This window comes from Dryobates pubescens, chromosome 30 (genome assembly GCF_014839835.1).
Source record: "Dryobates pubescens isolate bDryPub1 chromosome 30, bDryPub1.pri, whole genome shotgun sequence".
In the NCBI taxonomy this organism is placed as follows: Eukaryota; Metazoa; Chordata; class Aves; order Piciformes; family Picidae; genus Dryobates; species Dryobates pubescens.
In genome coordinates this window covers 4878756-5022934 of record NC_071641.1, presented here as the reverse complement: position 1 = coordinate 5022934, position 144179 = coordinate 4878756, and the positions used below count along the sequence as shown (strand labels likewise).

Genomic DNA, 144179 nt, shown 5'->3' with positions numbered 1-144179 from the left:
AGTTGCAGAGGGTGATAAGGTCTCAGCCTCTTCTTCTGAAGCTTAAAAGAACCCAGTTCCCTCAGCCATTACTCAGATGACTTGTGATCAAGGCCCTTCACCAGCTTAGTTGCTCCTCTTTAGACATGCACCAGGACTTCAATGCCTCTCTCGTAGTATATTAGCAATTTACAAAATAAATAAGAATTTTCATCAATTCCTAAATTTAAGACCAGGCTTTGGACTAAAGGCATTTGGTAGGATTCTAAGTTAAAGATATGTTTGCAAAGATCATTTTACATGGAGATTTTAACATTAGATTTTTTTTACACTGGTATGTTGAGGTGCCAACATCACCACATCAAAAACCCATTACACCAAGAGAATTCCAGCACCTTAACTTCAGACGGTCAACACAAATTCCAAAAGCACTCTTTGCAATATATATTTTGGAATTATCTTTTTGGAGGTGTCCTGTGATAGGACAGGGGGCAATGGATACAAACTGGAACACAGGAAGTTCCACAACCACCTGAGAAAAAACTTCTTTATTGTAAGGGTGACGAATCACTGGAGCAGGCTGCCCAAAGAGGTTGAGGAGACTTCTTTAGAGACTTCCAAGATACACCTGGAAGCATTCCTGTGTGACCTTGCCTAGGTGAATCTGCTATGGCAGGGGGATTAGAGTTGATTTCGACAGGTTCCTTCCAAACCCCACTATTCCACAATGACCTTAAAACTTGATATTAATAAATGTAACCTTTTGGATTCTTTTATTCCTCTAGTTAAAATGTTTGTACTTACCACATTCGTGAGTGGAATTAAGAGGTGCAGTATCTTCTTGCTCAGAATTCACAACATTTACTGGTCTGACCTAAGAGAATAAACAATAATCAAGTAAATGCATGGCTGAGACGACAAAAAAATAAATGGAGCCATCCAGTACCAAAGTTAAGGTATCATAATAGTTAAACAAAGTCTTGACAACCAATTTTCTCTAAAGATGAATTCAATTTAGTTTTATAACTACTTATATTTGATATCAGCACACAAATATCTCAAATTTAGGCATTTGAGCTGTTCAAAGTCAGGCTGAATGAGGCCTTGAGCAGCCTGGTCTAGTGGCAAGTGTCACTGCCCATAGCAGGGGTGTTGGAGCTAGATGATCTTCAAGGTCCTGTCCAACCCAAACCATTATATTAATCTGTGACATAGGTATCAAACTGGCATCCATTCAGGAAGCAATGAATCAAAGAGCTGAGGGCAAGAGACCAATCAACTCGAGCACAGGGCAACATGCTTTGTCAGAAGCTCAAGACTTTTACTGTGCAAAGAAAAAGTCCTTTAAATTTAATCTACAGGGTATGAAGCAGCTGTATAAAATATAAACCCCAACTGTATGCCTTGCTTCTGAGAAGGAAGGCTGAGGAAGCATTTGATTGGAGTTTGTAAGCAATTTAAAGGGTGTTTTAAGTATAATGAGAAGAAATCATAACAAGGTATGTCTTCCAGCAGGAGGAAATCACCTGGACAAAGCTACCAAGGCAAAAAAGGTTGGCATTTTTCCAGTTTCAAATCAAGTGAAGCATTAGAACAGGTTGCCCAGGGAGGTCATGGATGCCCCTTCCCTGGAGGTGTTCGAGGCCTTGAGTCTAGTGAAAGCGTCCTTGCCCATGGCAGGAGAAAATTTGTACTAATGATGCCTAAGGTCCCTTCCAACCCACACAATTCTGTGAATGTATGAACACCAGGTGCTCTCCTAGAAGGTACTTTTACCTCCAGAGTCTACAGGCATGACATATTTGAAATGCTGTACCATACAAGATGTCGTACTACGAGGTCTAAGAATTCACTTCAACCATAGGCTTCTAAGTCTAAATAGATCTCTTCCTGAAAAAGGTGAAGAATTTTACCTGAATTTCCTCTGGTGCATCAAACATTTCTGTAACTCCAGCATAGTCCACTTCAAAATCAGCATGTTTCTGCCTGGGTTCTGCCATAAGCCTTTGCAGACCCACAAAATCATCCACTGGTTGCTGCTTCTCTCTGGGAGTCTTCACTAACCTACTAATACCAAACATATCTTCTATGGGTTGAGCTTTTTCCTTGGGTGACTTGAAAATACGGCTGACCCCAATCATGTCTTCTACAGGCTGATATTTCATCTTCGGGGTTTTCTTCTTTAAATTAGCACATGCCACATCTTGTGCTGCTTCTCTTTTCTGTAGTGGAGTCTTCAGCAATCTTTCAAAGGCAATTTCATCAGTATAAGGGTCCTGCTCTTCTTGTGGGCTCCTTATGAGTTGCTTGATGCCTGATAAGACCTCGACTGGCTCTGGTTTCTGCTGTGGGGTTCTCATGAGTTGCTTGATGCCTGATAAGACCTCGACTGGCTCTGGCTTCTGCTGTGGGGTTCTCATGAGTTGCTTGATGCCTGATAAGACCTCGACTGGCTCTGGCTTCTGCTGTGGGGTTCTCATGAGTTGCTTGATGCCTGATAGGACCTCAACTGGCTCTGACTTTTGCTTTGGTGTCCTCAGGAGCCGCTTGATACCAGACAAAACCTCTACAGGCTCCATCTTCCGCTTTGGGGTTCTCAAGAGCTGCTTGATGCCGGACAAAATCTCCACAGGCTCCAACTTTTGCTCTGGGGTCTTCAGAAGCTGCTTGATGCCTGATAGGACCTCAGCTGGCTCCAACTTCCGTTTTGGGGTCCTCATGAGCTGCTTGATGCCCGACAAAGCCTCTACAGGCTCCAACTTCTCCTCTGGGGTCTTCATGAGCAGCTTGATACCTGATAAAGCTTCTACCAGATCTGACTTCTGCTTTGGTGTCTTCATGAGCTGTTTAATGCCTGACAAGGCCTCTACTGGTTCCGACCTTTTCTTTGGGGTCCTAAAGAGCTGCTCAATACCTGACATGACCTCAGGTGGCTCCAACTTTTGCTTTGGAGTCCTCTTTTTACGTTCCAATTTCACCTGAGATGTTTGTTTTTCAGGAATTATTGATGAGCCATCCACACTAATATTTTCTTCCAGAAGGGCTTTTCTTCTGTTAGGGGTTTTTACGGACATTGCATCAAACACAGGCGTTAGAGACTGCGTCTCTCCCAGGAAGCGACAAATGCTGGGACTATCTTGTTTGCGTTCTGAAGCATCTGAACTATTTAACGGCGACACCATCATCTCTCCTGAAATAAGTAGTAGATTTAAATAATTTGGAAAAAAAATTAAGCTAAAATCTAAGGACTTTAAAGGCTGCATAACTAAGCAAAATGGCTTCCAACAGCCCAAGCCTTCTAGAAACAAAATTGATTTGGAATCATAGAATCATTTTGTTTGGAAGAGACCTTTAGGATCAAATTCTAACAGTTAACCCAGCACTGTCAGGTCACCACTAAATCATGTCCCTCAGCACCACATCTACATGGCTTTTAAATCCCTCTAGGGATGGGGACTCCATCACTGCCCTGGGCAGCCTCTTCCAGGCCTTGACAACTCTTTCAGATAAGAAATTTTCCCTTGTCCAATTTACGCATCCCCTGGTGCAACTTCAGGACATTTCATCTTGTGCTATTATTTGTTACATCTCACTTCAACCTCCTTCCAGGTAGTTGTAGAGAATGAGGTGGTCTCCCCTCAATCTCAGATTTAGACTTGATGGAAGAAACTGTTTATGATGAGGCTGGTGAGACAGAGGCTTAGGTTGCCTGGAGAGCTGGCAGATGCACCATCCCAGGTCAGGTTGTCTGGGGCTCTGGGCAGCCTGCTTTACTTTCAGATGTCGCTGCTGCCTGCAGGGCGGGGTTATACTAAATGACCCTTCAAGGTCTCTGCCAGCACAAAGCATTCCATGATTCTCATCATAAAATGTTTAAGTATTTTCAAATTCCTGGTCTAGCAGGATTAAGAAATAATTTTTTTTGTCAAATTATATTCCTTAAAGGTGGATGAACATCACTTCACTAATTTTTTTATCAAAGAAAACACTTTTTACTGAACTCTCTTAGTTATAACAAGGTTTGTTATAACTAAGTCTACTTTTTGCAACATCTGAAGTAAACCAAAATATATTTCAACTGTTACTATTAAATACTGGCAAATTTACACTTGATTTTTGTGTTTTGTAGATGCTAAGTTCTTCTAAACTGTCAAGAATTCTGAGTCATACATGCAAGCTTGGGAGCAAAAGTTGCCCAACAAAATACCATCTTCACACAAATCGTCCTAACTTGACCCTTTTTTTCTGCAAGATGACACAAAATTCCTCTCCCTGCCATGAAACTTTATCACTGGATTTAGATGTATCCACAGTGTCATGCTTTAAGTACACAGGTCTGCCTGAAACAAATCTTCGATGTTTCATACCAAATTGAATGGATAACAGCAACTACTCAAAAATTAACAGGAACTACAAGAATTTCTTTTAATACAAGATAAAATCCATTGATTTTTTGAATCCAATGTCTTTTATGGGTTTTTTCATCTCAATACATCCAGTCTACCTATACCTATAGGCTGTCTCAAGCAGGAGACCCATCACTACCCTTAAATATACTTTAACCATTCCCTTCCTTTCCAAAGAACATACATACCAGTTTCCTCAGGAGTGTGCAATTCAGAGATTTCCTCTGCAGGACATATTGGTGTAACATCAGTCTTCTGCACAGCAACCAAAGGTAATGCTTTTGCACTCCTATTTTCTGGAGTTTGAAACATTTCAGTCATTCCTATAAATTATATTCAGATAAATGAACATATGCTTTGATAAAACAACAGTTGGTAAAGTGAGCACTAGACTTTAAAAATTTACCTGTGAAGCTTTCATCCATGTTCATGTTCAGCTTCCATAGAGGATTTTTTACCACTTTAGGGACCCGTCCAGACGTTCTAACTGCAGTGGAATAAGCTCTACCTACAACTATTGTAGCAGGTGACTCTGCATGACCTGTACTAAAATGGCCTTTTACTTTTCTTTCTGGAGTCTGCAGAGAGGAAAAGAAAGGGAAAGACCAAAAGTGTAATTAACAGATGGATTTCATATAAAATCTCTCTCATATACATTGTGACAAAGACATCAACACCTCTTCATCATATCCCACTCTGCCCTCATCTGGAGTACTGGGTCTGATTCTAGGCTCTGCAGTTCAAGAGACAGGAAACTAATGGAGAGAGTCCAATGGAAACTATGAGGATGTTTAAGGGAATAGAACATCTCTTATAAGGAACAGTTGAGAGACCTGATGCTGTTCAGCCTAGAGAAGAGCAGGCTGAGATGTTCAGCAACATCTAAAGGGCTTGTGGGGGGCAAGAGGATGGGGCCAGACTCCTGTCAGTGATGCCCAGTGACAGGACAATGGACAATGGGCACAAACTGGAACAAATGTTTACAAACAGGTAAATGGTGGGTGATCAAAAGGTGGGGCCAGTCTCTTCATTAGTGTCCAGTGACAGGACAAGGGACAACGGGCACAAATTTGAACATAGGAAGTTCCATCTAAACAATGAGGAAGAACTACTTTATGTTGAGGGTGATGGAGGACCGGAACAGGCTGCAGAAAGAGGTGGTGGAGTCTCCATCTCTGGAGTAATTCCAAACCCATCTGGATGCCATTGTGTGCAACCTGCTCTAGGTGAAGCTGCTCTGACAGGGGGATTGGACTACTCGATTGTCAGAGGTCCCTTCCAATCCCTATTGTTCTGTGATTGTAATTCTGCAATATGCAAACCTTATAAGCTTCCAGCTTCTGTAGTAAAATATCTACAAGATGTTTGTGGTTATGCAACATCAAAAAGAAACATGAAAAAAAAAAGGAATAGAAAAGGAATACCTTTGATGATTGAGTTGTCTTCTTCAGAGATCTTCCTTTTTGGACACTTTTCTTAACAGTCTTTATCTGTGGTTTTGCAACACCCAGTTTTACCACTTCTGCCCAAGATTTTGCAACTAGGAAGGAAAAGAGAAAGAACCACTTTAATTCTTAGTTGTACAAATGAATGTTCACAATTACTTCTTTATAGATTAGCTGCAGTTGGGCAGAGGAAATATGTGTTACCACCAGGCAGCACCTAAAGCACTCTGGGAATCCTTTTCCATTGGAACCCCCAATTTCAGATGAAGTTTATCAAGCGTACAAGTTCCCATTATGGCTATTCCCACAGCAAAACCATAATGAGCTTCATTTAGGGTCAAATAGAATCATAGAATGATTTGGGTTGTAAGGACCTTAAAAATCATCCAGTTCCACCCCCTGTGCCATGGGCAGGGACATGTTTCACCAGACCAGGTTGCTCAAGGTCCCATCCAACTTGGACCTGAATATTGCCAATTTTGCAGCATTCTTAATTTCTCTGGACAACCTGTTCCAGTGCTTCACCACCCTCACAGGGATGAATTTACTCCTAAAGTCTAATCTAAATCCATCTTATACTACTTTGAAGACCAATGCTTCAAATATTACTAGAACCAAATGCTGATCCAATTCCACCCTTACAATTTTTGCAAGGGGTGATGACCTCTTCAGATTCATTCATTATTATACCTGAACTTTTCCCTGGTGGGACACGAAATTCAACATCAAAGAAGTGGCTTATAAGTGAAACATATCCAGCTTTTCTTTCACCACCTTCCCATGGAATTTTCTAATCAAGAAATTATTTATGTAGACTGCTGACAGCAGCATTTAGATCTACACAGACATTCCATAATTTTTTCACACATCACTTTCTCCTTATAACATACTTTGAAAACTCCCAGGGCAAGGTTACCTTTAGCCCAGAATCATTCTGTACACAGCAGAGAAGCTGTGTAATAAAATGAAGCTGTAAGTTGGGAGGACACTTGCCTCATTTATTTTAGAACTAGGCTGTGAGAAGACAGGGATCATATAAAAGGAACCATTATTTTAAGTAGAGATAAAAAGGGGAAGGCTGTTCCTGAAGAAAGAGATGTTATTATTCTCTTGTCAGAATTGCTGTGCAAGCTGGGGAAAGTCTGTAAACAAAAACTTTCAGAAGCTGTTTTTGCCAGAGTATTCAGAATACTCTGAAATAAGCCAAGCATGAAGGAAATTACCTGAAAAAGCTGAAAACACAAAGAGGTTGAATTTGGATACAAAGTAGACATTCAACATATCTAAGAATTGTGGTTTTCTTTTCATATTACATAAGAAAACTGATACACTGACACTAAAACCACTTAAAGAGGTGGTGAAACAGTGTGTCATTAATATTTGTGAAATGCTTTTGTTATTAAACAGAAAAATCAAAGCCACTGAACAAAACCAACATTTAATAATCTAAAAGACTACTAATGCTTTCAGATGTATTACCCAGGAAGTATTGTGATTTTACCTCATTGTATAATAATAGTAATAATGATGACACCATTTTAAGTGATACCATGAAAAATGGAGACAATAAAGAGCAATATAAATTCCTAGATGAATGGTGGTGCTGGTGGCCACCTTCAAATTTAACTCTGAAAGAGTCAAATGGGTTTAATTTATGACAGAAACACCTTATCGCTATGTTTCTTCACAGATAAACATTTCAAGAGGCAGAGATCCCCTGTCACCATGCTTCTAATACTGTCAAAACCATTCAACCACCTCCTGGAGGTCCTTCTCACAGTAAGGGACCCAAAACTGAGCCCAGGATTTGAGGTGTGGTCTCAGCAGTGCTGAGTACAGGGGGACAATTGCTCCCCTGGTTCTGCTGGTCACATCATTCCTAATCCAGGCCAGGATGATGTTGGCCGCCTTAGCCACCTCGGCACACACTGGCTCATTCCTCATCTGGCTGTCAAATGATACCCCCAGATCTTTTTCTGCTCCTAGGTTGTTGTGACCAAGGTGCAGGCACTTGGTCTTCTTGGACCTCATTGTATTTGCCTTAGCACATTCACCAGCCTGCCCAGATCCCTTTGCAGAACCTCTCAAGATCAACGCTCCATCCCGGCTTAGTGCAATCTGCAAATTTACTGAGGGTGCCCTTGTACAGATCATTGACAAGGATATAAAAGACTAATGGGCCCAGTACTGAGCCCTGGGGAACACTAGGATGATCTTGAAGGATCACCATTGCAACTAATCTTGTAAAGAGAATCTTAATTCTATCATTTTTCAACCTCTGAACTTAAAATTTGTGTTCTAAACATTGTTCTATATATGCTTTAGTATTTTCCTTTATCAATAGGAGAGAATGAGAGTTCTCAGCTGTTTCCAAAAACTCAACAACCACCAGCAGACAAGCAAATCATTTGGTGGCCTCTACATACCGAAAGAGGCCAATTCCAGTTCTGTCCCTGCATTTCAAAGGATTAGAAACCATATTAAAAATTAACTGCTGAAACAAACCTAGTAAATTGGCATTAGAGGCACCGCTTCTTCTTTTGGATTTGATAGTTGCTACAGCCCCACTTCTCCTCCTCATGGGAGTGGCCTTCAGAGCGGGTTGTGCATTTCTTATTAACTGCTCAGGTGTTAAAGAGGTTTTATCATCTTGGTTAATGCGAGATGATTTCGGTGTTGTCGCTTGGGCAGCACCTTTCTCCTCTGTATTCACGCCTTCTTCAATGGCGTCCTGCTCTTCTGCAATTGGGAGTGGCGGTGTGATGAGAGAGACAGAGAAACGGCCTTTCTTGTAAGGTGCTGGAGAACCTGAAGTAAAATTAAGTGTTGCCTTCCCAGAAATTGGGGCTGAGGCTGCTGGGGATTTCTGGGCTGACACAGTTTTTGGTGACATTTTTTCTTTCTGCAGTTCCTGGTAGATAAAAAAAACACACACATAAAGATAAAATGTTATTGCATGTAGCTGAACTACAAATGCTACATCTCTGAAAACCAGAAGAGTATAAAATACCATCAGAACATCTGACAAAGCCTATTTAAGGTTATTCTCGGAAAACAAACTTGTAACAAGTTTTAAATGTCAAAATATTCTCACAAGACACAGGTAAATTCAACTGAATAAATAAACTGAATTTATTATTCTACTTTAGCCAAAAGTTTTGCTCATAGGAAGTTCACTGCACACTTCTAAACCAGTTTAAATCAACAGGAAATGTTTACTAACTCTGTAACAGTAGCTTGCAAAGTTTACCAACAAACCATTTTGTGTTATTTATGGTAAACTGGAGATTGTAGACACTGCTGCTAGACAAAATCATACAGAAATACACTCCCACATGCATGAAAATGAACAACAGCATGTGAGGTGCATAAAAACCTACTTCCTGTGCAAAGACAGTAAGGTATCACGGGTAAGATGAGCCTTTTCCTATAATGTTAAAAATTCTGATTAAAATTTGATTTCAGATACCTTTTGGATGTGCAAATAAATAATTAAATAATGTCCACTTCCCAGCAGACATCTAAGAAGGTTTACTGGTTGTTTTCAGAAGTTATGGAGTTTAGAAATTCTGTTCGCATTAAATAGTCTGAACAGTTACCTGGACTGCAAAGTGCTTCAGCCCCTGAGTCTTCTTCAGAACAGCACGTGGTGAGTTCCCAAAAGGCAGGCTCAGTCTGGCAGGAGTTGCTCCTTTTTTAAGAGGTGAGTTAGGAGGCAAACTCTTATCAAAAAGTTCTGGACTTAGATGACCACCAAAAGAAACTCTCTTTCTTTTTCCTAAAGGCTGAAGTAACGTATCACCACTCTTCCTCTTCTGAGAAATACTTTTCTTCTTGCCTACAAACAACAATTGACAACATTCCCAATATATATGAATTCAAGCCACTATTTTAAGAGCAGAGAAAACAGTGCTCACTTGTGTAGTTTACAGTCAGAAACATATCAGAAGGCAATTTCACAGAATCGCAGTGTGGTGAGGGTTGGAAGGGACCTCTGGAGATCATCTAGTCCAACCTCTCTGCCAGATCAGGGTCACCCAGAGCAGGTTGCCCAGAATCACAATGTCCAAATGGGTTTGGGAGTCTCTCCAGAGAAGACTCCACAATCTCTCTGGGCAGCCTGCTCCAGGGCTCAAGCATCCTCACAACAGAGAACCTTTTCCTCCAGTTCAGATGGAACCTCTTGGATTCCAGTTTGTACCTGTTGCCCCTTTACCTGTTGCTGTGCACCACTGATAAGAATCTGGCCCCATCCTCTTGTCCCTCATTCTTTAGATAGTGGTAAGAATTGAGAAGATCCAGTGTACTGGCACAGGGAGTTACTTCTTTCTGTACTCACCCTTGTTGAACCTCAGGAAGTTTCCCTCCACTCAACTGTCTAGCCTGTCCAGATCTCAGTGAATAGTAGCACAGACTGACAGTGTCTCAGCCACTCCTCCCAGTTTTGCAACATCAACAAACTGCCTGAGGGTCTACTCTGTCCCTTCATCCAGGTTTTGGATGAAGATGTTGAGCAAGACCGGACCCAGTATAGACTCCTGGGGAACACTCTGAGCTAGAGGTCTATAACTAGACTGCACCAATGATCACAACCCTCTGAGCTGCTGTTCAGCCTGCTCTTGATCCACCCATAAGTTAAAGAGAAACAGATTCAGCTGAGGAAACTTTTGTCTATATTATTGTGTGTTTTCATACTCAATTATAAGAACATGATCATTATCTTAGAACTAATCGGTCAGCAATGATTTCTACCAAAGCACTACAAGAACTTCTTCAATACAAAATCAACAAGGCAAGGATATTTACCTGATTCTTCTCCAGCCAACAAGCCAGAAATGTTCATTTCTGAGACAGTCTCACTGTCTTTTAGTACAGCTGCGCTTCCAGAAGACCTTCTCTTTGATGACAATCTGCGAGGTCTTGTATCACTGGCACCTGCCATATCTTGTTTCTGATGACACTCCTCTGTAGTCAGCTCTTCCCTAGTGCCACTGTCTTTTCTTCCAGTAGTCTCTTTGTGGTGTTCTTCAACAGCACTTGCCTCCAATGCTTTCTCAGTTAACAGTCCAGAGCTTCTCGGCCTACCCTTTTTTCTTCCAGAGCCAGATTTCTGTCCAGCTGGAGAATCCAGTTCTGATATTACCTTTTCTGAAGCTAATGTCTCAGAATAGACATTTTTGTCTGGTAATTCTTTACTCTGCCTGTTACTTCTTCTGGAACTCTTGATATTAGGAAGAGGCGCAGGAGTATCACAATATCCATCTTTTGAGTCAACAGAGTCTGCCTGATCACAAACTTCTTTCACCACTTCTTTCACAGGTTTTCCAGGTGTATGTTGCTCACTGTTTTGTTTCAAGCATTTGTCTTCTGCCAAAGGCTGCTGGCTGAGATCACCATTTCTGGAAGCTGAGTTTTTCTGCTGAGTTTCAGCTAACGCTTCTGACAGGGATTTACGTTTCAATGACAGACGGCATCGACTGGTTGGAGTATCAGCAGTTACGGGATTCATTCCACTCGCTTCACTGGTAGGTGATACAAAATGAGATCGAGGACCCTTCCTTCTGGATGTTGGTGTAGTCAGAACATCTGCTTCATAAACATTTGCTGTACTAGTCTGCGCAGGTTTATGCGTGGCAGAGGTGCGGTGTTTTGTTTTCCCCGCAGAATCCAAGCATTCTATAGAGCACTGCTCCAGTAAAAACCGTGCATTTCCATCGTTCTCCTTACTGGGTGTGACTGGAAGTTCAGAATCTTTAGATCCGCCTGTTGTACTTAGTTCCTTACGATCCCTGAAGTGACTTCTTCTACCAGTACTTCCCAAGACCTGCTTTGAAGCAGACGTTTGAGGAGTTCTAGTGAAACTCTTCTTGGCAGCGCTTCCTCCAGTTGAGATCTGGTTCAATTCTGAGCTGTTCGTGTCTTGCTTCATTGTGATTTTATATTCTTCAGTATTTTCCCTTCTGCCCTTTTCTTTCTCTTTAGTCAGGCTTCCAAGATCTTGCACACAGCTTGATGATGAAATTGGAGCGCTTGGTTCCAACAGAACATTCTTAGCATCTTCCTTGGCAGCCTGTTGAGGTGCATTTGCCCCTTGCAGAGGTTTTTGCACTATAAACTCACTCTTCAGTTTTTCATAGAGTTTACTAAAGGGAGACATTCCCTTTTGCTTAACAGATTGGCGTGGTCTGTATAAAGACTTGGGTGTACTTAATTTGATGGGTAAAGTTTTGGAAATATTTTCCTCTCTAGCTTGCTTGTTTTCATTGGCATTTTTTTCTTCACACTCAGCATTATCTACAAAGCAAAACAAAACCACAAATGCACAGTTACTTAAAACCTTTAAAGCTACAAATATGAGTTCCATAAACACAGATAAATTTTTTTCTCCTGTCAACCAAGGTCCAAGATACAGTATCATGAATAAAGCTCTGTTAACAATAATGATGTCTCTCCTAAAAGAAACATCCTAAAATGTTTTAAGGTGTATATAAATAAATTCTCGGTTGTAATCTGCAATTTATCGCATATTCTGAGAGTGCACTTGGGATTCTATGCTTTTGTTTTTCTATGGGATCCATTTCAGAGCTGCCACAAGACAAATCTATGAGCACAGGATTAGACAACCACGTAGGATCAGCTCATCACAGCTCAGTCTGGTTATTGTTAAGGGGAAAGAGGAAAACAAAACGCCCATTAAGGCGGGTACCAACCTGAAACATGAATATTTTTAGATCCTGGAGTTTGTTTGCATGATTCCACTTCTGCCACCTGCTGAAGATGAAGAACCTGTAAATTTGTACAATATTACAGCAGAGCAACAAATATTCCACAGTTTAGCATATGTCCCCCTCCCTTGCTCACCTTCTTACCAAACCTAGCAGAGAATTTTTATTTAAACAACTATAACATTAAAAAAAATGAAATGGTTTTTGCATAGCCACAGTACCCACAAATAACAGCATCCCCTTCAAGTGAGAAAACTTTACTGAGAACAAACCCAGAAACTAACGAAAATAAATTATTCAGACATGGGTTTAATTTGATATTTATAAATTCCAACATCACATCAGTGTGCCAGCACACAGAACAGATTACTTTTGAAGGGAAGAATGCTCATTCTCTAGGGCATTTCCCCATTTCAAGTATGAGGGCACCCAAGGCCTGTACTCTGCATTTTCCACATCCCATCCTCCTTATGAAACAGCTAAGGATTAATTTTTAATATCTTACCTGTATTAGTAACATCATAGATTATTATGGATCTATTAGCAGAAACCAGCAAGTCTAAACTTTATGAAATATTAATTTTAGAAGAAATATTTATCTGAAGGAGTTTATTTGTATTTTTCAAACAGAAAGGTAGTCTGAAAAATTACTGCTAGTTAGAAAAGAAGGAAACAGGGAAATACAACTCATTCCTGACGCTTAATAAATTTAAGTCAGTGGCCATAATATTACCTGCAGTGTTTCATCTTTTGGTGATCTAGAACGTCTTTTTCTCAGAGTTGATTGGAGAGGATATTCAAATCTGGAGGAATTTGAGAGAACCTTAACCATTCTTGTCAAATAACTGATGACAAAATTCTCATTATTAAGATAAATGACCTAGCAATAGCTGTCCACTGCAACAATACCCACAATTCACTTTTCAAGGCTTTAACTACATAAAAGCACTTCTAAATTTTCCTCTAAAAATAACTGCAGAAACTAAGTGATCTCTCTAGACAATTCTAGCTTTATTGGTTTAGCTTAACATAATATAAAAGTGATAAAAAATTATCTTGAAGCAATCCTGCATTCTGAAAAAGGTCTGTAAAACACTGTAAGGAAATATGAAAGAAATCAGATTAACTTCTGTTTCGGAAGATGGTAAAATTTTATTTTCTCTCATTTATTTATGCCATTTTAAGGTGAGAGACTTGGGGCTGTTTTGCCTGGAGAGGAACAGCCTAAGGGCATCATCTCAGTGCTCAGCAAGAGGTAAAGGCCTGGGAGAAAAAGGATGGGGCCACACTCTTCACTGGTGTTCAGCAGGACAAAGGACAACGAGCATGAACTGGAACTCAGGAGGTTCCAAATAAACCAAAAGAGAAACTTCTCTGCAGACTGCCCAGAGAAGTTGTGGAGTCTCCTTCTCTGGAGAGATTCCAAACCCACCTGGGTCCTGTGATCCCAGGTAAGCTTCTGTGGGTTCTCCTACTTTAGCAAAGGGATTGGACTGGTTATCTCCAGAGGTCCCTTCCAACCCCCCACAATGCTGGGATTTGGTGATCCAGCAGCAGAGCCTGCATCCACAAAGCTATCTATATTGTTTGCCTGCAGAACACGTTCTAGGATCAAGCTGTTAACAGTGTTGCACTTACCTGAAAGAACGATCAAGAATAGTTAACACATCTCCATGCTTCAGGGGAACAGGCTGCTGAAAACACCCTCCGTTCAGCTTTGTAGGATTTGCTGTACTTAAATTAGTCAGTATTGCCTAAAAATTGAAACAAACATTTTAGCAGCTCAGTGAGATGCAAGAATGTTACACGTCATTGCAATGTGCGTGTCTTACCTCTTTGTTTTCATTTACTTCAATTTTACAATGTTCTTTTGAGACTTGAGGCAAATGGATGCGAATATCACATTCTGGTCTCCTGGGAGGGGATAAATTCGGAGTTTCAATGCACACAGAAGAAAAAAAGAAAAATCAAACTGCTATCAAAGGAGGTGATTTCCCAAATTTTCAGCTAATAATAATACAGCAGCATGAAACTTTCTAAAGTTGTGACATGAAGAGAATGAACTACAGCGAGGGTGGTGAGACACAGGAACAGGTTGTCCAGAGAGGTTGTGGATGCTACCTCCTTGAAAGTATTCAGGACCAGGTCAAAAAGGCCTTGAGCAACCTGGTATAGTGAAAAGCATCCCTGCCCATGGCAGGAGGGTTAGAACTAGATGACCTTTAAGGTCCCTTCCAACCCAAACTATTCAATGAATCTATGAATTATTTAGAAAACAAATTATTATAATGTGATCAAACTTTCACTATTACTGGAAAAAAAAGCAATACTTGGGGCAGAAAAGAAATTAAAATGTATTACTGGTGGTACTAGAATATTTCTAAATGAATTCCAACTGATGAAAAAAAAAAATAACAGGAGTTGATACTCCTGCAATCATCAGGGAATCCATAGAGGAAAAACAAAAAGAAGAAGGAGGAAAAACAAAAAGACCAAAACAAAATAAACCAAACCAGCCTACAGCAGCTGTTTGGTGACTTGAGTTTACTTGGCTTCCAGCTCGCAAGTTGCTGAAGACTTGTGGAGTATGTTTTGAAAATACCTGCACTTCAGCTCTCTTAGGAATTTGTTACAATCATACAATGACAAATTGCTTCAGTTCTAAAAGAACTTTAACATCGAGTCCAACCATTCTCTAATTCGTGTCCCTCAGCACCACATCTGTGTCTTTTAAACACTTGCAGGGATGGAGATTCAGCTAGCTTCCTGGGCAGCCTGTTCTAGTCTTTGAAAACACTTTCAGTAAAGAAGTTTCTTCTAATAGCCAACTTAAACATACCTTGGTGCAATTTGGGACCCTTTCCTCTCATCCTATCACTTGCTCCTTGGGAAAAGAGACCAACCCACACCTTACTCCTTTCATGGAGTTGTACAAAGTGAGAAGGTCTACCCTCAGTCTCCTTTTCTCCAGGCTAAACATCCCCTGTTCCCTCAGTCACTCCTCACAAGACCTGTTCTCCAGACCCTTTACTGCCCTTCTCTGGACCCATTCCAGCACCTCAATATCCTTCTTTTAGTGAGGGCCCAAAACCTGAACACAGTACTCAAGGTATGGCCTCACCAGTGCTGAGTACAAGGTATTAGGTAGATGACCACTGGTCTTACCTCATTAGATCATCTACCTTCTAAACAGCTGTAAGAGAAAGCTGCATTCTAAGCATGACGACTTTTTCTTTCTTCTTTTTAACATAACGTCTTATCTTTTTGACATGCTGGAGCTCTTGAGGAGCAAACACAGCAGCTATCACAGCAGTGATACTGTCACAAAAGTACCTGACACCCCTCCTGGATGCAGCTGTCAGGAAACAATATCTGTACCAGTAAGTATCTCTCTCTGGGCAGCTCTGCTGAAGCCAAAGAAAAGTGTGATTGACACTGGAGCACTTCTAGACTTTCACTATGGAATCTGATTCAGGACTGAAAAATTAGTTATTTAAAATACCTATCAAGTCACTAAAGTGCTGAGCAGACCTAGTTTATGACAGAGAAAAACATTTTATTTGGAGTCTATTACAAGATCACCTAGTCAAACCTTCACTGATACCTTTTGAGTATATTAATTTTATCTTTAATATAAAATAGCTAGATTGAGCTTAAACTCTCATTATCGTTCAATCCCAGAAATCAAAATGAGTTTCAAGACTGAAGAAGGAGGTATAAGTCCATAATTTTAAATATTAATTCTAGCTAGCACTGGTGTCCTGTGTGGTGCTCCTCACCTCCCTTCACTAGCCATCTACGTAGAAACAGTCTCTGGGTAAAAGAAAACCATCACTGGCATATCAAATGTGTGCTATTTCTAATCCCTTCCCCACATTTCTTTTGGCTAGAAGTGTAGTTAAAAGAAAAGTTTTTTTCAAAAAGGCACTTAGGAAATTCTGGCAATAAAAGGACAAAAAGCAGTAACAAAAATTCAGGTTTTTAGCCTTACAATTACTCCTAGTCCAGAATCACTTTTCCTCCTCTGAACACCATTCACAAACATTTATTTTTGCAAATAACTATTAACAGAAACAATCCACAGGAAAGACATCACTGAGATTATTTAAAAGTATTAAAGCACTCAGCTAATTCTCACCTTCCAAATAAACAAGAACTTTCAGTGAGTGGAAAACTAAGTCCGTCAGTCCCGTTCCGTTTAATTACAACAATATTCCCCAAGAGAGGCATCTTCAAACGTAAGGACTCCTACCTAGAAAAGAACAGCACAATACTCATCCAAATAATGCTTTAGACATTTAACAATTTATTTATTTTTTTACTTCTAGAGACATTTTTCCATTGTACAGGAGAACCTCCCCTCTTTTAGCTTAAAACCATCACCCCTTGTCCTGTCACAACAGGCTCTGCTTAAAAGTCTGTCCCTCGCTTTCTTACAGCCTCCCTTTAAGTACTGAAAGGCCACCAGAAGATCTCCCCGGCGCCTTCTCTTCCCCAGATTGAACAACCCCAGCTCTCTCAGCCTGTCCTCACAAAATGCAAACATTTACATTCTGTCATCTACTTCAAAGGTCTTAGACTTGATTTTAAAGTAAATAGAGACCAACTAAATATAGCTGTATCCTCCTGAAGAAGTAAGAAACGATGGTGTGATCACTAAGCACTGGCAGCATAACAGCTGAACAGAAGGCTGAAAGTTCAGTGCATGTTATGATCTCCTGATAGGCTGTTGATACAGCAGAGTGGGTGGCAAGGGTACCTCTGTGTGCACAAATGGAAAACACAGAGTAACTGCATTTAACTTGCAAAACAAACCCCAAACCCACTACACTTGTGCAACCTGGTATGTTATTCCTTTCGTATATGAATATCACACAACAGTGAGTGTTGGAAGGAACACCTGGAGATCAGCCAGTCCAACCCACCCCCCGACTAAAGCAGGGGCACCCACAACAGTTTGCACAGGATCACAATGGCCAGGTGAGTTTGGAAGCTCTCCAGAGAAGGAGACTGCAGAACCTCTCTGGGCAGAATACTCCAGGAAAGAAGTTTCTCCTCGTGTACAGATGGAACCTGTGCCCACTGCCCCTTGTGCTGTCACTAGGCACCACTGAGAAGAGTCTGGCCCCATCCTCTTGCTCCTAACAGGTCCTTTAGCTCTGGCTGAGTACTGAGTAGATTCCCCTCTCGGGCTGCTCTTCTCCACGTTAAAGACCTCCAGGTCTCAATCTTTCCTCCTCAGAGATGCTCCAGTAGCCTCAGCACCTTTGTAGCCCTGTAAATGAGTGTGCACGAGGTACAAGCAATCCTCAAACAAGCGTGTTTCAAATGCGCCATAAAGTATTACAGATCTGAACAGGGCACGCTAAAAACAAGAGATCAATGTAGTTATAAGCGGCACTTCTGAACTTCTTCACTGGCTTTCATAAACAAAGTACTGGGGAGGAAAAAAAACAAAACAAGCAAACACCACCACCACCACAACAACTAAAACACACTTGGACAACTTTGACAGCACCCTTAAAAGAAACCTTTACCTGTACGCAAAACAAAACCCAGCAGTCTTCAGTTCGCCGTATCCAAAGCGCCCTGCTCACTGTTTCAACCAACTCCTACAAGCGAAAAACACCACAGGAGCTGCAGCGGCCTAAGTTAACCCCACCAGTACCAGCCCAGGATCAGTGTGGTTACAGCGGCGGGCAGTACCGGTGCATCGTGGCTCCCGCTGCCGAAACGGGGCGAGAGAGAGCGGACAACCACCAAGGTCAGCGAGACGGGCCACCGAGAGAACCAACTCACCCCGACTCATCCCCACGGCGCTCAGAACCGCACAGCCATGCCCGCCGAGCCCGATTTTCTCCGCCCCACCCCCACCCCCCCTTTAACGCTTAAAACGACCCTTCCTCCCCGCGAAACCGTGCTCCCCCGCAACCTCAAGCGCAGCGGCGGCGGCCGGGCCGGTTTGTACCTGCGGTTCCCCAGCCCCGCCGAGGGGCCGGCGCCACGGCCCCTTCTCTCAGAGCACGGCGCCGACTGAGCCTTCCCGCGCGCGCCAGCACTCGCCGAGCCGCGCCGGCGGCTCGCACCACCGGCTTGCACCACTGATACCCGCGGCTGTATCCATGCGCCGAGCCAAAACTCAGCACGGACTCCACGCGGGCACTAGAAACTCTCGCCGCTCTCACCTGCGGACATCCGCCATGACTGTAGGGGCGCAGCGGGATCGGCCAGCCGGGGCAGACGATCTTCGGCGGCCGGACTCTTTTGGCCTAAAGCGATTCCGGCGTGGCGGAAGGTGAACGGAAACTGAGCTCGCTGCAAACGGTATTTTTCGAAAAGGCGCGCGACAGCCCGTGATTGGTGGGAAGGCAGTCACGCGGCGGTGCGGCGCACCCAATGGGAAGCGCGGAGGCTGTTTGATTTCAAATAGCGGCGCCCGGAGCTGTTCCCCGCCTCACGTGGCTCCTCCCTTCCGCGCTGTTGCGTGCCGCCGGTCTGCTGCCTCCGCCCTCCCAGGGCGCTTCGGGCGCGTTTCGTCAGCCCCTTTGGGAGGGAGGCAGCTTCCTTGGGCACGCCGCTGGGTCCTAAGCATGCAGCTTTTTAACTGCAAATGTTGTTTGAGCCTCATAAGAACTCCTCAGGTCACTAATCTAAAGTCCAAAAGCTGTTTCTATATCGTTTCATCTTAACTAATGCAAGCATTCGTAATCACAAATCTTCTTTAATAAAAAGTAATTACATTAAAAGATTAGGCATGAAGGACTTAACAGAAGTCCAAGGAAAAGGGAGCAAGGCTAAGAGAAATTAATCTACTACCTAATGCTAGTTTCTTAATGAAATAGGAAATAAAACTAGAATTTATGAGTCAGATTATATGACATTTAAAGGTCCCTTTCAACCCAAATCATTCAGATTATCTGACTTTTAAGTCCATTTTAATCTGCTGTTTAGTTACCATCATTTATGTATAAAAACTGCTTCCTCCTGGGAATTCAGACTTGAATTTGGGAATCCGGAAGGCAAATAATCAAGAATCCTCCTCAGTCTCTGTGAGGAGGAAAGGCTGAGAGAGCTGGGGCTGTGGAGCCTGGAGAAGAGCAGCCTGATAGGGGATCTGATCACTGTTTGTCAATATCTAACGAGTAGGGAGCAAGAAGATGGGGCCAGACTCTTTTAAGTGGTGCCCAGCAGCACAAGAAGAGTCAATGAGCATGAACTGGAACATTCCAACTAAACATGAGGAAAAACTTACTTGGTGTGTGACAGAGCCCTGGATCAGGCTGCCCAGAGTGGTAGTGGAATCTCCTGCTCTGGAGAGATTCCAAACCCACCTGGACATTGTGATCTTGGGCAACCTACTGTGGGTGACCCTGCTTTAGCAGGGGGATTGGACTAGAAGATCTCTAGAGGTCCCTTTCAACCACCCCCATGTCTGGATTCCGTGAAATTAAGCTGATCTGCAATCTGGTGGCCTTAATTCCAAGTGAAAGTTCTATCCCATCATGGGTGGGGGAGAGAGATACAAAGGGAGAAAGGCCTTTTACAAGGTCATCCAGTCTTTTGTGCTTCAGGGGATAGAATTCTACCATTCACATCTTTCACAAAGCAGAGCTCCTTTGATAGTATTGTTTTATGTAGTTATCTACTTTGCCTCAAATCCTAGTTTTTATGGTATGATGACTGTAGGGTACTTTAGATGTTACACAGTTAGAAGGAAGCAGCTTTTTAAACTTATTTCTTTCCCCTTTTGAATTAAATCACTCTGAATATTTTATAAGCTTTGGTGGGGTTTTAATATAGTTCAGCACATTAAGTCATGACATCATTGTACTTTCAGCTTGTTACTGGAGCATTTTGATAGTGGATAGTCTTGTGTTTAGATGCAAACCAGACCAAAATCAGAGTTCTAACACTGAATATTGCTGCTAATAAACGGATTTTTAAGTCAGATCCTTCCTGAGGGTCTTTACAAGTGGAGCATTATCTGGAAAATATATCTAAACCAAATATTTTATACCAGTAAAACTCTTTAAAGTCTAATTTATTAGGCTTTCATAGCCTGCATCTGATCAAAGGGAGCTGGACAGCAAAGAAAGCCCTTTTGTTGCTAGCATTATATGGGTGTTTTCATGTTGAAAATGGTGATTTAACAAAAACCCTCCACAAAAACCACCACCAAAACAACCCAAACTCACCTGCATTATGTCAATAATTGTGTATTCTGATGTGACATACAGTGGTTTATTAGTGCACTTACCCCAGAATCCTGTCACATCTGCTGTGATAAATACCTCTGCAAACCCAGCAATGCTTACAGGAAAACACAAATTGTAATAAAAGTCTCTGCAAGAGCAGCAGTGCTCTCTTAAATAGCAGATAAACAAATACTTGTCAAACTAGTTCTATATGGGGGGGCGGGAGGGGGGAATGACATTTACTTCAAAGTTTAAATTTGCTGTTAGGATTATTTGTACCTGTGAAAATTTAATTTACTAGGAGTACAAGGTGACAAATACATCTGTGTACATGTTGAAGTAAAGCTGTCAGCTTTCCAAACTGTGGTGAAAAATGGATTCTTTTAGATCAGGTCTTGCATCTCCTCACTTGTTCTTTAAGCATTTATGAATTCTTAAACCAATCAACCAGTAAGAAGCAAAAATTCCCCATCCGCTGGAGGTTTTCAATGCCAGGTTGGACAGGGCTTGAGCTACCTGGTCTAGTGGGAGATGTCCTCGTCCATAGTAGTGGGGGTGGAACTAGATGATCTTTAAGTTCCCTTCCAACCCAAAACATTCTATGAATCTACAAAAAACAACTTGACTGTTGTTCATCAGTAAGGATCTCTGAGCTTTTTTTGGACTCACTAAACCTTACCTTCTTTTTTCCCCCACTCTTCTTCCCTGGTTCCCCAAATGCCATCCCTAAGAACCCAATCTCCTTACCTTTTCCCTGCAAAATCTCCATCCCCTTATAGTCAGACTGTAGAGATGGAAGAAATTATTTACAACAAATAATTGGAGGTGAGACCCTGGCCCAGGCTGCCCCAGAGTAGTGGCAGATGCCCCATCCTTGGAACCATTCCAGGTCAGGTTGTCTGGGACTCTGAGCATAGTGGCATATGTCCCTGTTGACAGCATAGGCATTGGACTAGATGAGCTTTAAAGGTCCCTTCCAACCCAAAGCATTTTATGATCCATAATCCACACACTTACAATAAAGATCTCAACTAGAAAATACTTGTATAGAATTTTGAAGCAAAATAACACAAAAGAAAAACAAATAATCAATGAGATTAAGAGAATACTCAAGTCTGCAGGAAGACAGGAAGATAATCGCTCACAGAAATCAGAAGCAGGGCAGAAAAATCTGTTCTCTCACTGCCTGTTGTCCTGAAACACAAAAGGTGTGGCTCTATCCCCTAGTCTGCTGCTATCAAATCACTGCCACCACCAGCACAAACTAACTTCATCATTTCACAGATTGCATTGGGTTGGAAGACCATCAAAGACCATCTTGTCCAATTCCCCCTGCAGTCAGCAGGGACACCTCCAACTGGATCAGGCTGCCCAGGGCTCCACCAAGTCTGATCTTGAACATCTCAAACATATCTCTGGGCAACCTGTTCCAGTATTTTACCACACTCTCATCATCTGATGCTACTGCAGCTGCACTGAACAATTGCTCCTTGATCTCTTCCAGACTGGTAGAACTTTGCTGTCTTTGTGTCTACCCGAGTGTTGTGAAGTTACCGTTTAAGTCTTTTGTTCAACTTGTATAAATAGAGCATGACATTGATAACAACACTGGAGCAATTTCTAATGCAGTGGAAAACTGGTGAAAGACAAAAAAAAAAATCCTTTGTGAAAATAATTTCCTTGCCAGAGTCTCAACTTGATTAATAATTTACTAATTCTCCTACTTGGTGCAAAGTAGCACAGAAAATATATAAAAGTCATTAAGAAGAAAGCTCTTGTTAAGCCATCTAAATTGCAAGATAATCCTTAAATACCTGAGATGAAGAACCTTCACAGTGAAGTTTAACTGCCTGAAACATTCTCAGATCCACTAATTTCTGCATTGAAGGAAGCACAGCTTACACTTGACATATACACCCCATACAGAACAAATACAGCCTTGATCTTGCCTAGTTTATATTTAAATAACCCATTAAATCATTTGCACAAGCAGCTTAAAATGAAAGGTTTCCTGAGTTTCTATAAACATCACCATTTTCATGTATCAGTGCAACAGCAATAGCTAAAGGGTCAAGAGGATGGGGCCAGATTCTTTTCAGGGGTGAGCAGTGACAGGACAAGGGGCAACAGGCACAAACTGGAGGCTCTCCCCCAAGTCTACTATGTCCTTGTGAGGCCACATGTGGGTCCAGTTCTAGGCTCCCCAGTTCAGAACAGACAGAAAAATACTGGAGTCCAGCAGAGGCTACAAAGATGCTGAAGGGATTGAAGTTTATCTGTGAGGAGGAAAGGCTGAGATACCTGGTGCAGCCTGAGAAGGGACCTCAATTAGTGCTCAGCAAGAGCTAAAGGGTTTGCTGCAAGAGGTTGAGGCCAGACTCTTCTCAGTGGTGCCCAGTGACAGAACAAGGAGCAATGGACACAAACTGGAACCTATGATGTTCTGCCTAAACATGAAGAAAAACTTATTTGGTGTGTAACCAAGCCTTGGAGCAGGCTGCTCAGAGGTGTTGTGAAGTCTGCATCTCTGCAGAGATTCCAAACCCACCTGGCCATTGTGATCCTGGGCAAGCTGCTATAGGTGATCCTGCTTTATCAGGGTGGTTGGACTTGATCTCTAGAGGTCGCTTCCCAGCCCCAGCATGCTGGGGTTGAGGGATATAGTTTGGGACGAGCTGGCTTTTCAATTGCTATCCTGAATTTATAAGCAAGTTATATGCTTCAGTTGTGACATGAATCCAAATATTCCATCCAAAGGGCTGCAGGTCAGAGCTGAAAAATTACTTACCTAGATAATGGATTTCGACTCCTTTAAAGTACTGAAATGAGCACACAGCACAGGGTTGAAATGAAAAGATTTACAGCAAGCCATACAGTTTGAGACTAAAAAGGAGGCTTTGTTCTTGCATCAGAATGTATTACATCTTGCAATTTGCATATACAAAGAATTCAGCAACATTCACCGGCATTAGAAACGCAACGAGACCAAATTATAAATGCAAGAAAAGAAAATAATCATCATTGTGGCTGTATAATACAGATGTGTATTTGAAAGGTTTGACAAATTAAATACAGTTTGGCTATATAGAAGAGTTTCAAGAGCTTTACATTAAAAAAATGGCGCTCAGGGAAAAGGAAAACATTTCCAAAGGCTTGAATGCAGGCAGTCAGGCTCCTTGTAAAAGTCTAGAAAACTGATACATAAAAAGACCCTAAAAACCACAGTAATTACAGTTTGCATTTTGCATTAAGGCCCAATTCAGCAAAGCACTTAAGGGGGTGGCTTCAGGACTCGGAACCTATGGAACTTCGGTGTTTTGTGGGACAGAGATGTCGTCAAGTGAATGCTTAAATGCTGAGGTGAACTGGAACTGATCCCAACAGTGAACACAGTCAAGTCACACAGTGACCAAAACTACAGGCAGATCAGAATGTCCAACTTCTGATCCATTATTTGGCATCTGAAAGTAATTCCATGCAACAAAGGAAAACCTTGAAGAAAATTCATATATGTCTATACCAAGATACAGCACCCCACTTAGGAGGCTGCTGCAAAAAGCAGTTTGTCGACTAAACACAAGAACTGGAAAGCAAGCTCTTCAAATGATAAAAAAAGTCATTCTGTAGCTATTATCTGTGACTTCTGGATTATATTACAGGTATTTCTGGTTCCTCCTAAATGCCTCAATATAATTAGCAACTACTGAGTACCCATGTAGTATTTGATGATTCAGCTTCCTACTGCTTGCTCTAACTACAGAGAGCTGCCCATGCCCTCCAGAATATCTGATGTTTCAGCTTTCCTCTTATCTGCTGTGACCAGAGAGCTGCCCATGCCCTGCAGAACATTCTGATCCCTTGTAGTAAACCCCATGGGCAATTGGAATTGTACTGCAGCTCCCACTGCTGTTGGGGGCCTGTGGGTCCCCAGTAATATTGTGCTGAGGAGGTTTCCTTCATCAGGCAAGTCTTAATCCATTCTTTTATGTAAGGAACTCAACAGACAAATTATTTTTCCACTCTAGGTTAAAGATCCTGACATTGGGATCTGATGGAACCATAAAATGTGGTGCTTTGGAAATTTCTTTGCATCCTTTTCCCTTATTGTTTAACCTCTCTGAGTCTGCCTGTGCTACAAATGATCATACTGAAAACCTCACTGATTTGGTTTCCATACTTAATTTATTTGATGGCTTTTGAAGGCTTGATGAAATTTCAGCATGCAGTAGTCACGTAAACTTGGCATTCCTTCTTGTTACTCAACACCTTGAGCATGTCTTCTCAGAGCAACTCACAACAAAGCTTTAGTCTTCAAACAATCTTTTTGAAGTGCGTCATTTGCTGTACAAGAAAATACAGAAGTGAACTGATGGGAAGACAAGCAGCAGTCAATGGCAGTGTCCAGAGCAGTGTGCTTAGAAATACCTACACAGCACCTTTTCTGTTGAGGTGGAAGGGAAAGGAGAGGCGCAAACACCTTCCCCTCCCCTTGTGTTGTTCCAGAGCAAAATGCTGTTTATCAGGATGAAGAACGAGCATGGGAGAAAATAGTGCAAGAACAACAATGAAAAATGATCAGTGGAAGTTGCTTATTTTAAATAAGGCTTTTATGTTTGCATTGGACAAAGAACCCCAACCAACTGGCCAAGACAGAGCTATTGCATATTAGCTAGGTAATTAAAGGACAAGAGCGGCAGACTTTGTGCTCATCAATTCATCTTTGTGTTTTAAAGAGTGGAAAAGATACACTGAATTAGTCAACATTCAGCTGCCCTGTGATTTTTTGGATGTTCTAAGCCCCAAGCACATCCTGGTCAGGGCTGTGATAAAGACTCTTCAACTTTATTTCACCAATTATATTATCAGCAGTGCTTTCATTAAAAATATATCTATGTACACCATCATACACCTCTTTCAGATAAAGGAAACCTCCTTTTTTTTTTTGATAATATATATGGGAGGGTAAGAACTCAGAGCAGGTTTTTGTTACAACACAATGTTACACTGTTAGTAAAATGCTTATCCAAAATTTTAGCCATTATTGGTTATTCTGTCAAGTCAAATCAAACACTGAAAGTTCATCTCACTCACCTCAAAGAAGTGGGAAATTATGGAGTTGTATATAAAGAAGCTTTAAACCCATTTCTGACAATGCCTATAAAGCCTCTTCAAAGTAGACAAGTTGAGGTGCTGCAAAATATACTCTTCTGATATGCAAAATACTCTCAGAATAGCTGTAAACTCCCCCCCCCCCCCCCTTATTGTCTGTCTTAAATTGATTTAAGCTGGTGCAGTAGTTAGGAAAGGGCAAGATAAACGGGCTTTGAAAGCTATATTAAATCAAACATTCCTGTCTGTATTTATACTCATTGTGTCTTATTGACAGCAAGACTCAGAACTGCCAGCAAAAAAAAAAAAAAAGCCTTTAAAAGCAGTTGCATTTCTGAGTTGGACTGTATATTATTGCACAGGAAGGGCCATATTCTGACACCTTTCTCATTATCAACACGTCACTCAGCCTCTTTGTCTTCAACAAGACTATCTGCGAAATAAATCCCAAGCACGAGCAGCTTGTCAGAATACGCCCCCAAATAAAGATCTATTTTCATAGTGAAGAAAAGTTTATGGCCAAAACATCCTTAGTTTGAACATATGTACCACAGTTTTTCAGTATGATGTGTAAATCACCTGGGTAAAGTTTCCAAGAACTGGGTGATAATATTATTGATAAATATTTATAAGGAGAAAAATGCAAACAAATAAGCCCTCCAGAGTTAAATTTACTGTTCTTTAGAATAAAGATCTCTAAACCATCTCATAGTGATACACTCTCTATGAACATTATACTTTAGAAGATATTTATATTTAAAGAAATAACTTTATACAGCAAAATGCAACTTCTCAGAGCAAACACAAGGTCCTATTTACAGGAAAAGTCAACAATCCAACTGCTGTGGAATAAATTAACAGAATATACAACTCTTTATACAGACAACTTAAAAAATAAGGCAGGGGGGAAGGGTTTCATTTGAAATTAGCATAATCTGAAAATATGTCGATGAAATCTTGTACCACTCTGTAGCAGAATTCATACTGTTCCTGGAAAGCAATAAAAAGGTTTCAAAATGTGTTTGGGTTGCGTCAGAAAAATTGCAGTTAAGAAAATCCTAGAGCTGCGTTCTAATGACCAGTAGCTGAGGGTTGGTCTGATCTAACTTCCAGTATTTAGATTAGACATTAGGAAAAAAGTTCTTTCCCTGTGAGGGTGGTGACACACTGGAACAGGTTGCCCAGAGCAGTTGTGGAGGCTCCAACCCTGGAAGTCTTGAAAGCCAAGTTGGATGGAGCCTGAAAAACTTAGACTTAGTAGAAGGTATCCCTGCCCATGGCAATGAGTTGGAACTAGATGATCTTTAAGGTCCCTCCCAACATAAACCCTTCCATGATTAATTTTAAAAAATCATCAGCAATGGTTCCTCACTCCTGTGAAATACAGGCTGACTCTTTTGCCTCAGTTAAAATTACTCCTTTCAGCTTTTTGTGTGATAGTTCTTGAACTAAATTGATTCTTAGATCTGTCGTCTCAAATTATGCAGCTTCCTCTGCCTGGGAAAGTGTGGCCAGCAAGTTGAAGGAGGTTCTGTTCCTTCTCTACTCTGTCCTAGTGAGGCCACATCTGGAGTACCAGGTCCTGTTCTGGGATCCCCACTTTAAGTGGGACAAGGAACTACTGGAGAAAGTCCAGTAGAGGCTACAAGGATGCTGAGGGGACTGGAGCAACTCTGTGAGGAGGAAAGCCTGAGAGACCTGGGGCTGTTTTGCCTAGAGAAGAGCAGACCCAGAGGCAATGTTCTCAACACTCGGCAAGAGCTAAAGAGTGGGGAGTGCCTGACCACTCTTTCAGGAAAGAATTTTTTCCTAATAGAATACATAGAATAGACCAGGTTGGAAGAGACCTTCAAGATCATCACGTCCAACCCATCAACCAATCCAACACCACCTAAACAACTAACCCATGGCAATAGGTCATCTAAATATCCCCTGGCACAATTACATATGTATATATGTGTGTATATATATGTATTTTGATATATTTTTCAGAAAACTAAGCCTCAGAAAAATAAATGTTATGCCTATTCAATAAGGACAAGTGTCTGGACTAAGGTTTGTATATTGTAGATGACTTTAAAGAAGTCAAAGACCTTTCTCCCTTTCCACAGCAGACTCCAAACCAAATTTAAGCCCAGACATTTTAAGGTAAGAAAGAACAATTGAGCTTATGATGCGTTTACTTCCTATGTTTTCTCACCTCCAAGTCAAAAGACACAGAATGTTTGGCCAAGCTGTATATTTAGAAATGCCATTTAAAAAAAAAACAAAAGTCTGCAAAACCAGAGATTTCTGATAATACCTTGTCCACACAGCACCTGCATACATAATTTATGTCCACCTGCAATAAGCTCCTTTTGTTCTCCTCCCACAGACTATTTACAAACACGCAGACACCCAGAGACTGTTAAATATCATACCAGTGTTTGCACCATATGTGGCCTTTGCAGTCTTAAGCTCTTCACAGCTTGAAATACATCTAAGAGCCCTTCAGCCTTCACCCGCTCCAGAATGTTGCTGAGTGCTATGAAGGTACCTGTTCTTCCAGCGCCAGCACTGCAATACAGACACAACTGCTTGGCATACAGCAGGGCAAAAGAGAACTGAGAGTGATAGACAAGAGACAAATATAATTATTAAACAACTTCTACTCATTTTAAGTGTAGAGGGGAGGAGGGAGGGTGTCAGGTAATTATAGGACTAAGGGGAATGGAGCAAAAATAGAAATGGGTAGATTGAGATTGGATGTTAGGAAGAAATTCTTCACCATGAGGGTGGTGAGACACTGAAACAGGTTGCCCAGGAAGGCGGTGGAAGCCTCATCCCTGGAGGATTTTAAGGCCAGGCTAGATGAGGCTCTGAGCAACCTGATCTAGTGTGAGGTGTCCCTGTCCATGGTAGCGGGGGGTTGGAACTAGATGATCCTTTCAACCCTAACAAATCAATGATTCTATGATTTACTTTCTAAAGGATGCCATCTACTCTCTCACAATGAAAAACTGCTGTAAAGGCTGCCAGACTGGAAAACCAGCCAGATGGTTCCTTAGGCAGTGGTGGGAAGAACCAGCAGCTCTTACCTGCAGTGCACTGTAATTGGGTGGTTGCCTGTTTGCTGCTGCTGCTTCTGAACTGCTGCAATCAGGTCGATCATCCCTTTTCCTTCCGCAGGAATCCCAATCTCTGGCCACCCATGGAAATGGAACTGCCGAACAAGCCTGCTTTGCTTCTCCTGGTTGCCCTGTGGGCAGAAAGACACCAGACTGACCCAGTTGTTACCTCAAAATGGAAACATTCTTCTTAACTTAAACATTTGTAGCATTAATTTTGCAACATTATGGTGGAGAGGGTCTGTTTACAACTCATTCACAACATACTGGTCACACAGACCTGGTAGTTCTGTTCCTAAGCTCCCTGTCTACTACATGCTGATAATTTACTCCTATCATTTTCCTTTTTGTTTACACAGGTGTTTCATCTGGGTAGTACTAAGAAAACACTTGAAGACATCTGGACAGGCTGGATCAACAAGCTGAGGCCAATGGGATGAGATTCAACAAGTGCCCTGAACACTCCAGGCTTGGAGCAGAGCAGCTAGAAACTGCCCAGTGGAAAAGGACCCAGAGATGCCAGTCAACAACCAGCTGAAGATGAGCCAGCATGTGTCCAGGTGGCCAAGAAGGCCACCAGCATCCTGGCTTGGATCAGCAGTAGTATGGCCAGCAGGACTGGAGAGGTGATTGTCCCCATGTACTCAGCACAAGAGAGACTTCACCTTGAATATTTAGTTCAGTTTTGGGCCTCACTGTGAGTAGGACACCAAGGTGCTGGAGTATGCCCAAAGAAGGGCAATGAAGCTGATGAAGGGTCTGGAGAACAGGGCTTGTGAGGAGCACCTGAGGGAACTGGAGTTGTTCAGCCTGGAGAAAAGGAATCTGAGGGGGCACCCTCTGGCCCCATACAACTCCCTGAAAGAAGGCTGAAGTGAGGTGGGGGTTGGTCTCTTCTCCCTAGTAACAAGTCATAGGGCAAGAGGAAACGGCCTCAGGTTGTACCAGGGGAGGTTTAGGTTGCACAGTAGAAGAAACTTCTTCACTGAAAGGGTTCTCAAAGACTGGAACAGGCTGCCCAGGGAGGTGGTTGAATCCCCAATCCCTGTAGGTGTTTAAAAGAGGCAGAGACGTGGTGCTGAGGGACAGGGTTTAGCACCAGCCTTGGTAGACTTAGAGAATGGTTGGACTTAATGATCTTAGAGATCTTTAGTTAGAAACAGAGAATTGTTTTCACTGGAAAAATACAAGAAAACAGCCTGAAACCTACACCCAATTATGATCACCAACATGGTTTACTGACTCGAATTTCCATGGGCCTTTAAGCAAAAACATTTAATATAAACTCCCCCTTCACTGACGCAGTGTTGGATGCTGATTAGTAACATTTATTTCAGATAGAAAATCCAGCATTTAAGTCACATAATCATATTGGTAAATGCCTTCAAATGGAAACAAAAACCACAAGCCAAGCAACAAAAAAAAAAACCCCACCAAACCCCCAAACCAAAATTGCATCCTATAATCTACACACATTACCGGATTGTATGTAACGAGGAAGTCCCTGACACTTATAGCATCTAGCAGGCTGTCACTCTTGATTTCCACCGTTATCTCTCCATGAGTCACAGAGCCCTCTGATGGCCAGTACTGGCAGCATTTCTCCTGCAAAATTGAGACAGATTTCGAAACATTCCTTGAAGTGATTTCTGGTTATTTACATTGTCCTGTCTTGTGCTTTAACTCCAGCCAGCAACTAAGTAGCAATTATATGTCCGGCTCTGGGGCCCCTAGCACTGGGGAGACATGGACCTGCTGGAGCAGGTCCAGAGCAGGGCCACCAAGATGATGAGAACACTGGAGCACCTCTCCTGTGAATACAGGCTGAAAGAATCTGGACTGTTCAGTGTGGAGAAGAGAACATCTTGTGAGGAGTGGCTGAGGGAACTGAGTTGTTTAGTCTGGAAAAAAGAAGGCTGAGGGGAGACCTCCTGACTCTCTGCAAGGTTGGTGACAGGACAAGAGGAAATAGCCTCAGGTTGCACCAGGGGAGGTTTAGGTTGGGTATTAGGAAAAATTTCTTCCCCAAAGGGGCTGTCAAACACTGGAACAGGCTGCCCAGGACATGGGTGGAATCCCATGGAGGGATTTAAAAGCTGGTGTGACCTGAGTGACACGGTTTAGTGGTGACCTGGCAATGCTGGACTCAACGACCTTAAAGGTGTTTTCCAACCAAAATGATTCTGTGATTTGTAGGCAGAAAAATATTTGGTCATCCTCATTTGCTACAGGTGTTAACAGCATCTGCTTTGCTGTGGGACACATACCTGCTCCCTCTCCTGAACTTCTGTGAGCATAACAATGGTGTGGCACTTCCACTCCCACACCATCCGCCAGAAATCCTCCACCGTGTGTGGGAGCGGGCCCTGGGTGGCAATGAAGTAGTCCTTCTGGCGATAGCCCTGTGGAGAGAGACCACCACCAGCTTACAGCATGACACCCGAGTACAAGTGATGAGGAACAGCTGATGATGGTCAGAGAGGAGAGCCCTACTTAAACTGCTGCTTCCCCTGAAATTTGCTTTGTGTCACTGTGATGGCTGCTGCAAGCCTGGGGTCACTGAGCCCACTCAGTCCTTGCTTGTTGCCAGAAATGCAGGAAATATCCCCCCCCAAAAAGTCACAACCCTGGGTTTCATATCTTATGGCTGAAGGGATGAAATTCTGCAGTAAAAGACAACTGGAAGGATTCATCATGAGACTATAACCACTGCAGCTATTAATTAGCTTTACTAAAGAATTAGCATTTAACTCAATTTTGGAGCCACAGTTGTAGTTACATCCTGATGTGATCTTCACAGCTGCAGTATCCACACTCCTCAACAGCGTTTCACTGCTTAGGGATATAATTAATTCTCATTTTTAAATAAAAACATGACACAGTGTTGCTCAGGTTCTTACAGGAAGCTGGAAAGAAGGTCAGAATCATAGAATGGTTTGGGTTGGAATGGAACTTAAAGATCATCTAGTTCCAATCTCCCCACCACCTTCTGCTAGACCATATTGCTCAAGGCCTTGTCTAACCTTGCCCACCTCCAGGGAGGGGGCATCCACATTCATTTTACCCTGATACAGTAAAAATCTACATTAAACTTGAGACACTTTATATGGACATATGGACTTTTCTTTTCCTTTCTTTTGGAAACTCTCCTAAGCTAAACCCAAACACCAAAGCTCACATTCTTCATAAGCCAAGCTGATTGTGTCTCTAAAAAAAGACAGGTCAGTGACATCAAAATATCTGACTTGGGATTTCAAGACAAAAAACCACTTTTCATACATACATCTATGAAGGAGGCATTGATGTAGTCTGTATACTCTTGCCCTCTTTTCATTGACAGAATCACTCTGTTAAAATCATCTGGAAAAAAAATAGATAAGAATCACACAATTATAGAATGGTTCAGTTGGAAAAGACCTCTAAGATCAGGGAGTCCAACCAGTGACCTGTGGCCATTAAACCATGGCCCAGAGTACCATGTCCCCATGTTTCTTGAACTCCTCCAGGGATACTGATTCCACTACCTCCCTGGGCAGCACGTTCCAATGGCTAACAACTCTCTCTGGGAAAAACTTTCTCCTCGCCTCCAGCCTAAACTCCCCCTGGTGCAGCTTGAGACTCTCATTCTGGTGCTGGCTGCCTGGGAGAAGGGACCAACCCCCTCCTGGCTACAGCCACCCTTCAGGTAGTTGTAGAGAGCAATAAGCTCTCCCCTGAGCCTCCTCTTCTCCAGGCTAAACAATCCCAGCTCCCTGAGCCTCTCCTCACAGGGCTGTGCTCAAGGCCTCTCCCCAGCCTTGTTGCCCTCTGGACACGTTCAAGTGTCTCAATGGCCTTCTTAAATTGAGGGGCCCAGAAGAGCTTTTACTTTTGCTAACTATGTTGACTGTGCCATTGTGAAAGAACAAATGCAACAAAACCAACAAAATCTTTTATCTGACAGCCAATGAGTGTCTCAAAGATCCTGTCAGTATTTAGTAAGCTGTGTGGAGGAGGGTGCTGGCTTGTTCTGCATTTGCTTCTCCATTCACACAGGATATAGGCAGCAAAGGGCCAAAACTTTAATTTTCAGATGTAGCTGTTCAGTGCTGCTCCAGAGCATCCAAATAATCCTACAGAAAATGTTTTGGTTTAGTAAATTAAATGGTTGAATTATTTAATTCAGCCCTGAAAAATCATAGAATCATAGAATGGTGTGGGTTGGAAGGGACCTTAAAGATCATCCAGTTCCAACCACCCCTGCCATGGGCAGGAACATCTTCCACTAGGTCAGGTTGCTCAAGACCCTGTCCAACCTGTCCCTGAACACCTTCAGAGAGGGGGCATCCTCCCTGGGCAACCTGATCATAATTCATTTTACACTGATAAAGTAAAACCCACATTAAACTAGAGACACTATGTAAGGGCATTACTCTCTCTAAGGAGATGATAATGCTGTTTGTTTCAATAAGTCTTCTAGAAGCTTCAGAGCAGACAGAATGAAGAGAGGACAACAAAACTCAACGGGATGGCTAAAGGAAACACCCCCCACAAAAAAAGTGTTCTAGCTAAAAATGAAGCAAACCCAAACCCAAACCTCACAGGTTTTAAAATAATTTGAATTTTACAGACAGAGAAGTTAGAACTTTTTCTCCTTAGGAATTTGCAGATTTCCAGGTTCCAGAGCCAGGTAGGATCTCTGCTCTTGATTTATCTCAGCAGAGCTGTCTTGCTGTCAGCATATGCATCTATATATCTACAGATACATAGAGAGAGAGACTGTGTGCACTCCAGACAGCCTTAAGATAGTTGGGTATTTATAGCACTTGTTCCTCTAGCTCAGAAGTTGTTCTCTTACAGGGGATGATCTGGATGACTCGAGCTTTCTTCATGTTTGCTGGAAGGTTGCCAGTTCTCATGTTCTCTTTCATTATCCGAACGTTTGTTAACTTCTGTAATAAAACACACACATGAGATGAGAGGTCCCTCGAACAGAAGGGGTTCTTGCTCTTCATCACCTGTACTCAGAGGATTCTGATACCAACACTGCTCTCTGCCCTGTAATGCAGCCTTGTTGGCACAGTGGATAGCAAAAACCAATGTAGTCATTCTGGAAAAAAAGTAGAATAATTGATGTTCTGACAGAGCCCCATAATGGTAGCTGCTTCCATCTAACACTAGCACATCTAAAGTGCCCTACAGTCGTCATACCATAAAAACTAGGATGTGAGGCAAAGTAGGTAACTACATAAAACAGTACCATCAAAGAACTATGCTTTGTGAAAGATGTGAATGGTGGAATTCTATCCCCTGAAGCACAAAAGACTGGGTGACCTTGTAAAAGGCCTTTCTCCCTTTGTATCTCTTTTCCCTACCCACACATAGATAGAACTTTAACTCCGATTAAGGTCACCAGACTGCCGATCTCAGTAATGCATATTTATTATACAAATAAAACAGGCAATCAGTCAACTTATTTTCATAGAATCCAGACATGGTGTGGGTTGGAAGAGACCTCTGGAGATCATCCAGTCCAATCCCCCTGCTAAAGTAGGGCCACCCACAGTAGATTGCCCAGGATCACAATGTCCAGGTGAGTTGGGAATCTTTCCAGAGAAGCAGACTCCACAACCTCTCTTCGCAGCCTGCTACAGGGCTCCAGCACCCTGACAGCACAAAAGTTTATGTTTAGGTTTCATTTGCTTCCCTCCCATAGGCAGACCAATATTTTTTCATTTTGAGCTTGTTGCTGCATCATCAGACTTAGTTCTACATCATTTTGTTTTTCCAGTTCCCCATTCCTGATTAGAATAGAATAATCCATGTTGGAAGAGACCTTCAAGATCATCGTGTCCACCCTATCATCCAACACTATCTAATCAACTAAACCATGACACCAAGTACCCCATCCAGTCTCCTCCTAAATACCTCCAGTGATGGTGTCTCCACCACCTCCCTGGGCAGCACATCCCAATAGCAAATCACTGTCTGTGAAGAACTTCTTCCTAACATCCAGCCCGAACCTCCCCGGCACAGCTTGAGACTGTGTCCTCCTGTTCTGGTGCTGGTTGCCTGGGAGAAAGGACCAGCCCCCTCCTGGCTACAACCTCCCTTCAGGTAGCTGTAGAGAGCAATAAGGTCTCCTCTGAGCCTCCTCCAGGCTAAACAACCCCAGCTCCCTCAACCTCTCCTCATAGGGCAGTGCTCCAGACCCCTCCCCAGCTTTGTTGCCCTTCTCTGAACGTGTTCCAGCAAGACAACACCTTTGCTAAACTGAGGAAAGAGAGGACTCCAGCTAACACCTACCTGCCATTTAAAGCTTCAGACTTATTTATAATATATTCTACATATAGAATAAATACTTCAGCATAGCAAAATTCACAGAAAAGTCCTAACTATTTCTTCAGGACAGTCTGTTCTAAACAATGACCACAAACAGCCAGTGCAGCTGCTCTCTGCATTTGGGGTTTCTCCACTAAACAGAAATGCCTTTTGTTTTTTTAACACCTCCTTCTTTACAGGTCTGGATATTGAGCACAGGATGCCTAAATTCTCTGCAATTCTCTCTGCCCTCGGTCCTCCTTGATGTAACAACCCAATTGTGATGCAAATTAGGCGCACACAATCCAGCTCCCTCATCCAGAATTATCTGATCTGGCATCCAGTACCACACTAAAAGAACAATTCCATTTTTTTCTTGTGTAAACAACAGAAACCACATAGGAAAAGGTCTGTGAAACGATGTAGCTTTGACTGAGCCCTTGCAGATGATGATGTTAAGCAGGGCCCCATTCTCAGCACATCCCTTTTGTTGGACTTTTCCTTTTTAAGGATACATTTATTCTGCTTTTAAAGTATCTTTTTTACTCAAATACTTCCACCCTGAAAGCCCAATGGCAAAGCACTTTCATACTTACCTTAAATTCTTCTTCTAGCCCTATTTTGACGAGGTTTGGTGCCGTGTTGTGTGATGTTTGTAGATGTTTTTCTAAGGATGACACATCAAGCTCTGTGTCACCATAGAGGTAGTATTCAAGTAAGGCTTGATAAATGAAGGAGTATTGCATCTGGAACCAAGAGAAAAAACAGCCAGGTAAGTGTACTGCAAAGCACAGAAGTGAAAGTATCAGATCTGAAACCTTTACCTCTATCATTTGGTCTATGATAAGCTAAACCAGAGTTCTTCACTCACCTTCTCTAAAATTCCAATCTGGTGTGCATGAGGAAACTTGGGCATAATATCTAAAAGTAATGTGTGTTATGCTGGTCTTCACAACACTAACACACCTATATCTTCATTCCCAAGCCCATCCTTCTACTGGAATTTGTTCATTTACCCAATTATCTAGGTGTGCGACAACAGGATATCATAGAGTGAAAATCATAGAATGGTTTGGGTTGGAAGGGATCTTAAGGTATCATCTAGTTTCAACCTCCCTGCTATGAGCATGGACATCTTCAACCACTCCAGGTTGTTCAAGACCTCTTCCAACCTGGCTTTGAACACTTCCAGGGTTGGAGCATCCACAGCTTCTCTAGGCAACCTGCTCCAGTGCCTCACCACACTCACAGGGAAGAATTTCTTCCTAATGTCTAATCTAAATCAAGCTTCTTCCAGACTGGAGCCATTGCAGTTCATCCTGTCACTCTGGGCCTTTGTAAAAAGTCCCTCTACAGCTTTTGTGTAGACTCCTTAATATACTGGGTCTTCATGAAGCCTTCTCTTCACTAGGCTGAACAGCCCCAAATCTCTCAGGCTGTCCTCACAACAGAGGTACTGCAGCCCTGAGAACACAGAAACCAGAAGCATATTCTTCTTTACTGTGAAGAGTAGTAATTTCAGGCAATTAAAGCCCACTTACGTCAGTCTGAACCATCTGTGGACGCTGGTTTCGGATTCTTGAGACAAACTCAAAGACATCAACCTTCTGTTCCTCGTGCATCATGTCTATGATGGCATCGATAACAATAAACGTGCCTGTGCGACCCACACCAGCGCTGGAAAGGGAAACAAAACCCAACAAAAAGCTCTAAGGAACGACAGGAATTGTGACAGCAATGACACAGGTGGAACTTAGAGTCTTTGTGCTGGGCTGAAACACGGTGACAAAACAAATACCAGTTTGTTATCCAAGACAGCAAGAAAAAGGGGTCTTATATAAAAAGTCACTCCAACAGCTCTGAAGTGCTAAGATCAAAATTACAGAATCACAAAATCATTTTGATTGAAAGAGGGTTTTAAAATCATTGAGTCCAACCACTAACCCAGCAAGGCCAGGTCACCACTAAACCATGTTCCTCAGCACCATATCTACATGGCTTTTAAATCCCTCCAGGGATGGGGACTCCACCACTGCCCTGGGCAGTCTGTTCTGGGGTTTGACAGCCTTTTCAGGAAAGAAATTGTTCCTCGTGTACAACCTAAGCCTCCCCTGTTGCATAGGAAGAAAACTTGAAGCGATTTCCTCTTGTCCTGTCACTTGTTACTTGGGAGAAGAGACTGACCCCAACCTCACTCCCACCCCCTTTCAGAGAGTTGTAGAGAGACAGGAGGTCTTCCCTCAGCCTCCTTTTCTCCAGGCTAAACCATATTTGGAAGACTTGTGCTCTAGATCCTTCATCAGCTTTGTTGCCCTTCTCTGGACATGCTCCAGCACCTCAGTGTCCTGGTAGTGAGAGGCCCAAAGCTGAACCCAGTATTCAAAGTGTGGCCTCACCAGTGCTGAGTACAGCAGGGGACAATCACTGTGTTGGACAGTGGTCCTACTGGCCACACTATACCTGATGCAGGCCAAAATGCTGGTGGCCTTCTTGGCCACCTCAGCACATACTAGCTCATCTCTACCTGGCTGCAGATCAACACTCCCAGGTCTTTTTCCACCAGGCACTTTCCAGCCACTCTTCCTCAAGCCTGGAGTGTTATGGGGTTGTTGTTACCCAGGTGCAGGACCCACAACTTGATTTTGTTAAACCTCATTCCACTGATCTTCACCTATCAATCCAGCCTGTCCAGACCCTTCTTTGAACCTCCCTACCCTCCAGCAGATTGAGACTCCTACCCACCTTAGTAACATTTGCAAACTTTCTGAGGGTGCCTCAATCCCCTCATCCATATCACTGGTCAAGAGTTTAAAGAGAATTGATCATATCAGAAAAGACCTTTGAAAAAAACCTTTCTGCTTGTCCAGGTATAATAATTCACAGCTGAAGCTTTTGCTCTTTTCTGCATGCTTGCTGTCACATGCCAGTTAGATAAAAGTCAGTTGTCACAACTCCTACACTTACCACCACCTCAAATTCCTTTGGTTTTTTGTTAATCTCCTTCAGCAGCCAGGAGAGGGAGCGCGATCCTCATAAATCACACTACTCCAGCACTTCCAGCTCTTCCTCCCAGAGGAAAAGGGCATGGCATCCTGTGCTAGGCATTAATAGCTTGCCTTTAACCTTTTCTTAGCTCACTCTGTACAGCTGCTGCTGTGGAGGCCACAAAAAGCTTCTGAAAGATGACAGAAATCCTCTGTCCTCATCCCGATGTGCTCAAAGATCCAGATCAATTTTCAGCCAGGAAATATTAGGGTTTAAGTCACACCAGCAGAAAAAACATTGCGTGTTTAATATGACTTAGTTCATATGTACACAGAAGCACTGAATTATTGAGGCTGGAATAGACCTCTGAGATCATCAAGTCCAGCCTATGACCTAAACACCACATGAACCAAATGCCCCAAAGCTGCCCTCCTATTCCAGAAGTCTAGAGGGACAATGGAGATAAGCAGACACATGGAGTAACCTGGATTTCCACCAAAATTTCAAGCAACTTCTTCACAGTCTACTATAACCTTCTGCCTCCAAATACCTCTGCATTTAATCATCAGCTTGGCAGGCCCCCCTCTCCTTGTCTAGCCACATCCTGATCTAGAGGTCCAACCCGCCGGTCCCCCTTGGTCTCACTGACCACAGGCCACCACAGCTTCCACCCTGCCATGGCCACGACTCTCTGCCCTCACACTTCCTTTCATTCACATTTGACCTATGCCACTGCAAATGAGCTCACCTTGCATCCTACTGCCCTGAGTCTCAGTTTACAGAGGTTTTCCTCTTCCTGATGTGTCCAGGAAACTGCCTCTGAGCGTGCGTTGCTTCATCACCAGGCCACACTTCTCCAGAGAGGTTGTGGAGTCTCCTTCTCTGGAGAGACTCCAAACCCAGCCGACTTTGCAATCCTGGGCAACCTGCTGTAGGTGACCCTGCTTTAGCAGGACTAGATGATCCCCAAAGATCTCTTCCAAACCCTGCCCTCCCCCCCCATGCTGGAATTCTGTGATTCACTGCTCAGCCCTCTGAGCTTTCACCTGCCAAGCTCCATGCCTGGCTTCTTTGCTTCTCTTCCCTTTACAGATACAATCCTTTTTGACACATCCTTGTTTATTTCTCATTCTTCTGCCCCAAGGTTACCTGACTTCAGATCAGCACTTAATCCAATCCTTGCATGTTTCTGCTAAAGCTCATTGTTTCACCAACCTTGATATTTGCCTTGAAGTTCCCTGATTTTATCCATCTTCAACCTACTCCAGGGTATCCCTTACTCAGCTATTCCTCTATGCAGCTCTCTGCTCACTAGGAAAAAAGACAACAAACCACCTAAAAATTTCTGACCACTTCTGAAAGAAAAGAGTGGGCATAAAATCCTGCTTCTCCCCTCTCCTCTCCTCTTCTAATACTTCCAAATGCTAAATTTCATAGAAGGGATTGGGTTGGAAGGGAACTTTAGAGGTCATCTAGTCCAAGCCCCTCCAAAATAGTGTTTATTAACTTCCAGAAGATTATGATTGAATAGCTTTTGTCAGAGTGACTGGGTGACATTTTTTATAGAAGCCCACTAAAAAAGGCTGGTTACTCACTATCGATGAGTTTCCCTTTCCTTTGTCAACAATTCAACAGTGTCACATCCTGTCACCTTTCTAGTCTGGGCTGAAGCACTCCAGCAGCCCCCCGGCTCTGACACAGCATGGGTGTTACAGCGCTCTGTTGGGCCATTCCATTTAAATCCCTGCAGATTTTTATTAAGGTATTTTCCATTTTCTTTTATTTTCTCTTCTGCTGATTAAACCAAGAGTAGAACTTTCTGCTGGTACAAAAGAAGGCTCAGACCCAGAGCAAGTCGTCCCAGAACATCATAGCAAAGTGATGAAAATTTGTGGGTTTCTCAAAAGGGAAGACTACACGACACTGCTACAAATCTTTTTTTCCCCCCATTTAATGCTTTTCTTTAAGCCTCTTATAAATGACACCTGGGAGAGAAGATGAGTTGTCCAAACACCAACAGACTTGCTGTGTAGTAGACGAAATGTTTCTGAGAAGTAGTAAGTCAAGGGAAGGATTAAACACTGAAGTGCAAGATGCAAGCTTAGTTTATATTATCACAGTATAACTAAGGTTGGAAGAGACCCCAAGGATCATCAAGTCCAACCTGTCTCCACAGACCTCATAACTAGACCACTATGCAGGACTTGATGATCTCTGAGGTATTTTCCAACTTTATTGATTCCATGATTCTAAGATCTGGCTGGAAATCACAGAATGGTTTGGGTTGTGAAGGACCTTAAAGATCATCTAGTTTCAGCCCCCTTCCACGGATCTCTTCCACTAGCTTATAAGCTAGCTCAAGCTTATAAACATCCCCTCTTGTCCTGTCACTACAAGCCCTTGTAGTAAGTCCTTCCCCAACTTTCTTGTAGGCCCCCTTCAGGTACTGGGAGGCCCCTGAAGGACTCCCTGGAGCCTTCTCCTCCTGCAGAAGAGAAGGAAATAATGAAACAAAAAGGCCAGCTTGGTCAGGATAAACTCTTTTTCCACAGTCCCTTCAAGGACTCTTGGGGAGCATTTCTAGGTGTCTCATCCAAGAAACAGGATTAAAACCCCCAAACGCATCAATCCAAAACCATGTCCTTAAAAACAAGAACTAGAAAGACAAAGCCACTATTCTTTCCTTTTTATTCTGACCTTGCCATGATAATTGCTGCTGAAAAGATACTTCTTGATCAGTTATGAGCTTACAGTTGCTAGAGGGATCACAATTATTCTCTTAAAACTGCTGTGGAGTTTGGTTGTGGTTTCATTAACCTAAGTTAGCACAAGCCTTTAGCAGCAGGAGGTTTCATGAGCGTGTGACCAAAGGGGTGGGAACGTGGTCTGTGTTGCTATGTAGGGCATTGTTAAAATGACAGCATTTAAGGCCTTAAATGAAAGCCTTTCTTCAGAAATTTCTGGGTGTTTACTGGATAATTTACATGGCTAACTGCAATTTTATTGTGGGAGAAGTGGGGGATGAATTCTCAGAGGAACATTTAGTGGCAAAGGTCACAGATTTGGATTACAAGTCTGTGTTTCTGACAAAGAAGATATTTATACCAAATGCTGGATATCACTCATGGATACAAAAACCCCAACAAAACAACAGCTTCTGTTTAAGTATTAATGTTGCAGCAAAGACAGACCTTTTGAAATTGTTTTTATGCCATGCTCTCAAAAACTTCAGCATCTTACTGCCCTTTGTACATATAAATATGTAAGGAAATCATAGAATGGTTTGGGTGGGAAGGGACTTTTAAAGTCCAATCCTTCTGCAGTCAGCAGGGACATGGACAACTAGATCAGGTTGCTCAGAGCCCCAAACAATCTGACCTGGAATGCTTTCAGGGATGGAACATCTACCACCTCTCTGGGCAAGCTGGGCCAGGGTCTCACCACCCTCAGTGTAAAAAATTTCTTCTTAAACCTAGTCTAAATATCTCTCTCTTGCTTTCAAACCGTCACCCTGTGCCCAAACACAACAGGCCCCTCTAAAAAAGTCTGTCCCCAGCTTTTTTATCAGCCCCTTAAGTACTTAAGTACTTAAGTTGTTTGGGCGGTGTTGGATTGGTTGATGGGTTGGACGCGATGATCTTGAAGGTCTCTTCCAACCTGGTTTATTCTATGTATTCTATGTACTGAAAGGCCACAAGAAGGTCTCCCTGTAGCCTTCGCTTCTCTAGGCTGAACAACCCCAGCTCTCTCAGCCTGTCCTCACAGCAGAGGGGTTCCAGCCTTTGGATTATGTTTATGATCCTAAAATACATATGTATATACACAGACAAACAGACAACCTTTGTAGCCTGTGAGCAGAAGATTAAACTTGCTATTATACATGTAATACCAGGCCAAGCTAAGAGGAGGGAAGGCACCTAAGAGAAGGAGAGGCTAAGGGAGCTGAGGTTGCTTAGCCTGAGAGGAGGAGGTGCCAAGAGAAGCACATACATACCTGCAGTGAACCACAATTGGCCCAGCATGGGCAGGATTCAGTGTTTTGACTTTTTTCAGAAATTTCAGCATCCCAATAGGTGTAAAAGGCACCCCAAAATCAGGCCAGCTGGTGAAGTGGAGCTGCGTTACCAGCCGTGGAGCTTTACATCCATCATGAAGCTGCAAGGGAACACGTAGACTCTGAGTCTGGCATTTCATTTGTCATCCAAAGGTTTATAAACAACCTGCTGTGGTTATTTATGACTATAATTCCTGCGGCACTTAAAGCCTGACTGAAAGAGTTGAAGTTTACAGTGTATGTAAAACACAAACACAGCATAAAATTACCATAGAGTATTAAAATGCCACTTTGCAGTGAAAACTGTTTTTGCAAAATCCAAGACACACAATTGATGTTGGTAATGGATCAAATCTTAAGTCCCTGTCACTTGTAAAATCCTCACCATGCTTTTTTTACAGCAGCCTTGGATGAAACTCTCAGAATTTAGCCTAAACATTCACGATCTGCATTGCTGTGAGATATCAAATGCCAGCTTTTCTCATATCATGCATGGAAAAAAAGGGGGAAAATAAAAAGGGCTGCAGCTATAATGACCCAATATTGCCAGGTTCATCATCTGACCTAGTCTTCAACAATGAAAAAGAAGCTACTCTAAAGCAACAACAGCAGAGCTCAGCAGTCTTCCACCTGCGCTGGCTAACCACAACCTATCCTCAAGGTTAGGAAATGCATCTGTCTCAAAAACCTTCAGTCCGTTGGCCAGAGTCAAGACCACTTCTTGGCCTACTGGTTCTGTAAGGCTGCTTTGACTCCCTGGATAATTAAACCCTACACTGCAGAGATCAACAAGTGAAAGGCAGCCAGGTCCAGTCAAACTTTCCAGCCCTTTGGCTTAACATAGAATCACAGAAGGGTTTGAGTTGGAAGGGACCTTAACATGTCTCACCACCCTCAGGGTCAAACCCTCAGCCTCTAAGTACTGAAAGGCCACAAGACGGTCTGCTCAGAGCCTTCTCTTCTCCAGGCTGAAAACCCACAACTCTCTCTCTGGCCTCACAGAAGAGAGGTTCCAACCCTCCCATCATTGCTGTGGCTTCCTCTGTCCCTGCTCCAACAGATCCATGTCTCTTCTGTGCTGAGGACTCCAGAATTTGGCTCAGCATTGCAGATGGGGTCTCAGCAGAGTGGAGCAGAGCGGCAGAATCCCCTCCTACCTGCTGCCCAGCATGCTGGGGATGCAGCCCAGGATGTGATTTGCATTCTGGGCTGGGAGTGCACATTGCTGGCTAATGTTCACAGCACACACATCTCTGTCCTGTCCTTTCCTTCCCATTCTGCTTTCTGAGCACAGTTTCCCCAAGCACTTCTATCAGCAATGTCTTATCAGTGATCACTAGTTACACTGAAGTGATCTCCAGGCTCAATTAGCAGATGCTGCTTCACAGTCCAGGGTCTGTAACTAACACCAAATGAACACACCCATAATCTGAGAGGTTCTGAGCTCTCCATGAAGTTCTATACAGCTATGTGTGTTTTTATCACCTCTGACCAGCCCATGCCATCTTCAGTTTTCAATCTGAATTAGACTGTCATCACATTACAAACACAGCAGCCCCCCATTTAAGGATTGAGGATCTCTGCACACTTTGGACAAGAGCAAACTCATCCCAACCGCCTCTCTTGTGAGGTAAAGCTTTAATTTGTGCTGGAGACCAAAAGATACAACAGAAATCAAGCTGTAATGCTGGCCAACTAATATCCATGGGCTACTCCAAATACCCATATTCACTCATATTCCAATATTCCAATTCACTCATCTATTACCTCTGCAGTTTGTCCCCAAAACCACCAAACCACCGCTCCTGTGTTCCCTCTCCATGCCAGTCACAAGGAAGGATTTTCAGTGGCCAGAAGAAACTGAGCAGAACATCTTGCAATCCATTAATCTGTTAGTGCCGAACCGCAGAGCTTGCCTCCCTGCCTAGGAGAGGTGCCACATCTTCCCCAGTTGCAAACATGTTTAACTAATTTCCTGAATTCTTTTAAAGCAAGTATTTGACATTCCAAGAAGCTGTTTTAAAAGGAAGGCCCAGCAAGAGCATTATTGCTGCTACTGACCGACTGAACGCAGAACTTGCGGATGGTGTAGTCCACCAGAACGATGCAATCTTCCACGGACACACGGATGTTCCCATATGTCCAGCACCCTTGGTCAGGCCAATACTGGTAGCACTTTTCCTGTGCAAACACAGAGTGAGCTTTAGAACACTCAGGCTGCTTTTATTGTTGGTCACTCATAAAGCAACAGAAGTATGAATATGTAGAGTGCCTCTTCTGGCATGATACCACTTTGACACTTAAATTTATGTAGATAATCACAGAATGTTTTGGGTTGGAAGGGGCCTTTAGAAATCATCTAGTCCAACTCCCTCCTGCACTCGTAAGCACATTAAGCTGGAAGAGGGTAGATCTAGACTAGATATTAGGAAGAAACTCATTACAGTGATAGTGGGGAGGCAATGGAACAGATTGCCAGAGAAGCTGTGGCTGTCCCCTCCCCTGGAAGTGTTCAAGGCAAGGTTGGACAGGACCCTGAGCAATGTGGTCTAGTGGAAAGCGTCCCTGCCCATGGCAGGGGTTTGGAACTAGATGATCTTTAAGGTCCCTTCCAACCCAACAGATTCTATGATTTTCAACTAGAGCAGGTTGCTCAGAGCCCCACACAACCTGACCTGGAAGAGTTCCAGGGATGAGTCATCTACCACCTCTCTGGGCAACTTGGACCACTTCCTCAACATGCTCAGCATAAGAATTTTCTTCCTTCTTTCTATTCTAAATACCCTCACTTACAGTTTAAAATCATGACCCCTTGTCTGTCACTACAGGTCCTGCTAAAAATAGTCTGTCCCCAGCTTTCTGATCAGCACCTTTAAGCACTGAAGGGCCACCAGAAGGTCTCCCTGGAGCCTTCTCTTCTTCAGGCTGAACAACCTCAACTTTTTCAGCCTTTCTTCATGGGAGAGATGCTCCAGAGAAGGTGAGAGGAGCTTTGAAGTTGGTTTTTAATCTAATCAGACCTGAACTACTTCTGTTTTGTTTTTTCATTCAGAGGTGTCCAACTGCTGGGACTGAGATGTCTTTACCTTATTTTAAAGCTTTAGTTGTAGTCAGTCAGAAACATGAGGCAGTCCTCATTTGGAGTCAGCATGAACACCCAGATTTAACAGTTCTGGCATCTTATATTCGGAATGGGCTCTTCTTACAGACTGCCTTTGCTGTTTGAGCTTCACCAAGCAATGCCACAATTACAGTAAAATAAGGCAGTGTGAAGAGACAGACAATGAATGTCCATCCCCATAACTGCAAACATGCACAAAGCAGGTATTAAGCCCAACTGTCATGCAGTGATATGCCACACCACATCTCACAAGTGCATCCCCATCTCCTTCCCAAGCCCAGCCATTGCTGCTTAGCCCTTTTTTTCCACATTGGCACAAAAGGTCACTCTTGAGGGGCAGGAAAAGCACAGCTCTCCAACACTGAGCAGCTTCTGCCTCCTTCTCCTCCTCCCTCCCACAGCCACTTAAGGAAACAAGTTTTTGTTCTCCAGCATAAGATTTTGAGGACTTCAAACAAGGATATAGCATGCTCAGGGGAAAAGAAAATAATTAAAATCTATCTTTTATGTTTCTGGTGGCACATTTCCTTAATACTTCTACTTAGCTTCTCAAGTCCATGAAGCAGGAATGAATTTTCATGCTCATCAAGTGCATCTCAGCATTCAGAAAGCCTCATGCAATGAGAGGAGTGAGAGTGTACGAGGAGGAACAAGGGGGGACAGGAGCAGCAACACTCACAAAGCAGCAGCTATGGTTTTCAATTCTTTTCTGCACGTGCCAGAAAGAATTCTAAAACCTAATACTCAGAAAAATGAAGTTTCAAATCTTCATTTCTCACCAAACCCACCCACAAAGCTCAACCTTATGCAGCGATAAGCCCCAGGCACGAGAATTTGCATGTGGCCAGGAGTTGTGCACCACAAAAATTAGCTATCAATATTTTTTTTTTTCCCCCTTGAGATCACCTTATAGAAATTTGTACTTTGGAAATGGAAAGTGTGTTTATGAGCAGAAGCTCAGAGGTGTTAACAGGGACTGGGGAAGGAAGTGGTCAGAAGGGTGGCTGGCCACGGGTGCTGGAGAACACCCTCAGCAAGACATCCTGGAGCAAACTGAAAGCTCATTACCTCTTTTCGTTCTTTCAGGTTGGTTAACATGACGATAATGGCTGACTTCTGCTCCCATATCATCCTCCAGAAATCATTAACTGTTTCTTGCTTTGGGCCTGCAGACAGAAGACAGCTCTGTTCAAGAGGGATGATAGAGACCAACACATTGCAGTATAGAATCATAGAATCGTTTAGGTTGGAAAAGACCTTCAAGATCATCAAGTCCAACCACCCTCTAACTCTGCCAAAGGTGGTGCTAAACCATGTCCCTCAGCACCACATCTCTGTTTCATTCAAACACCTCTGGGGATGGGGATTTGACCACCTCCCTGGGGAGCCTGTTCCAGTGTTTGAGAACCCTTTCAGTGAAGAAGTTCCTTCTACTGTTCAACTTAAACCTCTGCTTGTGTAGCTTGGGGCTATTTCCTCCTGTCCTTCCACTTGTTACCGGGAAGAGGAGACCAACCCCCACCTCGCTACAACCTCCTTTTAAGGAGTTAATAGAGAAACAAGGTCTTCCCTCAGCCTCTTTTTCTCCAGGCTGAACGACCCCAGTTTCCTCAGTTGCTCCTCACAGAAGTTGTTCTCTAGACCAGTTACGTGTGACCACAATGAACCACTTTCGGAGAGTCGCTCATTGTGCTCTGAAGGACAGGAGTAAAGGGCAGCAGCAGCTATTTGCTTTGTGTCTGGGATTGCTGGGACAAAGTTCCCACAATTTGTGGCTAAATAAAGCATAAGAATTCACGTGAAAATGCCAATTTCTGTTTCAGGATCGCTTAGAGGGAAAGTATGAAAGGAGACATCAATTTTCAACCCCTCAGTGAGCTGATGGGGAAAAAAAAGAAAGAGAAGCAAAGTGGAGGTGGAAGAGGGAAGGTGAGACTCTCCTTAGAGCAGGATCTGCAGGGCTAAAGGCTGTGGGTTACCTTACACTCACTCGAATTTCATTTCAGCTGTAACCTCTAAATCTCACTCACATTTGGCCACCACATGCAGCTGAAAATAACCTTTCAAACATGTCTAAAATTAAATGTATTCAGCCTTAAGTTACAGAGAACAGAGAGACAAGAACAAATTACCTTGTGCTGCTATAAATTTGTTCTTTTCTTTGTAACCCTATGGAAATAAAATACCACAGCAGTTAAAAGATGAAATGCCAGCAGAGGATGTCTCAGAAAAATACTTACTTTATTCACAAAGTTTGCAGTTGGGCCAACAGTGGACAACTGTCAACTTACATCTATATATGATGCATTAATGTAGTCTGAAGATGGGACTCCATCAATTTGGGTCAAAACCACTCTGGAATGATCATCTGGAAGAAAACACATTGCAAGTATAGTTTCATGAGCATCAACCTGAAATGTGTTATTTCCTTACAAGCAGGAAGTCCAAGCTAAGAATATACTTCACAAACCTGTACTGTCCCTAGTTCTCTTCACAAAATTTTCTCCACAAATGTCTTAGAATCACAGAATCATTTTGGTTGGAATAGACTTTTAAGATCATTAGGTTCAACAGTTAATCCAGCAGTGATGACCTTACAGTAAAGCGTGTCCTTCAGCACCACACCTACGTGGCTTTTAAACCCTTCCAGGGACAGAGACTCCACCACTCTTCTGTGCAGCCTGTTCCAGGGTTTGACAACCCTTTTGGGGAAGAAATTTTCCCTAATGTCCAGCTGAGCACAACGTGCAGGGTCACAGTCACTTGTGCCCACACTACTGGTGATCCAGGACAGGATGCTGTTGGCCTTCTTGGCCACCTGGGCACACACTGGCTCATCTCCAGCCAGCTGTCAACCAACATCCCAAGGTCCTTTTCCACCAGGCAGTTTCCAGCCACTCTGCCCCAAGCCTGGAGCATTTGAGGGGTTGTTGAGACCCAAGTGGAGGACTGTGCACTTGGCCTTGCTGGGCTTCATCCCCTTGCACTCAGCACATTGATCCAGCCTGTCCAGGTTCCTCTGAAGAGCCTCCCCTATCCTCAAGCACATCAACACTCTTTCCCAGCTTTGTGTCATCTGCAGATTCACAGAGGGTGCCGTGATCCTCTCAGCCAGATCACCAACAAAGAGAACTGGCCCCAGTACTGAGCCCTGGGGAACACCATTTGTGATCAGCTCTCCACTGTATTTGCTTTACTCCCACACCTAGAGTTCACTGGGCCTGCTGCTTTACATACTTACAGTGCAAACTTCTCCATATTTGCTTGCCCCAAACGAACCTGAGATTCTAAAATAGCTGCTTGATGTAATGTGATAGAACCCCATGAGAGCCAAGGCTTTATAGCACACCACTTGGTAACTGCCACAGAAAACCCTTGCAGAAGGAGATCAGTTCTAGATAGATGCCACAAGCCAAACAGGTTTTGCATGTCTAATACACGAAGAACTTTTGTGCCCAGGGAAATTGTATTACTTGAATCTTTTCAACAAAGGAACACTACTACCAGAATTAACTGTTTGGTTTAAAAGAAAAGGGAATGTCTTACATGGCAGGATGTTAGGATATCTGTTTTTCTCCCTGTTTTCTTCCTTATTTGCCATTTCAAAGCTTCCCTGCACATATCCAGGTGTTAATGACTGGAAAAAAAAAAAGATACAGAAGTCAATGTGTTAGAAAACAGCCAACTCCTGACTGCACATGGCTTGGGGAAGATCTGCATTGCTACACATTGCCTTCCACCCGACAGACTTAAACACACTTTCATTACTTTCTAACAGGAAACTACGTCCTGGCAGATTTCACTACAGAAAACAAGCTCAGCAGTTTGGAAAAAAAGGAAGAGAGGGGGGAAGTCATTTTTCCACCCAAGATGGCAGTTATATAGAAGTCTGTTAGAGCTGCTGCTTGAAGCTGCCATCTGCCGCGGTGATTCACAGCGCCGTGACCCAGCCCCACGACGCTCCCTCGAGCTCAGCTCTGACAGCTACTTTTAGCCCTAACAGTTGGTTCAATAGCATAAATTGAGTTTGATTGTTAACAGGTCACTGCTAAGAACATCAAATACCCAACATCTTGCTAGAATCTGCAGGTGAGGGCCCAACTTGAGAGGGAAGAAAAAATAAAACCACAATTCTTTCACGCCAAAATCTGCTGTATGAGTCAAATTCTGCAAGTAATCAGCAAGATCAACGACTGCAGATAAATTTAGTTGAGCTTAAAAAAAGCCCCAGTCTTGTAAAGCAATCAAATGAAAGGAAGAAACTGAGAGGAAGGGAGTGAAAATGACAGCAAAGAGAAGCTCTCTCCATCACCACAGCAGAAGCTGAGGTGGTACCTCCAGGGTCAAGTGGTCAAGCATGGGCTGTGGCAGACAGCCCAGAGTAAGGGGACAGTCGGAAAAGGCTCCAGTCACAAGGCTCTGCACTTTTAGTTGCCTCCTCACTGCAAATGCTGTAAAGAAGATCCAGATTTCATCAAGGTTCTTGTACTCAACTCCCCAAAACCCCACTGAGAGAGCATGTTGGATCCCAATAAAGTAAAAACGCAGCGGTTTGGGAATGCACAACCACCCCCTCCCATCATTTTTCTACCCACCACTGCCCAATCTGAACCACATAGGGGAAGGGAGACAAATGGTAACGAACCATACAGCTTCAAACAACTATCCCTGCATGGCTGGCAGAGCAGAGCATGAAATTTCCCATTAAAACATCACTCCATGTTGTCAGGGTGACATAGGTTAAAAGGGGAGTGTGGGAAAGACTTCTCCACAGAAGAAACATCAGTGTGCACTTGTGTTTGGTTTCAATTTGTGAGTGTAAGTAACAGAAAGGAGAGAGGAGGTTAAAGATGAGTTGAAGCAGCAAGCTGCTTTTAGCAAACTGCTAAATTCCTTATTGAATGAATCACAGAATCCCCAGCATGGTGGGGGTTGGAAGGGACCTCTGGAGATTGAGTCCAACCACCCTGATAAAGCTGGGTCACCCACAGGGGGTTTCCTAGGATCACAAAGTCCAGGTGGGTTTGGAATCTTTCCAGTGAAGGAGACTCCACAACCTCTCTGGGCAGCCTGCTCCAGGGCTCCAGCACTCTCACACCAAATATGTTTTTCTTCATGTTCAGGCAGAGTCTCAAGGGTTTGAGTTTGTGCCCACTGCCCCTTTTCCTGTCACTGGGCACCACTGAAAGGAGCCTGGCCCCATCCCCTTGACTCCCATCCTTTAAATACTGATCAGCATTGAGAAAAATCCCCTCCCAGGCTGCTCTTTTCCAGGCTAAACAGCCCCAGGTCTCTCAGCCTTTCCTCCTCACAGATGTTCCAGTCCCCTCAGCATCTTTCTAGCCTCTGCTGGACTCTCTCCAGTAGTTCCCTGTCTCTCTTGAACTGGGGGAGCCCGGAACTGAACACTGGAGATGCAGCCTCAAACGAGCCGTGAACGGAACGCACGCTTTCGCTAATTAAAGTACATTTATAATTTATGAAACACAGAAACTTAATTAATGTTTTGCATAAAAAGAGATAATTAGCACTTCAAAACGTGGTTTCTTCAAACTTCAAAAGTCAGGCAACAAATTCCCAACGAACACTCATGTAAGTTCTGCACCTTCATGTGGAAAACACACGAGAAGTAATTATCCAGGATGAGAGGGAATGGACTGAAGCTTGAGGAGCATAGCTTTAGACTGAATAGTAGGAAGAAGTACTTTACAGTGAGAGTGGTGAGACAGATGTGTTCAAGGCCAGGCTAGATGAGGCCTTGAGCAACCTGGTCTAGTGGGAGGTGACCATGCTCATGCTGGGGGGATTGGAACTAGATGACTCTTAAGGTCCCTTGCAATACAAACCATTCTATGAATCTCTGGTAAAATAACCTCTCCATTCCCTGATCCTTACTCCTGCGACACCCTGACCTCCCCTTAGAAACCTCCTTATGTCCTGCAGCACAACTTAGGGTGGATGCTAAACCTCAGTGCAAGGATACAGCTCATTTCAGGGCTCCCACCCATCTTCAGAGAGGAAGATGTGATTCATTGAGGACTTGCTTCATCACATTCTCTCCATCACCCCACAAATCACGAGATGATGAGGAGTCCTGGTGGCACGGGTCATCTGCTGCCACCACAGCCCTATCCCACTTCACCAGAATCCTAAAATCTCTCTGAAGCATGTGAGGGGCTCAATCTACCCCAGCATCAGCTCACTTCCTTTTTGATTTTTTCCCCAAGGAAAGACCCACAAGGACATCTTAGTCAAGTCAAAATTAAAATGTCAACAGACAACTCTTAGAGGAAGCTCTTCAGACATTAAGCTGAAAACCAAGGCAATAAACCATCACAAATTTCCAAGTTGCAGCTCATCTTGTGTTCTGGATGACAAGCAGAGGTAAGGGTCCAAACAGAAACAAAAATAATAATTATAAAACAAACAAACAAACAAGCAACTGAGGGTAGAAGGAGCCTCTGCAGTTTTGGTCAGGGTACAAGTGCAAGGTGGTGGTTCTTAGTAATGTAAGGTTTAAGGATACAATCAAAAGCATTGAAGCACACCACCAGGAACATAAATCTAAGAAATATCATCAAAAAGTCTTCCTGCCTGCTGCTTGTCTTGGTCTTTCAGCAATGGTTTTGTTTTATTGTCACCAGAAAGATCAGTTAGGACACTTGGGAACCAATATCTTTGCCCGGTGCACTGCTGACCTACAAGACTCATAGTGTTTGTCCTGAACCTGTTTGAGACTCACAGTTGAGACCCTGTGTCTGTGCCCCCCTGATGGGGGGGAGGGGGAGAGGGGGCAGGGTGTGTGAAGCAAACACTGCAGCAGGCAAAGATTTCCCCCAGCAGATCCCCATCAGCTCAGTGACCCCAGCACAGGGCTGTATTCAGGGTCCACCACAGCTTCCAAACCAACAGGATCAGCTTCAAGTGGCAAATACATGTGTAATCTCAGATGGCAGAAGGATGGCATTGAGTTCAGGGCTTCCATGTGCTGGTGGATGCTCTGAAGGAGGGGTCACCATACAAATGTCTGTGCTGAAGAATCATAGAATGTTTTGGGTTGGAAGTGACCTTTAAAGGTTATTTAGTCCAACCCTCCTGCAGTCAGCAGCAACACCTTCAACTAGAGCAGGTTACTCAGAGCCCCAAACAACCTGACCTGGAATGGCTCCAGGGATGGGGCACTTTCCCTCTCTCTGCACAGTCAGCATAAAGAAAATAAAAAAGTTCTTCCTTCTCTCCAGTTTAAATCTCACTCTTAGTTCAAACCATCGCCCCTTGTCTTGTCACAACAGGCTGTGCTAAGTGTCTGTCCCCAGCTTTCTTACTGGCTCCTGTAAGTACTGAAAGACCACAAGGTCTCCCTAGAGCCTTCTCTTCTCCAGGCTGAATAACCCCGACTCTCTCAGCCCAGCCTCACAGTGGAGGGATTCCAGCCTTCCCATCATTGCTGTGGCCTCCTATGGCCCCACTCCAGATAAGGACTCCAGAGCTGGACCCAGTACTGCAGGTGAGGTCTCAGCAGAGCAGAGGAGCAGAATTCTTGCCCTTGATCTGCTGCCCATGCTGCTGGACATGCAGCCCAGGACACTGTTGGCTTCTGAGTCCACACTGTCCATTTATGTCCTGCTTCTCACCAGCCCCATGTCCTCCTCTGCAGAGCTACTCTCCACCTCTTCATCTCCCAGCCTATAATGCTATTGGAAGTTGCCCTTACACAGGTGCAGGACCTTACTCTTTTTGAACCTCATGAAGTTCATACAGGCCCACCTCTCAAGTTTCTTCAGGCCCCTCTAACATGTCAACTGCCAAGGCTCTTGCTTTCTCACCCCCCTCCTTCCCTGTGCTGCACTAACAGACTGTTTGTCAGCTTTCCTGGTTCCTGCTACAATCTCTCTGATTTCCAACTGTCTTTCACCCTTTCTTCCCCTCTCAGAATTGAGCAAACAGCTCATGAATCACCTAAAGCAGCCACAGGACATACTCTGGCGGGGGGGATCACCTGAAGCATCAAGCAGACTTTCTGCGCCATCACTGCTCCAAATGCTTATTCATGGGGACTGGAACCCAACTTTCAGACTCAGTACTTGTGCACAGACAAACTCACAGGCTCACAGCATGGTGCAGGAAATGGTCCAAGCAAAGCAGGTTTTAAAAAGAAAAATAGATGCTTGTTTCACTCCTAAGTGCAGAATGTATTAATCATTAGAGTCAAAATTCACAAGCGCACAACTTATCAAATGAGCTTCCACATTCATTTTGTGGACTATGATAAATACCTCCACAATGCTCTCTCACTCTGAGAAAGCAAAGAAATTAGGTGCTTTAAATAGATCAGACAAATTGCAGATACAAATCATGGAATGGTTTAGGTTAAAAAAGACCTGTAAGATCACTGAGTCCAACCACTGACCCAACACTGGCAGGTCACCACTAAACCATTATCCTCAGCATCACATCTACATGGCTTTGAAACCCCCTCCAGGGATGGGGACTCCACCACTGCTCTGGCAGCCTGTTTCAGACTGTGAGAAGCCATTTGGGGAAGAAATGTTTCTTACTGTTCAAGCTAAACCTTCCCTGGTGCAACTTGAGGCCATTTCCAGGCGAAAACATACTCATCACTCTGGGTTCCTCCACAGAAACCAGCTCTACAGCATTGGCTAAAGACTTATCTACACAACCACAAATAACTGAAGCTTGGCTTATGAGCAGAAAAGAAAATCTCCTTTCTGCCAAGGCAATGCTCCAAAGAAACACCCTGAATGCTGAAATACTTCACAGAAACATATGGGGACAATCATTAAAAGACCTGCTGTGACAGGACAAGGGATGATGGTTTTAAACTAAATGGGGGAGATTTACACTAGAGAAAAGGAAGAAACTTTCTATGCTGAGGGTGGTGAAACACTGGCCCAGGTTGCCCACAGAGATGGTAGAAGCTCCATTCATGGAAATATTCCAGGTCAGGTTGCTTGGGGGCTCTGAGCAACTTGATCTAGTTGGAGATGTCCCTGTTGATTGCAGGGAGGTTGGACTAGATGACCTTTAAAGGTCCTTTACAATCTAAAGCGTTCTATGGTTCTGTGTGCTAAGGTGCTGCAAACAGGGAATTGATGGGATAATAACAAAGAGTAAAAGGTCTAATTACCCACAAGCCAGTCAAACCTCACTAGGGCAATATTACAGACCACACTGTGTCTCCTCCTCTAAGTACTTCCCATAGAGATGAGACATTCAGTCCTCCATTACCATTAAGAAATCAATGCTAAAGTGATTCACAGTCAATTTTCCTCTCCTCCAGCTTTCAGACAGACACTAAAGACCATCTTTAGATGTTAACAAGCGTCAAACAGTTATGTAGTGCAGATTTGGCAGGAATGGAATATGAAGCAGTTAACATTCTAGGTATTGTCCAGATAAAGATTTACCACACCTGACAGGGAACACACCACCCGTGGCAGCACATCCACACAATTGCTGAGGCTCTGAGAGAGCAGCATCATGCACACCACACTTTTACACTTGCAGGTATTTTATTTTGCCCCCTCATTTTCACCCTGCAGCCATCAGGACTTACATTGAACTCCTCCCTGAAGAGCTTCCCTTCGTCCGCCGATCGCATCCGTATTTCCTCTTCCAGGTTTTCCACTGGAATAGGGAAATATTTTTTGGGGCCTGAGGGAGATCTACTGAGCAGCATGACCCGTTGCTGTTCTGTCAGCACAAGGAAAATAACACATTAAAGGCATGTCCAGACCAACAAGCTATTTCCAGCTACAAATCATTTTTTATGCTGGAAGATGGCAAAAACATCCTTTTTGCAGGAGACTTCAATTGGTGCTAAAGCTGATTTAAATGAAATTAAAAAACCCAACCACAGGCCAAGTAGCTCCTCAGAGCACACAAATTCAAGTAGAACCACTATTAATAAAAATAATGGTTTCTGTATGTATGCCAGATCAAAATGTGACCAGATTTTATTTAGAAAAGGAGAAAGTTTCTTCCGCTGATCAAGGCAAATCCAGCCTGGCCTTGTCCCCTCCCTCAAGGTGTTCAAGACCAGGCTGGACAAGGCCTTGAGCAACCTTGTCTAGTGGAAAGTGTCCCTGCAAGTGCCAGAGGGGGCTGGAACTAGATGGTCTTCAAGGAGCCTTCCAACCCAACCTATTCTATGAATCAATCCAGAGCTGCTCTGCCACATGGCAGGGAGAGTTCTTAATATCTGTTTCCAAAGAGATCCCCTCTCTGCCTGCTCTTCTCCAGACTAAACAGCACCATGTTTCTCAGCCTTTCCTCCTCAGAGATGCTCCAGGCCCCTCAGCATCTCCGCAGCCCTCCGAGACTCACAAACTACAACTCACTTGTGGCTGCACTAACCATTCACCACCCAAGGGCACTACCCAGCACGAGGCCACCGCAGGGATCTGCAAACCACGCTCATGGGGGTTCCCATGCTCAAGAACCAACCCAAAAGGAAGCTGAGGGGTATCTTTAGGGGTATGACTTTCTCTAGCTGCCACCCTCCTTACTACCCATCTTCAGTTTGTAGGCAGCAATGTGAAACTGCCACTAAGTTGCAATTGCTTTTAATCATTAAGTTTTTCCTCTCTGTTACGGAAAAAAATAATTTCTGAGCAAGAAACAGATGGCTAGGTTTGAACTGAGCTTCACAGAGCCACAGCCCATAGAGGGCTCCCCTCTAACAGACAAACCCACCACACCAAAAAGCTAGTGGAAAAGACTCGTAACCCCGGAAAGTTTCCAGTTTGTGCCTCTGGTTTACAACCCTGCCCTATCTCATCCCCTTCCTTGTTTCTCTTTACATTCAGGAACCACTAAGTACCTTCTACCCCGCTGCCCCCATCCTCCTTTTAAGAAGAAATACTACAATTCTTTCTCTAAATACAGAGATCACAGTGCCAGAAGCCTGGAATCTCAGCTGGCATCCTAATAAAACATATAGAGAGAGCACAAGAAACATTTACAAAGGCACGTCTGCTGTATCACAACACCAAGTGAAAACAACTGAAAGTTAACATTATATATACACAGATAAGAAGCCACAGAAGAGGGACCTCTCTTTTTTAAACTGTTTTAAGAACAATCCTATAGCTTATACACAAAAAACAAACATAACTAAAGAATTCTCAAGGAGGAAATGAGTGTGTACAAACACAAAGGGAAAGTAAATCTCTCTGTACCTTGTTCTTCTAAGATCCCATTTGGCATCTTTTTGTCCCCAGAGTTCACAACAGCTTTCCTGTGTCTTCTGAACCTGAAATATACACACCATTGAGTAACTCTATTGAAAGGTAACAAGCATTTGCCCCCAAATCAATCTTTACCAACCATGTAATTTGGGAGAAGCTCTTTCTGTTCATCTTCCCAGCGAGAGCCACCACGACTGTGGCAACCTCCTCTATGCTGTGATGGAGGCTTCTGCCTCCCCAGAAGTGCACATTTCACTTCCTTGTTAGATCATATCGAAACAAGGCTGGTCTACTTCTGCATACAGAGCTCCACACAGCCCTACCTGAAAAAATAGCCTGCCAACAGGATAAAAATGATGAAGACCAGGAGCAGAATCAGCATTGAAGTCAGCAGGTCCTTGTGTAAATTGTTCTCCTCTGTAGAGTCTGTGGAATGAACGCAAAGGACAAGAAATTTCAGAGACGGGGATGGGCTAATCTGGTACAGAAAGCGTGCTTGGTGTATCCAAAACCTGTGGTTCTAGGTAACAACTTGCCTGTACTTACCAAAAGCACCCAAATGATTTCATATGTGCAAAGCTAAACCTGAAAAGTTCCTCCTTCAAAAGCACACCTGAACTACCTGCTGCTGAGACCACCAAGGATATTTTTTGGAATGACTGCTTCAATTAAGAATTTACTTGTAGACAGAGCAGGATGAATTAGGTACAAGGGATTAAGCTCAATTTGAAGCCCATTCAAAAGGTTTGCCGTTTCTCAGGCAGACAGAAGTCACGAGACTGCCACTGCTGGTACAGATTTTATTGACTTCAGAGACACAATGTTTAAAACACATTTAAGAGTCCCAAACACTGCTGCTGCCTGCTATCAGGCTGCAAAGCACAGCTTCAGCTTGATGGAGGGGGAGGGCAGGAGGGGATAGTGCAAGCTGCAGCATCTTCTGTGGTTTGCATTTTATATTTCATATTATAGTGCAGAATCCCAGCACAGTGGAGGCTGTACATCCAGTACAAACTGCCTGCTAAAGCAGGGTCACACCCAGGGGGTTTCCCAGGATCACAAAATCCAGGTGGGTTTGGAATCTTTCCACAGGAGACTCCACAGCCTCTCTGGGCAGTCTGCTACAAGGCTCCATCACCCTCACAGGAAGAGAAGTTTCTCTGCAAGTTTAGGACAGGACAGAAGTTTTTCTCCTCAAGTGTCTGTGGAACCTCCTGGATTTGTTTGATGGGGACCACTGAAAAGAGTCTGTCCCCACCCTCTTGGCACTTGCCCTCTAGATATTTCTAAGGATACATATATATATAAGAACGAGTAGAAATGATGAAACTTTTAACAGCTACTCCAAATGGAGATTAAAAGAATGTCTAGTGTAAATTGCAAGTCTCATCTTTGTGCTAATTGAGATTTTATGTGGCTCTCTACATTTCAGTTTCATTATCCTTCTGTAACCTTTTAATTCTACCAAACAATTCAATATAGAACACATTAAAATCATTGAAATCCCAACAGGTTTCATTTAAGAGAGCATATCCCTCTGCTTTAGCCTTCAGCAAGCAAAATACAGCCCTGCTACTTGGTTTTCATAAAATGGTTTGGGTTGGAAGGGACCTTTAAAGGTCATCTAGTCCAACCCTCCTGCAATCAGCAGGGACGTCTGCAACTAGATCATTTCCAGCCAGACAAATAAATCCAAGTTAGTGTAACAGCAGCGGTAAAGACCTTGCTAAGTAGGAAGGATGAGACCCTCACTCCTGGAACTTACTGCCTGTTCAAGAGAACATAGAAAGAGATACATCTTTCTTCAGTTACAAAGGGCCATCTGAGTGCAGCAACCCATGCTTAGAGAAGGCATCTATGATAATGGTTCCCTGGGGATCCAGACTTCCCAGTTTCTCCAACATTACACCAGCTTTCCTCAGGCCCCTTCATCATTTGTTTAGAAGTCTCACCAACATACACTCTTCCATATTTAAAGCATTTTTGTTGCTGCTGAGGTGCTTGGTTTGGTTTTTCCCTTTTAAACCATATTCACACACTTTTAACAAGTTCTTCACTCCTCCTGGTCTGTAAGAAGGGCAGCAGCGATTCTCCCAATATCTCTTGCACTCACAGTCCCCTAAACTCTTTGCTTCCTTGCAGAGAAGTGAGATTTTTTGGAAGAGATTTTTGACTCCTCAAGCCTTGACATAAAACACCATGAAAACACAGGATTAGAGTAAATACACAGGATCACATAACACTTGCAATATAATAGACAAGAGCTCATGTAGATGAACTGAATGTCCAGAACTGATTGCTGCAAAATCATTTGAGTGTTGGTTTGTATCTCATGAGCAGCTACAAACTCCCTGGATGCTCAAGCAGGGTATTAAGACAAGGGAAAATTTCTTTTAGAGGCAGAAGAATACCAAGGAAAAAAAGGTATTTCAAGTTGACATAATAGCACAAAGAAAGGAAAGGCAATAAAATGCCTGAAATTTGACATTTAAGTAGTACATCTAAAGACAAAAGTGACAGGCATGACAAAATTGTAATCAGAAACCACCATTTGGCAGGGATTCAGAAAATCCCTATTGGAAGGAGTGTCTGGATGAACCTCCACCGCTAGAAACAGCTTAGCAAGTTCCAATTAATCACAGAATCGTAGAATTTGGGTTGGAAGGGCTGACAAAGAAACAAACAAACCAACCTGATTTTGCCCATCCCAAGCAAACAGAAGCCACTTTAGTCTACTTTTGCCTCAGTATCTCAGAATCCTCCAGGATTTAGGGGTTTGGTTTTAGTTCTCATCATTGGCTCTGTGTCAAGACCCATGACACAAGGAAGGGAAAAAACATGAGTCACAGGGGATTAAAATTTCCCTCAGTTCATTACACAATACAAAAATCACTTCCTTTCAGAAGAACTGATGAGCCTCACACCATGGTTCTGGGGTATCTTTAGAAAACAGATTCCCAGATAAACACAGAAAGATTCAATGCAACCCAGGAGACAACCTCCTCCAAACAACTGCCTCTATTGCTTTAGTTATGGAGAGAGCGCTCCTTTAACCACTGATGCAAGTCCCAGCACCAAGATCTCACCTGTCCTTCCACCATTTCTCAAAGAAATTAGGTCAAACCCCACAAACAGCCCTTTCTTCCTGGCACACAAGCACATCTGTTTTCAAAGCCTTATGGTGGGACACCAATGACTTCACCTCTGCAAAGCCTGTGTGGAAGGTGTGGACTTAAGTTTAACACAATATCTGTATTTTCTTTAGCATCTCCATGGGTAATTTTAGAAACCCCAAAATTATTTCAGAGCCCAAAAATTATAAAAAGAAATTTATTGCCATGCTTCAGCCATTGTAGACTCAAGAGGCTGAAAGACCTGTGGCCAACACAACTTTCTATATACTAAGTGGGATATTAAGGGAAGACTAAAAGACACACCTGAAATATACTTTTAAATCAGTGCTTCTTTGAAACATAATAACTGAACCATCTGAGTAAATGCATGTGGAAGAGGCAGATGTCCTCTTAAAGTAGGGCTCTACTGTAGCCACTGCCAGGGAAAATTTTCCACTACTCCAACACCAAAAAAGCTGCAGTCCAAACCCATAGGCTTTCTGTTTGCAGCCACAAAAGACCATCCTGAGGGTGGTTTCATTTTTTCTGGGGGGTAAGGGGGGAAGTGAATACAATGAAATAGTGACTTAAGCTTGACAAGAGAGATGCCCATAGATGTGGGTAGCCTATACCTTGAAGTGTTCAAAGTCAGGTTGGATGGGGATCTGAGCAACCTGGTTCTCAGTGCAGGGGGTTATAACTAGATGACCTTTAAAGTCCCTTCCAACCCAAACCACTTCATGATTCTATGATTATCACCAGAGGATGGTGGCAACCCCTTGTGCTTCCCCTGCCACCCACGCAGGCTGACTCATGGGTTCTTCCTGGCTTCACTCCCTTGTGCTGCTGGCCCAGCCTTCAAAATGGCACTCTGGAAATTTATCACCATTTCCTTCAGGGTTATGGTGTTCCCATTTTCCAGATGTGTCAGAGAAAAACCACCCACAATTAAAAAAAGAGGAACTAACAGCAGTGTATGCACTCCACACTCTCCAAACTTTGATTATCTTAATCTCTGAATTGGTTTCTTTGCAAGTAGGACCTGCATGGTAAAATGGACCATGAATAAAAGTGTGATGTTGAGGTGAAGCTGCAGTCAAGTGACATTTTGTACTTATTGTGGGTGTAGGCATTGTTGAAATGTCTGGGTAGGGTAAGTAGCAGACTACTTAAATGCCTTCTTATTAGTGGTGCTGTAAAAAATCTTCTGCAAATGGTTAACTTCTGGTTGCTGAACTTTCTGTTCAGATCTAACAGTGATTGACTGATTGATTATAATTAAGCCTTCTGCACATAAATGTGTGCTTTCTATGCACCGAAAACCTACAAGTTAACTAAGGGGAGAACTGTTGTCCTTTCTCAGTTATCATCCAGCCACTCCCTGCAGTCCACCTGTACTTGTTCCGTGATGACTGGGCAGGAGAAGTCCAGCCATGCCAACAAAGCTATCAAAAAGTCCAGACTAAGCCTTTTCATGCTATTTTTGGAAGGGAAAACCTCAGCCCTACAGAGAATCAGTGTACTTCACCATTCTTTGTCTGTGGAGAGGAAGCAGATACATAGCTGACAACCAGGAAATGCTTTTGGTACTTATGAAAAAAACCCCAAAACTTAAATTTAAAAATACATTAAAAAAGGGTAAAGGAAATTGACAGGTAGGAGAGACAAGCCAGTGTCCAGAGCCTGCAGTACTAAAGAAAAGCAGCAGCAAAGGAAAGACTCAACCCTGGGTTTGCCATCCTGGAGTTGAACACTGCACTGCCAGACCAAGCACAGCCGTGCCTGCCACCCCATGCATAGAATCATAGCCTGGGTTGGAAGGCATCATTAAAGGTCATCTAGACCAAACCCCAAACCAAAACCACCTCTTTATGAAGTTCTGCTTTTCAAACTGATTTCTGAAATTGAGTAGGTACCAGTAGACCATCCCTTTGGCTTTTAAATAAGCCAGCCTCCCTTCTCCAAAACTCCATTTTCTGACGACGTCTCATTTTCTACCATGAAAGCACCACCACAAGTCTAGCATGAAAGTCCTCACCTTTTGGGTCCTGTCTTGGCTATCATATAGCAATTTTTTCTATACATTGCTTCAGTTATCTTTGAAGACACCCACTGACTTCTTGAAAAATTAAACCAGCAATGAATAGGGTATCAAAAGCTGCTCTATTTGCTGCCCTTCAACCTCCTTGCTCACCCGAGAAATTCGTTACCTCTGCATGCTAATAGATCAATTGTGGAAAGAAATTGTAAAGATGGGCATGAAATCCATGAAATATTCATGGAGCAAACACTAAAGAAATTTAAACATTTGGAAAGGACTTAAAAGCTTTACTATTGCAACTCCCAGGCTGCTTTTGCATTTGAACTAGAGAACGAGTAAAAGGGGAAGTAAAAGAATCTTGACTGTGATTAATGCTGGATCTCTAATCAATATTTGAGTAATGAGGAATTCTTTTCATGTCATAGACAGTATCATGTATAAATAGTCTGTTACACATACTTGATAGCATAAAGTTTTATCTACTTGAAATATACACTTATGCAAATAACTAAATAAATATTGGTTTGTATTTATTTACAGAATCATTGGATTGTTTTGTTTGGAAAAGATCCCTAAGGCCATCAAGTCCAAACATCCAATCAACACCACCGTGGCCATTAAATCATGCCCCAAAGTGCCACATTTCTTGACCACCTCCACCACCGACCTGGGCAGTCTGTTCCAATGCCTGACCAATCTTGCAGGAAAGAAATTTGTCTTAATATCCAACTCTGAACCTTTCCCAGCCCCATTTCAGGCCATTTCCTCTCATTCTATCACCTGATAATCGGGAGAAGAGACCAACCTGCACCTCACTGCAACCTCCTTTCAAAGAGCTATAGACAGCAATGAGGTGTCCCCTTCTCTTCCTCTCCAGATCCAAAGATCCCAGTTCCCTCAACTGCTCCTCATAAGCCTTGCTCTCCAGACCCTTCACCAGTTTGGTTGCCCTATTATTTAAGGGAGTTGAATACACTGAGTAAGTGGCAATGCAATAAACCCCAGAATATTCTGGTTTTATGGAAGGGAAATTTCATGGCAGCAAAGGAAATTTCATGGTACTCTCGGAAGCAAAATGGCAGCAGTGCTGCCAAACTGAGCCACACAGGCTAGGACCATGCTTAAAGCAAGAATAGACACAACATTTTAATTCAACAATGTTTAAGAGATTAAATCAGCTAACATAATACCATGCAATAAATTGCAATTATTCTTTGCAGAATCCAAAGCACCTTATCTTTAGGGACCATTCATCAAATCAGCATCCAAAAGGAAAGCTCGATTTGTCTCAGCAGCCCTCAGCTCCTTCCATATTTTTTTAAATGAAGCCTTCTTGATGCTTTAGTTAAGAAGAAGAAGAACAATCATCTTTATTTTTGTGTTACAATATGTTGCATTAGCTTAATAGTTATGAAATGTATAAGCAAATCCTATTAGTTTTGGAACTTTCTATAAACCAATGTGTTTTCAGTGAGCACATACTGGTCTACAAGACAACTGTGCTTCTCACTGCAAAATAACCAAAGCTTTGATATTCAGAAGAAAAAACAGTTAGACCTACTAATTGTGTCTAAATCCTATTCCTGAAATGAAGATTTAATTAAGCCCAGGGTTGATTAGATTACTCTCATCCATATTATCATACTTAAATTCAACACAATTTGGAATTAAGCTTTGAGGACAAACAGCACCTACAGAGGAGCTCCTTTTTTGCTGATTTTGTTAACATTCTACTCTCCCCTGGTGAGACCACACCCTGGAATACAATATCCAGTTTTGGGCTCCCTAGTTCAAGAGAGATCTACTGGAGGAAGTCCAACAGAGAGCTACGAGGATGATTAAGGGACTTCAGCATCTCCCCTGTGAAGAAAGGCTGAGAGATCTGGGGCTGTTTAGTCTTGAGAAGAGAAGGCTGAGAGGGGACCTAGAAATATCTGAGGGGTGGGTGTTGAGATGAAGGTGCCAGTCTCTTCTCAGTGCTGCCCAGTAATAGGACAAGGAATAACAGGTATAACCTGGAACACAGGAGGTTCCATGTCAATGTGAGGAAAAACCTCTTTACTGTGAGAGAAACAGAGCACTAGAAGAGGCTGCCCTGAGAGGTTGTGGAGGCTCCTTCTCTGGAGACTTTAAAGACCCATCAGGATGCATTTCTGTGTGGCCCGCCCTAGGTGATCCTGCTTTGGTGGGGTTGTTGGATCAGATCATCTCTGGAGAACCCTTCCAGTGCCTACCATTCTATGATTCTGGGAAGTGATACAACTAACAAGTTACTTCCCTTTCCCAATTCCCATCTTCTTACACTTTCTGATCGATATTACTAACTTGGTTTCTGCTGCTCCAGGTGCCAGACAAGTAGCAGGGCCCTGACAGCTGCTTGACAATATTTCAGCAGAGCCACTTAGCACCAATTTCATACTTAGCTGAAATTTTATTTCTAATAGCAATTTATTTACATTGAAAGCCCTGTGCTAAACAACACTAAGAGTTGGGGTTGTTCAGCCTGGAGAAGAGAAGGCTCCCAAGAAAAGCTTATGGTGCCCTTTTCATACTTAAAGTGGCTCATCAGAATGATAGGGACAAATTTTAGTAGGACCTGTCATGTCAGGACAAGGGGTGATGGTTTGAAACTAAAAGAGGAGACTGAGACTAGCGACAAAGAAGAAACATTTTACCATGAGGCTGGGGAGACACTGGTCCAGGTTGCCCAGAGAGATTGTAGATGCCTGATCCCTGGAAACATTCCAGGTCAGGTTGTTTGAGGCTTTGAGCAACCTGCTGCAGTTGCAGATGGACCAGATGACCTTTAGAGGTCCTTTCCAACCTAAACTATTCTATGATTACCATTAGTAATGGTAGACCTCTTCGCTCTCCTTAGCCCTTTACTTCCCTGTGGAAGAGAAGAGAGAAGGTCTTTTAATGCCCAAGCAATGACAGTGCTCATCTGCACCATCCACTGCTCTCCAGCCCCTGATTTTGGCAGAGGCAAGTGCCTAATACCTAAATGACTGCACCAAAGGACCAGAAAAAAAATAATAAATAAAGAAAGTGGCCATCAGCCATGCCTGACATTTGATTTTTGCTAGGAATCCTTCCATGTGGGTGTGAAGTTCACAGACAAATCAACCAAACCACAAACCCTCCCATAAAGACTGGGTGTCAACAACAGTCACCTGAACACTTATCAGGATTGCACCATACTGTTCGCAGGGAACATCATCAGCTTTATTTCCTGACAACCAGGTCCAAGAATCAGCTATCCCTTTAGAAATGACCCTCTGACATCAGCACAGTCACACACTGCTACTGCTAAACAGCGAACCACCTCCTGACAACCAGCACACAAAGACACAGGGACTTTGAAGATAGCTACCTAGGATTATGAAAGGTAAGGACAACATTCAAGCAAAACATATCACACCACAGAACATAACAGTAGAATCAATATCTTAAATCAAAACCCCAACAAACTTATGTGACTTGAACCAGCCCCTCCCCAGCCCTGTCATGTCTTAGGATGTGGTTGTAAGGAGGTCTGGAGCAAGGGGAAGAAATTACAACACTGGAAATGAGGATGAGTAGAAGATGCTTTGGTGGACCAAGATGTGGAAGACTGCGCTCCGCTCTTGGAAACAGGCTCTTCTATTTTTCATCTGACTCAGTGTTATGCAGGACAACAGCATGTTTGTAGTCTCCTTCTCTGGAGAGATTCCAAACCTGCCTGGACATTGTGACCCTGGGAAACCTGCAGTGGGGGACCCTGCTTTAGCAGGGGTGTCAGACTAGGTGATCTGCAGAGGTCCCTTCCAACCCCTACCATTCTGTGACTCTCCTCACCTCTTGCCTTGGCTGTTATCATTGGAAAACAGAGAACACATCTAAAGACCATCGCTCCTCATGATGTTTAAATATGTTCATCCCATCTAACTGATCATTTCTTTACTTCATATTATCTGTATTGAGGTCCCATCACACTGAAGACCCACAGTGACTGCTCCTGGGGAGTGGACAGCTTGCAGCAGGAGAAATCCTGTGCTTCTCCACCTCTCACAAAGCTATGCATTTTCCGTACATGGGAAACACAGAGCTCTGGAGATCAATTTCAGAGATTAAATTCCTGAAAAAAACACCTAGGACTATGTCATCTGATAGACCTCACCACCCACTCCCATCCTCACAAATTAAGTGAAGTCCTTACTTGTTGTTGCTGTCGGTTTGGGCAATTCAGTTCCATTGGGTGGTAAAGCTTGTGCAAAGAGAAAATTAACACAGAGCAGCAGGAGTGAGTAGGAATGTTCCATCCTGGACCTAAAAGAAAGCAAAAGCAGAAGATAAATTTTCAGGTCCAATTACTGTAATGTTTTTTCCTCACATCAGAACAAAGCTAAAGAGGGGGAAAAAAGAAAGGTTTATTTTGGATGAAACAAGTTTTTAAACTTCCTTTATACTCTCCCATTGCTTTATCACTTAACTTTCAGTTCCAGTGCAGAAAGAAAAGGAAAACACCAGTTGTGTGCATTAAGGATTCACTGAAAACGTTTCAAATCCAAAAACAGGAAGATGATGCTCAGTCATCCTTCAAAAACAACAAAAATCAGGCCAGAAAAGCTACAATAGTAAAACACAGCTGCTGAGGACGCTGAGGTAAGGAGTCCAGAAGCCATTTCCAACAATCAGATGAAAACTCCTAAGTACTAGGGGCTGGAATCTTGAGGGAAAAAGACAAAAATCAGGTATATGTGGTGGTTCCTGCTGCTTTTGCATGCATTTTAATAAACAGATCATGAGTAGCGACAGTGTGGGCTGCAGGAGGGCAGTCTGAAATTACAGTGTGGCCAGATCCCATCCTAAGGGCCCAAGTGATTTTCCTCTACAAGATGAACCCTTCTACACCATGCAACTTCAACACACAATTTTGGCATCATAGATGCTTGGACATCTAAGCAAATAGGAAAACCTTTTAGCACCAAGCAGACCAGTGACAGCCATAAACTTTAAAGTACCTGCAAACAAGCACTTCCCAGAATTTCCTTATTCCACCTTGATTTCCTATAAACATACATAAAATGCATGGAGTGGGTTGGGTTGGAAGCATCCTTTAAAGGTCAGCTAGTCCAACCTTCCTGCAGTCAGCAGGGACATCTGCAACTAGAGCAGGAGCAGGTTGCTCAGAGCCCTGTCCAACCTGACATGGTTCCAGAGATGGCATCTACCACCTCTGTGGAAAACCCAGGTCAGTGTTTCACCACTATCAGCTTATAAAATACCTCCCTTCCCTCTCATTTGACTCTCCCTCTCTTAGTTTTAACCCATCACCCCTTGTCCTATCACAACAGACCCTCATTAAAAGTCTGTCCCCAGCTTTCTTACTGGCTCCTGTGAAGTACTGAAAGGCTTCTAGAAGGTCTCCCTGGACCTCGTCCCATGCTGAACAACCCCAACTCTCTCAGCCTGGCCTCAGTGCAGAGGGCTTCCAGCCCTCCCATCACTGCTGTGGCCTCCTCTGGCTCCACTCCAACAGGTCCATGTCTCTCCTCTAGAGTTGGACACAGCATAGGGTCTCAGCAGAGCATAGCAGAGGGGCAGAATCCCTTCCCTCAACTTGCTGTAGCACATAGATATATTTCTTCGGAGAGCACATGTTCCACATCTATGAGTCCACAAGCTATAAAGCACTTCACCAAAGCATTCCAAACACAACTACAGGTTTTGAGGGACCAGAAAATAATTTCCCGTGTATAGCAGGTGAAGGGGGGAAAGTGTGCTGAGAATGTGCTGCTGCCTTGAAGACTATAGAGAAATTCAGGGGAAATTAATAGTTGTAGATAAATGAGCTGGTCTAGATAAGCTCTAGTGCCTCTAATTGAGATTTACATGGAAAAAATAAATGTTGCTATTAATTTGCTCTCCATTTCTCCAGTCCCTAACGAACATATTAATTAGGAGAGGCTGCAAGCTCAGCCATTAGCCCATCTTGCTTGATTTAAAAATATTTTCTTTGGCATCAGACACAAACATTGCTTTCTGCAGCTCACTCATGGCACAACACATCCAGATGGTGGCTCTGCAGCCATGCCTAAAATTACAACCACTCTGCCACCACACAACAAAGCTCCCCAGTCTTCCAGTATGACAAGTTAATATTGTGCTGGATATTTTCTAGTACTACCTCACAACAGATAAAAGAAAAAAAAAATAATCCAGGAACTTGGTAGTCATTAAAATAAATATTTTTAAATCCTTCTTAGCAATAGAAAAAAATTGGGTAATTCACTAGAAATAATCTTGGGATGAGCTCAAGTCTATAAAAATAACTTCTGTAACAACTTTCACATCATCTTTTCATCACTCTCACGTGTGTTATTCCCCTTGTTCCCAGTTTCTTCAGTATACCTAGGAGTAAACTCAAACCTGGCACACACTCAGTATTCTTTAAAAGAAAGAAGTAGAACTACAAGTTAATTTTCATATGATTTTGAGGGATGTCTGCAGCAGCCAGGTTCTTGCCAAGCTCGGCACAGGAGGCTGCCAGCATAGGCTCTGCCTTGGGGAGCATAAAGACCCTTAAAAGAATCAAAGAATCAGTTTGGCTTTAAGATCAAGTCCAACCATTCTCTGCCTCTACCAAGGCTGGAGCTAAACCATGTCACTCAGCACCACATCTCTGCCTCTTTGAAACACTTTTAGGGACAGGGATTCAACCAACTCCCTAGGGAGCCTGTTCCAGCGCTTGAGAACCTTTTCAGTGAAGTTTCTTCTAAAATCCAACCCAAACCTCCCCTGGGCTTCACATAACCTCACCTGATATTACCATTCATTGTTTGTTTTCTTTTTCAAGGTTCTGTTAGATTCAAAGTAGTCCTTTTACCTACTGAAGGCATTTAAAATATGGTCACTTTACCAAGGTCACTTACCAAGGTACCTTTACCAAGGTAACATAAGATACCATAGGATGTTTTCTATCCATTCCCCCTATGATGCTGTACCAAACTTTTTGTAGAGTTATGAGAATGTAGAAGCAGGGAGGGAGGAGGGGGAAGGAAAAAAAAAAACACAACATGAAAATAAAAGGAAAACATATATTTGTGGAGGGGAAAAAAAAACAAGCAATAAACAACACAAATACAGTCCAACTTCCTTCTGCTACTGTAATTTAAGAGGAATAGATGTTTTACACTAACAGGCTCAGCCAACAGCCAGGTTAACCTCGAATCAGTCATTCTCCCAGAATCCCAGCACAGTGGGGGTTGGAATTGACCTCTTCAGATTGATCATCTAGTCCAACCACACTGCTAATGCAGAGTCATCCAGAGCAGACTGCCCAGGATCACAATGTCTGGAATGTCTCCAGAGAAGGAGACTCCACAACCTCTTTGGGTAGCTTGCTACAGGGCTCCTGCACCCTCAAAGGAAAGAATTTTTCCTTCCTGTTCAGGTGGAACCTCCTGAGTTCCAGGTTGTGTCCATTGCCACTTGTCCTGTCACTGGGCACCACTGAAAAGAGTCTGGTCCCATCCTCTTTACTCTTGCCCTTTAGATGTGGATGAGCACTAAGAAGATGCCCTCTCAGGCTACACTTCTCCAGGCTAAACAAGCCCCAGGCCTTTCCTCTTCACTAATACTCCAGTTCCCTCAGCATCTTCATAGCCTCCACTGGACTCTCAATAGTAGTTACCTGCCTCTCCTGAACTGAGGGAGCCCAGAGATGATCACAGTACTCAAGATGTGGCCTCTCTAAGGCAGAGAAAATAGAGAACAACTTTCTTTGACCTGACTCTTCTTTAGTGCAACCCCAGGACATCATTTGCCTTCCTGTCCATGATGGCACATTGCATGGCAAACTTTTGTCACCAGCACTCATAGGTCTTTTTCCACAGAGATGCTTTCCAGCAAGTCAACCCCTCACCTGTACTGGTGCAGGGACTTATTCCCCACCCAGGTTCAGGATGAAACAACTAATGATGCACAACAGCTTAGTGCAAACCCATCACCATTACCATTGCTTGCAGACCCAGTGCAGTAACTGTGACCAAGCTAGAGCATCCACCCTCTTACTCTGAAACACCACAGCTTGGAGAAATTGCTTTAGCCAGGTCTCAGCAGATAGTGTCAAAGCCTTTTTTAGAGTTGTGTGACAGTGACCATAGTAAGGGACCATATTGCTGTCAACTATATGAAGTTTTACACCTGGGTCACTTGGGCTGAGTTAAAGAAAATGGATAGAGAAAAAGCTATTTAAGAGTTAAATATGAAGTGAATATTTTGATGTTGTAGGAAAAGAAACCAGGCTGCATCTGAATAAAGACAGACAATCACCTGTACTAAAAACCTGCAAGTCATTGTGACTTTTTCTGTTCATCAAAACAAACACTCCCAGTGGAATCTGGTGTAATTCTGAAAGCAGTACCTATTATAAAACCTCAGTAAGGGTTCATTGTATTCAGCATTATATATATAAACCTCCCCAAATTTAACCCTTTCAAAGCAATAGTCTTATGATAGGTTTATAAGCCTAGAAGGTCAGGACATGCTGCATCAGTTTACATAAACTGAAGGGAAGGCAAAGAAAGGAAGAGGATTTGGAAATCTGGACTAGAACCAAAAACCAAAGAGGAATCAATAGGGAAAAGGCTGGCGCTGCCAGGAACGAGGTGCTGAACACAGCACTTCGGTTTGAAAGCTTTACACCCTTGGCCAAGGTTGCTTAAACCCACTGGACCTTTGGGTTGTCAACTCCAGCAGCTACAGTGAGCTGCTTTGCTGAAGGATTTTATAGAGCAGTGCCAATGTCACCAGCTCACCATCAAAACACATCCGGCTCTTCACACAAAACAACATAATTGAAGTTGCTGGAGGGTTTCCAAGAGCCTGGGAAGCGCAAGCAACATCAAGGGTTCTCACAAAATTACTGTGGTGAGGGTTTTACAGACACAAATACCATGCCAGACATCTTGTATCTGTTCTCCTGAATGTGATGAAGTGTAAGTTGGGTGACCAAGGCACTGCCCCACATTTTATCAGAAATAAACACATCTACAAAGATTATGCAAATTTGGGGATGTCATTTTTGCCTGAAGCGCTTTGCCTTCGTGCTTGCTAGAGAAAGGATTAAAACTTACAGCAAATAGTGTTGCCAGCGGGCCCAGGGAAATGATTGTCCCCTTGTGTTTGGCACTAGTGAGGTGACACCTTGAATACCGGGATCAGTGTTGTGCCCCTCACTCCAAGAAGGGCATTGAGGTGCTGGAGCATGTCCAGAGAAGGGCAGTGATCCTGGTTAAAGGTCTTGGAATGGGTCTTGTGAGGAGTAGTTGAGGGAACTGGGCTTCTTTAGCCAGTTGGTCCTGCTGAATACTCTCAAGCCCCAGAGTCTGGTTTCTCCACCTGGTGGCAGGGGTTGTCCTACCCAGAGCAGGTGAACCAGCACAGTGATGTTCCCCCATCTGGCTAGGAAACTTGGACACCAGGAGCAACGCTCATTGTCAGTTGGGCTGACTGCAGCTACTTTCTGTTTCCTGAAGGTCTGACGTTCCAACCATGTCTCTGCTGACCCACCTTGGCAGTGCTGAGTTAAACTGTAACTAGAATGGCTTGTGTGTGACTTCATTTTTGATTAGGGCTTTATTGCAGCATTCAGTCATCAGGCAGGTCAGAGACCATTACTGCAGCATTTCAACCAAAACTATGCATTTGAATTATATTTTTACTAAAGAACTAGGAAAAAAGTGTTCCTTTCTGCTTCAAAGGGACAAGGGGAAGTAGGAACTTGCATGAAGATGAAATCACAGAATCATTTTGGTGAGAAGAGACCTTTAAGATCATTAAGTCCAACTGTTAACTCAGCACTGTCAGGTCACCACTAAACCTCAGCACTGTATCTACATGGCTTTGAAATACCTCATAGGATGGGGACTCTGCCATTGCCCTGGGCCTGACAACCGTTTTGGGGAACAAATTATTCCAACTTAAACCTTCTCTGGTGCAACTTGAGGCTGTTTCCTCTTGTCCTTTTTATTCCTCGGGAGAAGAGACCAACTCCCACCTGACTCCAACCTCACTCTCTACAACTCCCTGACAGGAGAAGGTCTCTACTTAGCCTCCTTTACTCCATGTTGAACAACCCCAGGTTCCTCAGCTGCTCCTCCTAAGAATTGTGCTCTAGATCCTTCACCATCTTCACTGCCCTTCTTTGGACATGCTCCAGCATCTCACTGTCGTCCTTTCAGTGAGTGACCCAAAACTGAACCCAGACTCAAGCTGCAGCCTCATTGGTACTGAGTACAGGGGGACAATCACTTCCCCGTTTCAAGACAAGTCTCTTCAAGACAATTGAATAAATGGCAGAGGGTAGCACCAAGTGCCAGGGAACCCCTCTGATGGAAAGGCCAAGCTGTCCACCACCATATCCACATTGGGCACCCAAAGTCTGTGGAACAGCAGGACCTCAGCATCCACCCCCCAGCCCCACGGGCAAACGTGTCCGACACAGCACGTCACCACTCCATGGGGCATCAGCTAGAAATGGTTTTTCATGTTCCTCTTGTTCAAGGTAATAATTCAATAACAATTTGCTACTTGGAGTTATGAGCTAAGCCTCAAATCAAAATTCCCAATAATGGAGTAAGAGTCCCTTATTTTAACATGTTTTAAAATTCAGGTGCATTAGAAAAAAAGTAAATATATAGATCTGGCATCTTTCTTTTTTTTCCCCTATTATATTTCATCATCAAAATGTAATTTATTTTTAATAGGAGACTACTCACTGTTGAGATTTTTATACATAGAAAGATAAAATTTGCTTCTGACATGAAATCATGGGATCATAGAATGGTTTGGCTTGAAAGGGAACTTACAGATCATCTAGTTTCACACCCCCCTGCCATGCAGGAGGGACTTCTACACAGAGAGAGTGATTGCCCATTGGAACGGGCTGCCCGAGGAGGTGGTGGAGTCACCTTCACTGGAGGTGTTCAGGAGGAGACTTGATAGGGTGCTTGGTTGCATGGTTTAGTTGATTAGGTGGTGTTGGATGATAGGTTGGACACGATGACCTTGATCTCTTCCAACCTGGTCCACTCTATTCTATTCTAACCTTCCACTAGACCAGGTTGCTCAAGGCCCTGGCCAATCCTGACCTCTTCAGGAACAGCAAGAGAATTTAAGGGTAAAAGCCTGTTATTTAAAATGAAGTCTGATTTAGCATAACTGCTCACAAAATTCTATCTGACAACAACAAATCCTCACGTGTCCTATGCAAACACCTGTGAGAAAGATCATTTAAAGGAGATGGAAATAATTAGATTTTGAAAAATACAAATTAGAATAATCACATACACGCAACAGACTGAGCGAGGCAAAGCCCCAATTAACTGCCAAAAATGAATTCTCATTTAAATTAATCAAACTTGATAGACTGTCTTACTTGCTTAGTCACTTCGTTTCTAATTCAGGTAGACGAATTATCGCACTTGCTTTCATTTCCAGAGAATCCCAGCACAGAGGGTGTGGGAAGAGACCTTTGGAGATCGTCACGTCAAACGCCCTGGCTGAAGCAGGGTAACCCACAACAGGTTGCCCAGGATCACAATGGCCAAGTGGGTTTGGAAACTCTCCAAGAGAAGGGGAGCTCCAGGGCTCCAGCATCTTCACACCAAAGAACCTTTTCCTCCTGTTCAGATGGAACCTCCTGGGTTCCAGTTTGTGCCCATGGCCCCTTGCTTGTCACTGGGCACCACTAAGAATAGTCTGGCCCCATCTCCTTGCCCCACAACCTTTATCTCTTCCTGAGCATTGAGAAGATCCCCTCTCAGTCTGCTCTTCTCCATGCTAAAGAGCCCCAGGGCTCTCAGCCTTTCCTCCTCACAGAGATGCTCCAGGCCCCTCACCATCCTTGTAGCCTCTGCTGGACTCTCTCCAGTAGTTCCCTGTCTCTCTTGAACAATGGAGCCCAGAATTGGACCCAGTACTCCAGATGTGGCCTCACTACAGCAGAGTAAAGGAGGAAAAAAACCTTCCTCCATCTCCCCATGAGACAATTTGCCTTCTTGGCCAGAAGGGCACATTCCTGGTTCACGATGAATTTGTCTATCAGTGCTCTCAGGTCATTCTCTGCAGAGCTGCTTTCCAGCAGGTCAGCCCCTCAGGGTCTGAAGGTTATTCCTCCCCAGGTGTAGGTCTCTACAGTTACCTTTGTTTGCTTCCCCACCACCTAGCTCCCCAGCCCTCCTCTCCTTCATGCAAGAGGAAGTCAGCATTTGAAGCATTGAGTAATGTGTGTGACAAAAAGAACTACAGCAGTATTAAGATAGGACCATTTCTGATGTGCCAGGGGCCAGTTTCCGAGGTGATCACACTGCAATCTGCATGAACATACAGGCATGGAGCTACACACAGCTTAGCAAGGATTTACAGGAAAAAAAAAAATAAAATATATATTATCTCTTGAAAACAAGATATGTTTAAAGATAACCTTAATACAGAGAAAAATGACCTCTTGTGTAAAAGTCATTTTTAATTCTCCTGATCCGGCATAGCTGGTCCTACCATGGCCGAGACGAGTTCAAATCCATTTCAATTAGTGCTGCTGGGATCTCTGGTGTATACAAATCACTGGTTGTCACCAGCAGATTAAGCACTGCATTAGCAAGTCTGCTCTGAGGAGGAGTCAGTGACAGTGTTGACTGTGGGGGTGACAAGCCACCGTGACAAAGTGACATTTACCACATGAAAAATGGGAAGGAATTTTTTTCAATCAATCAGATTCCACGAGTGCAACAGGGACCAGGAGGCAGCAGCACTTAGGATGACTGGGATGTTCTATTTCCTTGGGTTCTTTGGTACTGTTGCTTACCAGGATTAGACTCAAAGCAGTTTTGAAGATACACTGCATGAGAAAGTGGAGGATTTAAGAGGATGGGTTTAGATGTGCTTGAAACCAAAAACATTGTGAACTTTGACTGCAGCCTTAATTGTGGTAAAGCATACATTTCCTGCTCATGAATTATGTTCATGGCTTATCTGCAGCCCCATGGCTCTGGAAAAAAAAGAAAACAAAAGAAAGAGTGATTTTTTTTTTTCCCCATCCATCCTGTGGGGCTCTCAAAAGCATTTTGGTTGGAAGAGATCTTTTAGATCACATCCAACCATTAACCTAGCACTGTCGGGCCACCACTAAACCATGTTCCTCGGCACCACACCTACATGGTTTAGAAATCTCTTCAGGGATGGTTGCTCCACCACCCTGGATAGCCTGTTCCAGGGCTCCATCACTCTCACAAGAAAGATGTTTGTCCTCATGTTCAGATGGAATTCCCAGGGTTCAAGTTTGTGCCTGTTGCCCCTTGCCCTGTTGCTGGGCACCACTGAAAAGAGTCTGGCCCCATTCTCTTGCACCCTGCCCTTTAGATCTCACTGAGCATTCAGGCTGCTCTTCTCCAGGCTGAACAGCCCCAGGTCTCTCAGCCTCTCCTCCTAGTAGAATTATGCAGGCATCCTCCAGTCCTCTTTTCACAAATAAGAATCAGAGATTCATAGACTTGTTTCAGTTGGAAGAGACCTTCAAGATCATCACACCTAATCATACATATTTTCACACAGATCATCAAATCTAATCATATATATTTTCACATATATTCATACAATTTACGCATTGGAAAGATCAGGCAGGTCCTTCCCTAAGTTCTCCTGTGCAGACCAACTACTTCAGCAGCTCACACAGTGCAGCTGATGACTAGTTCTTCAGACTTTGCAACTTCTCTACATCTGTATGCTGCCCTCACCACAGAGTTTCCTTAATTATTCAAGATTGCTCTGAGTGCCATTAAGACAATACCTGCCATGCAAGCCAAGCCATTAATAAACACAATGCAGAACAATGTCCAGGCTGCTGGGAAGGCCACACACCTGCAAGCTTCAGACTGACGCTTTTCCAATTAAAAACAGCTCTGAAAGCATTAGTTTTAGGGTCACAGCAACAATGTGAGGGCTGGAACACCTCTGTTGTGAGGACAGGCAAGGACAGTTGGGGTTGTTCAGCCTGGAGGAGAGAAGATTCTGTGGAGACCTTCTTGTGGCCTTTTGGGACTTAAAGGGGCCAGTCAGAAAGCTGGGGACATACTTTCAACAGAGCCTGCTGTGACAGGACAAGGGATGATGGTTTTAAACTTAAAGAGGGAGATTCAGCCTAGAAAGAAATGAAAGAATTTTTTATGCTGAGGAGGATGAGACACTGGCACAGGATACCCAGAGAAGTGCTAGATGCCCCATCCCTGGAAATATTCCAGGTCAGGTTGTTTGGGATTCTGAGCAACCTGCTCTAGTTGAAGATGTCCCTGCTGACTGCAGCAGGGATGACCTTTATAGGTCCCTTCTCAAGCAAAACCAAACTATGATTCTATGATCACATTCACCTTTTCCTAACAAGCTTCTGAGACAGCATCATCTCTTTTAGACAGGGATGAAACCCATGAGGCATGTTACACAGTCCCAGGAAAAAGCCTGATGCCCCAGGACATGTCACAACTTTCAAACAGCTTCTAGTACTGACATTTAGTTGTTTCAGTATTTTTCCTTGAAGCATAGCTAAACTGGGAAACCTCCAGCTCCTCCTCATCCCCTCCTGCTCACACAAGATCTCCTGGCCCCTTCAAATTCCTTAACACAGATCTAGAGATCTCTCTACTCCACCCTGTTCTCAGATTAAGGAGATAAAAACTATCCAGTTACACCCAAGCACAAATTTATCCTTCCCTTGTCAGCCCAAGTTTCCATCTGTGCACCTCTGCTACCACATGGCACTGGTGCCTGGTGGCTTTGGTTGCCAGTTCCCTGCTTGTCCCTAGGCAGCACAGGACTCCAACACATTAAGCATCCTCTACCAGAGAGGACAGCTAAGGCACCCCTCTTCCATGCATTCCTCCACCTACCTTCGGTGCTCACAAATGCAGCCCTTGAAGGACCACTTCAGCCCAACCCCCTGCAGTCATCTCACAGAGGTACAGCTGTAGAGGAGCTGAACAACATCCACTGCACCAAATGCAGAGTCAGAAACCAGAGAATTCACGAGAAATTGTTTCTTCTCTTTTTGGTCCCAGGGAAAGACATTTCCCCTCATCTTAACTGCAACACCCAGTCCTGCCCCCAGGCAGCAAACTGCAGCTGTGGAAATAGAACAACTGTGACCTGAAATGCCAAGTCTGAGCCCAAATTCCACTGCACAACAGCTTCAGATGGAGCAAGAGAGACGGAAAGTGGAAACCACCAGAACAGCAAACCCAGAGCTTAATGCCACCATCAGTCAGCCTCTACCTGTCCCAGCGCCCCCACCCCAACTTCATCCTACCCACTGTCCATGTTCAGCATCACAAGCCAGCTGCTGACAGGTGACTCCATATGCAGGCACAATTCTCAACCAACTGCAAAGCCCAAAAACCTGCTCTATTTTTGTAGCTCAAGGAAGAGCTGAAGCAGTTGACACAGTCTTTAACTCGCAATATTTCTGCAGCTTTGTCAGACAACGCTTGAACGTCTGCCTCTGTTGTAGGACTTCTTTAAAGGAAGGACAACCTATTTTCAGTTTATTGCTTTTTTTCTTCTACTGTGCAGTTGAGCTTGGACTTACTCCCTTTTCTTCTGACCACTTTCACCATTTCCTTTTTTGCTAACGTGCTCAGTTGCAGCAGTGGTTTCTGCAATGCTAGGCTGTATGAGTGGAAATGAAGAACCACACCTTGCTCTTAATCATCAACAAAATGATTTATGGCTAGGGAGCAGTATATCACACAATCCCAGCATGGTGGAGGTTGGAAGGGTCATTAGGGTCCTCTCAGCTAGAACAGGGTCACCCATGGCAGGCTGTCTAGTATCACAATATCCAGGAGGGTTTGGAATCTCTCCAGAGAAGGAGACTCATTCCACAGCCTGCTCCAGGGATCTGGCCCCTTCACAGCAAACAAGGGTTTCTTCATGTTTAGTTGGAACTTCCTGTGTTCCAGGTTGAACCTGTTGCCCCTTGTCCTGTCGCTGGGCACCACCAAAGAGTCTGGCCCCATCCTCTTTACTGCTGATGGCCCAATTTTTGCACCAGGCCACAGACCATTTCACATCTCGTCATGGTTATTACACACCAGCCATGCCATTTTATAGAGAGAGAAAAGCTTAGAATCAGTGAGAAGCCAGCCCTCCCCTGGGCCCCATTATTCCCCACCTCAGGAGAGCATTCTATCAGCCTTTTGATGAACATGTGATCATCTCCAGCTTTTGGTATCTAAAAAGAGAAGCCATCTATTAAAAACAGTGTAAGAGTAAAGACCTGATCTTATTTTTGGCAGAGGAAGTTTAAGCTCCCTAGGCTCTCCCTGCTAACCTCCACTTGTCCTTTCACTCCCTTCCCTATTCCAAATCACCAGAAATTCTAGATCAGAGTTTAAGCCCTAAAAGACAATTTAAAGCTTAGAGACAGAGGCTCAGCACAGAAGACACTGCATCCAGATAATGAGTTACAACTCTGAAGAGAGCAGCTCTGGGCAAATCTGCTGTGAGGACTCTCAGTTAATGAGAGGTGCAGCAGTGGGTGGCATGGGCAGGATGCTGGTGCTGAGTCAGAAAGAAACCCACACTCAGGCCACTGAATGGCACATAAAAAGGAAGTGGTTGTGCCAACTGAGTTGGAGGTGGCACCTGTGACTCCTGAAGCCTGGTGACAACCACAAACCTATGGCCTAGCCAGCTCCACCACAGCCATGGTTCTGGAAGGATGCTCACATCAGTTCCAGCATTAATGCGCTGCCCACCATCTGAATGGAAAATCAGATCATGAAAAATTGAGGTGAGATTAAAGCATAAAAAAAAATAATATTATGAGGTACTAAAATGGTGCTGTTGGAGAGGGTCCAGAGTAGGACACAAAAACGACCAGAGGGCTGAAACCCCTCTGCTGTGATGACAGGCTTAGAGAATTACAGTCGATCGGCCCAGAGGAGCAAAGGCTCCAGAGACTCTCCAGTAGTTCCTTGTCCATCTTGAACAGCAGAGCCCAGAAGTGGACCCAGAACTCCAGATGTGGCCTCACTAGAGTAGAGTAGGCCATACCCCAAATTAATTACGTTTTATTGAATAGATGTAGAGATCTTTTCAAGCCAACAGGCAAATTTGCATTTACATTTGAGCGTGTTTCCAACCTGCCCTTCTCCCAACAGGGCTGTGCTGGAGCCTGAAGTCACAAATTAGGGTCACCTTTCCCTGTGCAGTGTCAGCAAATCAATCTGCAATGCCTTTCCAGCAGGGCTCATACATAAATTAGGCAGCCTGCAATTGATTCGCACGAGAAACCCTTGAGCAGTGGAGTGAAACACCAATAAAATCTTACAATTAACTTGAGGGGCTGCCTTTTGTTCTGTCCCAGTGGTCCTTTTATTCTTCAGTTGCAGAAAACATATCATCATACAGATGCTCCCACGTAAGAGATCTATATGAATATTTAAAACTGCTTCTTGAAACCAAAGAGCTAATTATATAAGATGGAAAATGCCTACAGAGGGATTATAAGCTGCGGAAGGACCAGATTAAATGCCTGTGTTTCAGCAGCAAAGTATTTCACTTTGGAGGACAGAAGGAGAGGAAGGGGGAGGGCAAAAAAGAATACAAAAGCACAGGTGTGCATCCTGTCTTCACATTCAAAACAGAAGAGAACATGACATCTGGATGCAGGTCCAGAGAAGGGCCACAAAGATGATCAGAGGGGTGAAGCACCTCTTCGTTGAAGCTAGGCTAGGAAAGTTGGGGCTGTTCAGCCTGGAGGAGAAAAGGCTCTGAGGAGACCTTACAGCTGCATTTCAGTATCTGAAGGGGACTCAGAAAGCCTGTTTAGAAAGGCTTGTAGGGAGGACAGGATGAGCAATGGTTTGAAACAAGAGCAGGGTGGATTTAGGCTGGACATAAGGAGGCTGTTCTTCACAATAAGAGTGGTGAAATACTGGAACAGGTTGCCCAGGAATGTGGTGGAAGCTTCTGACTGCTGCTCTGAAATACAACGGGTTTGACAGCACAAGGCTTGACATGCTCTTGTACCTTTTGTCTTCTTACCACACTTCTTGTTCCTACTTATATCAACAACCATGCATCAAATTGCCAAATAAGCAGGTTAAAACAAGAGGAAGAAGGAAGAAAGACAACCTTTTCCTCTTTTTTTTCCTAAAATCTGAACTAGTTTAATGATGAAGCTCCTAAGAATAGCCCAACCAACAGCTGAGCCTCTGAAACTGGGGTGCCCCCATACTGCAAAGCTGGCAAGGGACTACAGAGCAGCAGCAGTAATTACAGGGGAGAACATCTCAAACTGGGAACAGCATCTGACCCAGCCTGGTCAGGAGTAGCTTGGGCATGCCTACAGATCACACTCACACTGCAGGTGGGTTTCCACATCTCTCTCTCTCTCATTACAAGGACTGCTTCTTTGCAGCCTCCTTGGCAGAGCTCGTGCAGTTCTCAACCTTGCTGATGTCCTACAGACAGGCATTTGCTCTTCAAGCTGAAATAATGCTTTAAATAATTACCTTAATCCACAAGGCCTCCGCCTCCAGCTCTCTCCTTTCTTTAAGCACACAGTATTTTCTATAACCAGGCTTGACTCTTTCCAATTACTGTTATGACCCACCTCCTGACCTCTGGCCTGGCCAGTGTCAATCCCCTTGTAAACAGCATGGATGTACCATCCACAGCCTGAGCTGCCAGCCAGATGTGAGTGACAGACACAAGGCTATAGGCATACATAGGTTGAAAGGAAGCTTAAAGACTATCTAGTTTCATGGCTGGGAACCCAAACTGCCCTGAACACTTCTCCATGGGGGGTTTAATACAGCTCCCTCAGGCTGAGTCAGCTGTATTCAAACCCTGACAAGAGCATGAACCAGACTCTTTCACAACACAAGAAAACAACATGATAAATGTCACCTTGGGGATTATCTTTAGAGCTAAAGCAACAGGAGTTCTTGATGTTCAGACTAAGGCACACATCATATGAGGCGAGCAGAGGATCACACTCACTTTGTACATCCCAGGGGCTCACAGAAAGTACCAGCTTCAAACCAGGACAATATAGGCTGCAGTTTACTACAGGCAGAAAAGAAAACCCCAACCACCTAGAAAAATCCCTCCTCTTTGTAGTCTCTCTTCCTCTGTGGCTTCCACTTAGGAAATGTTTGTGTGTGTATATCATATCATGGAATCACAGAGCACTTTGGTTGGGAAAGAACCTCTAAAGGTCATCTAGTCCAACCCCATTCAGTGAGCACAGCCATCTTCAACTAGAGTGGGTTGCTCAGAGCGCCATGCAACCTGAATGGTTCCAAGGATGGGGCATCTACCACCTTCTCTGGACAGCCTGGGCCAGTGCTTCACCACCTTCACATATACATAAGTAAACTACTAGAGAGAGTCCAACAGAGGCTACAAAGCTGATTAAGGGAATAGAACATCTCTCTTACGAGGAAAGGCTGTGAGACCTGGGACTGTTTAGCCTGGAGAAGAGGAGGCTGAGAGGGGACCTTCTTCATGTTTACAAATACCTTAAGGGTGGGTGTCAAACAGATAGGGTCAGTCACTTTTCATTAGTGCCCAGTGATAGGACAAGAGGTAACAAACTGGCACACAGGAAGTTCCACTTGATCTTGAAGGTCTCTTCCAACCTGGTTTATTCTATGTATTCAAGGGTAACATCTGGTTTTGTATCAGTGTCAGGCTGAGCATTCATCAAAAGCTTGATACTCTCATGATTAATTTGAAAGACATCACTGTCTCTGGGGCAGCAGACGGCAGCTCTGCTGTTCCAGCTCCTCTGCACCAAGACCTGAAGCAACAGCAGGGCCTGCAGTACATCTGTATTGCAGCATCTGTCACCAGTGTTTGCTACTCCACTTCTGTGACACTAAGTAAGTCAACAGATATATTTACTTTATAGAAACTAAATTTGTAGTATCAACAGCAGCCGCTTTCATTTGAGATACGGCCTTGGGACATGAAATGCACCTGATTTTTCTCAGCCATTTTTAAGTTGCAGGCCTGGCTAATAAGCCACTTATGTCCAAAACAAAAAAAAAACAAAAAAAAAGACTGCAGCTAATGCAGATTTATAGGGATAATAAAGTTCTTTACAGCCTGGAGTCTCAAAAAACAGATAGACACTGCATTTGTATTTAAAATTAAACTAAAAAAGCCTGGAGATATTAGAAATGGAAAACCCAAGCCTGCAGCAGGGGTTGTGCAGGCAGCTGTTGGAGACTGTGTCAAGTCCCAGGGGATGCAGGAATTCAAGACTGTCCACAGAAATTGCAGGCAACATCTCTGGGATTCCCCACATACCCTTGGGATCCATAGAATCCCAGCATAGTGAGGGCTGGATGGGACCTCTGGAGATTATCTAGTCCAACACCCTTGCTAAAGCAGGGTCACCCACAGCAGGCTGCCCAGGATCACAGCGCCCAGGTGGGCTTGGAATCTCTCTAGAGAAGATGACTTCACTGCAGGAGGGTTGATCACTGGCCCAGACACAGCTTCAGCATCTCCACACAGAGTGCTGAAAGCGCTCACACATGCTCTGCTGCACTGAGAAAATCAAATCCCTCCAGAACAAGCTACCTGCAACTTTTCATTGTGTAACAGAATATTAAGGTTTCTTGGTGGGGGAAGATTTATCTTTACTCAGCTCTGAAGAAGAAGAATTAGGATCATAAAAGAGGAACAACGACTGAGGTGGGGGTGGGTTGGAAGTTAACCTCAAGAGAAAAATGCTGATGCAGGCTGGAAAAGCCCCCAGACAGAAAAATGACAAGAGCAATAAGCACTCTAACACTGCACTCTGCAGCAGTCACAGAGGTTAAATACAGCAAGAACTCCTACCTCCTGCCAGTAATACCACCTCTGATGGCAAACCACCAACTTTAGACCCTGATGGCAATTCACCACGGAAACATCCCTGTGGGAATGCAGTGACTTTTCCATTGTTTCAGCTCAGATCACCCTCAGACAGGGAAAATTCAAGAAAACCCAACAAAACAGTACTGGGCTGAGCTAAGTCCTTGGAGCATCTTTCAAAGTCTGTAGCCTTCTTGAACTTTTAAGCTTGCCCTGGGTTTGGAGAAATGGAAACCTACTGGAAGATACTAAAACATAAACCCAAATTATTTCATGTCTTTGGGAAGGTGTCCTCCCTGAGACATGTGTGATATTCAGAACCCAGGCAGTTGCTCCCCTCCAGCACTCTGCCAAAAATTAACCTTTTTCTTAGAAAGAGAAAAATGAGGGAGTAAGGGACAGGGCAGGAAAGCACAGTTTAAATGCCTGAATCTCTATTCTAACCTCCTGCATACCATTCCAAATTCATAATGGTGAGCCATGCTTTCTGCAAATGTTCTCTAAGAGTAGGAACTCGTAGAATACTTTCTGAGCTCAGATCCTCAAAAGGCTACAAAGATGCTGAGGGGCCTGGACCATCTCTGTGAGGAGCAAGGGCTGTTTAACCTGGAGAACAGCAACATGAAAGGGGATCTTCTCAATGTTCAGCAAGAGCTAAAGGTACCCTGTGCCAGAAAAAGGAGCAACAAGAACAAACTGGAACCCAGAAGGTTCTGTCTGAACATGAGAAGAAACAACTTTGCTGTAAGGGTGCTGGAGCCCTGGGGAGGCTACACAGAGAGGTTGTGGAGTCTCCTGCTCTGGAGAGATTCCAAACCAGCCCAGACACTGCAGTAAGTGTCACTAGGAAAGAAAATCCAACCCCTCCAAGTACAAATGTGCAGAGATTCCTCATGAAACTTCACCCGAGGCAGAAGCAACCAGGACTTGCTTTTTCAGTCCTTGAGCTCTCAAAGCCTCCTGTGCTGTCCTAATCCCCTTCTTAAACAGTGGCATTTAACCAAAAACATACACACCCCATCTTGTTTCCCTTCTCCCTGCTCTGTTGGAAAACTTCATAGAGCAATATTTACTCAGCAAAACATCTGGTCTGGTATGAATTGGATTTACAAACTCATCTTAGCAGGGGGCGAGCCTGGGCTGCATTCAAACAAGCGCCTTAAACCACTCACTCTTTTTCCATAGATTACAGCATACCTCCAGTGCAGTGGAATTTGACATGCCAAATGTTTTGTTGTGGTATCTAACTGGCTTTAAAATGCTCTTGAATTAACAAACAGGCTTCCTGTTAGCAAAGTCTCTTTGCAATGAGAGCTGAAAGGAGGCGAGGCACTGATAAGAAAATAATAGTTAAGATTTTGGGATATAGAAATATCCTGCACTGCTAAATATCTTTTTCTTGGCACTTACTGATTACTAAAGGACAGAAGAACATTTAGTATAAGCTGAATGATGCATAGTAAGCTTTAAAAAAAAAATAAATTCAAAAATCTATGCATTAGGTTTAGAAAACAGGATAGACCTCTACACACCACTACTTACACTTAGGATTAAAGTTGGAGCTGTAAATTAGTATGCATGTATAAATGATGCTGCAAAACACCTTCAAATCACACAAGAACTGAAAACCACTTCAGAGAAATTATTCCAAAATAGAAGATACAGAGAGATGAGGTAAAAATCTACCAAGGAAGATGATGATCTCTGATGGTTACACAGCTAACAGACATAGAGCTGCCCAAGCTATCGACACCTGCGCTGCTGGAGATGTCCTTTCCCTGTGCCTAACTCACCTCCAATTAATCATCATCTCACTTTTACAACCCTACAAATTGATGGCTTCACATTAGTTCCCTGAGGCAATGACATTCATTTTGCAAAGCCAGGTTCATGATGTGCTATAAAAGACAATTTGTCACCCCTTCAAATTATAGCCAGAAGTGTGGGCTTTTCTCCACAGCTTCTACCACAGCCAATTTTGGTGTCTCTAGGGTGAATACCAAAGTCTAAGCATTGCTCCTTCCTGGCCACTCTGCTCCCCTTCCTGGTTAATGGGCACTGGCCATAGGAAACAGGATTAAGACTCAGCTTGAGGATGGTGGGGAAAAATAAGATTGAAAAACAAAAAGCCCCAAATCCACCAAAAGCCCCAAAACCAACAAACACAAAAACCCAAACCCCACATCACCCCCCCAAAAAACCCAAACCAAACAAAACCCCAAAACCCAAAACACACACCCCACCCCCCCAACAAGCCAGTTCAGTTAACCACATCACAGAATAACAGAACATTAGGGGTTGTAAAGGGACCCTGAAAGATCACCTAGTCCATCTCCCCTACCAGAGCAGGATCACCTATGCCAGATCACACAGGAATGCATCCAGACATGCTTTGAATATCTCCAGAGAGGGAGACTCCACAACACCCCATGGCAGCCTGTTCCTTGCTCCTGCTGCTGGCCCATATTTTGTGTCCATATACAAACCTAACCTACACACAAATATAAATAAGAAAGATAAACTATCTAATACATGGAGTTAAAGTGATACAATTGGAGAAAAACATTATAAGAACATCAAAAGGAGCTTTAATAATTCCATTATTCTGCTTGTTGTCACTCAAAGCAGGATCACGGCATCAAAGCAGTGAAACACATGCAGAACCACCATTTGACACCGAGGCCCTAAACATACACTAAATACTAGCAAGACACCATTTTCCTAGTGATAAAACAATAGTAATAAAAAGAAACCCCTATTTTCCTAGTAATTCAGAAAAGCTGTTCACAAGGGAGTTAGCTAAGATGGAACTGCCCAATAAGTATCAACTTTTGCAGCATTTTAACCATCTTCAAGTGTATTTTGAGGGCAAATAAACACCAAAGTCACTCTGTGTTTCTGGTTTAGAAGGCAAGAGGTAGGAGGTGCCATAAGCAAAGAACTCTTGAAAAAATAATTAAAACCAAAAATAATTCACTGAATCCCACATTAGTGACCATGTTGCATCCCTTCAGGGCATGCTAGAGTGACAACAGCTTTAAGGTTAAAAAATAGGAGATTCAGACTAGGTAGAAGGAAAGAGTTTGGTTTTTTTTCTTACACTAATGGGTGCTGAAACACTGCCCAGAGAGGTGGTAGATGCTCCATCCCTGAAACCATTTCAGGTCAGGTTGTTTGGGACTCTGAGCAACCTGCTGTAATCGCAGATCTCCCTGCTGTGTGTGCAGGGAGGTTGGAGGAGATGACCTTAAAAGGTCTCTTCCAACCCAAACTATTCCATGACTCTATGAAATGATGCTAACCTCCCTCACTAAACTGCAGAGCACATGTAGGTCAAAACCAGCAACGTTTTCGCCACTTCATCTTACCATTTGCTAGAAATTATGGTCTCTCCCACACGCAGGAAGTCAGAAGGTAAAAATGTCCCTGTCTCTAGGGGCATCTGGACTTTCAGTACCTTGAATGAAGGTTTAGAACCTTAAACTCTGTTAATAAGAAAAATTATTTACAATTTCAACTGTAGTTCAAAACACAGGAACAACCTCAGCAAAGCCAATTTGCCTTCTATAATTAATCTGCCCCAAAGCTGTGCACTTCAGGCAGAAAGCTACAGGCTGAGGCCTTTCTGCATCAAAAAGCACAAGGATATTTCTTCTTCAGTAATTTCTGTCTAACACTGGATGGCTTCTAATTTCTTCTTCTGAATGAAGGAAAACATACATTTCATTACTGGAACATTATTAAACATTTTTTTTTTTCCCCCTATCTGAGAAAAGCAGCATCATCTGAGCACCCCAACTGTCACTGACAACAGCCTTAGGCTCTGATCTGCAAGAACTTACCCACTTAATTAATCTGAAACAAATCTGAGTAGTAAAGCACATGCTAAATAGTGTGCTGCAGTTATTATATTTGCAAAAATTAGGGTCATGACTCCTCTTGGTATCTGTGAGCAGCTCTCAATAGTTGTAACACAGTAAAGCCTTAGTTTCTGAGCTCTTAAGTCAACAGAAAGCTTTCCTGATGTAAGAGCTGGTAGCTGCATTGTTTTCCTTTTTCTCCATGAAGTGACATGACAAAACTCCCATCCCTAAACATATTCCACTTCTCCACACAGCTGCAGGTTGACAGGATGCCTTGTGACAAAGTTTCTGCACTATACAATGCTCTTCTCCTTTCCATTCCACTCATGCTCATAAGGAAATAAAAAGTTACTCTACCTCCAAAAATCTCTCTCGTTGTCCTTGATGGCTGAAAAAGCCTTTGCAGGCAGTTTGCTGAGGTTATTATTTAATAATCATCTTCATGAAGATTTTATCAATGGCATCCTACAGCCAAATGGCTCTTCATACTCAGGGAAGGAGCAAGCAGTGACAGAACCCTCAGCTGATACTCCTTTTTTTGTTTTGTACTGTAACTTTGCAGAAGGAACAAGACCTTTGAAAACACACCATCCGCTGCTCTGCCTCCTCCTCTCCAGCTTCCTCTGTCACCACCACTTCTCCAAACCACAAGCCAGCAGCTCATACTGGTAAGAGTGGCTGGCAGGCAGCAGGGAAGCGACTTCAAGTGGCTAAAAAATAAAATACACTCAGAGGGTGTGTTGGTGGCTTCCTCTGCACATTAGAAATGCCACCTACAACTATTAGAACATCAGAAAATAGAAAGTCACTGTTCATAGTACATAAAAACTATTGACAGCAAAGAATCATGGAATTACTTTGGCTGGAAAAGACCTTTAAGTTTATCAAGTCTGACTATTATCCAACTCTACCAAGGCTGGTGCTACACCATGTCCCTCAGCATCATATCTCTGCCCTTTGAAACACCTCCAGAGATGGGGATTCAACCACCTCCCTGGAGAGTCTGTTCCAGTGTTTGAGAACCCTTCCAGTGAAGAAGTTTCTTCTAAAATCCTACCTAAACCTCCCCCAGTCCAACTTGAGCCCATTCCCTCTTTTCCTAGAGAAGAAACGAGCTTCTCTTGAGTCAAGAAAGGTGTTTCTCTACCTGGTGCATCTGATCCTTAAAAGTGGTGCAGCCAGAAAATCATTTTCCATTCAAAAGTGTTAATGAAAATAGCTAAAATATCCAGTCTAACATGGGATACTTAGCATCTGTTCTACACATTTATGCTAAGTTCACAGTAGTAACATATGAACATCACAGAATGGTTTGGGGCTGGAAGGAGCCTATAAAGATGACCATGTAGTGATCAGGGTCATCTTCAACTAAAGCTGGTTTAACGAGATTCAAGCCAATGGTAAATTGAAAGATTAGTGAAACTGAGTAATAAAGACACAACCATGCATGGAAAAGCCATGCAAATTTATTAGGTCATCTAAACTTCAGTATCTCCAAGCACTTACTGATTCAAATGGACTAAGACTAAGATCACTTTAATTTAAAAACCTCCCTCTAACAGAACAGTTCTCAGATAAACACGGATTTAGGTCAACAGCTTTCCTGCCCTCTCCAAAACCTATGCTACTTACCCTGACACCAGGAATCTCTCTGTGGTGGAGCTGTTGCACCTTTTGGGAAAATGGATCAAATAAAGCAACCAAGGAAGTCATGTTATTTATTTTATTCTGATGGCTTTCCTAAGGATTATTCCCTCTTCAATGCTACCTCAATATAAATAGCAACCTTCAAAACAGAAAGAGGTTTTCTGTTAGAAATAGGTTTTATGTTAGGAAAAAGTTCTATACAGAGAGAGTGATAGCCCATTGGAATGGGCTGCCTGCTGGGGTGGTGGAGTTGTCATCATTGGAGGTGTTCAGGAGAAGACTTGATGGGGTGCTTGGTGCCATGGGTTAGTTGTTTAGGTGGTGTTGGATTGGTTGATGGGTTGGACACGATGGTCTTGAAGGTCTCTTCCAACCTGGTGTATTCTATGTGTTCTATGTGGTATTTGTTGTGAACTAGCGATACTGCAACTTCTGCACTGAGGCTCTCCTTGAAAATCTTATGGAAAATAATCTGTGCGACTCACTGCTGCTTAAAATAACCTATTGATGGCCACAAATTTTGTGTTTGACAGACCTGATCAGGTGCCAGAGAGCTCACAGCTATGGAAGTCCCACTGTGGCCAGCTTCAGCAAGGGCAGAATGTCTTCTCATGAATATGTAAGATAACTGTGCAGACAACACAAGGCTAGATACTGTCTGAGCAGTCAGAAAAAGCTTCACCTGCTTTAGACCCATATTATCACTTTTGACAGCTCAGTGTTTCAGCCTACTGTGTTATCAATGAATTGTTTAGATTGGGAAAGACCTCCAAGATCATCAAATCCAACCCTTACCTCAGTTTAGTGGCGATCTGGCGATGCTATGTCCCTCAGCACCACAACTACACAGCTTTTTAAATCCTCTCAGGAATGGGGACTCCACCACTGCCCTGGGCAGCCTTGTCAAGGGCTCAACAACCATTTTGGAATGAAATTGTTCCTACTGACCAACCTAAACCTCTCCTGGTGCAAGTTGAGGCTATTTCCTCTTGTCCTATCACAACCCCAGTTCCCTCAGCTGCTCTTCAGAACACTTGCTCTTCAGACCTTTCACCAGCTTCACTGCACTTCTTCAAACATACAACAGAACCTCAATGTCCTTCTTGTCAGAAGGGGTTTCTTACTGCTCTGAACCCCCAAAAATACACCCATATGCATCCAACAAGGATAGAAATGTCTGTAATACATGAATCTACTAACAAGAAAGCTGAGACAAGCATTCGTGCCCATTAACAGCAAAATCAACTTGTAACTCTTAGGGACATTGAAACATTTACATTCATCTTTGTGCAATTGCCACCCTACAGCATTGCCAGACTGCTCATTCCAAGAGATGTCAAACACAAGGAGTTGGCTGGGGGACTGGAGCATCTTACTGAGGAGGAAAGGCTGAACGACCTGGCATTGTTCAGCCTGGAGAAGAGTAGACTGAGATGGCAACTTCTCAATGCCAATTAACAGGTAAAGGGCTTGGGGGGGGCAAGAGGATGGGGCCAGATCCTTTTCAGTGGTTCCCATTGACAGGACAAGGGGCAACAGGCACAAAGAGGAATCCAGGAGATTCCATCTGAACATGAGGAGAAAATTCTTTGCTGTGAGGGTGCTGGAGCCGTGAAGCAGGCTGCCCAGGGAGGTTGTAGAGTCTCCCAGCACCAGAAGAAGAGGACACAGTCTCAAGCTGCACCAGGGGAGGTTTAGCCTGGAGGTTAGGAAGAAATTCTACACAGAGAGTGTGATTACCCATTGGAATGGATTGCCCAGGGAGGTGGTGGAGTCACCATCATTGGAGGTGTTTAGGAGGAGACTTGATAGAGTGCTTGGTTGCATGGTTTAGTTGATTAGGTGGGCTGGATAATAGGTTGGACATGATGATCTTGAAGGTCTCTTCCAACCTGGTTTATTCTATTCTCTGGAGGGATTTGAAACACACCTGGACACTGTGATCCTGGGCAAGCTGCTCTGGGTGACCCTGCTTTAGCAGGGGGTTGTACTAGATGCTCTCCAGAAATCAAAATCTGATTTATTCAAAACAAGTCAAGTCATTAGGCCACAATGAACAGGTTGTCCAAAGAGGTGGTAGAAACCCCATCCCTGGAAACATCCAAGGTCAGGTTAAGCAGGGCTCTGAAGTACCTGATCTAGTCGGAAATGTCCCTGCTGACTGCAGGGGCAGTTTGACTAGATGACCTTTACAGGTCCCTTCCAACCCAACCCATTTTATGGCAATGAATATTTGTGCACAAATGGCCAAATTTTAAATGCCAGCCATTTTTGCAGGAACTCCTGTTTTTAAAACAATTTTAAAAGAAGCTCAAAATGCTAACGCACAAGACAGAGCTAAGGCCAAGGATGCATGAAGTTTGTGGACCAAAGGGCAGCCTTCAAAGCTAGATGCTGAAGTGGATTGAAATACACAGAGGAATTCCTTCAGCTGCCTTTCTGCAGGCAGCATTCCTGCCTAGGAGCAGGACTTGGCAGGCCTCTGTAGAGCTTCACCTAATTTCTGCTGGTCCATGTCTCCAGCAAGTCCAGGTCCTTCTGGACAGGAACACACCCATCACACCTACAAAATATCCTTCCAGTCTGGTGCTGTTGGCAAACTGGGGAAGGGTGTGCCCTGCCCTGTTGCCTAGCTTCAGAATCTCACACCATTTTAGCAGGGTAGGAGAAGAGCCCTGTAACATTTCTCTGTAGGCTCCATGCCTACTAATTACTTCCATTGCTGCCTACACATTCAATATTCAGATTCACCAGCTCAGAAACTTCAGCAGGAAACTGAGCCTTTTTTTTTTTTGCCCCAAAGAAGAGTGAATTCTAAATTAAATACCATTCCTATATTTAGCAAATAAGCTCTTTCCACTGCAGTTATAATTATGCGAGTGTCACAACATTTTGAGCTTCTTTGGAAGTATTCTCTGCAGGAAAAAACCAACATGTAAACAGGGCACGTTTTCACTGGAATTCAGAGCTGTACCAAAGAGCACAACTTGAAAAACCTGCACAGAAAAATTCCCTGCAAGGATCCAGCATCAGTTGCTGCTCTTGCCCCGGGCTTCACCACCCCTGCATCTCTGACACTCCCTCAACCCATGAATTTCCTGACTTCCCACCTTTCATTATTCCCAGCCCCAGCAAATTCAGAGATCTACTGCTGGTTGCTTTGTTTACATCATGAAACAAAATGATGCAAACAAAGATGTTTTTCTCATCAGGGATTAGCAGAATGAAGGTTGGAAGCCTGTGAATGGCCTCCTTTGATGAGAGTGCTTTACACTTGACCTTCTGTTTTCCTTCCTAGATATTTATATCCTGTTGGCTCAAAAGTGAACAACAGCAACATAGGGAGCTGCTACAGGGAAACCTAGATCCTCCTCCTAAAGGAATTAGTGCTAACAGGACCACTGTGCTCTTGTGGCCAAGAAGGCGAGTGGTCTCCTGGGGGTGCGCTAAGAGTGTGGCCAACAGGCTGAGGGAGGTGCCCCTTCCTCTTTACTCTGTCCTAGTGAGGCCACCTTTGAAGTACTGGGTCCACTTCTGGGCTCCCCAGTTCAAGGAGCCCAGCTGAGGCTACAAAGATGCAGAGAGGACTAGGGCATCTCTGTGAGGAGGAAAAGCTGAGAGACCTGGGGCTGTTTAGATACAGAGGGGATCTTCTCAGTGCTCATAAATATCTACAGGATGGGGGACAAGAGAATGCCCAGAGCCAAGACAAGGGGCATTGGGCACAAACTGGAATCCAGGAGGTTCCATCTGAACATGAGGAGAAAATTCTTTGCTGTGAGGGTGCTGAAGCCCTGGAGCAAGCTGCCCAGAAAGATTGTGGCATCTCTTTCTCTGGAGAGATTCCAAACTCACCTGGATATTGTGATGCCTGGCAACCTGCTGTTGGTGACCCTGGTTTAACAGGGAGGTTACACTGGATGATCTCCATAGGTCCCTCTGAACCCCCACCATGCTTGGGATTCTTTAATCTTGACTATAGTGATAAATGACAAATCTTCCATTCAGCTCTCCTGCCATTTGAGCCAGCTAAACAGATGATGCCAAGCAAAATTGATCACATCAATAATTCTAAGACACTGTATCAAGAGGCAAGGAGCCATATTTCAAATAGACAAAAAATTAATCCCCAAAGAAATTAAACAGCTCCCAAATGGCAACAGCACAAAGTCTAGTATACCAGTGTTTTGAGTTGCAATATGCTGGACTCAGCATCCCTTATAACCCCCAAGAAAGGAGAATGTCCACATGGCCTTGCAGAAATGCACATATGAGTCTGAAAACACAGTTTAATGCCTCCTTTCGTCACCAAAATACTACTACTTGGAAATCAAGGAGTGTCTCTACATAAATAACTGCCAAAAATACTTTCATGATGTACAAACACTAATTTCTTAGACAGTGTCAGGTTTTTTTATTTGTCTTTACACATCTACAATATTTAAATCCTTTTAATCAACTTCAAAGATTTCGTCTGAACCTAATCCAATTTTCATTGGCCTTCAATAAGGTAGCATCACAGATAGGAGAAAAACAAGGCACCAAAAGAACCTGGGGAAAAGGACTGAACTTCAAATGAGGACAAATACTTTGGTCCAGGCAATCTGTTGCTTTCCAAGGAGGGTGGATGTGCACGGCTATCTCCAGCAGGTCAAACAGGAAGCATTCAAATATTAGTTTGCATTGCAGAAGAGCTCTGCACACAGAATGGTAGAGGTTGGAAGGGACAGGACCAGAGGTAACAGGTACACACTAGAACATAGAAAGTTCCATTTAAACATGAGGAGGAGCTTCTTTAATTTGAGGGTGGTAGACCACTGGAACAGGCTGCTCAGAGAGAAGGTGGAGACTCCATCACCAGAGTCATTCAAAGCCCAACTGGTGCCATCCTGTGCAACCTCCTCTAGGTGAACCTGCTCTGACAGGGAGGGCTGGACAAGATGATCTCCAGAGGTCCCTTCTATTCTCTGTTTTTCTGTCATTCTGTGGCTATGGAGATCATCTAGTCCAACCCCCTTGTTAAAACAGGGCCACCCAAGAGCATGTTGCAATATCAAGGAAAGTCTGGAATCCCTCCAGAAAAGACTCCACCACCTCTCTGAGCAGCCTGCCTCAGTGCTCCAGCACCCTCAAAGTAACTCTGCAGCCCACCCTAAAGTCCCACTGGACTGCAAATACACCATACAAAAATTGCTTTCACAGTGTAGCACATTTAAATGACTCAATTACATCAACTGTGAACAACTCCAGGACAATGGCAGCTGTGCAGAGTTGCTTGAGTGTATCTGCTGGAATGCACTTAGGTAGATCCCAAAAGAGGGATTCCCCATATGCAACATGTACATTGACTTAGGGGAAAGACTGGATCAGATGGGGGAAAGCAGCCCAATGTGTGCATGCTCCTGACAACAGAAGCATTAAGTCCATAATACTTTTTATTCCATTCTTGTTAAACCAAGGATTACACTCCATCCCCACCACTGGGCTATTTTAACCACTTAAGCTAACACAGCCAATACATATTTATTGGAATTCTTCATGCAAACCCAGCAAAGCCCTTGAAATTTAAAAATCATTTTAATGCTTTGGGCTTAAGCCTTCACTGGGGCTGCTCAAGACGCATTTTATACGGTCTCATCACTAATGCGATCAGCTGCACTAATTCTGAGGCCTCGACTTGCCCAAGCTCAGAAATGCTCAAGGTCATCTGTCAAAGCTCTGTTTTGGTGGCAACTTGGGAGCAACCCCCTGGAAAAAAAGGATAACTTCAAACACTCCAGCAAAGTCCAATATCTCCCCCTAACACGCTTGCAAAGTGTCCTTGGAGACTTGCTTGTTCAAACATAGTAAAACCCAAAATTACACTAAACATTCAATACTTTTCTTTCACAAGTGTAACCAGATTCTTCTCCATTACTTAACAACAGGGGACTGCAAATGGGAATGCTGGGCAGGATTCAACCATGTGGACTGTCCAGCAAGACCTGGACAGGCCGGAGAGCTGGGCTGAAAGCTCTGCCCTGAGCCTCCTCTTCTCCAGGCTAAGCAACCCCAGCTCCCTCAGCCTCTCCTCACAGGGCTTGTGTTCCAAACCCCTCACCAACTTTGTTGCCCTTCTCTGGATACGTTCCAGCAAGTCAACATCCTTCCTAAACCGAGGAGCCCAGAACTGATCTCCAGAGGTCCCTTCCAACTCCCACCATGCTAGGACTCTAACTTTTGGTTTAGCAAAAAAGGAAACATTTTATTTATTATTTGCCCAAGTAATACTTGAGGCTGAATCTCTGCAGCTGAGCACGGAATGCACACATTGTCAAGCCACTGGTTTATCAAAGCTGAGAACTTCCCATTCTCTATTTTCAAGTATTCTTCAGATATAGATATTTACACGCTTGTTTGCTGTGCAATAAAAGCAACTTAATCCCTGGCTTATAATAGCTTTAAATCGTCATAATGATGCATAGTCAATACTCATCCTATCTATGCATTCTGAAAATAAACATTCCACTTTCTCAGGAAGGAAATGCCATATGGAGCCCATTTATCTCACTGGCAACTTCTTTTCCACATATAAACAGAGGAAAACCATCGTAGGCTTCAAATGTTAAGAATAGGAGGAAAGAGGCAGAGGTCAGGTCTTTATTGCCAACTGCAAGCTCTCCAGCTTAGGAGAGGCAGATTTCATGGACAGATGTCACAGAACCCCAGCACGATGGCAGGAGTTGGAAGGGAACCTCTGAGGATCATCTAGTCCAAGCCCTCTGTTAAAGCACGGTCATCCAGAGCAGGTTGCTCAGGATCACAACGTCCAGGCAGGTTTGGAATCTCCCCGGAGAAGGAGACTCCACAACCATTCTGGGCAGCCTGTTCCAAGGCTCCAGCACCCTCACAGCAAAGTTTTTTCCTTAGGTTTAAGATATGTTGTTGGAAAACAACCTAACACTCAGATTACACTTCTGAAAAGAAGTTAGCATGGGTTTTTTTTTGAGCAGTGATTGCCTTTTACTGAATTCATAGTAAATCTTGGAAACTCTATACATGCAACACTGGAATCGGTACTTCCCAAATCATGTAGAAAGCTAAAAATATTCCAGCAAGTTCTCTCAGAGTCTATAGTTCCTATGAGATAAGTGACTTTCCCTCAGATAAATTCACAGTATCCATGCAGATAAGCTTAAAACCAGTTCATATTTATTTCCATATATCATAAGGCAACATGTGAGGTCTTCAAATCAGGTATAAAGAGTTGTGGAGGAGTAACCATCCTGTATCTTAGGTGTGAAGTCTGGCACCTTGATACTTTGGAAAATTCCACTGGGCAACTTTCAGTGCCTTTAAGTACCCACAAGAGTTCTGTGTCTGCCCAAGCCATCTGTTTCTGATTACTGGGAGCCTGCTGGTAGCCCACACTCACATGAAGGATGCACAAACACACACTCCCCTGCACTTCAGATAGGCCTGGCCTCCAGTTATTCACTTGTGCAACATTTAAGTCACTGATTTCGCATCACACCTTGAGGGAAGAAGGCTTGTGAGGAGCAACTGAGGAAATTTGGGTTGTTTAGTCTGGAGGAAAAGAGGCTGAGGGGAGACCTCTTTACAACTCCCTGAAAAGATGTTGGAGACAGGTGGGTGTTGGTCTCTCCTCCCTAGTAACAAGTGATGAGAAGAAGTGGCCTCAAGTTGCACCAGAAGTAGTTTAGGTTGGATATTAGAAGAAACATCTTCCCTGAAAGGGTTCTCAGACACTTGAACAGGCTGCCCAGGGAGGTGGTTGAATCACCATCCCTGGAGGTATTTCAAAGAGGCAGAGATGCGGTGCTGAGGGACATGGTTTAGCACCAGCCTCGGCAGAGTTAGAGAATGATTGGACTTGACGATCTTGAAGGTCTTTCCCAACCAAAAAAATCCCATGTTTCCATGATTCTAAAATGCAGCAGCCAGAACTAACATGAGAAGGTCCTCAATCTCCATCTGAACTCATGGAGCTGTCCTTAACTGTGATTAAAGGAGAAGCAAGGAGGCCCAAGCACTGCAAGCCATCTTGGGAAGAGTTAGTGAAGGAATAGCCACACAAATGGGGCAAAAAAATCACCCAATTGCACAGGACTCACCCTTCTGCTCAAAGAAAATTCTACAGAAAATTTAACATCACAGAAATTTGAAAAAAAATAATAATTTTTATGAAGAGGCTTGCCAAGTGAAGTTGAGTTTCCATTGGAAATGGTAAAATGTCTTTGAAATGTTACATTCCACATTTCCCAGGCTAAGCAGCAGCTATGTAACATGGGTGTTATTACCATGCCATATGTAATGTCATCTGCTATTTGCTTCCAAGTTCAGTTCCTTAGCTAAAGAGGACATGAAATAGTAATTCTATGCCAAATAAGCTCCGATTCAACAGCACACTGCTCTGTAATTATCCAAACTCCCCAGTTTTTATTTATGTACTTTTGAGTTTTAAATAGTTTAAGTAGTTTTGTTTTGGGTGGGTTTTTTTTCCACTTCAAATAGTTTAGTAACTTCCTGATTAAAAAAAAATTCAAAACCAACATAACAAAACTTCAACCTGAGAGATTTCTGTACAAAGATCTAGAGTGAACTGATGACACCTTGAGGGCTGGCAAATGAGGCCAGTATGAAAAATAGGGTTCACACTATTCAGCAGTGAAGTCACATCTGGAGCACTTTGTCTAGCTCTGGGTTTCCCACTTGAAGACAGAAAGAGAACTACCTCAGAGTCTCCAGTGGGGGTTACAAAGATGATGAGGGTACTGAGGCATCTAACCAGCCTCACTAGGGCAGAGTAGAGAGGAGGAGAACTTCTCTTGACCTGCTGGCCAGACTCAAGTGCTTAATGCACCCCAGGAGACCACTGGCCTTCTTGGCCACAGAAGCACATTGCCATCTCACAGTGCACTTGTTGTCCACCAGCGCTCTCAGCTCCTTCTCCACAGAGGTGCTTTCTGGCAGATCAACCCTCCACCTGTACTGGTGCTGGGGCTTATTCCCTCCCAGGTGCAGGACTCTACATTTGCTCTCACTGATCATCATTATGTTCCACTTCACCCAGCTCTCCTGACTTGGTTTTGGTGACATTTGGAAATGAGGATGTGCTCGTGCTGCAGTCAGGCCCTACCAGTAATAATTCTTGGCTGCAACAGAATTTGACATCTCGTTTTCCCAGAAGAGGCCCTTATTTTTGCTGGTTGCCATGGCAGTGTTGCAGTATAGCTGCTGTGGGTTTCTCTAGCTTTTCACCTGGTCATGCTACAAACTGAAGAGAGGAGCCCTTTGGCTGTCCAGGTACAACTCCCTCACCATGTCTTACTCAGTACAAAAGCAAACCACTGTCTTGTGCTGGGGTGTTCAGGGCAGGAAGACAGAGCTCCAAACAACTGGCACTACAGGTGCTGCCAGGAGCCAGTATAAGAAATGGGCAGGGCAAAGTCACCAGGCCCTTCCAGCACAGGTTAATTGGAGATTTCTCTCTTGCTAAAATACTGAAATTTCCTCTTTATCACCTTAAAACTGACCTGTATATTTAAGGAGCTATAAAAACCTATGGCATACAACTGCTCTTCAAATCACACTCTTCTGATCAACAGAGCTCACTGTAGAAATTCACTCAGATTACCACCACCACAGCTTTACTGCCACCAACATGATTGACATGAGTACAGTCCGAGTCAACAACAGAGGAAAAAGGAAGGTCACACTAACCTCAGAATCATAGAATCAATAAGGCTGGAAAAGACCTCAAGGATCATCAAGTCCAACCTGTCACCCAAGACCTCATGACTACTAAACCATGGCACCAAGTGCTACATCCAATCCCATCTTAAACACCTCCAGGGATGGTGACTCCACCACCTCCTGGGGCAGCACACTCCAATGGCTAATAACTCTCTCTGTGAAGAACTTTCTCCTCACCTCCAGCCTAAACTTCCCCTGGTGCAGCTTGAGACTGTGTCCTCTTGTTCTGGTGCTGGTTGCCTGGGAGAAGAAACCAACCCCCTGTTGGCAACAACCTCCCTTCAGGTAGTTGTAGACAGCATTAAGGTTTCCCCTTAGCCTCCTCTTCTCCAGGCTAAACACCCCCAGCTCCCTCAGCCATTCCTTATAGGGCTTGTGCTCGAGGCTTCTCCCCAGCCTTGCTGCCCTTCTCTGGACACGTTCAAGTGACTCAATGTCCTTCTGAAATTGAGGGGCCCAGAACTGGACACAGTACTTTCCACATGTCAGCAGATGCTGTCAGAAACCTCAGGGTTAGAAACCCTTGAGGGGGTTGGACTAGATAACCTCTAAAGGTCCCTTGCAATGCAAACAATGAATCTATGAACATCTTTCCTCATCCAGATTCTTCTCTGTATGCTTGTCTCCAGGAAAGCACCATATTCCTGCTTCCAGTTAAGACTGAATGCCTTCCCAGGAAGAAAGAAGCTTAGGAAGGGTTTTACAACCATTGTTAAATTTTTACTGCACACTTTTCCCCTCAATCCAATGAGACACAAGAAAGCAGAAGCACATGGAGACCCACAAATCAGACAGTTCTTGGATATGACACTTGGCCTTAGCCAGCCAAGTCTTTCAGCAAAGTCATCTTAAAGCAATTCCATCCCTCCCTGGAAATTGCCAAGAATTGTTTAGTTTGCCCAGACTTCTGGTAGTTACTCAACTCAATAAAAAACCCAGCAGATTGGATGATAGAGGCACATCTCCAGGTTTGCCCATCTTCAGACCGAAGGTAATTCATTAGAAGAATCAGCCAGCTGCTTATAAAGGGCAATGGTTTGTTATTTCAACTCAGATCTGCTCAACATCTATCTACTAATCCTCAAAAAGCTGACACTTGGAAGAAAAAAACAACAACTATAGTTTTGTGCTGGGAATAAATGTTTACCAGAACTAGAATTAGAATTGCTAAAAGCTCAAAACTCTGCATGCAAAAAAAAGAAGTGAAAGAAATCATATCTCCTCAGAATAGCATGACCCTTCTGGAGACAAGAGCTGCTGCCTTTTCCCACCAAAGCCTGGAACAGACAAAAGTGGAAGCTGATGACTAAAGGAACAACTAAAAATATCTATAGTAGTCTGGACCTAGACAGTTGCTTGCCCTCAGTGCTGTCACCAAATAGCTTGTTATTCATTTTCCCTGATGCTAACGCAGGCAACAAGTTCATTTACACAGAATCCCTGTGTGGTGATGGTTGGAAGGGGCCTCTGGAGATCATCCAGTCCATACACCCTGCTAAAGCAGGGTCACCCTCAGCAGGTTGTCCAGGATCACAACATCCCAGTGGGTTTGGAGTCTCCAGAGAAAGAGACACTATAAATTCTCTGGGCAGTCTGAGGCACCTCAACTAACTTCAAGAAGTGCTCATTTTCCACAATTAATGACACCTTCACTTCTTTTTGATATAATCCCTTTTATTTTTCCATAAACCTTAGAGCAGTAAACCTCTGCCTCACTTATTTCAAGTATAGTTTGAAGGAAGTAAGCAAAATAAACACAGAAAATGCATTTCCAACACATGCAGAGTAAGAAAAAGAAAACTTTGCACTGGATGGGAGTAGATGGATGGTAGCCACTTTGAGACACAGCTGTAATGACACAGATTCCCCGCACAGTGGGGGTTGGAAGGACCTCTGGAGCTCATACGGTCCAACCCCCTTGCTAGAGCAGGGTCACCTAGGATTGCAATGTCCAGGCAGGTTTGGAAACTCTCCAAAAAAGGAGAATTAAGAAGCAAAAAATCAGGAAAAGCCACCAAGGAAAGGTGCAGCAAAGAAAACAGAGGAACTCAGGTAGCAGCAATAAGGCTGGTGGTTCCTCAGGGACCTTACCAGGTAAAAACACCACATGGCATCAGAGGTTTAAAGAGAGTTTTCAGCTCAAATTGGTAGAAAAATTACAGCTTATACAAGAACCTCCCATGGCAGCATTAGCTGATGGGGCCAAAAGATTCAGTTTGCCATTGCTTACTGATGAGTAAAGTCCTCTTAAGTCCTTCTCAATAGGAAAGAAGTTGGAAGGAGCTGGACTTCAATCAAGAAATGGCAGTGTAGCGTTTAATGAGCAGATAATTTCAAGCAGTAAATCTTGAGCAATAAAGTAAGGCTGAAGGGAAGGAAAAGGAACTGGCAGATGTATGGTAACAGGGAAAATACAATGAGAAATAAATCATCCAACCAGCAAAAGTCCTCTTGTCCAACCCCCCTCAAGTGAGCAGTGAGACACTGGAACAGGTTACCCAGCAAGGTTATGGATGCCCACCCCTTGGAAGTGTTCAAAGCCCCAGGTTGCATGAAGCCTTGAGCAGCCTGGTCTATTGGATGGTGTCCAACAGTGCCAGCAGGGAACTAGATGATCTTTAAGGTCCCTTTTCAACCCCAACCATTCTATCTGAATCCCCAACCTCCAGATCAGGTTGCTCAGGGCTCCATCAAGTTTGATGTTCAGTGTTTCTAGGGATGGGGCTTTCACCACATTCTCTGGGCAACTTGTTCCAATATTTCACCACCTTCATTGTGAAGAACATCTTTAGTCTAACCAATATCTACCCTGCTCCAGTTTCACACTACAGCCCCTCATGCTACCACTACAAGTCCTTCTACACAGTCCCGCCTCAGCCTTCCGGAAGGTGCCTTTCAGATATTAAAATGCAGCTACAAAGGTCTCCCCAGAGCCTTCTCTTCTCCAGGCTGAACAGCCCCCAACTCTTTGTTTGGGGTTTTTTTTTGGCTCAGATATCGATAGCATTAATTAAACATATGCTAATTGGAAGAGGTCTCTTTCAGGAGCGGCAGTTTGGCAAGAGGCAGTGCCTGATGGAAAATCCAGCTATTGATTTTCCTATAGCTTGCTGTCATCACTTCTGCTGCCTACAAATAAACAACCTCAAGAATATTTGCTACGAAATGAAGCTGCTGTCAACAGCAGTGCATGTTTACAGTCATGCTTTCTGCAGACTAAATGGATATTTTAGTATTCAATGTCTTAAAATCACCACCAGAATTCCTGTTGATATAAATGTAGGTGGCTCTTAAACCCCTATACATCCACAGCCTGTTGGCATTTAAATGCCTATCAATTATTTTCAAGACATGGTATTAAAAAGATTTTCTACTCTCAAACATATTTACTAAGGAACAGAGAAAAACTGCATGTGATTAACAGGCTAATAATAGCAGTAATATAGAAGCATGCTCTGGGGAAATATCTAGCTTGGGGTATTTACAGCAGGTTTTGGTACAGCTCAAAAAGCCCTAATTTTGCAAGGACTTCTAAAAACATTTATCTCCCTTCCTTACTCTGAAAGCTGGATTTTTGCATAAAGGAATGTTTTTCCTTGAGGACACGGATAAAAAAAGGTGGAGTGTTTTCCCACCAGCCCTTGACAGCTGTCTCTAAGACACCAAGTGTTGAAAATGCAGGAGAGACTCCCATTTGGGAACCTCTTTTGTGTTTGGAACACAGGGCAAAGTTGTAGATTTGACCATCATAGAATCACAGAATGATTTAGATTGAAAAGGGTCCTTTAAAGGTCATTCAGTCCAATTCTTTGCAGTCAGGGACTTCTGCAACTAGAGCAGGTTGCTCAGAGCTGCAAACAACCTGACTTGCAATAGTTTCAGGGTTGAGGCATCTACCACATCTCTGGGCAACCTGGGCCAGCACCTCACCACCCTCAGGGTATTTCTTCCATCTATCTAGACTAAATCTCCCCTCTTTTAGTTTAAACCATCACCACTCATCCTGCCACAACGGGTCCTGCTCAAAAGTCTGTCCTCAGCATTTTGATTGGTCCTTTTAAGTACTGAAAGGCCACCAGAAAGTCTCCTGAGAGCTGCCTTTTCTCTGGGTTTAAACAACCCCAACTCTCTTGACCTGGCCCCACGGCAGAGAGCTTCCAGCCCTCCCCTTACTACTGTGACCTCTTCTGGCCACACTCCAACAAATCCATGTCTCTGCTGTGATGAGGACCCCCAGAGCTGGCCCCAGCACTGCAAGTGGGATCTCAGCAGAGGGCCAGAATCCCCTCCCCTCCACCTGCTGCCCACACTGCTGGGGCTGAGACACACATTTGGCTTCTGGGCTGTGAGAACACGTTGCTGGCTTATGTCCAGTTTTTCAGACACCAGCACCTCCAAATCCTTCATCCCCCAGTCTGTACTGATAACTGAGAATTGCACAGACCCAGGTGTAGGACCTTTCACCTGGCCTTGTTGAACCTTGTGAGGTTCACACAGGCCACTTATTGAGCTTGTTCAGGTCCTTTTGGGTGACATCCAATCCCTCTGGCGTATCATGTTTAGACATGTTGGTCTAATTCATCCAAAAATATTATTTGGTGGATAATACCCTTTAGTTACATGTGGCTTGTTGCTATGGGAATAGCTTTTTGGACTGAGAATTATCCTGGACTTAAGATCAAAGAGAATTATATTTCTATTTTGGAAGGCAAGAAGTATGTTAACTCAAAATCCAGCATTTGTACAGGACACTTGGTTCCAAATCTGTGAGCCTTATTTTCACAAACACAAGAGCAAAGCCTACAACCAGGCACACGTCCTGTCCTTGTTCCCTTTTGTGCCAAGCACCAGTGGCATCCACTACAACAACGTGGTTGGGAAGCTCCTACCCTTGGAAAACAAATTGTTTTCTGAAAGAGGAAAATTTTACTTCTTTTTGTTTCTTTTCTTTTTCTTCAATAAATATTATTTTTTTTTCCTGGCCCTGTGTTTATTATGGGATTCTCTGAACAACAACAACAACAAAAAAAAAGCAAAAAGGAAGCTGGCAAGAGTTCTGTGTCTGCCCAAGCCATCTGTTTCTGCTTACTGGGAACCTGCTGGTAGCCCACACTCACGTGGAGGATGCACAAACACACACTCCCCTGCGCTTCAGACAGGCCTGGCCTCCAGTTATTCACTGATGTGACATTTCAGTCACTGATTTCACATCACACCTTGAGGGAACGGAGCTGGTGAGGAGCAACTGAGGGAAACTGGGGTTGTTCAGTTTGGAGGAAAAGAGGCGGAAGGGAGACCATCTCACTCTCTACTACTCCCTGAAAGAAGGCTGGAGGGAGATGAAGGCCAGCCTCTTCTCCCCAGGAACAATTGACAGGATGAGACAAAGTGGCCTCAAGTTGCACCAGAGGATGTTTAGGGTGCATTTTAGAAGAAAATTCTTCCCTGAAAGGATTCTCAAACACTGGAACAGGCTGCCCAGGGAGGTGGCTGAATCCTCATCCCTGGAGGTGTTTAAAAGAGGCAGAGATGTAGTGCTGAGGGACATGGTTGAGCACCAGACTTTGTTTTATATAATGGTTCAAGGTTTATATCAAGATCCATTTATATAATGGATCTTAAAGGTCTTTTCTAATTGAAATTATTGTATGAGAACAAGCAGAAGTTTGTTTGGGAAGAGAATGCAAGGATGGATGAAAAGCACATGAGAAGCATGAGCCAAGGCACTATGAAGTTGCTGGGAATGGTTCTGTCCCCTCTCAAGGGATCATAGGGACACTGAGGGGTCCCAAGATCCCAGACAGCATACACATCATGCTGGGAGAGCTAATCCAACCTTGATGCTTCCATGGTGTGTGGCTGCTCTCAGGATTTTACTATAAAACATTACACAAGTAATTTGTTCCTCCAAAAATTCATAGATTGCCAGAACAGTTTGGCTTGGAAGGGACCCTAAAGATCATCTAGTTCCAATCCCCTGCATAGTTCCACTTATCCACGACAACCACGCACCTCCACACAGACACTGTAGAGCCCAAAGTCCCTTCCAGAACAGAGATCTTCATCTCACATGGAAAATACTTTGAAGTTTTCACTAGAAGGGCAGGTTTACAAACATCAAGCCAAATTTTTATGCATCACAGTATTTTCCATCACTTCTGAACACAGCAAAATTCATGCTAGAACTAATTAAACAGTAACTTACTAATATGAAGTCTATAAAACTTTCACAGAATCATGGAAGGGTTTGGATTGGAAGGGACCTTAAAGACCATCTAGTTTCTTTCAGATGAGCTCAGGCTCCCTTCAGCTACAAAAATGCAAACAATTTTAGTTTCTGCCAGAAACAGAATAAACCTAAAATGACTTAAATGACACTTTCAGCCACAGAGGATATGAAACTAAGTCACTCAAGCTTAGTTCCTATTAAGAACCCTTCTCTGATTAAATGGGTACTAATATTTTGACTTATTGTGGGGGGTTTGTTTTGCCTGTTCATTTCATACTCTCAGTAATCATTACCATGCTCAGAAATTAATTTATCTAAACCAAAGAATCTTTCAAGACAGCAAGTATTTCAAATACTTTCCTAATTCTCTGTGTTTCCTGCTCTAGGGAGCATGACCTTGTGGTTTCTTTTTTCCCCCCTGTCCATTCTGGATCAAAATGAGTCAAAGCACAAATACACACCTGGGCTTAAAAGCTCAAGTCCCAGCACAAACTTTAAAGAGACAACTCACACACATGCCCCTTTTAAGGTCAAAGCACAGACACAAGAGTCTAAGGAAAGAGATCTTTCAAGTTATATTTCCAGCTCTTTTCACCAAAGTAATTTGTATTTTCCTCTTCTAGAGTCCTGCTAATACTTGTCTATTTTTTTAGTTAATATTCCTAGAAAGATCATTTCAGGTCAATCAATGCACAGCCTACTAAAGTAATTTAGATTCATTATCAATCCTCCACTCTAAATACACTTAGCTGAGCTCTGTTTCAGCAAGACCTGCACATTGGACATGTTGCCACTTTCCTAGTCCTGCCTCCTATCTCTTCTGCCTCTCTGCACCCCCACTTGTGCCCTCCCCTCTTCTACAGCATTTGGGCAGATTCACCCCTGTGTGGCAAAGCAAGACACAGAAGAACTCCTGTGTTAGTTCTCCGTGGTACCAAGTTTCCTTTCATTTACCTGCTTTCCAACCAATGCAGAGCTGCCCAAGGACAAACACCACTGCCTCACAGGATCCATTTTTGCAGATCAGTTGAAAGATGCTGTCTCTCAAACCTTTCTTTCAGAAGATATCAGCCAAAAACCCCCAAAGACTGAGCTTTTATATGGAATAAATTCAGTGTGCTTGTCTAGTCCCACCCTGGTGATGGAAATCTTGATTGCTGAGTATTTTCCTTGTGGCTTCAACATGTGATAAGTGCTCACCCTGCAGATTCAATGGAATAACCCAAAAGGCTCTGCCAACGTTTTAACATCAACATTTTCCTCCTGTGACTGGAAATCTTCAGGTTGATCAGTGACTGGTTGAAGATGCAATGAAATGAAGTCCCCTCTTTTTATTTAAGCTGAGAACTTGGCCACCTATTTCTATCCCAGGTACAAGTAAATAAAATAGCCAAAATACAGGGCTCAGTCTTGTCACATTCTGCTTATAAACACTGGAGGAACAAAGAAGGAAAAGTTACAGGAATATTTTTTCCTTGCAATTTTCCCTCTTCCCTACAGGTGCATCATCACTGTGCTCCCATGCCACTTGCCTCCCCCCTGCCAAGGGAAAACTCAGCTTGGGAAATTGCAGCTCAACTCTTTTAAGCCTGGTTAAGCTTTGATTCTGGATTTGACCCACTGCTCACATCCCTCTGGTGTCCCTGTTCCCTGCTCTCCATAGTCACAGAATCCCAGCATGGTGGGGCTTGGAAGGGACCTCTCAAGATCATCCAGTCCAATCACCCTGCCAAAGCAGGGTCACCTACAGCAGTTTATCCAGGATCACAATTGCCAGGTGGGCTTGGAATCCCTCCAGAGAAGATGCCTCCACAACCTCTCTGGGCAGCTTGTTCCAGGTGTCCAGCACCATCACATCAAAGTAATATCTCCTCATCTTCAGATGGAGCCTACTGGGTTCCAGTTTGTGCACCCATTGCCCCTTGTAATGTCACTGGGAACCACTGAAAAGAGTCTGGCCTCATCTCCTTTCCTCTAGCCTTTAGCTCTCCCTGAGCACTGAAAAGATCTCCTCTTCTCCAGGCTCAACAGCCCCAGGTCTCTCAGCCTTTCCCCCTCACAGAGATGTTCCAGGCCCCGCAGCATCTGTGTAGCACTCAGCTGAACTCTCTCCAGAAGTTCCCTGTCTCTCTTGAACTGGGGAGCTCAGAACTGAACCCAGTACTCCAGATGTGACCTCAATACAGCAGAGCAGAGGGGGTGAAGAACCTTCCTCACTTTTCTTAATACAGCCCAAGAGGCTTTCTCAGTCACAGCAGCACATTTCTGGCTCATGGTGACACTGTCGACCAGCCCTCCCAAGTCCCTCTCTGTGAGGCTGCCTTCCAGCAGGTCAACCCATAAACTATACTGGTACAGTGCATTCTTGCTAGCTATTTGCATCAACTGAAAGTCAAAATCCCATCTCCAACTGCCTTTTTTTGGTTTTTTTCCCATACCTGTAGGAAATGCCCTATGACAATGAAAAAAAGAGATAAAATTGGTGTTTGAAAATGATAGGATGTGCCTTTGGAAAAGAAAAAGCCACAACACCATCTTTTATCTCCCTGCCAGGGTAATTTTAACCATATTCTGCTTCCAGAGTCCTGCAGGCCCTGGAGAACAGTCTTTTTGCAGGCATCTGAAAACACCCAAGAGTCACACCCTATGAGCTGGCAAAGCTAATTTAAAGCCTATTAGATGTTCAAAAGCAAGGAAATTGGTTTCTGGGAAGCCAGACCAGCTGATGGTATAAATCACACTCATTCTGAGCAGGGTGGTGAGAAATGAGGTAAGAATTCACCGATCTGCTTTGTGGAACTGTGTGTTTCACCTAACAACAAAAACAAGAAGTCTTTTCCTTAGACATGATTAGCAGTTGCTAATTATGGAAAACTCAGGCAGCAGATAGACTTGTGTTAATGAAGTCTCAGGAAGAGTCAGGAAGAACTTGAAGCCTCATTAGATACAAGACCTGAATTGATTTTCTGGCAAGAAGTTTTTCTGGCAGCTGCAAAACTGACAACTGGTAGCTCTGATTTTGCTGTGCTCAAGTCAACTTCTTTCCATTAGGGCTCAGAGCAACCTGATCTACTTGAAGATGTCCCTGCTGACCACAGGGGGATTAGACTAGATGACCTTTATAGATCCCTTCCAACCCAAAGCAGGCTGTGATTTTATGAAAGTGAGGAAAGTTTGCTCATATAGCTCTGAGCACCCTGTGCCTGGCACAAGTGCCCACTCCTGCAGTGGTAAGGATTTTCCCAGAGACCTCAACAACAAGAGGACAAGGGCTCCTTGCCAGGTGGCAAGGGCTTGTCCCTATCTCACGCACCTTTCAACGGCAAAACAAATTATATACATCCTGCATATAGCATATTGCAGTGATGGAAAGAAGTATTTAAAGGGTGGGGGTCAAGAAGATGGGACCAAACTCAGAGGTTTGACCTAAACACAAAGGAAAACTTCTTTGCTGTGAGGGTGCCAGACCACAGTCCTTGACCAGGCAGCCAGACCACAGGCTGCCCAAAGAGGTTGTGGAATCTCCTTCTTTGGAGAGATTCCAAACCCACTGGCACATTGTGATCCTGGGCAACCTCCTGTGACTGACCCTGCTTTAGCAGGAGGGTTTGGACTAGATGATCCCCAGAGGTCCCTTCTAATCCTTCCCATGCTGAGATTCTGTGAAATGGAACCAAGGTGCATTAGCAAGCAGCTCTTGCAGCTGGTGTCTGAAACACATCTTTCCTTTCTCAACACACCAGGCATTAGCTACAAACCCCTGCACTGTGGCACGCAGATTTTGTGCTTAGGATTTCCTCTTCCAGCTGAACTGGAATTTATGTACAACTTAGTACATGCTGTCTGTCTCCTAAAACTCATCTCTGCCTTACAAGAAGTAGTAACAAAACAACACTGAAATCATCTCCTCAATTCTTCTCCCTTCATACTCAAATGCCCTGCATACCTTTCCTGAAAGTTCTCCAAAGAACCAGAGTCATAGAATCATTTGGAAAAGACCTTTAAGACCACTGAATCCAACCATTCTCTAACTCTCCCAGGGCTGGTGCTACACCATGTCCCTCAGCTCTTTATCTCTGCCTCAGTGAAACACCCCCAGGGTGAAGATTCAGCCACCTCCCTGGGCAGCCTGCTCCAGTCTTTGAGAACTATTTCAGTGAAGTTTCTTCTAATACGCAACCTAAACCTTCCCTGGTTCAACTTGAGGCCATTTCCTCTCAATTCTAGTTGTGTTGCTGAAAAGTAAGTGAAAGAAAATAATGGGATTGCAATTCATTTCCAGGCTTCAAATGATTTTGCAAATAATTTTCCAAGCCATGAGCTATTTCTTTGTCAGACTTTTGGCTCTTTCTCAGAATGAGGCTGCATAAAGATGTATTAACAAAACGTTGCTGGAGAGCAGAAAGCAGGGATCCAAGTCTAATTATCTATGAAATCGATGGTAACTAAACTTAGGTCAATACCAAGTCAATTCTATGCTGCAATAAGCACTTCAGAACTACAACGAAACTCAACGACATAGAAAAATCAAACCACAGTGGCTTCCAAGTGACCTTCTGTCCATAGGTCAAGTAGATTGACTCTGAAAGGAAAGTGCATTTGTGGAAGAAGAGCAAATGAAGTCATAAACATCTGCTGAAATTAACCTTCACACATCTGAACAGAAGCTTTGCAGCCATCACCAAAATCATACAATGGTTTGGGTTGGAAGGGACCTTACAGATCATCTAGATCCAACCTCCACCACCCTACCATGGGCAGGGACATCTCACACTACACCAAATTGCTCAAGGCCCCATCCATCCTGACCTTGAACACCTCCAGGCAGGGGACATCCACAACCAAGACAAATCACGAAGAAAGCCTTACAACATTATGGAAAGTGCCACACTTCACCTTTCTGCATCTCTTGCTTCATCATTACCTTCTTTGACCAGAGCAGTGAAAGAAAATACAGAGGCACAACAATGGACTAACGCAGATGCCCCATCGCATCATAGAACTGTTTTGCTTGGAAAAGACCAAGACCATCAAGTCCAACCATCAACCTAACATCACCATGGTCATTAAACTGTGTCTTGAAGTCCTATGTCCACACATTTCTTGAATACCTCCAGGGACAATGATTCCACCACCTCCCTGATCCCAGGAAACATTCCAGGTCTGGTTGGACAGCACTCTGAGCAGCCTTACCTAGCTGAAGATGTCCTTGCAGACTGCAGAGGGCAATTAGACCAGATGACCTTTAAAGTTCCCTTCCAACCCACACCATTCTATAACTGTATTTTGCTGACAACAGGCTCAAAAGCCAAGTACATGCTGCCACTGATGGGCAAACCTTAGGAATACAGCAGAAGGAAAGAGCAAAATCTTTCACCCAAGCTGCACAAAATCCTGAGGTTTGCCTCACAATTTCTCTTCTGGAAAAATCTTCAGTGTTTTCATTCATCAACATCCCAAGACCATCACTCTCCCTCTCACATACACAGCCACAGAGCTTTGATTCTTCCAGGAAACCAACTAAAGGCATTCACTTAAAATTAAAAGTGAACCAGATCATCCTCAGTACTTTCCTTAAAATAAAAAGAAAAATCTTTTTTTTTTTTTTCCAGAGCCTGCTAATTAATAGAACACAACCAAAATTTCATTACTGTGACCATCAACAGTTCATTTTCAGCATTTCCCCACCAGCAGATCAAAGCAATTATCTGGCAATTTGCTCACTAAATGACTTCCCAAGATGCTCTACTGAGAGAGAGTAATGTCTTCTATAAAGTGCCTTTGAGCCAGTGAAAGATGAACCTGTAGAGAGAAGTTTCCCAGCAACTTACAACCTGATTCTTCAGTAATGAAGCACAACATTTACTTCAAGTGTAATGACAAAAGATATGAAGCTAGGTGGAACAGCAAGACACTGGGTTTTGCAGTCACTGAGAGTAACATTTATGATGGATCCACCCAGAAGATCAGTTTGGGAAACTATAAACCTGATGCATGAGAGGAAATGGCTTCAAGTTGCACCAGGGGAGGTTTAAGTTGAACAATTCCTTCCCTGAAGCAACCTAAACCTCCTCTGGTGCAACTTGAGGCCATTTCCTGTTGTCCTGTAACTTGTTACTGACAGATACCTGAGTTTACTTGGAGTTATGAATTCTCTTTCATTAAGTCATTCAGAGCATTTTTATTTATTTATTTATGCTCCTTAATTCTCCATTAAAAATAGCAAATCACTTCATGGCACACACAGCTTCCTGGCAAGGATTTTTAGGTGGGCATCGATGCTCAATGAGATAGAACAACTCAGGCTGAGAAGGACCTTGAGGTCATCCTGCCCAATCTTCTGCTGAAAGCAGCACTGAGCACAAGGCTGCTGGCACATGTCCTTGTGGGAGTGGGTCTCCAAGGAGAGAATGCTGCAGCTCAACTGGGCTTCTCCTCTGGTGCTGCATAGCGCTCTCACATGGAATTTTCTTCTCTCCATCTAACTAGTTGCTTGTGCCCACTGCCTCCAGTCCTTGAGCTCTGCGCCTTGGGGTAGTGTATGGCTCAGTCTTCTCCACAACCTTGCTCTGTGTAGCTGAAGACTGCAGTTTAGTCCCCACCCTGCAAGCCCTCTCCTCTGGGGTCATACTTCACATCCTCATGCCGTTGCACTGGGTTCTGGCCAACACCAGGAGGCTTTATGATGTCCATCTGCACAACATCCCTACCCTCCAGCAGAGCAACCTCTCCCTCCCAAACCAGGGCCATCTGCCAACCTGCTGAGTGTGCACTTCACCCTATCATCCAGGTCACTAGCAGAGATGTTCCATCTGAATACATGGATGAACAGTACACAGTGGAAAATGATGCATGAAGACCTTCACTCTCATGTGCTCAGATTAAGTGAGGAACAGCTGCTCAGCAACTCTGACTTCAGAGCTTGCTCCCTGCTAGAGCACAGTAGCAGACATTTCATTTTGCTCCCACGTGTTTCCAATGATAAGAAGATGATATCACACAAAAGCCCTGAATGATCTCCTGGAAGGCCAAGAACGTGTAGAATATGCCAAGTTTCACTATCTACCTTATATAAGCTTCCCCAGATGTGAACTTATTTGGTAGCCTTCTTCACAACAAAATAAATAACTCTTTTTAAGGGTCTTGGCCAATGTAAACAGGAAGAAAACAGCATGTTCAGAGGTCAAGCTCTGCATGCCTTCTATGTTTTTGATGTACAAAGGATGTTTGCTAGGACATTCTGGATGTATACAGAACATGAGATCAGGACTATGTTAACTGACATCCACTTCTTGTAAAGAAAACAAAACAGGACTCCTCAGTGAATACAAAACACTTTTAAGACCTGCAGTTATTTCAGCAGACTTCCATTGCTGATGTTTTGACCATCTAACACAAGCACTCAAGAGAGACCAACTTGCAAATGTCACCACACCTCCGTGCAGCAGAAGTGCAAACAGCTCAGTTCAGATGCTCACTGACCAGCATGCAATTGTGGTATTCCTAACAAGCTGGTTACTCACCCTACATTAAGGGAATCATAGAATCATTTAGGCTGGAAAAGAGTCTTATGATTGACTCCAACCATTAACCCAGCATTACCAAGTCTGCTGCTAAACTATGTCCCTCAGCAGCATATCTACACATTTTTGAAGTCCCTCCAGGGATACTGACTCCACTGCTACCTTGGGCAGCCTGTTCCAGGGGTTGACACCCTTTTTGGGGAACAAATTGTTCCTGATGTCCAACTTAAAACTCCTGTGGTGCAGCATGAGGCCATTTCCTCTTCTTCTATCTCTTGTCACCAGCGTGATCAAATACCACCTGTCTTCAAACTCCTTTCACAGAATAGAGAGTCAGAAGGTCTCCCCTAAACATCCTTTTGTCCAGGCTAAACAACCCCAGATCTCTCAGCAACTCCTCACAGACTCATTCTCCAGAGCCTTTACAAACTTTGTTGACCCCCTCTGGACCTGATCCAGCATGTCAATGTCCTTGTAGCGAGGTGATGTTGCATTATGATGTTCCCTATGCATGATTTAAAAGAGGTTCACAGCCCCTCAAGCACCCCTTTGCACACAAAATTAATTCTCTGCATCTACTCAAAATGCTGCACATCCCAAAAGAAACAAGTCAGGTTATTTAAAAATCGATCAGAGGAAAGCTGAGGCTGGCATGGAGCCTTGGAGACCATTTGGTCCAACCTTCTGTGGAAAGCTGGGCCTTAGATCAGGTTTTCCAGGGACTGTCATGCAAAGTCATCAGTATTTCCTAAATTTATTTCAGAGCAGTAATTATGAAAATGACTTTTACCCCGTGCTCATTAAGGAACTTCCTTTCATGCACGAATGAGATGACAACAACATTGAAGCACTGGCTGCATAGCCAGCTTTAGATAAACTCACAGATTAACTCCTGATTGTAGCAGAGAGGTGAAGCTGCCACAGATCAGACCCTGCCAAAACTCCCTGCAGTTACATGGGTTATCTTGGGAATCTCCCTCCGCATACTTCCCCCTCCTCTTCCCTTCAAAACACAACAGCACTGCCTACCACACTGTGAACTCTGCTTTGTGGGAAGCTTCGAAGGCTGTTCATTAGGTCTACTTAATTTATAAGCTCTTCTCTACACCCTTTTGTCCTGAAGCAGCAGGATACATCTCCTCAACTAGATTTCCAGCACAATGGCACTTTGATGCTGACGTCCTCCCATGGGCGGCGACATGCAGTGTAAATGCCATTTTTCCTGGGGATCATAATTCACATCGATGCCACAGGGTGGTAGCACTACTAAAGGGATGGAGAGGAGTGAGCTCTCCCAAAGCATCTGGGGTCACACTCAGCTGCAAATTGAAGCATTTGATGTTCCTGTAGAAAGCCCATTTCATCTAACCTCCCCAGAGCCAAAACAAGACACCATCCTCATTTCAAAGAGAATAACATAACTTCATTCAGTCATTTCTCTAACATCTGTGCCCAAACGAAACAACCAAGCTCAGCAGACGCAACACAGATGGCTGGCAAAGCCATTGGAAGTACACAACTACTTTGGTTTTCCCCACCAATGCAGAAACTGGCCCATGATAAAGCTGTAGGTGGATAGCTACTGCTAAGTCCGCCATCACAACAGCCCACGGCTTCATGAGGAGCCATCCACCAGTGGCATGTTTCTTGGTCTCAGATGAACTCAATCCCAAATCAGACATTTATTACCATTTACAGTGCACAGTGATTTAATACAGTGATAGAACCATAGAAAGCTAGGGGTTAGAAGGGACCTCCAGAGATCATGGAGTCCAACTCCCCTGGCAAAACAGGACCGTGTAGGGCAGGTTAGACAAGAATGCATCCAGACAGGTTTTGAAGATCTCTAGGGAAGGAGACTCCACAACCTCTCTGGTTATAACCATCCTTCTAATTCAAACAGCTTACTTGAGGTAGGAGTCAACTAAAAACAAACAAGCAAACCAAAAAAACCCAACACACAACAAGGCAAAGATAAATGAAAAGCATTCTCCGCTTTACAACTGCCATCTGTACCCAGGTTTCCTACTGCCTAATGTGTTTCTGGAAAACAGAAATCTATGGATTCTCAGGCCATTGGAAACAAGCCACTCCAAGTCTGAAGAAAGACTCAACCACCATCAATCCACTGCCACCATAAACCAAGGAGGACAGGGGGAAGGAGCTGTACCTGCCTTTAGGAGACACATTGCCTTACAATGTATTTCACTTCTCTTCACCAGATACCAGACTTCACCTTTATGGAACAGTTAAACCAGAGTATGTACCTGATCAGTTTGGATGGGGCTCTGAGCAACCAGATATAGTTGATGTCCATGATGACTGCAGGGGAGCTGGCTATATGATCTTTAAAGGTCCCTTCCAACCCAAAATATCCTACAATTCTTTGAAAATAATACTGAGACATTTTGGGTTGGACTGTTAAGCAAGAAATGAGGAACAGGATTGAGAAATAATGGTAGAAGAAAAAGCCAAAAAAGTTCCATAAGCCTCAAGTTGAATCACTCAAATGTTAACAAGGGAAACCCTGCAGGCCAAAGCTGTCCATTCACTGGGATGATTCAGTTCTTGCTCCCAACCACAGTCTCCAATAGCACCATCTCTACCCTACCTGGACAGCTTCAGCAGATAGAATAGAATAGAATAAACCAGGTTGGAAGAGACCTTCGAGATCATCACGTCCAACCCAACATCCAACACCATCTAATCAACTAAACCATGGCACCAAGCACCCCATCAAGTCTCCTCCTAAACACCTCCAGTGACGGCGACTCCACCACCTCCCCAGGCAGCTCATTCCAATGGGCAATCACTCTCTCTATGAAGAATTTCTTCCTAACATCCAGCCTAGACCTTCCCTGGCACAGCTTGAGACTGTGTCCTCTTGTTCTGGTGCTGCTTGCCTGGGAGAAGAGACCGGTCCCCACCTGTCCACAACCACCCTTCAGGTAGTTGTAGAGAGCAATAAGCTCTGCCCTGAGCCTCCTCTTCTCCAGGCTAAGCAACCCCAGCTCCCTCAGCCTCTCCTCACAGGGCTGTGCTCCAAACCCCTCCCCAGCTTTGTTGCCCTTCTCTGGACACATTCCAGCAAGTCAACATCTTTCCTAAACTGAGGGGCCCAGAACTGGACACAGGACTCAAGGTGTGGCCTAACCAGTGTGGTGCACAGGGGCAGAATGACCTCCCTGCTCCTGCTGGCCACACTGTTCCTGATACAGGCCAGGACACCATTGGCCTTCCTGACCGCCTGGGCACACATGACTGCCAACAGGCTATAAAATTGGAGCTGCTGCAGACATCAGATTTTTTTTTTCATTAAATCCACACAAAGACTCAAACTTTTCTATTGTCAGCCCCCAAATCCTCATCCCCAAAGTGCTGAGCACAGACATCAACGCTTCTCCCAGATCCTCAGCGGGTTCTGTGAACTCCTCATGAATAACTCCTCGTAGATGCGAACACTGCTGCATTCATTTTGAAAACAAAACCAGTATTGTAACAAAATGTGCTGCTCACAATTCTGGTGTAATATCCTCAAACAACAGTGCAATGTCAAAAGCAGCATTTTGCTTACCCTAAAGTGAAGAGTGAAACCTCTGCCTCTCTCTAAACAAGGGAAAATTTCAGGTTTGCCTCTTCGACAACAGAAGACTCATTTTTTCCCAGACACAATTTTATTATGAAACAAGGATGTCCAAATTGTTTTTAAAAGGACTTTGTTCTGGTCTTTCATTTTAATTGCTGCCTACTTGAAACAGTTCCTGAATTTGTACAACTTCCTACATCGTGCAGAAGCACACTGAGAACTTCTGCCTCCAGCAGACTGTGGGTTGTTACAAAATGTCCCAGCATTAATTCAGAGCTGTCTAAACTCATGAGCATGAGAAGAAGAATCTTAGCATCTCTGCCACTACAATTTATGCATCTTCCAAAACAAAACCAGCAACTTTTCCAGTCTCTGGAAAAACTTGGCATTGGTGCATCCTTGCTCCTGTCGGCATCCCCCTCTCTGTTGCTCCACTCCCTGCACTGGCTCTGTCACTGTCACCTTTTCTGGGGCATCAAGAGACCAACTGTGTCGTGGGCTGCATCCCCAGCAGAATGGGCAGCAGGTCCAGGGAGGGGATTCCACCTTTCTGCTCTGCTCAGCTGGAAACCCCAACTGCAGTGCTGAGGCCAGTTCTGAAGACCACAGCACAGGCAAGCCATGAACGTGAAGAAACAGGGCCAGAGGAGGCCACTGTAATGAGGGGAACACATCTGCTGTGAGGCCAAGCTAAGAGAGCTGGGGTTGTTCTGCCTAGAGAAGGGAGGGCTCCAGGGAGACATTCTGGTGACTTTTCCATACTTAAAGGGATTGATCAGAAAGCTGGAGACTTTTTAGCAGGACCTGTTGTGACAGGACAAGGGGTGGTGGTTTTAAATGAAAAGAGATTTAGACTAGAGAGAAAGAAGTTTTTTAGAGATTGGATGGTGAGACATTGGCCCAAGTCAATGGGGTGGTAGATGCCCCATGACTGGAACCATACCAGGTCAGGCTGTTTTGGGTCTCTGAGCAACCTGCTCTAATTGCAGATGTCCCTGCTGACAGCAGGGAGGTTGGACTAGATAACCTTTAAAGGTCCCTTCCAGTACAAAACATTCTATAATTCTATGATCAAATTCATCCCTGAGACTGCAATATCCATGTTGGACTTCTTGATGTTTCTTTGCTATCTTCACATTTGATTCCACAGCAAATAGTGAAAAAGAAAGAAATCACCAAGAGTAATTTTAAACAGGGGTATTTCCAAATTATGACCTTATTTCTTCCATTCTTTAGTATCACAGAATCCCAGGGTAGAAGGGACCTCAAAGATCATCTGGTCCAACCTTTTGGGTTTTCTCGGCAACAGCATGTCTCACACACAACAGCCCAGTACCCTGTGTCCAGTGTTGGGGACTCTACCAGTACCCTGGGGAGATTATTCCAATGGCTGCTGGCTGTCACTGGGAAATCACAGTATCACAGTATAACTAAGGTTGGAAGAGACCCCAAGGATCATCAAGTCCAACCTTGCCTCATGTTCAGCTGGACTCTCCCCTGGAGGAACTTGCACCTGTTACCCCTCACTTTTTCCATGTGGCTCCTTGTAGAAAGGGAGCCTCCATCTTCTTTGTAGCCACCCTTTAAATTCTGGAACATTATGGTAACGTTTCCCCTTAGTAGTTATTGAGGAGCACACAGGTAAAATGCAGAGCAGCACATCCATCTTTAGAAAAGGTAAAATACTCAGAAATAAGGGGGGAAAAAATATTGTATTACGACCAGCTACTTAGAAGAAAATTAGCACAACCTAACTGTACTTACAAGACACATAAAAGTGTTATTTGAATACTATTCTCATAATGCTCTGGGTTGGAATTTTCTGCAATAAATGCATTACCTTATTTTTAAAAAATAAAGATATTGAGATTATTTTCTCCTCCAGCTAAATGAGGAAAATCAAAACCTTGGCTACTGAAATATATGATTCAGCTGTTTATGGGAGGTCAGTTTTTAATCAGTTTGGACTGTATTGAGGTCAACCACGGAAAACTAGAGTGCTTCACACTGTGATGTGGAATTGAAGTTCTAAAATTATTAATCACAAAAAGTAAGGTAAAACCTTTTTTTCCCCCCCCATCCTTTACTTCAATATAAAACCCCAGCATCACATGAATATGGAGTTTGTACTTCATATATATAATCACAAGTTTGTGAGGTGCCTTGGGACCTCCAAAGAAGACACAGAATAAATGAAAATCATTTTAATTAAAAGCAAATTAAAGAATCTTCTAATCCAGGCAGCAGCAGCAAATCCATGGAGACTTTTTAGAATATGGATCCCTGAAATTACATTGCTTATAACCCTTCTTAATTCCAGCTTCCTTCCCTCACAGCCCCCCAAAGGGGGCTCTGAATCTGCACAGGATGAGGTTTATTATGAAAATTCTGCTCTAGTTTCTAAAAAAAGGGTTTGCTCTAGTTTCTGCGTGGCCAGAAGCAACAGCATCCACATGGAACAAATAAAAACCAGAGAAATGAGAAAGGGTTGGGTGGGGTTTTTTTTTCCCCCCCTCACTTACAGGAAGAGAAATAAGATTCTCTATTACACTTGTAAGAAATCATTTCAACACTAATTAAGAAAGTCATAGTTCTCCTTCTTGACAGCAGGCTTTTGAAATACAGCTCCAAAATAACCTAAGCAACCACATACTCAAATCTTATCACAGAAATGGCTTCCTATTGGAAAATTCACAAGGTAGAAGAACGCGGAGAAGTAAAATCGACTAATTGCTGTCGTCTTGGTCATTGTTGTTCTTACAGCAGGTACTGGTGAAGGTTTCACAGTACTGGGAAATCTCACAGGTCTCCCACTATTTGCCCTTCATTCACCATTGCCTATACCAGTGAAAAAAAAAACATGGAAAAAAAATGCACAGACACTACTAAAAAGGAATCTAAACCCTAATAATATCGTGTTCGGTTTTGCCTAAAAGGCATTTTTACATCTTTCTATCTCATTAAGCAATTGAATTCCTCCATTAAGAGAGACCAGGGAAAAAAAAAAAAAGAAAATAAAAATCCAAATCTCAACCTTGAGGGGGGGGGAAAAAAAAGAAATAAAAAATCCAAACAACTGAACAAGAGGAACAAAAAACAGAAAATGGGCAAAACGCCTGGAGAGAAGCTGCTTTGATTCTGACACATGGGAATAAATGGCAAAAATATTCAGCTAGCCCCTTTTCCTTTAAAACTCAAAACATCTTCCATCTCGTGTGCAAATTTCAACAGCTGAGAAAGCATCCTACTCAATCTCCCCAAAGTGGTGTCAGCATGTTTTATGTAAATATGAGTTAACAAGGGATGTGTGTTTGCAGCAAATACTTCTAAGGTCTCGCTTTAGAAGCTCCAGGATTTACCCTCCGTGTCAGAGGAGGAATGGCAACTCTGAAGAAGATAATAAGAGATACACCCGGAGGACACAGGAGATGTTTTCTTCCTTCAAGAAGCCAAGATACATTTGTTATTATAGAATCATAGAACTGTTGGAAAAGAACTCTTAGATCATTAAGTCCAACTGTCAACCTAAGACCGCCATGGCCATTAAACCATGACCTGAAGTGCTATGACTACACATTTCTTGAACACCTCCAGGGATGGTAACTCCACAGCCTCCCTGGGCAGCCTGTTCTAACACCTGGCCACTCTTGCAGAAAAGAAATTATTCCTAATATCCAACCTAAACCTCCCCAGCATAATTTTAGGCCATTTGGGCTGATACTAGGGAGAAGAGAAGAGACAGACACCCACCTCACTCCAGCCTCAGGGAGCTGCAGAGAGCAATGAGGTCTCCCTTCAGCCTCCTCTTCTCCAGAGAACACTACCACTGTTCCCTGAGCCTCTCATCATAAGACCTACTGAGTAGTTCTGAAGACCTAATTAACAAATTAGCAGGAGAAACACTTGATGACTAAGCTCTGCACCAATATGTGGCAATATACGTGTTGAAAACTACTTTATTGTGCAACATCCGGAAGCAGTGCTGGGGTTTGATAACACTTGTTCTGAAAGGATTCCTGAGGCCAAAGCAGGTTCCCCCTGGGACAGTCAGAGAAGTGCCACAACAAAGGACAAACGTGACATGCAAAGTGGTGCAAGAGTGTGCTTTCAAACAGGGATGTCCAGGGGAAGCAACAAATTGAAGTGTGACTCTCAGGTTATTGGGCAACGCTGATTCTCTTTACCCTAAGGGCAATGCTGGCTGTGGCACCTACTGCTACCCTCCAAGAGAAGAGCAATTCCTTCATAGCTGTCCTTGCTTTTACAGAAATACATCTCTACTGATCAAGTTTCATAGTCATTTAGTAGTAATTAGTTGATTATTCTTCCTGTTCATTTTTGTTTACTTTAGCCTTTGTGAGGTGTCTTTAAGACACGACCACCAGGTGAGATGTAGCTATCTAAACCACCACACAGCCATAGGGGAGCTTCCTTTCAATATTACCCTGAAAGGGAGCACAGCTCACAGCAGTGGAAAAACAAGAGAGCAGCATGAGCATGAATACAAACAGCAATAAAAACACTGTCCAAGACCAGGGAAGCATGGAGTGATTTGGGCTGAAAGGGACTTGTAAAGATCATCTGGTCCAAACTCCTCCAGTCAGCAAGGTCATCTGAAACTAGATCATGTTACTCAGAGTCCCAAACAACCTGACCTTGAATGTTTCCAGAGATGGGGCATCTACCACCTCTGTGGGCAACCTGGACCCATAGAGGTTTCACCACCCTCAGCGTAACAAATTTCTTCTTCAGATCCAAAGGTCCCCTCTGGCAGCTTAAAGCCATCAGCCCTTGTCCTGTTGCAACTGCTAAGATGGTCTACATCAGGCATCAGAGGCTCCTTTTCTTCCCCCCTCTCCCCCCATTTCTTCATCTCTTCTCCCCTCCCTCCACAGCTGAGAACCGTCACAGCCACTCTGCACCACTGGTGCTGGCCCCACTGATTGCTGTAGACCAGTCTGAGAAACACTCTGGGCTGAAAGAAATCATATGAAAGCAAGAGCCCTCCAAAAGGAAGCGTTTCCCTGATCTGATTTCCAGCCTGCAAATAACAACATGATACATCCTGAGTGAGTGGCAGCTCAGAAGCATGAATAAGAGACTGAGGAGAGGCAGAAACCTATGAACAAATTTTACATTCATACAACCACAGCAGCCTTCATTCAAATCAACAACACAGGAACAGCCTTAGTTCATTTACTTCAGCTTTTGACTGCCTTCTCTGCTTAGTTTGTAACTTTTTCTGTCCAAAAAATCTCCTTCACATAATGGCTCCCTGTGGGCAAAAGGGAAGATAAACAGACCAGAAAGGCCAACTGTGATGAGCAAAGCAGCTTCTCTGCAGAGCTGGGAAACCCAGCTCTGCTTGCAGGTCCTGCACTTACCTCTGCCTAGAGCTCACATAAATTGTGAGCCGCTTGCAGAGACTCTTCCCATCACAGAGACCATCTCAGGTCTGCTGCAGTGGGAACTCATCATGTTCAGCCTGGGAGCAGGATCTACACCATCACATCACTGATAAGAGTTAACAAGTTATTTCCTTCAATTCCCTCTTCCACAGCCCATAAAATGCAACTCCACTTCACGAACATGACAGATTGCATTAAGTATTATTTAAAGACGATATTTTTCCATCGACTAGACTGCCTAGAAAACCTGTTCCAAATGAGATGGCACAAGTCAGTAGATGGCAATTTCTATTTTTACTCCCCTGAGAATGTTATCAGCTTGAAATTAAGGTAACTTCCAGATAAGTACATACAATCTCCCCTTTCTGAGGCATTAAGTTTTATCAAAATGGGATTCCCACAATCACATACCTCAACAACAGGAAACATTTAAGTATTGCCTTCCTCTTCAGCCTTGATGAATCAAGATTGCCTTTGATGCACTGCTCACATCACTCAGGTGTCCCTGTTCCATACTCCCTGTAGTCTCAGAATCCTAGTGTGGTGGGGGTTGGAATGGACTTGTGAGCATCATCCAGTCCAACCCCTCTGCTAAAGCAGGGGCACCTGCAGCAGAATGCCCAGGGTCAAAAAGTCTGGGTAGGTTTGGAATCTCTCCAGCGCAGGAGACTCCATCACCTCTCTGGGCAGCCTGCTCCAGGACTCCAGCACCCTTACAGCAAAGAAGTTTTATGCTCCTCTTCAGATGGAACCTCTTGGGTTCCTGTTTGTGCCCATCGCCGCTTGTCCTGTCACTGGGCATCACTGAAAAGAGTCTGGCCCCATCCCTTTGCCCTCTACTCTTTAGCTTTTGATCAGCATTGAGAAGATCCCCTCTTAGGCTGCTCTTCTCCAGGCTGAACAGCCCAGGTCTCTCAGCCTTTTGTCCTCACAGATATGCCTCAGTCTCTTCAGCATCCTTGTAGTCTCAGCTAGACTGTCTCCAGTAGCTCCCCATCTCTCTTGAACTGAGGAGCCCAGAACTGGACTCAGCACTCCAGATATGGCCTCACCAGGGCAGAGCAGAGGGGGAGCACAGATTACATATAATTACATAGTCTAAGCCTCAAAAGGGAGCAGCAGAGAGTACCACACCATTAGCCCAGACACCTATCCCTGTTAATGCCTTCACACATGGCAATAATACACCTGGCATGTTCCCAACACCAGATGTTATTTCACAGTATCATCAAAATTTTTACTTTAAGGTTGGCAGAAGTATTGCTGAGATAGTCTGCACAGACTCTGCTGGTTCTTGTGGGCTTCTGGCAACTGAGGTTAACTCAGTGAGAATATGCCATCAATCTGTTCCTTTTGTTTTACAGAAACATTGCAAAAGGAAAATCAAAACCAGCAGAATTTTGTTTTAAAATGCTAACAGTAACCATGGCATTGCAGACATAAATGGAGAGGTGTCCCCCAAGAGATGAACCCAATGAAATCTAACATTGCCCAGACACAGACCACCCACACACAGTAACAACTGCTCAGCATTCACAGCATGAAAATATTGCTTCTCTCATAAAAATACCCCCAGAAAACATCCAAAATCTGCTAAATTAAAACCAGATAGCACCAAACAAGAGTGTTGTGTTGAAGGGCTGTTTGAGTGCTTACTTTCAGGCTGGAGTGGGGGATCTCTGCCTCAATTAACATGAAACAGCATTTTGCTATAAACTTTTAACAGATGTCTGTGGAATACCTCCTAGGTTATATTATTCAAGGGTGAAAGAAGAAATAGCTTGAGTCCAGATCACTGGACCACGAAGAAATTCTTTACAGTGAGGGTGGTGAAACACTGGAACAGGTTGCCCAGGGAGATTGTGGATGACCCCTCCCTGGAGGTGTTCAAGGACAGGTTGGACAGGGCCTTGAACAACCTGGTCTACTGGAAGGTGTCCCTGTCCATGGTAGTGGGTTTGGAACTACATGATCTTAAAGGTCCCACTCATCCCAAACCATTCTGTGATTTCACACTAATTGCAGTCACCTCAAAGATCCAACATTATAAAGGTTCCTCCTTCATTCAGGTGCAAGTGGAAGATCTAAAAAGTTTTTTTTAAGACTCAAGCTCATGGATAGACCTGTCTGGACACTGCATCCTGGGCTGCATCAAGCACAGTGTGGGGAGCAGGTTCGAGAAGGTGGTTCTCCTCCCCTACTCTGTTGAGGCCCCATGTACAGCACTAGGTCAAATACAAAGAAGGACATAGAACTCTCAGAGCAGAGAGGGTCATGAAGATTGTCAGAGCATCCAGATGCTCCAGTCGAGCATCTTTGCTATGAAGGCAGGCTGAGAAAGTTGGGGTTGCTCAGACTGGAGAAGAGAAGGCTCCTGGCGACCTTTGAGCATCCTTCCAGGGTCTGAAAGGGGCTACAGGACAGTTGGAGGGGGACTTGTTACATAGGCATGGAGTGACAGGACAAGGCATAATGGTTTCAGAGTGGAAGTTCAATTTACATTAGACATCAGGAAGAAATTCTTCCCCTTGAGGGTGGTGAGGCATTGGAACAGGTTTCCCAGAGAAGCTGTGGAGGCTCCAAGACTGGAAGTGTTCAAAGCCACATTGGATGGGGCCTTGAGCAACATGGTTGCCCACTACCAGTATTTTGGACCAGATGATCTTTAAGGTCCCTCTCAACCCAAACCATTCTATGATTCCAAGATGCTCAAGACATTCTCAAACAACATCCATCATCTAACCCTATACTCAGTGCTCCCTCTTGTGATGCTATTTACTTCCATCATTTATCTTCCAGCAGGACACTGACACTACATTAGTTGGTTTGATTTGTGTTGAATATCAATTTTTGCTGAACTTTTCAGGTACAGCTGTGCACCACCTGGAAATGAGCTGCCCTGCATCATTGGTTAAAATTTAGAAGCAAGTAAAAATGGGAGGGAAGCAGTGATATTTCAAAAATCATGGAACCTAGCTGCCCACTTGGACTTTCCTTACATTGCTCAGGATATCAGGTCAGAAGCATTAAAGACTATTTCAAACTAAAATGCAGTAGCAGAGTCCCAGAGGCCCCATAACTATATCCCTTCCCCATTGTCCTGAATTTGTTTGCTTGGAAACAAAGCATACAACCCATTCTAGCATTCCAGAAAGTTTATAAACAGTCAAAGCCTCTTTGCCCATTCTTCCTACAAAAAGGGATGACAGCACACACTTATTAAATACCTGCCTGCATGCCTTGGGGGAAAAATAGTAATAAAATCAACAGCTGCCAAACAATCCATGAAACAACATTAGGAAGTTCCACCTAAACATAAGGAAAATCTTCTTTCCTGTGAGGGTGTTGGAGCCCTGGAACAGGCTACCCAGAGAGGTTGTGTTAACTCCTTCACTGGAGACATTCCAAATCTTCCTGGACATGATGATGGGCAGCCTGCTGAGGGTGAGCCTACTTGAGCAGGGGGCTGGGACTAGATGATCAGGGGTCTCTTCAAAGCCCCACCATCCTGGGATTCTGTAGCATGGGCTGTGGGGATTTGGTACGGAGAAATCTCCCGGGTTGGGGCTGCAGAAGCATTAAGGAATCTCTGCCATAAACATAGTCCTTGCTTAATTTAAATTTGGCCATAATTTTTAAAAAGACCCTCAAAAAAAACAAACCAAAAATCCACAACAATTTTGCTGCCCCAACAATCCCTAAATTAATTTCACCACAGTATTTACCCAATGCCACTACCTACTATCCTGGTACAGCTTGAAACGGATCATGTTATTAACCTGGACCTCAGAATGAAGCTATTTTAAGGACACACTCTTTCACAAACCCATCTTACCAAACAGTGCATGTTGCAATTAAACAAGAGTTCTGGTATTTAAAGACTCTGATGAAGGAGCAGGCATGTGATGTAGTTGTTTACATGTTCCCAGGGAGACCTAAAAAGCTAGAAAACAATAAAGACCTAAAAAGCCAGAAAACACCTGGTTTTAAGAGGTTCCCTTGGGAGATCTTCAACACAGAGTTGGCAATTGCACAAATACCTCCGTGATTTCTGAGCTTTGCTTCCTTTTGGCTCTGAAAATTAACAGAATCTGGTTCATAGTTTGCAAAATTTATTAGGTACATCTCAACTACTGCAAATCCCTAACAGCAAGTTTTGACATGCCAGCAATTCCCAGAAATGCAGCAGTACTTCTGATGTTTACATGTTGTATCACTCCAACTATTGATTTAAGATCACAGTCACAGAACCAGAGAAGGCTTTGGATTAGAAAGGACCTTTAAAGCTCATCCAGTCCAGAAGCCCCAGCAGTCATCAGGGCCATCTGCAACTAGAGGAGTTTGCTCAGAGTCCCAAACAACCTGACCTGGAATGGTTCCAGGGATGGGGCTTCCAGAACCTTTCTGGGCAACCTGGGCCAATGTTTCACCACCATCATCTGTAAAAATTATATCCTTGTATCCAGCCTAAATCTCTCTCTTGTAGTTCAAAACCGGCTTCTAGGAGTGAGTGAGGGGATGAGTGGCCTTGGTGACAGTCTGTCCTGCCACCTGTGGCACATGGACAGGAGCCCTTGCCCTGCCCAGTGCTGTGCCTGACAGGCACAAGGGGAGCTGCGTCTGCTCATCCCCATCTGCGTCTCCTCTTGAGCAGCCATGCCCTAACAATGCTCTTTTTCCTTTGACTTCTGGCTGGTGACTCACTGTTGAAGTGACAAAAAGCTGGTCACTGATGTAGTGCTTGCCCATGCAGAAGTGATTTATCTGTCTTGAAAGGTGTTTCCTGGCTGAGGGAAGAGATAAAACCATAAAGAAATTTGTTGGGGTAGCTCATTGCTTGCAGTGACAGCTCATTCATGGGACTGTGGAATGGCTTGGGTTGGAAAGAGGCCTTTAAAGGTCCACCCCCCCCTGCTCTGAGAACAGACATTCTTGGATCTACTTGACTTGGAGCCCTGCCTAACCTGACCTGGAATGTTTCCAGGGATGGGGCATCTACCACCTCTCTGGACAATCTGAGCCAGTGCTTCACCACCCTCAGTGTAAAAAAACCTTCTTCCCTCTATCTGGTCTAAAACACCACTATTTTAGTTTTAGCCCATCACCACTTGTACTGTCACAACAGGTCCCACTGAAAAAGTCTGTCCCCAGCTTTCTCAGAGGCTCCTTTAAGTACTGAAAGGCCACAAGAAGGTCTCCCTGGAGCCCTCTCTTCTGCAGGCTAAAGTTGTAACTAGCCAAAGAAGTTCCTCTTTCCTTCTACCCAATATCACAACATTATGCTGAAGCTGCATTTATATTCATTACATACAATTCATCAATACACATCCAATTAATACAGCACTCAAAGACAGATCAATACCACAAGGAGTCTTTAAACAAAGAATTATGAGATTTAGGTTGGATATTAGGAAAAACTTCTTTACTGCAAGAGTGGTCAGGCATTGGAACAGGCTGTCCAGGGAGGTGGTGGACTCACCATCCCTGGAGGTGTTCAAGAGACGTGTGGACATTGCACTTCAGGACATGGTTTAACAGCCATGGCAGTATTAGGTTGATGGTTGGAACCGATGATCCTAGAGGTCTTTTCCAACCCAAACAATTCTATGATATATAACACAAGTCCCAGATACTAAAGAGTTGATACCATCTGCCTTTTGCTCAGGGAAGAAGGCACTTCCCTAAGCTCCTTTCTTGCTGTTGTTAAGATGAAATAAATGGGTGCTGAACAAGGTCATTTTTCCCCTTGAGCTTTGTTGCCTCTGTCCCTGGGGAACACTCTCATTTCTATGCTGAGGTAAAGATCGCTGTCAGCCCCTTGAACCAGGCACCATGAATAGCTGCAGTGTTCAGCGCTGTATGACGAGCAAGCTTCAGAGCTAAGTCACGTTGCCCAACACAATGGCTATTTGTGGCTCCTCAAAGCAGGGTTGAGCAGCAGGCCACTAGACAGCAACAGATGTGCCTGTATCACCTCTAGTGAAACACCCTCCAAATAAATACAACATTCTCTTTAATATGTCAGCTTTTTCATCCTGCTTTTGCATTTTGGAAGCAACTTTCAAGTAACTACCATCAATGCCACGGGGGGGTCTCAAAGTGAAAGGCCATCAGTAGAGGTGCTCACCTACAGCACAGCCAGATTCAAGTCATTACAGAACAAGAGTAGATCTCGAGCTATATATAAAATACCATTTTGATGACAGTCTTCAATGCACATAAGGTGATATTTGCAAGGTGTTCCTTGGATTCAGGTTCTTTTCATTCAAAGCAGAATAATGAAAGACAACCACCCTGACCAGCTGCAACTTCTGCCCTACACTTGGTTACACTGAGAAAGTGATGACCTTCTCAGGTCCATCCTTTGTGTTTGCTACAAAGATGCTGTTTCCATTATCAGTCAAAGAACACAGCTCTTTACTTCCAGGCAGCGTGAATATTATTTGGGAGAAGTAACTGCCACGCATCTGAGTCACTGACAGCCTCAGAAACATTTTGCAAGCAGATTAATAAATATCAGACTTGATGGATCCCATCAGCGGTGAGAATATTAATTACATGGAAGTAACAAGAACTGAGAGCAGTGGGATGGAGCACTGGCAGAGCTCCTTCAGAAGAACCACCCACCAAAACCATGCAAAACATGACTGCACATTGAGCAATATGTTAAATGAATAAAGCAGAAATTCACACTTTTAAATGTGTCTTTGCATAGTATCAACAGGAGAGAGCGAGTGCACCTTCAGCAAGTCTGCAGATGATGCCAAGCTGAGTGGAGCAGCTGACACACCAGAGGGATGGGATGCTATCCAAAAAGACTTACACAAGCTCAAGAAGTGGGCCTGTGTGAACCCCATGAAGGTCAGGGGGTCAGGGCAATTCTCAGTATCAATACAAGCTGGATGATCACTGGCTGGAGAGCAACCCTGTGAGGAGTTAGGGGTACTGGTGGATGAAAAACTGGACATGAGGCAGCAATGTGCGCTCACAGCCCATGTCCTGGGCTGATCCCCAGCAGCGGGGGCAGCAACTGCTGCCATGCTCTGCTGAGACCCCACCTGTAGTGCTGGATCAAACCCTGGAGTCCTCAGCACAGGAGAGATATGGACCTGTTGGAGCAGGGCCACGGGAGACCACAGCAACGATGGAAACCCCTCTGCTGTGAGACCAGGCTGAGAGATTTGGGGTTGCTCAGCCTGGAGAAGAGAAGGCTCCAGTGAGATCTTCTGGTGGCCTTTTGGTATTTACAGGGGCCAGTAAGAAAGCTAGGGACAGACTTTGTTGCGGGCCCTCTTGTGACAGGACAGAGAAGAAAGAAATGTTTGACCCTGAGGGTGGTGAGACACTGGCTCAGGTTGCCCCAGAGAAGGAGTAGAAGCCTGACCCAGTTGAAGATGTCCCTGCTCCCTGCAGAGGCATTTGGACTAGATGACCTTTAAAGGTCCCTTCCAACTCAAAGCATTCTGTTATTCTATGATTTTACCATTTGAGGTGTTAGAAGCTGCCCTGCTGGATAGATATGAGGCTATGTAAGAGCACAGGACTGCAGCATGGTTTCTGTTCAGCTGCAACAGAAGAGGAGGGCCTGCAGATTTTGAAGGAAAAAGCAGTGATTTAGAGTTTGAAATAGATAAATTCAGGTATGAAGGCAAAAACCCCAACAAACCTCACATAACACAGCTCTGAAAACTGGTAGACAGCTGAGTGCATTTCTAGCTGAAAAATTGACAAACCATTGCTTCTCCCCCTTCTGGTCCCCTTGACAGCTGGGCATGTTTCAGCAGAAGGTTGTCCAGAAGGACAGTTCCTTCCTTTCCCATGCTCCAGAGCTGGTTCCAATTACAGCTCCCAGCCATGGCAGCATCCTGTGGGGCAGCAGCCACAGCCCAGCCTGCAGAACAAGGTGTCCCAGGGACAAAAGCTAGGGATGACCTGTCCCCAAGTCACACTTGGTCATAAGGGGCTGAACAGTTTCTCTCCAGAGGGGACAGATTTCAGCAGATCAGGCCCAGGCTGGATAGGAATGATGGATTCCTATTTATTTGAGCCAGCAACATGCTCTTGTGGCTAAGGGTGTCCAGTGGGGCAATAGGTACACTGTGGCCAGAAGGTCAATGGAATTTCTTCTCCCTCTCTACTTTGCCCTAGTGAGGCCACATCTGGAGTATTTGATCCAGTTCTGCACTCCCCAGTTCAAAAGAGACAGAGAACTACTTGAGAGAGCTCAGCTGAGGGGACTGGAGCATCTCTGTGAGGAGGAAAGGCTGAGAGACCTGGGGCTGTTTAGCCTGGAGAAAAGCAGACCAATGGGAATATTCTCAGTGCTCAGCAGAGCTAAAGGGTGGAAGGCAAGAGGACGGGGCCAAGCCTCAGTGACACGCAGTGACAGGAAAATGGGCACAAACTGGAACCTAGGAGGTTCCACCTAAATATGAGGAAGAACTTGTTTGCTCTGAGGGTGCTGGAGCCCTGAAGCAGGCTGCCCAGAGAAGGTTGTGGAGTCTCGCTCTTCGGAGAGGTTCCAGACCCACCTGGGCATTGTGGTCCTGGGCAGCCTGCTGTGGGTGACCCTACTTTAGCAGGGCTGTTGAAGTGGATGATCTCCATAGGTCCCTTCCAACCCCCACCATCCTGGCTAGGATTCTGTGCTACAATTTGTTATATTTAAACACAACATAACTGGAGGGGGAAAAAAAACCAGTCTGCAGACCCACCAGCAGGACTGTAGCAGACTGACAGGAGGGAACTCAAAGATGTTAACTGCACACAGAGCTACCCCAGACAAAATTTGTTATCTCTTTAGGAAGGCATTAGGCTCTCATTGCAAAGAATATACTGCTAACCAAGGACCTTCAGACATGTAAAACACTGTTTACAGAAAAAGTTTTGAGGGCTCAGTGATGTGTTGGGTTTTTTTTTCCCCCAAGGGAATTATTCCAGCTTCTTCCTCTCACAATCCTGGTAAATGAGATAAATATTTCAAGGGTTTGACAGAGTACAGCAATTCTCAAACTTTTTCAGCACAAATTGCAGCTCAATCAAGTTATGTGCATGAAGAACTTCCAAATAACATCTGCACTTTTCTAGTCAAAGAGGTTAAGAAAGGAGAAAGAATACGGCATCTGGAGAGGAATGGCACCAGTACAGACTAGAGGTTCTCCTGCTGGAAAGCAGCTCCCTGGGGAAAGACCTTAGTTCTCCGTGGGACAGCAATGTGCCCTTGTGGCCAAGAGGGCCAATGGCATCCCGGGGTGCATTAAGAAAAGTGTGTCCGGCAGGTCTAAGGAGGTTCTCTTCCCCCTCTGCCCTGGTGAGACCACACCTGGAATACTGTGTCCAGTTTTGGGCTCCCCAGTTCAAGAGAGGCAGGGATCTACCAGAGAGAGTCCAACAGAGGCTACCAGGATTATAAAGGCACTTGAACTTCTCTCCTATGAAGAAAGACTGAGAGACCTGGGGCTGTTTAGAGTCTTGAGAGGAGAAGGCTGAGGGGGGATCTTATTAATGTCTAGAAATATCTGAGGGGTGGGTGTTGAGATGAAGGTGCCAGTCTCCTCTCAGTGCTGCCCAGTAATAGGACAAGGAACAAGGGCTATAAGCTGGAACAAAGGAGGTTACACATCAACATGAGGAGAAACTTCTTTGCTGTGAAGGTGATGGAGCACTGGAACAGGCTGTCCACAGATGTTGTGAAGTCTCCTCTGGAGACTTTCAAAACCCTTCAGGATGCATTCCTGTGTAACCTGCTCTAGGTAATTCTGCTTTGGCAGGGGGGTAGGACTTGATCTCTTGAAGTCCCTTCCCACCCCTAATATTCTATGATTCTATTATCTGACTGCCCAGAACTCTACATGTTCATATCCTGTATCCAGGTCAAGCCATATTATGCTCAGATGAAACAGAGGCAGATTTAGAGTGGAATTGGAGCAAGTCTTCTGAAGAATCACACATTCTGATAGTACCAATTACCTCAACAACACACTTTCCTATATTTGTGCCTACTAGTTTACACTAAGTAATGCAAATAGGTCACTATTTAAATATAGTTCCCTGTTTCCACCTTTTCCTCTCCTCCCTGCCTTCCCAGACATAATTAAGCCATTAAAATTTCCTCTTCCCACCCTCCCACCCCCCAGGTCTGCCAGCAACTGGAGAGGTCCTGGAAACAGGAGGTTAGGCTGTGAAAAACAGTTTGGAATTAAGTGTTGCATCCGTGGCCTTGAAATGTGCCCTCAGCCCAGTTTTTAATTTGGCTTTTCAAGATTGATCAGCACATGTGCAATTTAAAAGCAATTTGAAGCAGCCAGCTAGGTAGTTTGACTTGAAATTAACGAGCTTTTGACAACTGCAAACAAAATGGTAACGTGGACCCATTCAGGCTCATCCCTACATCTAATAGGAAAAGCATACATCAGTTTAACTTGGTTATACAAAGGCTTTTCCTTCTGCAGTCTGGAAGCTCTTTCACCACAATCTGCTCTCAGCAGCAATTTGCAAACTCTGCCCAATTGTAGCAGATTAGCAGGAAGACAGGCAGCAGATAAATTAATAGTGTTGAGTAACTAAATGTTTTCAGCGACATTACTCAGTATGATTGAATATATTCATGAACCCCAAATCTAAATTAGAAGGACTCACAAAGTACCCAAGACAGCTAAGCCCGTAGAACATGAGATACAAACATTACTCATTGCTTGTTTAAATCAATAGCCTGCTACTCGTGAGCCACACAGCTCTGCAGCTCGAGCAATATGCAGCATATCACAGCAGAAACTAGGCTAGAAACACAGAGAAAAATAATCATCAAAGGAAGAGCAGCAAAGATGTCAAGGCTAAAGGGCAAAAGAAAACAGAAACTGAATTTACTGAAAGAAATGATAAGTAAGGTGAAAGAAGGGTTACTAGATCTATTTGTGATGGCTAAGATTGGGTCTGTTGTACAGAATCATAGACTCACAGAATGCTTTAGGTTGGAAGAGACCTTTAAAGGTCACCTAGTCCAATCACCCCATAGTGAGCAGGGACATCTTCAACCAGAGCAGGTTGCTCAGAGCCCCCAACCAACCTGATCTGACATGTTTCCAGGGATGGGGCATCTTCCACCCCTGTAGAAAACCTGGGAAAGGGTCTCACCACTCTCAGGGTCAAACATTTCTTCCTTCTCTCTAGTCTAAATGTCACTCAGTTTAAACCATCACCCCTTGTCCTGTCACAACTGGGTCTGCTCAAAAGTCTGTCCCCACATTTCTGATCAGTCCCTTCAAGCACTGAAAGCACAAGGAGCTCTCTTCTCCAGGCTGAACAACCTCAAATCTCTCAGTCTGGCCTCACAGCAGAGGGGTTCCCATCACTGCGGTGGCCTCCTCTGGCCCCACTCCAACAGGTCTATGTCTCTCCTGTGATGAGCACTCCAGAGTCTGACCTAGCACTGCACTTGGGGTCCACACTCCTGGGACCCAGGGCACAGTTGGCTTTTAGGCTGTGAGCACACATTATTGGCTCATGTTCAGCCTTCTGCCTACCAGAACCCCCAGATTCTTCTCCACAGGACTGCTCACCAGGCCTGAATCCTCCAGCCTGGACTGATACTGAGGATTGCTCTGACCTAACTGCAGAACTATGCACTTGGCCCTGCTGAACCTTCATGAGGTCCTTGAGCTTGTCCAGGTCTCTTTGGATAGCATCCCCTACCTCTGAGGTGTCAGCTGCACCGCTTGGCTTGGCATCATCTTCAGACTTGCTGAGGGTGGACTCAATTCCACTATGTCATTGATGAAGTTATTTAACATCTCTGGTCCTACTTTATTTATTAATTTACACTCTTAAGTTTGGAATTCAGTGGAGAAACAGCTCCAAAGTAAAGAAATCAGCATGTTCAGCAATAAAATCTGTTAGGGAGATATATATTATAAAAATGATAACAAAGTTTGAAAGGTGCAGACTCTCCTAACCAATCTTACAGAACTGGAAGTATACAAATACCCAAAGCACTCTAGGAGCAAGAGCAGACCCAGCACTACCCAGGCAAGCGAGGCAAGAAAGTATCCAAATGAATGAGGGTAAACCCTCTGCAGATTTTACACACAGAGGCTTACAAATCACCACATTATACCAAAAATAAAGACAGAAACGTTGGTTGAAAAGGGAATTGCCCTTCTAAAAATCAAATCGAATGCATCCCACGTAGTAGTGCAAACTGCTCTGAAGCTAAATTACAACAACTCTTGGCAAGGAAACATTTGAAGAGCCTTTGTGAAATGCACTGAAAACAAGAGGGTCTTTAACCACAAATCCTCAATGCTCGCTGCAGGTTGTGGTTATATGACCTCTCTCCCATTCACCAAAGAGTTCTCTTTTGTTTCTGCTAAAAATGTTCATTGAAGGAACCCAGGGAAATAAACTACAGGAGCAAACCCCAGGAAAAAGGAGTAGATGGAGTGTGGTCCCACCCCTGGGAAAACATCAACAGGACATCAGTAAGCCATGATCTTTAGGCTGTAAGACCACGGAAATACTACCCCCACACAACCAACCAAACTATTCTGTTCCTATAACAATCCACACTAAACGTCACTTTCCTGTGGATGTGGTGTAAAAGCAGCATGAGCATGATGCATTCTTTACTGTGAAGGTTGTCAGACACTGGAACAGGTTACCCAGAGAGGCTCTTGACAGCCTATTCCTTGAATAATTCAAGGCCAGATTGGCCAGAAGTTTGAGCAACCTGGTCTAGTGGAAGCTGTCCTTGCTCACTGCAGGTGCATAGGACTAATGGTTAGGCATTGGAACAGCAACCCAGGGAGGTGGTAGAGTTGCCATCCCTGGGAGTGTTCAAGAAACATGTGGACATGGTATTTTGGGATGTGGTTTAATGGCCATGATGGTCTTAGGTTGAAAATTGGACTCAATGATCTTAGAGGTCTCTTCCAGCCAAAACAATTCTATGATTCTATGAATCACACACACGCAGAATCACCAAGTTTGGAAGAGACCTCAAAGATCATCAAGTCCAACCTGTCACCACAGACCTCATGACTAAACCATGGCACCAAGTGCCACATCCAATTCCCTCTTGAACACCTCCAGGGATGCTGACTCCACCACCTCCCTGGGCAGACAGATGGCCTTTAGGGTTCCTTCCAAGCCAAACCATTCTGGGATTCTGTGCTCACTCTGGTGATGCTGGCTAATAACCACAGAATCAGACAATCACTTAGGTTGGAAGAGATCTTTAAGATGATCGAGTTCAACCACTAACCCAGCACTGCCAGGTCACCACTAAACCATGTCCCACAGCACCACATCTACATAGTTTATAAACACCTCCATGGATGGGGACTCAAATGAAAGTTACATGGATTGTACTGCAGAGGGGGGAAAAAAACAAACACACACAAATATCAAGAATCACAACAAATAAACAAACACCTAACCATTAGGAAACCTGAAACTGACTGGTCTCAGAAGAGCAACATAAATGTGGAGTTGCCTGTTTCATTCTGAATTATCCTCTGGTGCCTCCAGTGTAACAAAGCCCAGAAGCAGGAGACCTCTTAGTTCATCCAAACCCCTTACCATAGAAGGAAAGTTCATACTGCTGCTTAATTTGTCCTTATCTTTTATAAATAAGTGAAAAGTGCTTTGCTTCCCCTTGTAAATCATCCATTATTTGCTTTGTATTAAAAATTCATAGTACTATTGACCCAAAGCTTCTTTGAGACTGGTGACTTTTGGTGTTGCTGCATCCCTCATTTGTGCATATTTTCTGGAGAACAGCAGTGTGACTGGTACAGCTTCAGCCAGCTGCTGAGACATCCTGACTGCCCTGCCAAGTAGCTGCATCTTCCCTACAGCAGTAATCCAAAGCCACTCTCTTCCATCACTCATTTATTTCATTTTGTTTGTATCTCATCTCACCTCAGTCTAACTTACAGTTTTGGTTTTACTGGCTCGAATCTCTCATTCTTACCAAACATTATTACTTTAACTTAAAAAAGGGTAAAATCTCTGATAACCTAAGTTTTCAGAACTGGGATCTTTTTCCTTTTTTCAGGAGAGATAGAAGGGATAGAAAAACCCACTGCTGAGTTGTGCCACATTTTACAGTGACAACGGAGAGCGCTTCTACGGTGAGGGCAGGCTGAGAGAGTTGGGGTTGCTCAGCCTGGAGATGAGGCAGCTCCAGAGAAATCTTACTGAGGCCTTTCAGTACTTAAAATGAGTCCCTGAGAAAGCTGGGGACAGACTTTTTAAGCAGGGCCTGTTGTGACAGAACAAGAAGCGAGGAGTTAAACTAAAAGAGAGAGATTGACTGGATAGAAGTTTTTTTACAATGAGAGTGGTGAAACACGGGCTCAGGTTGTCCAGAGAAGTAGTAGATGCCCTGTCCCTGGAACCTTTCCAGGTCCAGTTGTTTGGGGCACTGAGCAACCTGTTCTAGTTGCAGCTGTCCCTGCTGACTACAGGAGGGTTGGACTAGATGACCTTTCAAGGTCCTCTCGCAACCCAAACCATTCCACAGTCCCATGAATGAGCTGTCACTGCAAGCAATGAGCTACCCCAACAAATTTCTTTATGGTTTTATCTCTTCCCTCAGCCAGGAAACACCTTTCAAGACAGATAAATCACCTCTGCATGGGCAAGCACTACATCAGTGACCAGCTTTTTACTTTGTCACTTCAACAGTGAGTCACCAGCCAGAAGTCAAAGGAAAAAGAGCATTGTTAGGGCATGGCTGTTCAAGAGGAAATGCAGATGGGAATGAGCAGACGCAGCTCCCCCCGTGCCTGACAGGCACAGCACTGGGCAGGGCAAGGGCTCCTGTCCATGTGCCACAGGTGGCAGGACAGACTGTCACCAAGGCCATTCGTCCCCTCACTCACTGCCAGGACCAGAATAAAGCAACCTTTAACGCTACATTTGTTCAGGGAACTGTTTCAGTGGAGATAATCAGTTGGCTGGCGTCCCTGGGAAGAAAAATCTGAGCACATTGCAATCAAAACACAATCCAGCAGCATCACCCTCTCCCACAAGACAGGAAATCTCCTGGCTATTCTTCCATTTCCCAGAGGCACCCTCTGCAGTCAACACAGAAGATTTTGGCAGGCATAAGGATATCACTGATGGAATTACCTGGAGTAAGTTGATGAAATTAAAAAGCACAACACTGTGCACATGCCTTAAAAGAATGTTCAATGTTGCAAAAACTCCATAAGAAACCCTGTGCAAATACTCCACTAAATTGCTGCTGCACAGCTTCTCCTTATCTCTGCCTTATCAGGATCTCATTTCAGCTCTGCTTGCACAAGTTTTCTGATATTTTTCACATACACTTAAAAGATAGCTACACTGCAGCTGAAAGTTTGCAATGAACACAGGCATTTTATTGAAGTACTAGCCCCTCAATACAAACTGCTATCAGACAGAGAAAGACTACACCTGGATAAAACCTTGTGCTTCTGCACAGGCACTAAAGGGAAAAAAAAACAGACCTTAGTTAAAAAGGATGAAGAAAGCCTGCGCAGAGCAGTCTGGAGGCTTCAGCCACTTCTCATTCAGCTGCAATTCTGCTGCATCACACTGCAAACCAGTTAAAGCAACATCTGAATCATTCTGTAAGACAGCTCCCAACCCATAAACCGAGCCTCACGTGTGTGATACCCAGCAACGATGCTCCGCAAAGGGGAGGCAATTCACAACTCTTCAATAATGTATCAACTCAATTTACAACACTTTTGATTACAGGGCACCAAATGGTATTTTAGGTTACAGACAGATTCTGCTTTCATTAATATTGTATCAAGAAATCAATAATGAAATGCCTATCACAGAACAAAGTCCTGCTCACAGCAGGCAACATATAGACACACACACCCCACACACCCCTGCCCCCCCCACCAGGTTTGGATCCTCTGCTGCCACTTCCTAACGCAGCAAGGACATGGAGCTGGAATGTCACTCCATCCCAGTATGTGATGGATAAGGAGCAAGAACCAAGTTGGAGTTTAAAGACATTATTCCTAGCATTGTGTTGGTTTAACTACCCTATTTGTATATGGATTTCAAACCTTAAGCATTGCCTTGCTATGCAGTGGCTAAGCCACACTTATCTCCAAATTCAATTCACATAAATTCACAGAATGCTAGGGGTTGGAAGGGACCTCTGTAGATGATCAATTCCAACCCCTCTGCCAGAGCACCTAAAGCAGATTTCATATGAACATGTTCAGACAGGCCTTGAAAGTCTCCAGAGATGGAGACTCCACCACTTCTCCGAGCAGCCTGTTCCAGTGCTCTGCCACCTTCAAAGTAAAGAAGTTCCTTCTCATGTTTAGCTGGAACTTCCTATGTTCAAGCTTGTGCCCATCCCTTTTAAACAAGGAGCAAGTTCTTATGTCTCTCCCCTTCTATTTTGAATGCAGCACTCTTGTTAATCCTGACAGAACTCCAAAGACCCCTTTATCCTTTTCAGCAAACTCATACACACAACTCCATACTCATCAATTCCTTCACCTGGCCCCCTATTGCTGCACTTTACATCAGGATTAAAACACCAGCATCATCCCTCCCACAGAGAGGGGGGGATGAGATTAGAGAACCTAATCCTCAGGTTCTCTATATAACTGAACAATTTCTCCTTTAGAACCTCCCACCCCTTCAGCGAGGAGGGCAGACTGCCCTCAGATCAGTAAGGCAAAGGCTTCATATTCCTTTTTATCTTTCTGGTTTTCACCCTACTCAGCTTTCAGCACTTGCCTCAGCTCTTGTTTTGTTCCTTACTACAGTACAACTGACCTGCTTCCAAATCTTGATAAAGAAATTTACCTGACATCACCAAACATGAAGAAACATATAAGCACTTTACTGATAATGTGCACAGCTCACAAAACACCAAGGACATGTGACAAGGCAGCACTGCACCATTGACTTCCTACAGCTCTTTTTCACTTTGTAGTTTGTCAAACCATGTCCACCCATTTTTATTCATAGAACTTCTTAAATGAAAGAGGAAAAAGGTCAGCAGGTACACAAGTTGAGGCACTCCTACAACATGCTCTAAAACTAGTTCAGTCAATTACACAGCTCTGCAGCTTTGATCCAAAAACAAGTGACTTACTGCACAACTTGTTTTAAAGAAGAATAACAAAAGCACACTATAAGCACAGCACAAGGCAGCTGCCTTGCAATCGAACGTAATGAATAAGCACAGCTCTTGCTGTAATGAAGCACACAGCTTCCTGTGAGGAAGACACGAAGGAAAAACAAACTTCAACCCCCCCATAAGCCACTACTGTCACCTTCCAGTTGGGGACATGCAAGAGATCACTCAGCCTGTGAAACACAAGGACAATGAGAACCTGTGTCTTAAACAGACCCCCCAAAACTGCAGAGATCCCAAATCATCATCTCCCAGCTTCTCTAATTTCAGACACAACCCAGGCCTAATGCAGGAGCTGGGAATGCAACAGAGGGTGGGAGAAGAGCCACGAGAAATAGGGTTTAAAAAACAGCTGCTCTGGCAGAGGTCAGCCCTTCACAGAATGGTGAGGGGTTGGAAAGGACCTCTAGGATGATTTCATCCAGTCCAACCCCCCTGCTAAAGCAGGCTCACCCACAGCAGGTTGCCCAGGATTATAGCATCCAGGTGGGTTTGGTGTCTTTCCAGAGGAGACTCCACAACCTCTCTTGGCAGCCTGCTCCCAGGCTCTGGCACCCTCACAGCAAAGTTCTTCCTCATCTTCACATGGAACCTCCTGAGTTCCAGGTTGTGCCCACTGCCCTTTGTCCTGTTGCTGGGCACCACTGACAAGAGTCTGGCCTCATTGTCTTGACACCCACCCTTTAGATATTGACAAGCACTGAGAAGATCCCCTTAACTCAGAGGTGAAAAACCTCAACCAAGCTAGATAACAGAGAACACAAACATATGAAGTTGGGGGGGAAAAAAGGAAAGAAAACAAGATACAAAAGCAAATCACAACCCAAATGTGATGAAATTACCAGCTTTGCATCTGCACTTCACAGACTGAAGATAAATAACTGCAATCCAAAAGCATCACCACGCAGATTTGAGGTCCATAACCATCTCTGGTCCTATTAAAGGCATCGAGGGGATGGGAAGCTTTTAAACTAGAAATTCAGGGGTTTTTTTGACTTGGCAGAATATCTTAGAAGCATTTACAGAATAGAGTGTAGTAGTCAAAGCACAGCACACAAGGATGGCTGGTGTAACACAGATCCTATGTCGTTCTTTTATTTGTGAACAAAGACAGAGCAAATTGAAAGAGTCAAACACTCCACCCACACAACATTTCGTTCCTCACATTATTTTCCTACCCTTCATCTCCCACATTTCTAAACCAACTAATTTTTGTCACTTGAGAAAACAAACAATTTCAGCTTAATTCCCTTCCCTCCTCTAATGCATAGCCTCAAGACATGATGTTTACATCTATACCAGAATGGCGCTGCTTGTCTCAGAGACCTCAGCCAGATGTTCTCTGCTTGTTCCCACCTCCACCCCTACCTCCTTTCTGTCAAGGACACCAGTACCACAGCACAAAGAAGGGGGAAGCTGCCCCACAAGCCCCCCAACACCATCAGCACTAATTATGCATTATTAACCCACTAAAGACTCCTCAAGGCCCAACCACCGCCAGACCACTTGGATCTTCCCACAAGACGTAAATGGTTTCATCTGTTACCCAGCAAAGCTAACTAGGAACTTAATGTACTTACTGGATGAGAATACATTGTAGCCACATAGAAACCTCTTAAATAATGTTGAGTTTTCAGCTGAATATCATTAGTTTTCATCAAAAGTTACTTTTGGGGAGGGGCAGGGAGGGTCGGTTGGGGTGGTTGTGTTTTTGTTTTTACAAGCCTCAAAGCACAACATGCACAGAAGCTAAGATCACCATGCACATAATAAATGTTTTTCAGTTCTCAGCCTCTTTACTTCTGCTGTCCAAGTTTTCTCATAGAGCTTATAACATCTCAGGGAAAAAAAAATACACCAACCATAAGCTCAATAAACCATGTAATTTCTTTACACTCAGCAGTCTCTACCCCCACACAAATCAGACACAGGCAGCAGCTTAGCAGCCACGCAGCTGAAATCACAGCAAATCACCTCACTCCATGGAATTAAGCCCCAAGGAGAGGAATCTCACAGGAAAAAAAAAACAACTTAAAAACTATTAAATGACAACCTTTCCCAATTAAGAAACACTCTTCCATCAAATAGCAGGTATCCATTAACCCTTTCTACAACCTATAATTAAAGCACCAAACCCAAATCCAGTAATGGGAGACAGTTAAAAGTTGTCTTTCCATTATCTCAGTGAGATTTGTCCATATTTTTCCTTCTATTTTAAACAAAAGCATAAGCAGGCGTGGGGGAAAAAAATATATCTTTGTCTTTAGAAGTAATAAGTCCGACTTTTTTTGCCATGGAAGTCTCACAGCCTGTATAAGGAAAACACCAAGTTTCCCCACCAGCTGCAGGATTTATACACCCATCTCCACACAACCAGGTGCTTTCCTTGTCAGCTGCTCTGAGGATACCAGAGCCTTGCTGTGCCCGGTGGCTCTGCCATAGGGAAGGGTCCACCAGAGAGCATAGAGGCAGCATGGGCAGTAACATTGGTTCCTCCACTGACCCCCATTTGGTGCCAAATCACAGCGTTTGCCAGGGCACTGCACTGTCAGCTGTGCGCACCAGCCAGCCAACTTAAGTAACACCACAACAAACAAGCAAACAAACAAGAGCACAAATGGAAACATACAGAATTTAAACCACTCTAATCTTGCTCAAGGGGGGCTACGAGAGTTTGTACATGGTCGTGTCACCCCTCAGCCATCGGTCTGGAGCGCTGCATGTGCCCACAGCCCTGCTCACCTCGGAAAAAGCTGGATGAAGGCAGCATGGACGCGCTGACAGAAGATAAACAGCTTCTTAAAGCTACAGCTCACAGGCAAGCCCCAGACGGGGACTGGGGAAGCACCTGGCAGCCCAGATACCAGCGTTTCCCAGTTGGGTGGCAGGGAGACAAGTTAACAGGACTGGGGGACGCAATGCTCGGCTGCTCCCATGGCCTCAGCTCTCTCGCATGCGCATCCCTCATCGCCCCAAAACCCAGCCCGGTGTGACAGCCCCTCAGTGAGGGGACACCCGGTCACCTCACCTCGACATGAGCGTGCTCGCTGCCCTCCGCGCTCCCACGGGAATGTGCCTGTCCCTCCGGCGCCTCCAGCGGGAGAGCCACCAAGCGGGAGCTCCCGAGGATGTGCATCCCGCGGAGAAAGGGACCGTGTGTGTCCCCTAACTCGGGGCACACCTTTGGAGGGCGAACGCGGCCCCGGGCAGCCCGGGCTAGCTTTAGAAGCCCTTACGGGAAGAAGCACGCAGATCCCGGTTGCTTCCCACCGCGCTCCAAGGGACAGCCCCGGCTTCCTCCAGCGGGGTGTTAGAAGCATTGCCCGGCCACCCCTCCACACCCAGCGGGAACCGGGACGGAGCCGCTCCGCACCTGCCGTCCGCTCCGACCGCCAGCAGCACCTGCAGACGGCAGCGGCGGCCCCGGAGCTGCAGCATCCTCGCGTCCCCCGCTCACTGCCCCGCGGCCGGGCGGGTCTCCCCTTCTTCCCTCCCTCCCTCCGTCCCTCCGCCGCGCCGGGCACCCGGCTCCGCTCAACTCACCGTCTCCGGCGGCGGCGGCTCCGCGGGCTCCTTTGGCGCCCCCCGCTCAGCGGCGGCGGGCGCGGCCGGCCGCGGGACGCCCAGGCGGTCTCCGGCCCGAGGCGGCGGGGAGAGGCGGCGGCAGCCAGGCAGGAAATTTCCCTTCGCCGCCGCCGCCGCCGCCTCCTCCCCTCGGCGCCGTGGCGGCGGTTTTGGAGCCGCCTAGTGGACACTGCCCATAGCGGCAGAGCCCGGGCACAGGCCCAGCCGGAGCAGGGGAGCTCCTTGCTCAACTCCAGGGTATTTAACCCCGCGGCGCCGGACTGCCTCCTGCTGAAAGTGACTAAATGTCAAAAGAGTCGTAGAATCGGCTTGATTGGAGGGGACTTTTAAGAACAAGTCCAACCATTATAACCATATATCAACGCATTTCTTACGAGTCTTCTATCCCATTTAGAATTTAGTTTTGGTTGGAAAAGACCTTTAAGATATCAAGCCCAACAATTAGCACAGCACTGCCAGGTCACCACTAAAACAAGTCCCTCAGCACCACATCGCACAGCTTTTAAATACGTCCAGGGATGGGGACTCCATTGCTGCCTTGGGCAGCCTGGTCCAGGGCTTGACAACCCTTTCGAGGAAGAAATTTGTCTACATATCCAACCTAAACCTTCCCTGATGCAGCTTGAGTCCATTTCCTCTTCTATCACTTGCTGCTTGGGAGAAAACCTGACCCCCTACTTCTCTCCAACATCCTTTCAGAGAGTTGTAGAGCACAAGAAGGACTCCTCAGAGCCTACTTTGCTCCAGGCCCTTCAGCTGTTTCTCACAAGACTTGTGCTGTAGAAGTGAACACAGTATCACAGAATCAGAGAATGATAGGGGTTGGAAGGGACCTCTGGAGGCCATTGAGTCCAATCTCACTGCCATCTATAGCAGGTTGCACAGAACAGCATCCAGTTGGGCTTTGAATGACTCCAGAGAAGACCACAATCTCTCTGGGCAGCCTGTTCCAGTGCTCTTCCACCCTCAAAGCAAAGAAGCTTCTCCTCGTGTGTTGAAACACTGACATTGCAAGCAGGGTTTCAGCTCCATTACCTGGTCCCATCATGGCTACTACACCAACTAAAGTGTCAGTAGTCAAACCTACTACCTGTGCATGCTCAAAGTGCCTTGTTCCTCCTGTTATCACAGAGACACTGGTGATGGCTCAGGGCTGAGGAGGAACTGGAGCATGAGCCTGGGTGCCTGATGGTGCTGAGCTCCTGTGCAGCAAGCACGATCTTGGGCATACTTGTCCCCTCAAGACGACCACTGTGACAAAGTTTGCAGGTGTCTAGAAGTCCTCTGTCAGAATCAGACAGCCTCCCAAGATCCTTCTGACAGCCTCCCTGGATCCCTCCCATTGCTGTTCAGCTCACCATTAATGTCCTGGTGGAGCTGGCGTGGAAGAGACAATTCTGAGGCCTTTTGCACCCACCTCCCCCTCCAAGAACTCTCTACAGCAGCTTGGGCTGCACAGGGCTGATAAATCAGGACAGTGAAACCCAGAATAGAAATGTCAGGCTGAAAAGTAGGGCAGGGAGGAGGGGATTACTGAAGGAAAGGCGAGAATCAGGGAGTCTGAAGGCACATCTCGCTTTCTTTTGTCTCCAGTCCCTTGGATGCCACCTCTTGCAGAAGAAGGAAAGTCTGCCTGTGGAAGAAATCCCCTCCAAGATGGACTTAGGATACTTTCAGGTTATTCATGGTACTTCTACCAGGATATGGTGCTTTCAAAGACCCATATCCATGCCCAGTGTATTTATTTTAAGCTTAGCAAAGGATGTTAGAGAGTTAGGGGTTGTTCAATAAAGGCCATCACAACAAAACATTAGAACATCTGTGGATATTTGCATCTTCCATGGAAAACTTAATCACCTAATTACATCCCCCTTGGCTTCATGTTGACTTAGAAACATCAACGTAGGGAAGCCTGGGATTTTTCAGCAGCCATGGCAGTGCAAATGGGCATGGCACCAAGAAGACGTTCGATTCTAATGAACATGTTTGCAGAGCTAATGACTGCAAGTCAGCACTTTCCTCTCTGGCAACCACTTGTAAGAAATTGTATATTAATTCAAATGGCTGCTGATACCCAAGCAATAAAATAGAAGGAATTATTATACATGAAGGAGAAAATTGCCACATCTTCTATTAGCGCCGAAAGTAAAAGTGCTATTATACCATGGTTCCAAAATTAATTAGTCATGAGAAAGAAACGTGAAGCCAAGCTGTAGAATAAAGAACCCTTCTTGGTTATTATTCTATTTCTAGTTATTAATAGATTCTCTGTGGGAATTAAATTTTCTTTAGAGGAGGGAAAGATATACACAATTCTACAGTCGCGAAACAAAGTAGTAGAAGAAACTTTGTCCAATCTCTCTTGCTCCAGCACCTTACACTCAAGTCATAAAAGTAACTTTTGACATAATGCAACAGTAATTTAGCCTGGCTGGTCCCTAGCATAGCTAGGGCTCCTCTTTCGAGTCATGTTCAAGATACTTCTAAGCCTGGCTTTATGCTGCTGATGTGTTTCAGGAGATGCTCATCATCTGGAGATAACAGGAGCAAGTAAAGCTTGAGGACAATTTTATCTTCAGGTATTGTCTAGACAAAAACAACAGTCTATGATGTTTTCTGATACAGTGCTTTATCCTGATTATAGAATCATAGAATGATTTGGGTTGAAAAAGGAACTTTTAAAGGTCATCTAGTCACAGAATCACTGAATCACCAAGGTTGGAAGAG

At 44.1% G+C, this 144179-nt stretch overlaps 2 protein-coding genes across 3 annotated transcripts; both read right to left on the bottom strand.

Moving 5' to 3' along the window:
- Positions 1 to 4121: 4121 nt before the first annotated feature.
- Positions 4122 to 16832, bottom strand: MKI67 (marker of proliferation Ki-67). Its single transcript, XM_054174611.1, has 12 exons — positions 16694 to 16832; positions 14388 to 14469; positions 14194 to 14309; positions 13289 to 13358; positions 12541 to 12616; positions 10637 to 12124; positions 9430 to 9668; positions 8336 to 8741; positions 5810 to 5925; positions 4792 to 4963; positions 4574 to 4708; positions 4122 to 4156 (listed from the first exon to the last, which is right to left on the bottom strand). The coding sequence occupies exons 1-12, from the start codon at positions 16783 to 16785 to the stop codon at positions 4122 to 4124; spliced, it is 3027 nt and encodes a 1008-aa protein (XP_054030586.1). The 5' UTR covers positions 16786 to 16832.
- Positions 16833 to 23531: 6699 nt separating this feature from the next.
- PTPRE (protein tyrosine phosphatase receptor type E) lies at positions 23532 to 141512 on the bottom strand. Of its 2 annotated transcripts, none has more exons than XM_054174667.1 (20): positions 141411 to 141512; positions 65989 to 66098; positions 56960 to 57062; positions 56628 to 56701; positions 55004 to 55140; positions 48973 to 49063; positions 47718 to 47794; positions 47559 to 47595; positions 46495 to 46592; positions 44367 to 44486; positions 42246 to 42406; positions 36808 to 36943; positions 35863 to 36012; positions 33804 to 33897; positions 32250 to 32326; positions 31234 to 31368; positions 30446 to 30571; positions 28937 to 29097; positions 28280 to 28415; positions 23532 to 26849 (listed from the first exon to the last, which is right to left on the bottom strand). In XM_054174667.1, exons 2-20 carry the CDS (start codon positions 66089 to 66091, stop codon positions 26775 to 26777), a joined length of 2091 nt encoding a protein of 696 aa, XP_054030642.1. In that variant the 5' UTR covers positions 66092 to 66098; positions 141411 to 141512; the 3' UTR covers positions 23532 to 26774. The 2 variants fall into 2 exon arrangements, with proteins under 2 accessions (XP_054030642.1, XP_054030641.1); XM_054174666.1 differs by lacking the exon at positions 141411 to 141512 and adding an exon at positions 140896 to 140948.
- Between the last annotated feature and the right edge of the window lie 2667 nt (positions 141513 to 144179).

Bases quoted from the DNA above. Each gene is read 5' to 3' on its own strand.
- MKI67 (XM_054174611.1), bottom strand. From the start codon at position 16,785: ATGCCTCTCTTGGGGAATATTGTTGTAATTAAACGGAACGGGACTGAC. The intron at 9,669-10,636 runs GTAAATATCCTT...TGTTGTTTGTAG, and splicing joins GTTGGCTGGAGAAGAATCAG to GCAAGAAGAAAAGTATTTCT. The intron at 8,742-9,429 runs GTAACTGTTCAG...TTTATCTACCAG, and splicing joins TGAAGCACTTTGCAGTCCAG to GAACTGCAGAAAGAAAAAAT.
- PTPRE (XM_054174666.1), bottom strand. The intron at 32,327-33,803 runs GTAAGAGAACAA...TTTTTTTTCCAG, and splicing joins AGTCATCCAGATCATCCCCT to ATGATTTTAACAGAGTGATT. The intron at 30,572-31,233 runs GTATGTGTCCCA...TCAATTTTGCAG, and splicing joins AAGTTCAGGAGAGGGAGCAG to GAGAAATGCTGCCAGTACTG.